The 124,171-nt window shown below is 41.4% G+C and overlaps 2 protein-coding genes across 3 annotated transcripts; one reads left to right on the forward strand and one right to left on the reverse strand.

Annotated features, from left to right (window-relative positions):
- Window positions 1-39,818: 39,818 nt before the first annotated feature.
- On the forward strand, window positions 39,819-52,649 carry LOC110505508 (thrombospondin-1). Its single transcript, XM_021584767.2, has 22 exons — window positions 39,819-40,016; window positions 40,155-40,235; window positions 40,375-40,934; window positions 41,223-41,298; window positions 41,515-41,607; window positions 41,721-41,830; window positions 42,154-42,279; window positions 42,906-43,002; window positions 46,438-46,611; window positions 46,717-46,893; window positions 46,987-47,160; window positions 47,265-47,545; window positions 47,662-47,880; window positions 47,973-48,080; window positions 48,475-48,634; window positions 48,747-48,865; window positions 49,340-49,574; window positions 49,740-49,967; window positions 50,092-50,363; window positions 50,478-50,575; window positions 50,683-50,822; window positions 50,926-52,649. The coding sequence occupies exons 2-22, from the start codon at window positions 40,172-40,174 to the stop codon at window positions 50,931-50,933; spliced, it is 3,519 nt and encodes a 1,172-aa protein (XP_021440442.1). The 5' UTR covers window positions 39,819-40,016; window positions 40,155-40,171; the 3' UTR covers window positions 50,934-52,649.
- A 9,050-nt stretch (window positions 52,650-61,699) lies between these two features.
- fsip1 (fibrous sheath interacting protein 1) lies at window positions 61,700-111,715 on the reverse strand. Of its 2 annotated transcripts, none has more exons than XM_021584769.2 (11): window positions 111,471-111,715; window positions 111,177-111,354; window positions 108,172-108,229; window positions 107,898-108,067; window positions 107,725-107,803; window positions 107,341-107,436; window positions 103,808-103,944; window positions 103,513-103,626; window positions 99,489-99,656; window positions 80,462-80,596; window positions 61,700-63,519 (listed from the first exon to the last, which is right to left on the reverse strand). In XM_021584769.2, exons 2-11 carry the CDS (start codon window positions 111,345-111,347, stop codon window positions 63,277-63,279), a joined length of 1,371 nt encoding a protein of 456 aa, XP_021440444.2. In that variant the 5' UTR covers window positions 111,348-111,354; window positions 111,471-111,715; the 3' UTR covers window positions 61,700-63,276. The 2 variants fall into 2 exon arrangements, with proteins under 2 accessions (XP_021440444.2, XP_021440443.2); XM_021584768.2 differs by having other exon boundaries at window positions 107,725-107,806.
- Between the last annotated feature and the right edge of the window lie 12,456 nt (window positions 111,716-124,171).

Consider the following 124,171-nt stretch of genomic DNA (forward strand, 5'->3'; position numbering starts at 1 on the left):
CACATTTAATTTAGCTATTTGCTTCCTGCTACAGCTGCTAGGGAAGGAGGCTTTGACATACCACTTGCTGACACAACTTGCCCTATCCATTTGTATTGTAATAAAGAACACATTGACTGTCTACATGTCTACATTTGTCAATAAGTGAAATGCTAGTTTTTTAATAATAGAAATAGACACAGTCAAATGTGCTATACAAAACGAATTTATGCTACACAAACACAGTGCATATTGAACATATACAAACACATTTCTCCTACTAATCGTGGATAAAATTCTCATGTTAATCATGTTCCCATTAAACAACCTGGAATTGAATCCACCCACTTCGCCAGACAGCAGGTCCCTTCAGTATAGAGGGATTTCCTAACGTGCTCCAAGTGGATTGAGAGAAAGGAAGAACAATTAAGTCCCAACTTAAGTCCTTAGCTCTCTCTGTATCGATCTGTATGCAGTAATAAAGCCAGCACCAAATCAATGTCTACTCCATAGCACTATGCCACACGACTGTCTGTCTGTCTGTATAGGTGTAGTCTTTTGTACAGGCAGTTGTCTGTTAGGCTACATACTAAGTATTTATTACCCAGTATTCATATCTCACAGTCTAGGCTGTACGCATCTAGACTCCTCATATCCACAAGGAGACTTTTCCATGCTAGATCTGCTTACCTCAGTCAATAGAAAAACGCAGTGAGATGAGTATGGGATCATCAACTAGATTCAGCCGCGGACCGATTATTTTTTGAGTTAATGTTCGTGGTGTCGGAACATAATCACAAATCATTTGTAGACTGCAAATTGACTGCAAGAAGCCCAAATATATATAATATTTGACTAAAACGTAATTATTTCAAACCTTGCTTGCATTTGTATACGATCACATACACTCAGTGTTAAAAACATTAGGAACACGTGTCCTTTCCATGCCATAGACTTACCAGGTGAATCCAGGTGAAAGCTATGATCCCTTATATGTCACCTGCTAAATCCACTTCAATCAATCTAGATGAAGGGAAGGAGACAGGTTAAATAAGGATTTTGAAGCCTTGAGACAATTGAGACATGGATTGTGTATGTGTGACATTCAGAAGGGTGAATGGGTAAGACAAAATATTTAAGTGCCTTTGAACGGGGTATGGTAGTAGGTGCCAGGCACACAGGTTTGAGTGTGCCAAAAATTGCAACGCTGCTTAGTTTTTCACGCTCAATAGTTTCCCATGTGTATCAAGAATGATCCACCACCCAAAGGACAACCAGCCAGCCAGACACAACTGTGGGAAGCATTGGAGTCAACATGGGCCAGCATCTCTGTGGAATGCTTTCGACACTGTGGAGTCCATGCCCCAACAAATTAATTATGTTCTGAGGGCAAAAGGGGGTGCAACTTAATATTAGGAAAGTGTTCTTAATGTTTTGTGCACAGTGTATATCCCAAATAAATATATATATATATAAAGATAAAATCAATGCAAGTTGGGAAAGCCGGGTATACAGCCTATTTACCAAGTCAGTTAGTTAGAGTTACAGGTTAGCATTTACCACATAATATCAAACTGTACTGAGGATTGCAGTATAGTCTCTGTCAAGGTCATCTGTCAAAAGTATATAAAGCTACAGCATATAAAGCTGGTGTGATAGTATATGAAGCTTGTACTACAGTATATGAAGCTGGCACACCCGTATAAGAAGCTGGCAATACAGTATATGAAGCTGGTACTAGAGTATACGCAGCTGGTACTACAGTATATGAAGGTGGCACTCCAGAATGTGAAGCTGGTACTACATTATGTGAAGCTGGTACTACAATATATGAAGATGGAACAACAATATATGTATCTGGCACTACAGTATGTCAAGCTGGTTCTACAGTATGTGAAGCTGGTACTACAGTATGGGAAGCTGGTACTACAGTATGTAAAGATGGCACTACAATTTGTGAAGCTGGCGCTACAGTATATGAAGCTGGTGGTATGGTATATAACGCTGGAAATACAGTGTGTGAAAAAGGCACTACAGTATGTGAAGCTGGTACAACAGTATGTGAAGCTGGCACTACAGTATGTGAAGCTGGTAAAATAGTATGTGAAGCTGGTAAAACAATATGTGAAACTGGTACTACACTATATAAAGCGGGCACTATGGTATATGAAGCTGGCACTACATTATGTGAATCTGATACTACAGAATATGAAGCTGGCACTACAGTATGTGAATCTGGTACTCCAGTATATGAAACTGGTTCGATAGTATATGAAGCTTGTACTACAGTATACAAAGCTGGTAATATAATAAATGAACCTGTAACTACAGTAAGTGAAGCTGGTGCCACAGTATATGAAGCTGGCACTACAGTATGTGAAGCTACTACTAAAGTATATGAAGCTGGTTCAATAACATATTAAGCTGGCACTACAGTATATAAAGCTGGTTTGATAGTATATGAAGCTTGTACTACAGTATATGAAGATGGCACACCAGTATAAGAAGCTGGCAATACAGTATATGCAGCTGGTACTACAGTATATGAAGGTGGCACTACAGTATGTGAAGCTGTTACTACATTATATGAAGCTGGTACTACAATATATGAAGATGGTACAACAATATATGATTCTGGCACTACAGTATGTCAAGCTGGTTCTACAGTATATGAAGCTGGTACTACAGTATGTGAAGCTGGTATTACAGTATATGAACCGAGCACTATATTATATGAAGCTGGCACTACAGTATGTGAATCTGGTACTACAGTATTTGAAGCTGGTATGATAGTATATGAAGCTGGTTCTACAGTATATAAAGCTGGCGCACAAGCATAAGAGGCTGGCAATACAGTATATGAAGCTGGTAGTAGAGTATGTGAAGCTGGTTCTACACTATATGAAGCTGGTTCTACAGTATATGCAGCTGGTACTACAGTATGTGAAGTTGGTACTACATTTTGTGAAGCTGGTTCGATAGTATATGAAGCTTGTACTACAGTATACAAAGCTGGTAATATAATAAATGAACCTGTAACTACAGTAAGTGAAGCTGGTGCCACAGTATATGAAGCTGGCACTACAGTATGTGAAGCTACTACTAAAGTATATGAAGCTGGTTCAATAACATATTAAGCTGGCACTACAGTATATAAAGCTGGTTTGATAGTATATGAAGCTTGTACTACAGTATATGAAGATGGCACACCAGTATAAGAAGCTGGCAATACAGTATATGCAGCTGGTACTACAGTATATGAAGGTGGCACTACAGTATGTGAAGCTGGTACTACATTATGTGAAGCTGGTACTACAATATATGAAGATGGTACAACAATATATGATTCTGGCACTACAGTGTGTCAAGCTGGTTCTACAGTATATGAAGCTGGTACTACAGTATGTGAAGCTGGTATTACAGTATATGAACCGGGCACTATATTATATGAAGCTGGCACTACAGTATGTGAATCTGGTACTACAGTATTTGAAGCTGGTATGATAGTATATGAAGCTGGTTCTACAGTATATAAAGCTGGCGCACAAGCATAAGAGGCTGGCAATACAGCATATGAAGCTGGTAGTAGAGTATGTGAAGCTGGTTCTACAATATATGCAGCTGGTACTACAGTATGTGAGGTTGGTACTACATTTTGTGAAGCTGGTACTACAGTATGTGAAGCTGGTACTACAGTATGTGATGCAGGTACTAGAGTATATGAATCTGGCACTACAGTACATGATGCAGGTACTACAGTATATGAAAATGGTACGACAGTATGTGAAGCTGGTACTAAAGTATGTGATGCTGGTAGTACAGTATATGACGTTCACACAAATGTATATGAAGCTGACTACAGTATGTGAAGCTGGTACTACAGTATATAGAATCGGTCACTATATTATATGAATCTGGCACTACAATATGTGAATATGGTACTACAGTACATGAAGCTGGTACGATAGTATATGAAGCTGGTGCTACAGTATATGAAGCTGGCACTACAGTATGTGATGCCGGCACTACAGTATGTGAAGCTGGTTCTACAATATGTGAAGCTGGTACTACACCACATGAATCATGCACTATATTATATGAAGCTGGTACTACAGTATGTGAGGCTCGTACTACAGTATATAACGTTCACACTATTGTATATGAAGCTGGCGTTACAGTATGTGAAGCTGGTTCTAAAGTATATGAGGCCGGTACTACAGTATGTAAAGCTGGTACTACACTATATGAATCTGGCACTACATTATATGAAGCTGGCACTACAGTATGTGAGGCTTGTACTACAGTATATAACGTTCACACAAATGTATATGAAGCTGGCACTACAGTATGTTAAGCTGGTACTACAGTATATGAAGCTGGTACTACAGTATGTGAAGCTGGTACTACAGTATATGAATCAGGCACCATATTATATGAATGTGGCACTACAGTATGTGAATCTGGTGCTTTGGTATATGAAGCTGGTACTACTATGTATGAAGCTGCGACTACACTATATGAATCTGGCACTATATTATATGAAGCTGGCACTACGGTATGTGAGGCTTGTACTACAGCATATGACGTTCACACTAATGTATATCAAGCTGGCACTACAGTATGTGAAGGTTGTACTACAGTATATCAAATCAAATCCAATTTTATTTGTCATACACATGGTTAGCAGATGTTAATGCAAGTGTAGCAAAATTCTTGTGCTTCTAGTTCCGACTATGCAGTAATAACCAACGAGTAATCTAACATAACAATTTCACAACAGCTACCTTATACCCACAAGTGTAAAGGGATGAAGCATATGTACATAAAGCTATATGAATGAGTGATGGTACAGAACGGCATAGGCAAGATGCAGTAGATGGTATTGAGTACAGTATATACATATGAGATGAGAAATGTAGGGTATAAAAACATTATATTAAGTGGCATTGTTTAAAGTGGCTAGTGATACATGTATTACATAAAGATGGCAAGATGCAGTAGGTGGTATAGAGTACAGTATATACATATGAGATGAGTAATGTAGGGTATGTAAACATTATATTAATTAAGTGGCATTGTTTAAAGTGGCTAGTGATACATTTTTTACATGTATGGCAGCAGCCACTCAATGTTAGTGGTGGCTGTTTAACAGTCTGATGGCCTTGAGATAGAAGATGTTTTTTAGTCTCTCGGTCCCTGCTTTGATGCACCTGTACTGACCTCGCCTTCTGGAGGATAGCGGGGTGAACAGGCAGTGGCTCGGGTGGTTGTTGTCCTTGATGATCTTTATGGTCTTCCTGTGACGGGTGGTGTAGGTGTCCTGGACGGCAGGTAGTTTGCCCCTGGTGATGCGTTGCACAGACCTGACTACCCTCTGGAGAGCCTTACGGTTGTGGGCGGATACAGCCCGACAGGATGCTCTCGATTGTGCATCTGTAAAAGTTTGTGAGTGTTTTTGGTGACAAGCTGAATTTCTTCAGCCTCCTGAGGTTGAAGAGGCGCTGCTGCACCTTCTTCACCACACTGTCCGTGTGGGTGGACCAATTCAGTTTGTCCGTGATGTGTACGCCGAGGAACTTAAATGTCTACCCTCTCCACTACTGTCCTGTCAATGTGGATAGGGAGGTGCTCCCTCTGCTGTTTCCTGAAGTCCACAATCATCTCCTTTGTTTTGTTGACATTGAGTGTGAGGTTATTCTCCTGACACCACACTCCGAGGGCCCTCACCTCATTCCTGTAGGCCATCTCATCGATGTTGGTAATCAAGCCTACCACTGTAGGGTCGTCTGAAAACTTGATGATTGAGTTGGAGGCGTGCATGGCCACGCAGTCGTGGGTGAACAGGGAGTACAGGAGAGGGCTCAGAACGCACCCTTGTTGGGCCTCATTGTTGAGGATCAGCGGGGTGGAGATGTTGTTACCATCACCTGGGGGCAGCCCATCAGGAAGTCCAGGACCCTGTTGCACAGGGCGGGGTCGAGACCCAGGGTCTCGAGCTTGATGATGAGTTTGGAGGGTACTATGGTGTTAAATGCTGAGCTGTAGTCGATGAACAGCATTCTCACATAGGTATTCCTCTTGTCCAAATGGGTTAGGGCCGTATGCAGTGTGGTTGCGATTGCGTCGTCTGTGGACCTATTGGGGCGGTAAGCAAATTGGAGTGGGTCTAGGGTGTCAGGTAGGGTGGAGGTGATATGGTCCTTGACTAGTCTCTCAAAGCACTTCATGATGACAGAAGTGAGTGCTGCGGGGCGGTAGTTGTTTAGCTCAGTTACCTTAGCTTTCTTGGGAACAGGAACAATGGTGGCCCTCTTGAAGCATGTGGGAACAGCAGACTGGGATAAGGCTTGATTGAATATGTCCGTAAACACACCAGCCAGCTGGTCTGCGCATGCTCTGAGGACGTGGCTGGGGATGCCGTCTGGGCCTGCAGCCTTGCGAGGGTTAACACGTTTAAATGTTTTAATCATATCGGCTGCAGTGAAGGAGAGTCCGCAGGTTTCGGTAGCAGGCCGTGTCAGTGGCACTGTATTGTCCTCAAAGCGAGCAAAGAAGTTGTTAGTCTGTCTGGAAGCAAGACATCCTGGTCCGCGACGGGGCTGGTTATCTTTTTGTAATCCGTGATTGACTGTAGACCCTGCCACATACAGTGCCTTGCGAAAGTATTCGGCCTCCTTGAACTTTGCGACCTTTTGCCACATTTCAGGCTTCAAACATAAAGATATAAAACTGTATTTTTTTGTGAAGAATCAACAACAAGTGGGACACAATCATGAAGTGGAACGACATTTATTGGATATTTCTAACTTTTTTAACAAATCAAAAACTGAAAAATTGGGCGTGCAAAATTATTCAGCCCCTTTACTTTCAGTGCAGCAAACTCTCTCCAGAAGTTCAGTGAGGATCTCTGAATGATCCAATGTTGACCTAAATAACTAATGATGATAAATACAATCCACCTGTGTGTAATCAAGTCTCCGTATAAATGCACCTGCACTGTGATAGTCTCAGAGGTCCGTTAAAAGCGCAGAGAGCATCATGAAGAACAAGGAACACACCAGGCAGGTCCGAGATACTGTTGTGATGAAGTTTAAAGCCGGATTTGGATACAAAAAGATTTCCCAAGCTTTAAACATCCCAAGGAGCACTGTGCAAGCAATAATATTGAAATGGAAGGAGTATCAGACCACTGCAAATCTACCAAGACCTGGCCGTCCCTCTAAACTTTCAGCTCATACAAGGAGAAGACTGATCAGAGATGCAGCCAAGAGGCCCATGATCACTCTGGATGAACTGCAGAGATCTACAGCTGAGGTGGGAGACTCTGTCCATAGGACAACAATCAGTCGTATATTGCACAAATCTGGCCTTTATGGAAGAGTGGCAAGAAGAAAGCCATTTCTTAAAGATATCCATAAAAAGTGTCGTTTTTAAAGTTTGCCACAAGCCACCTGGGAGACACACCAAACATGTGGAAGAAGGTGCTCTGGTCAGATGAAACAAAATTGAACTTTTTGGCAACAATGCAAAACGTTATGTTTGGCGTAAAAGCAACACAGCTGAACACACCATCCCCACTGTCAAACATGGTGGTGGCAGCATCATGGTTTGGGCCTGCTTTTCTTCAGCAGGGACAGGGAAGATGGTTAAAATTGATGGGAAGATGGATGGAGCCAAATACAGGACCATTCTGGAAGAAAAGCTGATGTAGTCTGCAAAAGACCTGAGACTGGGACGGAGATTTGTCTTCCAACAAGACAATGATCCAAAACATAAAGCAAAATCTACAATGGAATGGTTCAAAAATAAACATATCCAGGTGTTAGAATGGCCAAGTCAAAGTCCAGACCTGAATCCAATTGAGAATCTGTGGAAAGAACTGAAAACTGCTGTTCACAAATGCTCTCCATCCAACCTCACTGAGCTTGAGCTGTTTTGCAAGGAGGAATGGGAAAAAATGTCAGTCTCTCGATGTGCAAAACTGATAGAGACATACCCCAAGCGACTTACAGCTGTAATCGCAGCAAAAGGTGGCGCTACAAAGTATTAACTTAAGGGGGCTGAATAATTTTGCACACCCAATTTTTCAGTTTTTGATTTGTTAAAAAAGTTTGAAATATCCAATAAATGTCGTTCCACTTCATGATTGTGTCCCACTTGTTGTTGATTCTTCACAAAAAAATACAGTTTTATATCTTTATGTTTGAAGCCTGAAATGTGGCAAAAGGTCGCAAAGTTCAAGGGGGCCGAATACTTTCGCAAGGCACTGTACCTCTTGTGTCTGAGCCGTTGAATTGCGACTCTACTTTTTCTCTATACTGACGCTTAGCTTGTTTGATTGCCTTGCGGAGAGAATAGCTACACTGTTTGTATTTCGTTCATGTTTCCGGTCACCTTGCCCTGGTTAACAGTTTCGCGCGAATGCTGCCATCAATCCACGGTTTCTGGTTTGGGAATGTTTTAATAGTTGCTGTTGGTACGACATCACCAATGCACTTGCTAATGAACTCGCTCACCGAATCAGCGTATTCGCCAATGTTGTTGTTTGACGCAATGCGGAGCATATCCCAATCCACTTGATCGAAGCAATCTTGAAGCGTGGAATCAAATTAGTCGGACCAGCGTTGAACAGACCTGAGAGCGGGAGCTTCCTGTTTAAGTTTCTGTCAAAAGGCTGGGAGCAACCAAATGGAGTCGTGGTCAGCTTTTCCGAAAGGAAGGCGGGGGAGGGCCTTACATGCGTCGCGGAAGTTAGAATAACAATGATCCAGGGTTTTACCAGCCCTGGTAGCACAATCGATATGCTGATAGAATTTAGGGAATCTTGTTTTCAGATTAGCCTTGTTAAAATCCCCAGCTACAATGAATGCATTCTCAGGTGGCATATGAAGGTGGCACTACAGTATGTGAAGCTGGAACTATGGTATATCAAATCAAATCAAGCTTTATTTATACAGCAAATTTCAGACATGTACTGTCACTGTAAAAATCTAATACTACAGTATGTGAAGCAGGCACTACAGTACTTGAATCTGGTACTCCAGTATATGACGCAATAGAGGCACTTTCTCCTTGCCTGAAGAGTATCGTTCCCTCCCTCTCTTGCTAGCGGGGAGATTACATTGGTTCTGCTGTGCTCCCCTGGTGATAGCTCCCCTGGTGACAGGGCCATTCACACGCTCTGCTGGAGCGCTCAACACTGGATCTGTGACGGTGCAGCCAGCCTACCATGAAGGACTTTGATCCTCTATTACTGACACAGCCTCGGATAGTTCCTCAAGTTACTGTTACTGTACTCTCCCAGTCCTCTCTATGGTGCTTTGCTCCCCTAGAGTGCTTTGCTCCCCTAGAATGACAGTACTCTTTAGAATGACAGTACAATGTAGAGTGACAATACTCTGTAGAATTGCAATACCCTATAGAATGACAGAACTCTGTAGAATGACAATACACTGTAGACTGACATTACTCTATAGAATGACAGTACTCTGTAGAATGACAATACCCTATAGAAGGACAGAACTCTGTAGAATGACAATACACTGTAGACTGACATTACTCTATAGAATGACAGTACTATGTAGAATGACAATACACTGTAGAATGACAATACACTGTAGAATGACAATACACTGTAGAATGACAATACTCTGTAGAATGACAATACAATGTAGAGTGACAATACTCTGTGGAATGACAATACTCTGTAGAATGACAATACAATGTAGAGTGACAATACTCTGTGGAATGACAATACTCTGTAGAATGACAATACAATGTAGAGTGACAATACTCTGTGGAATGGCAATACTCTGTAGAATGATAATACTCCGCAAGATGACTATTACTATTAAACCTAGTTGTAGAATTGTATCCCTTTTTCCCGTTACCGTTCTGTGACCCTAGGCAAGTGGTAAATAACACTCAACACAATCTCAAGTGAACTTTGTACTGTAGCAGCAGACTGTCCCTTTCTCTCTCTCTCCCGTTCTCTCTCTCTCTCTCTCTCTCTCTCTCTCTCTCTCTCTCTCTCTCTCTCTCTCTCTCTCTCTCTCCCACTCTCCCTCTCTCTCCCTCTCTCTCTCTTTCTCTCTCTCCCTCTCTCTCCCCCTCTCTCTCTCCCTCTCTCCCTCTCTCTCTCTCTCCCTCTCTCTCCCCCTCTCTCTCTCCCCCCTCTCTCTTCACCTAGGTCAGTTTTAGATCATGCTGTATATCACTGGACACTCATCCTACAGCGGCCTCACAGATGCCCACAGAACAGACTGGGCCAACCCTGAGTGGCGTCAAGCAGAGAGAAATTACATGGAAGCTTAAGCTCACTCATTTCACCACTATCTCCCTTTAAGTTCACGAATTTCACCACATTTCCTTCCTCTTTGGCTAATGCATCACTTTGTAAGATGTGCATTATTACCTTTATCTTTTCAAAGACTGTCACTGAACTATTTTCCCCCTCCAACCCCAAATAGACCTTGGCAGTCAACCTTGAGAGTTCATTTGGAGATAGGATCTGGACTCCACTGACGCTGCTCTCATCTGGACCATGGAACCGTGTCAAGCTGTCAAACCTCTGTCCATTTGACAGGGTATTTTTTTATCAAATCTGTGACCTTTTCTTCTTTTATCATCTGTGAACAAATGTGACTGTCTGTATCGATGAAATGAGAAAGTGAAACCTGCACTGCTGATTATCAAACATTTCAACCTCACTGTGGAATCCTGGGTGCTAATTCACAGTATCAGTCTCGCTCTGCAGGTATATATCCAACTAGCTTTAAGTCAACAGTGCCTTGATCTGCTTCCACCACTACTTCCAAGGCTAAACTGTTTTACAGATGAGCAAGACGAAACTGCCTATTTTCTCAGTCGATATATTTTGTCCGTTGGAGCAGTGTCAGCATTTTCCACTGACAGCCAATCCTCAGAGGTCAAGTTCTTTTGTGCGTTTAGACGTCCCCCTCCAGCTGAATGGGTCAAGCCCCCTAAAGCCCATCAGGCCACCAGCGTGATGCAGCTCTGGCAGATCAGTGTGCAGATGGTTAGTAGTCCAGCCATGGAATTTGTCTCGTCTCACTCAACTGTCTTAATTTACGACATAATGCATGCACATTTAATAAAAACTCTACGGATAAAGCAGCACCGGGTAGGTCTGCAAGGCACTACGAGCCAGACAATCCTCTGTAAACCTGCCATAATACGTTCCCAGCACAATAAATAAATTGATAAAATGCCTCATTGTCACCAAGTAAAACAACTGCACTGCCAATACTTAAACACAACACAAGATCTTTTCACATTGTCTCTTGAAGAAGTACAACATGTATCTAACAATTGTAGAAACAACACAACAATGTATTGGTGGAAGATGAAAATAATATATTCCCTTGCCATGCACTTCTCTTACAAAAAAAAAACCCATATCAAATGTGTGGTTTCACATGTTAAAAACTTTCACACGTAAACATTTGATTTGCAGTTTCACATGTGAAACTATCTCATGTGAAAATCTTACGTTCACATGTGGAATTCAAAGTTCACATGTGAAGATCTAATTTGTAGTTTCACATGTAAGAAACATTCATATATGAAAATCTAACTTTCACATGTGGAATTGCAAGTTTAACATGTAGTGGTGAAATAGTGTTATTCTCCTCACATCTGAAAAGGTGGTGTTGACATGTGTACAGTAGTAGCAATGTTTCCACATATAGAATTGCAAATTCTGTAATGCCATTCGGTAACAAGGTAATTTAGCCTACCTGCGTATAATAATTAAAGTGTGTTAAAAATGATAATTTCTTATTTCCGATCTATCCATTCAGTGTTACAGCCCTTAAAAAATAAAACATAAGTCAAATTTAAATTTTCACATGTGAAATCACATTTTCACATGTGAAATAGCGGTTTTCACATGTTGAGTTTAAATTTCACATGTAAAACTATATTTCACAAGTATTACATTTTGAGTTCACATGTTAACACCACGTTGTCACATGTGAGGAGAATAATATGTTTTCACCTGATGTGAATTGCAGTTGAAAATCGAATATGCGGTTTCAAGTGAAGTGAAAATCTCCCTTTTATAAGTTCACATGTGAAAATCAATCACATGAATATCAATAACATGTGAAAATCAAATTAGCAGGCTCACGTGTAAGAAAACTCAAAATGTGAAAATCTCACTTTCACATGTGAAAGTGAAAAAGTTTCATATGTGAAAAACTTCCACATGTATTGTTCTTCACTTGTGAATTTGCAATTTGCAGTTTCACATGTAGGAAAATACCAACTTTGAAAATCTAACTTTCCATGTGAAACTTCCCACCTGAGATTTTTCACGTGAATTGTTCACATGTGAAACGTCACACTTACATATATTTTTTATGTGAACTTTTCATGTGTTTTGTTCTGAGGTGTTAATTAACACGTGTCTGAAAAACACGTTTTTTCACGTTGTCACAAAAACTCTCTCTCAAGCGCTCATGGTTGTCAGGCTGCTCATTATTACGCACACCTGTCACCATCGTTATGAGCCTCATGAGACTAACCTGGACTCAATCACCTGCCTGATTACCTTCCCTATATATATCACTCCCTTTGGTTCTTTCCCAAGGCGTTATTGTTTCTGTTCCATTGTTTCATGTCTGTACGCTACACATGTTTCTTGTTTTGTTCTTTGTGTTATATTATTATTAAAGTCACTCCCTGAACTTGCTTCCAGACTCCCAGCGCACACATTATTTTTTATTTATTTCACCTTTATTTAACCAGGTAGGCCAGTTGAGAACAAGTTCTCATTTACAACTGTGACCTGGCCAAGATAAAGCAAAGCAGTGCTACAAAAACAAAAACACAGAGTTACAAATGGGAATAAACAAACGTACAGTCAATAACACAATAGAAACATCTATATACAGTGTGTGAAAATGTATTAAGATATGGAGGTAAGGCAATAAATAGGCCATAGTGGCGAAATAATTACAATTTAGCATTAGCACTGGAGTGATAGATGTGCAGATGATGATGTGCAAGTAGAGATACTGGGGTGCAAAAGAGCACAAAATAAATAACAATAGGAGGATGAGGTAGTTGGATGGGCTATTTACCGATGGGCTGTGTACAGGTGCAATGATCGGTAAGCTGCTCTGACAGCTGAAGCTTAAAGTTAGTGAGGGAGATATAAGTCTCCAGCTTCAGTGATTTTTGCAATTTGTTCCAGTCATTGGCAGCAGAGAACTGGAAGAAAAGGTGGCCGAAAGAGGAGTTGGCTTTGGGAATCACCAGTGAAATATACCTGCTGGAGCGCGTGCTACGGATGGGTGTTGCTATGGTGACCAGTGAGCTGAGATAAGGGGGGCTTTACCTATCAAAGACTTGGAGCCAGTGGGTTTGGCGACGAATATGAAGCGAGGGCCAGCCAACAAGAGCATACAGGTCGCAGTGGTGGGTAGTATTTGGGGCTTTGGTGACAAAACGGATGGCACTGTGATAGACTACATCCAATTTGCTGTGTAGAGTGTTGGAGTTTATTTTTTAAAAGACATACAGATTTGATTTGATTTAGGATAGTCAGTTTTACGAGGGTATTTTTAGCAGAATAAGTGAAGGAGGCTTTGTTGCGAAATAGGAAGCCAATTCTAGATTTAATTTTGGATTGGAGATGCTTAATGTGAGTCTGGAAAGAGAGTTTGCCGTCTAACCAGACACCTAGGTATTTGTAGTTGTCCACATATTCCTAGTCAGAGCCGTCCAGAGTAGTGATGCTAGTCGGGCAGGCGGGAGCGGGCAGCGATCGGTTGAAGAGCGTGCATTTAGTTTTATTAGCATTTAAGAGCAGTTGGTGGACACGGAAGGAGTGTTGTTTGGCATTGAAGCTTATCTGGGGGTTTGTTAACACATTGTCTAAAGAAGGCCAGATGTATACAGAATGGTGTTGTCTGCATAGAGGTGGATCAGAGAATCACCAGCAGCAAGAGTGACATCATTGATATGTACAAAGAAAAGAGTCGGCCAGAGAATTGAACCCTGTGGCACCCCCATAGAGATTGCCAGAGGTCCGGACAACAGGCCCTCCGATTTGACACACTGAACTCTGTCTGAGAAGTAGTTGATGAACCAGGCGAGGCAATCATTTGAAAAATCATGGCTGTTGAGTCTGCCGATAAGAATGCGGTGATTGTTGCTGCAGGGGGTGCGGAGCTGTTTGCCGGGGTAGAGGTAGCCAGATGGAAAGCATGGCTAGCCGTAGAAAAATGCTTATTAAAATTTTGATTATCGTAGATTTATCGATGGTGACAGTGTTTCCTAACCTCAGTGCAGTGGGCAGCTGGGAGGAGGTGCTCTTATTCTCCATGGACTTCACAGTGTTCCAAAACCTTTTGGAATTATACATGATTTTTTCAGGTGTTTTTTTGTAAGGGTAATGTTGAGAAAATCCTCTCAGAGAGTGAGTCCATTTTCAATAACTATCCTTTCAACAGTGAGTGTCTGCATAGATTTAAAATGATGTACTGGAAGGGTTTCTTGAATGATTTCTTGAGCCTAGCTGATCTAAGACTCGACTCCCCACTGCATCTGCACTGCACAGCACAGCCATGAATACCTGAGCCAAATCACTTATATGTAACAAAGCAGGAAATATATAAGGATGAAAAAGCCATTTATCTTGTGGACAGGGCAATTCATTTCCCTCAGTGTTTTGAAAGTTCAGCAGACTTCTTCAAACTGCTTGTCTCTAGCCCTATGAAATGATGGACCGTGGTTCAGTTTTCTCTCTGTACCCCAATATCATTCATCGTTATGAGGATAAAACAACATTGAGAGAAGCACAGGTAGGTAGGTATGTTATTTGGGTCCATAACAGGCAGTATCAGGTTTCCCTTATGCATACCTCAGATAAAAGCTTGCAGGTAATGAGAGTTAACTTAACCTTTGACCTGCAGCACTCACAAGTGGGTATACATGATCCTGAGTTATTTTATAGGGCAGATTATGATTTTGTTACAGGTCACTGTTTATTCTTTTGACTCTGTTCCAGTGATTAACATTCAGGCAGGAGATGATTCAGCTGTCTTAGCTGTCATCCCAAAGTCCAGAATGTCCAGCACGCAGGAAATTCCAGCTTGTAAAATTCAGCCCGTAGTATCTAAAAGCCAAAACCACCAGGACAAGGAGACAAAAAAAATGGCTTAACCAAATTTAAAAAATATCCTCACATATAATATTCGAAAGTGTAATCTTATCATACAAAAATTTGACCACAAACCTAGAAAGATCTTTAAAAAAATATTATGACATATGTCCATATTTTTAGAGTACATTTTACCCAAAAAGTATGTTTCTGATACTTATGATTTGCATTCCCTCCGTATATACTGGTTCTCACAACGGTTATTGTTTATACTGTCTGCTTTTGGCAGATAGCTCTGTTTATTTATCATGGCTTCTTAAACGCTTGTCTAGTTTGAACAAAATTCACAATTCAGATACATCCATCAACTACGACAGTGGTCAGTGAGAGGATAGACCAACATGTTAGAGTTAGGTGAAAGCAAGTATTGTGTGAGGGTTCATCCTAGCAGCTGAGCAGATTTATGAAGCGATTCATAACACAGATTAAGGATGTAAAGGACATGCATGAGTCTGCTTGTGGCTGGTCTTGATGCTGCTGCACTACCGGCCTTCTGGCTAACCTGGATAGCTGAGATGCTGTCTGTCTGAAGTGGGATCAGTGGAGTGCTCTGTTCACCTCTTCATACACAGTTCAGTCTCTCTTAGGATCAAGAAACAGTTTCTCATTGGTTACTCACGTCACACCTAGTTTTCTGTACAGCTATTGTAAACTTGTCAAAGGAAGGATCTTCTTCCCAGGATTGCCTTACTGTTCTACTGGAGTACCATCAGAGTGCCACCGTCCAGTTCAGAGGGATCTTCTTGAATGCTGTTTATTATGTTAACTACTCCATCACGTCAAAAGAGTTAACAAACCACATGTCCAATGTAAGCCATGTTTTGTTCAAATTGAGTGCAAATTTCACCAAATAACCATACAGACAGACCCCTGTTTCTCAGAGTGTTCAATGTCTCAGACAGACCAGAGCCATGGTGTTAACTCATTATGCTGTGACCAGTGTGAATGTTATTTATAGAAAGTTCCTAATCATACTGTATAATGACCATTTATCAGGGTCTGGTGTGGTGTGGTACGGGTTACTGCTCCGCAAACCTGCCGTCTCAGTTTCACTCTGAAATTCTGCTGCACATGGTCCTACTGTATACCCCCCCCCCCCCCCCCCACACACACACACACACGCGCACGAATGTGCAGCTCTGTCTTTCTGTGGTGTTGAAGTGTACAGTAGCAGCAAATATGATAGTGCCTGAGGAGAAGGGGGAGGGTTCTCATAAATCCTTCAGCTGGGGAGAGAGAGGGGAGTTAGAAAGGTCTATTAAATCAATCAAATTAATGTCTATAAAAACTAATTTCCTTTAAAAACACACTGCTGTCATGACTCCCCTTTCTAGTTAGAAAAGTAATTGATTTTAAAGTCAGGTTTTTTAGTATTATTGCACTTTTTAGACAAAAGGTGTATGGGTAATTAAAAGGCCATCTAAAATCACTGCTTTTTATATGTCGAATGAATGCATCGTTTTGGATGAAGGCGATGTCTGTAATTTCTTGATTGAAATAAACCAAGCAACCAAGTCAACCACTTCCTCTGACTGTAACATCAGGAGAAATCTGAGGATCCATGGCTAGACTTTTTTTACACAAGTATGACAATTGGGTACTTTTTCCACCACTGATGAAAACAAGTGGACTGTGACATGCTATTTATCATGTTGGTTAATTTAGCAACTACAGAAATGGAACCACAAGGATACCATTTAGTTTAGACCCTTATTTACATAATTAAAGTAGCAATGCAAACCAGGCTGATTGAGACTATAGACAAAGCCTTTGGTGTTCCTGCAGACATCTCAAATAAACATCCCTCTGATCTCTGGTGTAACTAGAACAACCAAAGCAGGATTGAGAGTTTTGGATTCTGAGTTTTTCCAATATTTCAGATGTCAGCTCAATCTGAGCTCAAATGTTGAGCTCAGTTTACATAGTCAGACCATCTAATCCACAAATGAGTGATATTATTTTCCCTCATGACACAACAGTACTGTCTCTGTTTGTCCGCACTCCCCTGTCAATTTACTGGATTACTATGTCAAGGGTTTGCCTCTTGCCAATCATCGGGTCTCTCCCCATTGTCAGACTTGATTACATGTTCGTCTCGTTGATGAGGCATGCTTTTGGTTTGTATTTATCATTCTTAAGATGACAGAGGCAAGACTGTATGACACGGTTCTCCTAACACATTTACTCATCAGTTTGAAATCTTTAATGGTGCTGCCTGCTCATGGTAGGCTGATGGTAAAATTTGGGGAATTGACCACAAGCACCATTAAAACAACAGAGCCTTTTAAAAATGTGGACCACATTTCTGTTATATGCACACCAATTTGAGTCTGTTAGCCATCTTGTTTGGATAAACGGGACATCATTTGGCTATTCATCTTGTCTACTTGACATCAGAGGGTAGTAGATTGTAAGCAGACCACCTCTTCCATCAATGGAGGTCACTAGGTTTGTATGTCAAATCCTTTAGTCTGGCTAGAGGACACCACATAACATTTTGAAATTAAATGTACAATAATATATAACTTAAGTTATGAACAGTGACTGGTGTAATTAAGTATTTCAGTTAACATCTGGAAATGAGCTCGATATAATTTCTAGCAATCTATTCTAATGAGGGCTTGCTGAGCTATTCGGAACTCGATCTGAAAGATGTAAATGAATGTCACCTGAACTACTATATTTTGTGCTGTTAAAACAGAAAACAATGATTTAGGAACACCCTGGATCCTGAAACCAACTCATGAACGCAATAACGCATCTACCATTTTGTCTCCTTATATACAGATGCATTTCACAGACTGGAGCTCATCTGTTGGGATAGCAGATCAGTCAAAACTAAAATGTTACCAATAATTTCTTCACCAGATTCAGCCTGTTTAGTATCCAGTCCAGATTCCTTCATGATTAGTAAAACATTAAAACGTTCTAAAATGAACAGAATAGAAACTATTTCTTAGATGCTTTTAAAGTTTTCATACCACTGTCAAGGAAACAGTGTCTGTTATTGTCGTTAATGTTAACAATCCCCACACAAGAGGTCTGTACTTATGTCCAATTTCCTGCAGGCCCCCTTAGCCCCGTTCACAGCTTCTTTTGGCTCTCCATATCTCTGGGCTCTGATGAGATCTGGATAACAGATATCTAAGCGAGGGGTTCGAGTAGATGCTGCTGTTCATTTCTGTGGCTCAGCAGGTTACGCACCCCTGTATTATGCCTCCCAATAGGAAAACCACCGGAAAGTGTCACAAGACTCAGCCATCAACAGCCACCGAGGGTAGATGCCCACCCGGACCCTCCCCTATTGGTTCAGGTTTGCGGCCGGAGTCCGCACCTTTGGGGTGGGGTACTGTCACGCCCTGAACTTAGAGATCCTTTTAATTCTCTATTTGGTTAGGTCAGGGTGTGACTAGGGTGGGCAATCTATGTTTTCTATTTCTTTGTTGGCCTGGTATGGTTCAGGCAGCTGTCTATCGTTGTCTCTGATTGGGGATCATATTTAGGCAGCCTTTTCCCACCTGTTGTTTGTGGGATCTTGTTTTTGAGTAGCTGCCTGTGAGCAGCCCAGAACGTCACGTTTCATTTTCTTCTGCATTATTTTTGTTGAGTTGCATATTTATTAAACATGTGGAGTACACTGCGCCTTGGTCCATTCATTCCAACGATCGTGACAATAAGTGCTATAGCTGTTCAGGTATTCTATGGCACATTCTGTGTGCAATCAGTGTATAGGATAACATCTAGAGAAAAAAGAGAAGGATAATGACCGTACAGTATTATTGATTGATTTACCAGCTTGTCTTCATCAGGGATGTTTGTGAAACTTGATGAAAGAGGTTTTGACCTTTGAAGACAACTGATTTGGAACATTAGTCATTTGTTGACATTCGATGGACTCCTTGTTTTTCTACTGCCCCGTATCATCTGCTAAAGAAATCCCACAGCAGATATATTGGTCCAAGAGGATGTACCACTGACCTGATTTCAGGAATAAAGCTTCCTGAACAAATTACTCCCCATCGACAGACAGTTAGGGGCCACATCACTGAGTAGGAAAATGTAATGTTGGCCCATATGATGATTTAATGATCTCATGATCTAGGTCAAGTAACTAAAAGAAACTGGATGGAAATTAACAGAAATATTCTTTAGGTAGTTCTTTCTTCAACATTGGCTTGAAATACTTTTATGTAAAGGAGCAAGAGCTGTGTACTTTAGTATTATGAGCAAGTTGGGCTATAAGAGCACGTTGAGTTGTAGGAAAACTACAGTTGAGGATTACAACATTATGCCCAACATGAAAAGATAAGGCACATGCAACTGATCTAAAAACTATAGCAGATGTTTGTGTTTCTCTGCACTGTGACATTTTACTTTCTGTTTTTGGATTTAAGAAAAGAGACGAGGTACAAATTAATGAATTACCACCACATGGTCCAGGTTGACGGCAATAAACTTCAAAGCAGATTCGACATAAACAAGACTCAAATCTCTAACGAGTGATAGTGTTTGACTACAGATGATTTATGTCCATATTCTACACTTCAGCCCCAGCTACCAACTGGGAAATGTTGCAAGAATGTGTCTGGTGACTAACTGTGTTGTAAATACGCCAGAGAAGTCGCAGACTTTGCTTTGACTGTTAGCATTTTGCTCTTGGCTCATTATAAAGCAACAAAATGAAGCATTGATTAATTTCTTTATTGGATATATTGCTGCTCTACTTTGGCAAACATGTACAACTTTAGTACAATCTCACACGTCTCTGTAAGTACCCCCAAACAGCAGTGTGAAGATACAGGAAACCTCCTTTAGAAAAGTACTGTACTGTACTGTGGGTGTTTCTCAAAATGCATACTACCACTCTCCGAGCATGCAAATTGGAGCACAGGAGGGTTGGAGTATTAGTCCAAATCAAAGTATGTGAAGAATGCATCAACACAAGCGTCAATGGAAAGGATGCACAGAAATATGGCACAATCAAGTAAAAAAGGATGGAAAATGTATTGAAATCAATGGTGTTCAATATTTGAGCTGAAGCAAGAAACAATGTTACCCATTCAATCTCATAAGTCACCTGACTACAATATTATATCTTGATACATTAATAAATACATACTGTGTTAATTTTGGCATGTTTTGGCTGTAATGTGCATACATCCCATAGTAAGTCAATAGGGCTAACTAGCTAGCTACACACAAAGAATTGACATCTACCTTGCATAACATCAATTTAGGTCATTTTTGCCTGTTAAACTATCTCATTATCTTCAGTAGATTATTCCAATTTACATATAGCTAGCTGATTTAGTTATGAAGTAAAACATTTGATTTGTGTATATTTTGTTTGGTCTCTTTTGCCATTGTCCTGGCTGGAAGAAGGTTCAGTGAACGGGTAAGTCCATAGTAAGTCAATAGGTCTAACTGGCTAGCTAGCCACAAATAATTAACATCTACCTTGCATTACATTAGTTTTAGGCATTTTTTGCCTGTTACCTTAGCAGCTTAGATAGATTATTACGATTGACATATAGCTAGCTGATAATTGTGAAGTAACCGTTTGCTTTGTGCATATCTTGTTTTGCCTCTATTGTTGCCTTTGTCCTGGCTGGAAGAAGGTTCAGCGAATGGGGAGGTGCAGATTGAGGTAATACACTAGGGGGAGTGCAAGTGCTTCTCAAATGTAATGTTTTCTGCATACTCCACACTCTCATCCTCACAAGAACGTACTCAAGAGAACATCATCGGAGAACGCACTTGGAGCATGAGAGTGTGGAGCACGGTAGTATGCATATTGAGAAACACCCTGTGTGTGTGTGAGGGCACTGAGAAAGCCTCTTAAGCCTTGGTCACACTGCCTTGGTCACACTCCGCCATTTCCTGGTTACTAAAATTCTAATAGTTAACCTAATTTCAGTTTATGTGACAAAATAAGCAAGTATAGTGTAGAGAATCATTGTACAATCTAAACCGCTGTAAAATATATTTTCCATAACACAAAAATATAGTATTTTCAACTGTTTAAAGCTTGTGTACAAAACCAAAAGTAAAAAATGCAAAAACCAAACTTAAGACTGGGAAGCATAGAAATAGCGAATAGTTTTTAATACTGACTGTCCAAACATCAAATTAGAAGTGACCAAATCTGATTTTTTTGTGTGTTCAGACAGCAGTCCTTTGCTGACATGGCTACACTAGCTGTCATAGTAACGATGGGTGTGCATGCTGTGGTGTACTGTAGGCTGATTGGTGGTAGTGCTCCTGTTTCCTATCGCTCAAAGGTTATGTAGAAAACTAAAGTGACAACAATGCCTGCCATGGATGTTTCCCATTTCCTTTGAATGTTCAGAATCATAGTGTAATAACACTTTTAAAGCCTCAAAAGATATGATGATCCAACTTTCAAAACGAGTAATTTTTGGCTAGCCACAGCAGTCACTTAGCTAACTAGGAAGATGTTGAGCGTTCTAGCACTTTCACTAATTTGTTTGTAAACAATTAAAGAAGTTGTTCACCTTTTTACTACATAAAACTAGATGGTTACTCACCCTGAACATAGTGTATGGGAGAGGAGGAAAAAAAAATATTTTTTTTAAAACAGCCACTACAAAGTTCAGCTAACTTTATCAATCACAAGCTAACAATCAATGGAAGTGATTTTTATCTTATTTTTTATTGCCAAATCACATTTTAGTAACATTAAACCAAACATGGCGTTGATTTGAATAGATTTCAGATTATTTGGACATTCTTTTGTTAAACATGCTCTAATGCCCAAATCACTTCCATTGATTGTTAGCTTGTGGTGGCTAAGGTTAGCTGAAGTTTGTCGTGGATGTTCAAAGAAATCTGAACCATGGATTAGAGTTTATCTTGCTCCATGGACTACTTTCAGGGTGAAGAACCATCTAACATCAAGTTGTAAAATAGTGAACTACTCCTTTAACGAGCTAGGTAGCTAACACATGTTCTTGTCAAACTGTCAACAGAGTAGCTAGCAAGCAACAAAATATGCCAAATAACAGTCTAAAAACCACTTGAGGGCAACTCAGTCAGATTTGACCATTCAGACGCATTGCCAGGAATCAGATTTCTATCTGACTTCAAACCACTTACAAAGGTGGTTTGAAATGTGGCTTAAAATATCTGATTCCATGTGCTTTTTGGCAGTTCAAATCTGCAGGAAAAAGAACAGATTCTAATCGGATATGCAGAAAAATTGGATTTTAGTCACTTCAAACTGCCAATGTGAACAAAGCTTTAGTTTGTCTAGCGGAGCCCAGACTGCCTTAAGGCCCCAGGGTTCCGGTCTAGAAGCACGCTTTCCACTGTACCAAGAGGACAGTTTCGGAATTGCAGTTTAACTGAAGTCCGGCTCAGAAAGACAATTCCCATTCGGCCCCGTAGAGAAGTATAATGAGAAAATTCCTAATAAAACACTTTATTCATCACCTTTTTGCACAAACATCCATTTAATTATTTAAATAATTGTTTTTGAGGCAGATTGTTTTTCATCACTCTCAGCCGAAGATATAAAATGTTTATATTCATCCATTGTCTGTCATGCTTCTGGATGATGTGATGACGTTCTCGATACTCGCAGAGGGTCCTAGTGCGCACCGAGTGCTAGTGTGCAGGTGTAGACGTCCCAGTAAAACCGGATCTAGAAACATGGCTGCAACCACGAAACGGGGTATGCGAACATGGGTAGATCACGTTGAAAACAACGGTCAGCCATCTTGGACGCAGTTTCCAGTTTTATAGCTCAATGGAATGCCTCACTCAACCGCTTTCCTGCTTGTTCCAATAAATCTAGCGTATGTCCCAGTAAATCTAATGGATAGGCATACGTGTTCGACTGCAGGTTTGAGTTTCAAGTGTTATCCTTGGGATCCTCTACGGGATGTGATTCTTACTCCAAATATGGGAAAATATATACAGTAGGTGCAGAACACATGGTTTATGTCTTGTTTACAGCCCTTGCAGCTTAGGAGTCTTAAGATTCTAATCGCTGCTAAATATGACCAAATACAGACAGACTATCTATGCAGACCAAATATTTATTTAATCTTCCACACACACACACGTGAATAATAGTCGTCATTCTTTTTGAATGGTGACTAAGAACACATACTGTAATCTAACGTCCAATGTGGGAGAGAACAGGGAGTTATTAATCTAGACATGAGCACATAGCAGGCACGTGTCACTAGATCTTGCAGATAACCTTCACTGTTTTTGTGGCCAACTGTCTGCATACCTACCTCCCATGTTTTGAAATGGTAAATTAGAGAAAAAAAACATCTTACCTCGAATTTCAATGTTGACAAGAAAATGTAGTAAATCACATTCAAGGGCTTTGCATGAAGGGACTAGACACGGAAATCAAGCCTAGTTTCTACGTTGGTCAACACCCCTAGTCTGTAGCTGAGGAGGGTTTTCTGCCCCTGACTATCATAAAACGATGACATTCGTAGTCTGCTAATGTGTTCAAACATTCAGTATGAATAACCAGCGATAAATAGTCATGCTGCTTGTGCTGAGATCCTAGTTAGGACCCATCCAATGAACATCTGCTTCTACTGGCCAATTCCCTGTAACAAATGATTGTAAATTATGCACAGTTAGTCTTGGAGAGTTCCATGTCGACCTCTTTGAGCTTTGGCAGGAATCACTAGGGAGAGCCTGCATGTCCTTCAGTCTAATGCCAGGTCTCACTGAACTCTTAACTGGTGTATAAAGTATGACTATATTTTACAATAGAAACAGAATTATTCTATTATTCTAGTAGAAACTTGAGATCGGGACATTATTGAAGGTGAATCTACAACATGTTGTTGGTTATAGATAACTAGTACGGAGAAAAAAAGAAGCTGAAAAAATCAATTTTGACAGAATCATTGTCGAAATTAAAAAGAGGATGTAATACATACATGATCCAACATCAAAAATCAATCAATCGGGATATGATGCAATCCAGCCAAGTCAATTAATTTCTCCCCTTCTTTGATGTGCAGGGTTTCAGTGAAAGCAAATGTGGCTGTGGAGCTAACATCTGTAAAATACCTTAAAGGTATAATTCAGTTGTGTAATTCCTCGTCTTTCTCATGAAAACACAGCGATATTTCGGAATGTGTTCAATTCATGGCTATTCCAGACGTCAGTGCTTAGTATCATGTTATTCTGAATGTGAGCGCTTGAGGACAGCTATTGCTTCATTGATCATGAGGTTAAGGTACATTTACTGTGAGGAGACCAAAAATAAATTATTCAAAGCTGAGCCTGTCTTTAGTGTCCTCTTAGGTAATCAAATCAAATCAAAGTATATTTGTTGCGTGCGCTGAATACAACAGGTGTAGGTAGACCTTACAGTGAAATGCTTACTTACAAGCCCTAACCAACAGTGCAATTATTAAGTAAAAAATAGGTATTAGGTAAACAATAGATAAGTAAAGAAATTTAAACAGTAAAATGACAGTGAAAATAACAGTAGCGAGGCTATATACAGGTGGTACCGGTACAGAGTCTATGTGCGGGGGCACCGGTTAGTCGGGCTAATAGAGGTAATATGTACATGAATGTATAGTTAAAGTGACTATGCATAGATGACAAACAGAGAGTAGCAGCAGCCTAAAAGAGAGGGTTGGTGGGTGGGGGGTGGCGGGACACAATTCAAATAGTCCGGGTAGCCAATGTGCGGTGGCACCGGTTAGTCAGGCTAATTGAGGTAATATGTACATGAATGTATAGTTAAAGTGACTATGCATAGATGATAAACAGAAAGCAGCAGCAGTGTAAAAGAGGGGTTGGCAGGGGGGGATGGGGAGGGGGGCGGGAGGCGGGACACAATGCAAATAGTCCGGGTAGCCATTTGATTACCTGTTCAGGAGTCTTATAGCTTGGGGATAAAAGCTGTTGAGGAGCCTTTTGGTCCTAGACTTGGCGCTCCGTTACCGCTTGCCATGCGGTAGTAGAGAGAATGCTTGGTCCTCCTTTTCCTGTAGTCCACAATCACCTCTTTTGTCTTGATTACGTTGAGGGATAGGTTGTTATTCTGTCACCAGCCGGCCAGATCATTGTCATTGTCAGTGATCAGGCCTACCACTGTTGTGTCGTCTGCAAATTGAATGATGGTGTTGGAGTCGTGCCTGCCCATGCAGTCGTGGGTGAACAGGGAGTACAGGAGGGGACTGAGGTCACACCCCTGAGGGGCTCAGTGTTGAGGATCAGCGTGGCAGATGTGTTGCTACCTACCCTCACCAATTTTGGGCGGCCCGTCAGGAAGTCCAGGATCCAGTTGCAGAGGGAGGTGTTTAATCCCAGGATCCTTAGCTTAGTGATGAGCTTTGAAGGCACTATGGTGTTGAACGCTGAGCTGTAGTCAATGAATAGCATTCTCACATAGGTGTTCCTTTTGGCCAGGTGGGAAAGGGCAGTGTGGAGTGCGATGGAGATTGCATCATCTGTGGATCTCTTTGAGCGGTATGCAGATTTGAGTGGGTCTAGGGTTTCTGGGATAATGGTGTTAACATGAGCCTTTTCCAGACTTTCAAAGCACTTCATGGCTGCGGACACGGGTCTGTAGTCATTTAGGCAGGTTACCTTAGTGTTCTTGGGCACAGGGACTATCGTTGCTTGAAACATGTTGGTATTATAACCTCAATCAAGGACATGTTGAAAATGTCAGTGAAAACACCTGCCAGTTGGTCGGAAAATGCCCGGAGCACACGTCCTGGTAATCCATCTGGCCCAGCAGCCTTATGAATGTTGACTTGTTTAAAAGATCTTACTCACGTCGGCTACGGAGAGAGTTATCACACAGTCGTCCGGAACAGCTGATACTCTCATGCATGCCTCAGTGTCACTTGCCTCGAAGCCAGCATAGAAGTGATTTAGCTCGTCTGGTAGGCTCGTTTCACTGGGCAGCTCGCGGCTGTGCTTCTCTTTGTAGTCTTTAATAGTTTGTAGGCCATGCTACATCCAACGACCTTCGGAGCCTGTGCAGTATGATTCAATTTTAGTCCTCTACTGGTGCTTTGCCTGTGGGATGGTTCGTCGCAGGGCATAGCAGGATTTCTTATAAGTTTCCGGGTTAGAGTCCCGCACCTTGAAGCGGCAGCTCTACCCTTTAGCTCAGTGACCATGGCTTCTGGTTGGGGTATGTACGTACGGTCACTGTGGGGATGACGTCCTCGATACACTTATTGATAAAGCCAGTGACTGATGTGGTGTACTTCTCAATGCCATCGGAAGAACATATTCCAGTCTGTGCTAGCAAAACAGTCCTGTAGTTTAGCATATGCTTTATCTGACCACTGGTACTTCTGCTTTAATTTTTTGCCTGTAAGGAGGAATCAGGAGGATAGAATTATGGTCAGATTTGCCAAATGGAGGGCGAGGGAGAGCTTTGTATGCGTCTCTGTGTGAGGAGTAAAGGTGATCTAGAATTTTTTCCCCTCTGGTTGCGCATTTATCTTGCTGATAGAAAATAGGTAAAACTGATTTAAGTTTCCCTGCCATTAGGAGTGCCGGCTTTGAATGAGCGGTGTCCTGTTTGCTTATTTCCTTATACAGCTGAGTGCGGTCTTAGTGCCAGCATTCGTCTGTGGTGGTAAATAAACAGCTACGAAACAACTAGATTAAATGTCTCTTGGCAAATAGTGTGGTCTACAGCTTATCATGAGATACCCTAATTCAGGCGAGCAAAATCTAGAAACTTCCTTAGATTTCACGCACCAGCTGTTGTGTACAAATATAGATCCTTACGAGGCACCCCGCCCTGTGTCCTCTATACATGTGTCTCTTTCTCTTGCCAATGACAGGGATTTCGGCCTTGTTGGGTGTCTGAAGTACATCCTGTGAGTCCTGCTTGTTGAATATTTTTTTTGTTGTCTAATCCTAGGTGAGTGATCACTGTCCTGATATCCAGAAGCTATTTTTTGCCGTAAGATAAGGTGGCAGAAACATTATGTACAAAATAAGTTACAAATAACACAAAGAAACCACAAAGTAGTACAATTGGTTAGCCGCCCGTAAAACTGCTGGCATTTCTTTCGGCGCCATCTGTTCCTTTGGGTTCCATGTAGGATCCTTTCTACAGAGGGTTCTACCTGGAACCAAAAAGGGCTCTCCTATGGGGAACAGCCAAATAACCCTTTTGGAACCCTTTTTTTCTAAGAGTGTACTACCTACCTATCTGCATGGAAACCATATAAACAGTAGGAGATGGACCCAAGTGTAAGCCACAGACTGAAACCAAACAGAAGCCCTATTTCGAGGGGCGGTTACTTGCTGTTTATGACACCCAGTCAACATAATCATGAATCAAGATGAAGATAATCAAACCTTCTTCCTACATTTCTGTATTTGTTTGGGCTGGAGCCTTATCTAAAGAGGCCTTACAAACCATAGTACCTCATGGATGCAGGGCTCATCTGCGAAGAGACTGTGGCTGAATGGAAGCAAGTCCCCCAGCAATGTTCCAACATCTAGTGGAAAGCCTTCCCAGAAGAGTGGAGACGGCAAAGGGGGGACCAACTCCATATTAATGCCCATGATTTTGGAATGAGATGTTCGACGAGCAGATGTCCACATACTTTTGGTCATAATGGTGTGTATAGACAGTATGGACAGTATATGAATTGAAAAGGTGTGTACAGCAGTAGTTATATAGGATGACTCTATGTACATTCGGCAGCAGTCTCTAAGGTGCAGGGTAGAATACCGGGTGGTAGGCGGGTAATAACAGTGACTAAGGTTCAGGTCAGGGTATTGGGCGAAGGCTGGCTAGTGGTGACTGTTTAACAGTCTGATGGCCTGGAGACAGAAGCTGTTTTTCAGTCTCTAGGTCCCTGCTTTGATGCACCTGTATTGTCCCCGTCTTCTAGATGGAAGCGGGATGAACATGCTGTGGCTCGGGTGGCTGAGGTCCTTGATGATCTTCTTGGCCTTCCTGTGAACACTGGGCGCTGTAGATGTCCTGGAGGGCAGGCAGTGTGCACCCGGGGATTCGTTGGGCTGACCACACACCCCTCTGGAGAGCTCTGTGGTTGCAGACGGTGCAATTGCTGTACCAGGCGGTGATACAGCCTAACAAGATGCTCTCAATGGTGCATCTATAGAAGTGTGCGAGGGTCTTAGATGGCAAGCCTTCTTCACCACACTGTGAAGGGACGATTTCAGGTCGTCAGTGATGTGCACGCCGAGGAACTTGAAGTATTTGACCCTCTCCCCGTTGATGTGAATGGGGGCATGCGCTCTCTGCAGTCCACGATCAGCTCCTTCATTTTGTTGACATTGAGGGAGAGGTGTACTGTGTAGCTCAGTTGGTAGAGCATGGCTGCTTGCAATGCCAGGATTGTGGGTTTGATTCCCATGAGGACCAGAATTAAATTGTATGTAATCACTATTGTAAGTTTCTCTGGATAAGAGCATCCACTAAATGATTAAAGTGCTTTTAAAAATGACTAAATGTACATTTTCCTGGTACCATTCTGCCAGGGCTCTCACCTCCTCCATGTAGGCTGTCTCGTCGTTGTTGGTAATCAGGCCTACCACTGTTGTGTCATCAGTAAACTTGATTATTGAGTTGTAGATGTGCATGACCATACAGTCATGGGTGTACAGCAGGGGTGTGCAACTCCAGTCCTCAGGGGTCTGATTGGTGTCACACTTTTTCTCCATCCCTAGCAAACACAGCTGATTAATCAAATTGCATTCTAACCTGAAGATCATGATTAGGTGATTATTGGAGTCAGGTGTGTTAGCTGGGGCTGGAGCAAAACTCTGACACCAATCAGGCCCCAGAGGGCTGGAATTGCCCACCCCTGGTGTACAGGAAGGGGCTGAGCACACACCCCTGTGGGGACCCCATGTTGAGAATCAGTGTGGTGGAGGTGTTGTTGCCTACCTTCACCACCTGGTGTTGGCCCATCAGGAAGTCCAGGACCCAGTAGCACAGGAAAGGGTTCAGACCCTGAGCTTGGATGGCACTATGGAGATATGCGTCATAAAACTATTCCAATTGGTTACTTCTCTATACAAATAATAATATCTGACGTGACACACTGAGAGCTTCCCACAAATAGGAAGGGAGGACAGTACGGCATGCTTTCACAGGTTTTCGTGGTCGTTTTCATAGTCCAAAATGACAATAAATACTTTCACAGAAGAAGGGGGTAGTTTGTTACTATCCTTTTAAAAATTGTTCAAACATGTGCCACAAATCATGATAGTAAAACATGGACAGCAGATCTCACTTTACAGAGTACCTCAGCTATGCAAGAGGGGGAACTCCTAAAGCCCACAATAAGGGATCCCCTCTGATACTCTGACTTACATTGCAAAGAACATATACTTCCTGTAAATGAGCGATGATCTTGTTCTGTTGTTAATTTGCACATTCTTGAAACCTGGGATAAAAGGGATTCCCGAGCAATCAATGTCCGAGGAATTCCCCTTGGTTTATTCCAGTTGTTTCTAATCAGAGATAGCTTACCCTACTGAACTATCTGTGACTTGTGTATGGATGATACAGTACATGGCAACAACGACTGCCTTGGCTACGTGATATGTATGGATGATGCATCGTAATGCAATTGACCGTTGCTTTTATTTTCCAAATGATTAATGTTTCCATCGCGTGGCTTTCATTTGACACTTTTTCTCCTATTATGTGCCAGTGCACGGTGTGATATGATCAAGTGATTTGCAACAAGAGCTTTTGATCCAACAATCGAAAGCAGATGTTTATACAGTGTGAGTAAATTATACACGTGGATGGTGATAAGCCTACATTGTTTCATAACCCTACATTGCTAACTACACGTGGATGGTGATAAGCCTACATTGTTAACTACACGTGGATGGTGATAAGCCTACATTGTTAACTATACGTGGATGGGGATAAGCCTACATTGTTTCATAACCCTACATTGTTAACTACACGTGGATGGTGATAAGCCTACATTGTTTCATAACCCTACATTGTTAACTACACGTGGATGGTGATAACCCTACATTGTTTCATAACCCTACATTGTTAACTACACGTGGATGGTGATAAGCCTACATTGTTTCATAACCGTACATTGTTAACTACACATGGATGGTGATAAGCCTACATTGTTTCATAACCCTACATTGTTAACTACACGTTTATGGTGATAAGCCTACATTGTCAACTACACGGGGATGGTGATAACCCTACATTGTTAACTACACGTGGATGGTGATAAGCCTACATGGTTAACGACACGTGGATGGTGATAAGCCTACATTGTTAACTACACGTGGATGGTGATAAGCCTACATTGTTAACTACACGTGGATGGTGATAACCCTACATTGTTAACTACATGTGGATGGTGATAAGCCTATATTGTTAACTACACATGGATGGTGATAGTCCTACATTGTTAACTACACGTGGATGGTGATAAGCCTACATTGTTAACTATACGTGGATGGTGATAAGCCTACATTGTTAACTACACGTGGATGGTGATAACCCTACATTGTTAACTACATGTGGATGGTGATAAGCCTATATTGTTAACTACACGTGGATGGTGATAAGCCTACATTGTTAACTATACGTGGATGGTGATAAGCCTACATTGTTTCATAACCCTACATTGTTAACTACACGTGGATGGTGATAAGCCTACATTGTTAACTACACGTGGATGGTGATAACCTTACATTGTTAACTACATGTGGATGGTGATAAGCCTACATTGTTAACTATACGTGGATGGTGATAAGCCTACATTGTTTCATAACCCTACATTGTTAACTACACGTGGATGGTGATAAGCCTACATTGTTTCATAACCCTACATTGTTAACTACATGTGGATGGTGATAACCCTACATTGTTAACTACATGGGGATGGTGATAAGCCTACATTGTTAACTACACGTGGATGGTGATAAGCCTACATTGTTAACTACACGTGAATGGTGATAAGCCTACATTGTTAACTACACGTGGATGGTGATAACCTTACATTGTTAACTACACGTGGATGGTGATAAGCCTACATTGTTAACTACACGTGGATGGTGATAACCTTACATTGTTAACTACACGTGGATGGTGATAAGCCTACATTGTTAACTACACGTGGAAGGTGATAACCCTACATTGTTAACTACACGTGGATGGTGATAACCCTACATTGTTTCATAATCCTACATTGTTAACTACACGTGTATGGTCATAATAACCTTATATTGTTCAGCTACGTAGATCAGTCATCATATTTTATTTATCCAAAGCCTAGTTCATAAGGTTTTTGTGGGGTGCAAAAAGTGCAGATAAAAGCATGACTGTAGTAAGACTCAGTGTTGCGTGCAGTACCTTTGGTTTCCAAACCCACAGACAGAACTAGCCCAATGCCTAAAGCAGTTAAAAGACCAACCTGTGAGCTGTCTGTGCCCTTTTCTTTCCCATCAGAGCACTCTGGCCCTGTAAAGGGTCCAATAAAAAGCACTGGAAGTGTTTACACTCATACTGTAGGAGCATTGAGAGCCAGAGCTCCCTATGGACTCATATACAGATCTGTTATGTGACTTTGTCAGAACTAGAACCTCTACATCAGCAGATTACTATGATGTCAGGGGGATGATGTATGCTGGCGCACTGTGGAGAGCTGTGGCCGACTGGCTGTTAATGGGTGCTCAGTGTCTGGGGGGTGGCACAAGGGAGAGGTTTGACTTCAATTCGTTGCCATTATTCAAAGCAGTTTCAATGCATGGGTCTCAACATCATCCAGCGCCTTAGCAGCTAAAAACGCCCATACTATCAGAATGGACAAGAGCAGAGTAGCCACAGCAAATAAAACTGGAAGTATATGTGGGAGGATGAAATGCCATTGTTGACCTTCGAATCGTTCTGCAAACCCTCACTGAAGAATTCACTTTCATTCAAATCAGTGTTGGCTAGTGGGAAAGGCAGGCTATGCTGGTGTTCTGTACAGTGAAAGGGCTGTCTGTTTGTGTGTGCATATTTGTTCACTGTATGCAACACTCTACTAATGCACTCTTATCAACCACTCAATTATTAAGTGATGAACAGCTATGACCAGTCCCTCAAATTACATTCATGCCATATTATTAAATTACGATAGTTTGGCAATACTCTAAGGTACGGTACCCTGTCAATAAGATTTTAAATTATATAATATTGGTGGTACAGATGTGTTCACATACCGAAAAAGCAAACAAATACAATAAGTTAATCCCTACAGCTGCTTGGTCTTTCTCTAATAGAACTGAATGAACTGATGAAACAGTAGTTTGTACAATATCCACTGGATAGCAATGGAACAGGACAAGTTCCCCCAAAAAACATGATGTATGATTATAGTGAAAATAATTTTGCTTTGTACTAGTAATGATTACATATTTATCTGCTTTGTTTTTTTTTTGAACAACTTAATTCCATATTCTGTAGTAACAACGATCATGGTATGTTCTTGTGTTTTTGCTATTACCCAAAAATGCCATTTTCACTAAGCTTGAAAGGACAATATCAGAACAATATCATGAGGCATCATATGAGTTACCTTTCCAATAATTTTTCTTCTGAACCTCATCAGTGTCAGTATGGGATTCTCAGAATCATTCTGTTCCACAGGTGCCAGTCAGTCAACTGCAGCTTTTCAACCACTGGCGAGAGTCTGAAGTAATGAAATACAGATGGCATGTCCATGGCACTCAGACAATGTCATCGTTATCTACACGTGTGGTCGCCAGGAGGACTTCTAATGTAATGATGTGATGATACATCCTGTTGCTCTGCACATCGTAATGCTTTACGGTTCATTTACAAACGGCACACTGTGTTTCAGGGTGGCTTTCAAAATACTTTTTTACATTCCTGAATGTACTGGACTGAGAGTTGAGGGGCTTTATTCCTCCATACATGTAGTACAGCACATGGCAAAACAAAGTGGCCTGAAAGGCAGCTGATCGTCCATTATCACCAACTCTGAGCCAATTAGCTAGAATGTTCTGGGCTTGCATCTTTGGCGCACAGGGAGCACTGCGGATGACTTGGCGTATGTCTATAAACAATGAATGAAGACAAGGCCTTTGAGAGAACTGCATCCAACATATTCACACTATGACCTCACTTACAGGAATCGGACAGAGTCACTGCAACCAATGAATCATCTTCTTCCAAGCATGGATCCAGGAGGACTCCAAAGTTAACAATGCGAACCATGCTAACACACTGCATTGGAAGTGCTTTCGCTAAGTTACCTCCAAACATGTTGCCTATACTTGTATACATACTTTATACAAGTATGACGTTATTTCATAGAACTTCATTTAGATCAAGTCGTGCTAGGCAGTTCCAATGCCATGGTAAAAGCTATACTTCCCTTGTTAGCATTTAGGGATGAAGTGTGGATTACCATCAATGATTTACGATGGCCAGCAGTTCAAGTTCATTTCAGGACATTGGCATGTTCTAGAGAACAAACAGTAGAACAAGAAAAACCTTTCGGCAAAGTCTGGCAACAAACTCCTTCATGTTCACTCGTAAAATATGGTTTGGTTCTGAGACTTCCATAGAAGAATCTGGCTGTTTGATGGAAAGGGGGCTAGAGACTTTTTTGCGTAAAACCTTAATGTAATCTCTCCAGCTAGAGCCATGTCAGGTGTCCCCCTGTAATTCTTAATTGTGGTCATCTGATGATGGTAACGTGCCATTCAAGGTTGCTTGATCCTCCTGTACATGATCTGTTTTGTGCTCTCACAAATGTAAGCACTGGCACTGCTGTCTTTTATTGATTTTTCAGGAGATAGTTTACTGAAGCATTTACTCAGTAGATAACATTTGAGCACTCATGTGATAGGCTACGCCATCAGAGAGACCCCAAATGTGCCTTAAGCTGAAATATTAGCCAAAACAAATACATGCACTCCTTCACGGCAGACCTCTTTTCGTAAGGACTTGCTGCAGGACTTGCTGTTGCTGCAGTAAAAACGCATGGCTGCAGGGCACAAAGTGGGAAAGTGTCCAGTCTGGTGGTGGTGGTAAGTGCTAATGTAGGTTTACTGTCTCATCATGAGTGTTTGTAGATTCCAGACCTCAAGGAACAGGGATGAATCTGCTAGTGTGCTAACGCTAGCCTGCTGGATCACGCAAAGTCTAATAGACCAATGACAGTTTATGGGGTCAAAGAGGTGGGAGTCCTGCAGCTGCAATATCTTATCACTCATCTGTATGGGGTCAGTATATGGGTAGTTAAGAGTGAAACATGCAGTACCAGACAAAAGTTTGGACACACCTACTCATTCAAGGATTTTTTTTAATTTTCACTATTTTCTACATTGTAGAATAATAGTGAAGACATCAGCACAATGAAATAACACATATAGAATCTTGTAGTAAGCAAAATAGTGTTAAACAAATTGAAATATATTTTATATTTGAGTTTCTTCAAAGTAGCCACCCTTTGCCTTGATGACAGCTTTGCACACTCTTGGCATTCTCTCAACCAGCTTTAAGAGGAACGCTTTTCCAACAGAATTGAAGGAGGTCCCACATATGCTCAGCACTTGTTGGCTGCTTTTCCTTCACTCTGCGGTCCAACTCATCCCGAACCATCTCAATTGGGTTGAGGTTAGGTGATTTGTGAAGGCCAGGTCATCTGATGCAGCAGTCGCCTGCACTCTCGGCTGCAATGTCGAACAATGAGTCTGCACACTTCATTTTGTGACCGAGTATGTGATAACCCAGAACTCCCAAAAACAAATATTTTTTTTGCATGTATATCATAGTGTGGCCATCATTAAATGCATCAACATTATTTTCTCAAACTCTTTAGGGACTATTGTGATGAGTCCAAAGACCAAATTTGGAGTGAATCTGACTTTTAGTCCATGAGAAGATTGTATATGATTATTTTAGCGTTACATAGTCAAACAAAAAATGAATTGTTCATAGTTTCCTTATTTTTTAAGATATCAATGCCATATCAACTGAGCACGGTTCATCATGGTAATGTCTTTGATGACCCTAAAACGTTTCAAGTTGACATGCCATTGTGAAGGGGATTTACAAAGGATTTAAATGGACATGTAGATTTTCTGATTTAACATTAACTCAGCCACCTCTTAAAGGGGAATATAAAATAATTTTCCAATCTCCAGCACCAGCCCAAAAACAACATGTGAAAATGGCGTTTCTATGTTTTGCAGTAAAAAATATAGAGGAAGAAAAGTGTTTCCAATGACATCATTAATCAATTAGTAGACAATTAGTAGGCAATGCCTAATCATATTTTGCAAAAATCACACAATGCACACCGATGATGACATTGGAAACACGTATCTTCTATATTTTTTATTACAAAACCTAGGGGGGTGCTGGAGATGATGAACATGAATTTGAACATTTTAGAAATGTCCCTTTAACCAATCCCTTAGTGAAGTTGGTGTTATTTGGATCATGAGATGGTTCATGAGAAGCTTTCAAAGGTTTTCCAAAATGTCCAAGATGGAGGAAAATCTATCTTGACGGACCTTATGGGTCATTGAGGTAAATTTGTTCAGCACGAGGAAAGACACATACATACATACAAAGTTTGAAGTTTAGATCAAATGGGGCGGCAGATTTGAGGGTTTAAGTGAGACTGCTTATAACAGCACCCCCTATAGGCCAATTAGTGCCATTGTTTTTGACCAATTTACTCTTGGCCGCAAGTTTCTGTGTGCAATATGTTTTATTGTTGTTGTTACCAATCTATGCTTTAGTTATTTGACATGGTAACTGAAGCATAGATTGGTAACGTAAGAAAAAAATAGTTTAAAAAATAATAATAATGACAATAGGTTTCACATTAACCGTTAATATGTGGATTAAAATGAATGAACAATTTTGTAGGGGTTGACGCCTTTTTAAACCTAAATATACACTACAATTTTTAAATGTCCTGCATTGCAGGAAGGTTATCCTGAAACAGGATGATCAAATTAAGATCCTACATCAATAAGTGATGATGCATAGGCGGTAAGGTGCTGTGAGTCCCCTGCTGTTTGTCCAGAGTGTTTCAATCACTGTCATTGTCTCCTCCTAATCTGTGCTCCTCATCCACATCTGGAGGGAAGTTACTATTCCAAGAATTAGCTAACATTGATTTGGGCTAAAATGCATAATCTCCTGCCAAAAGTGAAATGTGGAACAAGTCTCAATCAGGAAGGGAGGAAGCTGTCATTACATAGCAGGGGTCTAGCGTCTGAGTTGACACCAAAAGAGAGGAGACAGATGCAGTGAAAGGGGCTTTAGAGATTTTAGGAATGACTCAGAGGCTACTGCACGGCTTTACCTTTCACGTGATCTGTGTTTTTTTACTTTTTTTTTAATGCAGATTTTAACTTTTTTTGTACATAATGTCACCGCCATCACCTAACTATGACCAAAAACAGCTTCTGGACATTATAACAACCATTGGTAACTTCGATTTGGACCAACATTTGCAGGTCTGGATGTTTTGCTTACTCCGGACGAGGCCTTAACCCCGGGACTCGAAAGAGGAAGCGGCGGTGAAAGAGTGCAGGCGAGCCGGCATCCTGATGAAAATACCAAGGCGAGCAAATAGACTCCCATTACACTCTGCTCTATTGGAGAACGTGCAATCACTTTAGAACAAACTGGATGAGTTCCGTTCGAGACTATCCTATCAATGGGACCTGAAAAACATATCCTATGTTTCTCAGAGTCATGGGTGAACAAGGACATGGACATACATCTCGCTGTTTTTTTATGCATCGACCAGATGGCAGACTTGGGTAAGATGACGGGAGGAGGAGTGTGTCGCTTCATTAACAACAGCTGGTGCACAATCTCAAAGTTTAAAGAAGTCGCTAGTATTTTCTCACCTGAGTTAGAATACCTTGATAAAAAAATGCAGACCATAGTATTTACCAAGAGAGTTTTCATTTCTATTTTTCGTGGCTGTCTACTTACCACCACACACCGATGCTAGCACTAACACTGCACTCAATGAGCTGTATAGGGGCATAAGCAAACAAGAAAATGCACATTCAGAGGCTGCATTTCTCGAGGCTGGTGATTTTAATGCAGGAAAACTAACATCTGTTTACCACATTTTTTACCAGCTTGTCACCTGTGCATCTAGAGGTGACAAAACTCTAGGTCACCTTTATTCTACACCCATAAACACATACAAGGCCCTCCCTCTCCCTCCCTTTGACAAATCAGACCATTACTCTATCCTCCTGCGTCCTGCTTACAAGCAAAAACTAAAAAAGGAAGTACCAGTGACACGCTCAATAAGGAAGTGGTCTAATAAAGTGGATGCTAAACCACTACAAAGGGTGGTGAGTACATCCCAGTGCATCACTCTATACCAGGCGGTGTCAGAGGAAGGACTAAAAAATTGGCAAAGACCTCAGCCACCCAAGCCATAGACTGTTCGCTCTGCTACCACACGGAAAGTGGTACCAGTCCACTAGAACTAACATAACCCTGAACAGTTTCTATCCAAAAGCCATAAGACTGCTAAACAAGGCTGCTAAATAGCTAATCAAATGGCTACCCAGACTACCTGCACTGACCCTTTTTTTTTACTAACACTGACACCCCAACACACGCATACACACACACTACATACACCCACACACACATAACATGCGCACACACGCATACACTCACATTTCCACACTCACCACATATGCTGCTGCTACTACTCCACATTCGATGCTGCCACAGCTTGGTCTATTATCTATCCTGTTGCCTAGTCACTACTCCTACCTACAATTCCCTCCATAATTATTGGGACAGTAATTTCTTCTTCTTTTGCCTCTATACTTCAAACGTTTGGATTTCAAATTTTACAATGACTGTGAGGTTAAAGTGCAGACTGTCAGCTTTCATTTGAGAGTATTTTAATCCATATCAGGTAAACCATTTAGAAATTACAGCACTTGTTGGACATAGTCCCCCCATTTTAGGGCAGCAGAAGTAATGGGACAAATTCACTTATAGGTGCATTTGAAGTAGTAAAAAGTGTATTCATAGCACTGTCACGACTTCTGCCAAAGTCGGTTCCTCTCCTTGTTCGGGCGGTGTTCGGTGGTCGACGTCACCGGTCTTCTAGCCATCGCCGATCCATTTTTAATTTTCCATTTGTTTTGTCTTGTTTTCATTCACTCATTACGTGTTGTGTATTTAACCTGTTCCCTCCATGTCTTTGTGTGGTATTGTTTGCTTGTGCACATGTTGACTGGTGCGTGTCGGGTTTTGTACCCAAGTTGTTATTTTCTTGATGCCGTTGGTTTTGGTATTAAACTGCTCCGGCTATTTACCATGTTCTGCTCTCCTGCGTCTGACATCCCTGCCACCAGTTACGCACCCCTTACAAGCATGCAATGATTATATCAAACTTGTGACCCTATACATATTTGTTGGATGCATTTCTGTTGGTTTTGGTTGTTTCAGAATATTTTGTGCCCAATAGAAATTCTTTGTAAATCATGTATTGTGTCATTTTTAAGTCACTTTTATTGTAAGTAAGAATATAATATGTTTCTAAACACTTCTACATGGATGTGGATGCTACCATGATTATGGATAATCCAGAATGAATTGTGAATAAGGATGAGTGAGAAAGTTACAAATGCACAAATATCATACCCACCCCAAAATGGTAAGCTCCCCTGTTATTGTAATTGTGAGAGGATAGCATGTCTTGGGGGTATGACATTTGTGTGTCTATACTTTCTAACTCATCATTATTCAAGATAGGGTCACAAGCTTGACGTAGTCATTGCGTGCTATGAATATGGAACCAAATACTTTTGCTCCCCTAAAATAGGGGGGACTATTACAAAAAGTCCAGTAATTTCTAAATGGTTCACCCGATGTGGTTGAAAATACCCTCAAATGAAAGCTGACAGTCTGCACTTTAACCTCATAGTCATTGTTTGATTTAAAATCTTTTGGAGTATAGAGCCAAAAGGAGAAATAAGTCTTCACTGTCCCAATAATTACAGAGGGCACTGTATACTGTCATGGAAAGAGCAGGTGTTCTTAATGTTTTGGTACTCTGTGTATGTGTTAGTGAAAAGTCTGACCAACACAAAGGTGTAGCCTAAACTCACAACGGCTCTCGGTGGATGAACTGTGAATGGCAAGAGGAATAGGCCAGCAATACACATCCTCTCAAAAAGCAGATAGGCCTGTTCATATACATTGATATGATGTATTTTCCATTATATCTTATTAAAGTAAATGTTTCTCCATTTCTATATAATTCCCGCCATAACAAAAGGCCTAACAACTTCACCCACGTTTTTTTAAAGAGATCTACATGGTTTATTATGATCCAGTTTATTTGAAATGTATTAAAAAGCGACAATGAAAATAAAGAGAGAAGCATATTTCACAAATAAGGTATGCTCCTTTTTTTTTTTACAGGAAATGACGGGTTACCCCACTTGGCCCCTGTCCATCTATAAAATATTTATCCGCTGATGGAAATCGGCTCTGAAAGTATGTCTCGGATATTACGCTCAGCTTCTTGAGGTAATAAGCTCGTCCCTTTTTCCTTCTGTGCTCTGATTGGAGGAAGTGTTGTCTCAGGAATGTCACAAAACTATTTAAATAGCACTTATGTCCACAGTGTTAGTAGAATAGTCTGAGCATCGGAATAAAGACAGAACGAACTTGAGAGTTTTTAGCGAAGACTATTTAACACATGGAATAAATTGGAGAATTAAAGAAGAAATAACGGGACAACGAAGCTCTGACAATCAAGGAGTTTCTTCAACTTATCCATCTGTGACTTATTTATTTTATTTTATTCAGGTCGGTAAATTCTAATCATACTATTTTCTTCGAATAATATAAGCTTTTTATTACGTTTTTATAATTGGACTGTAATCTTTAGAAGTGTGTAAATGACAATACCTATTTAACTGTGTTTCTACCTTCTGGTTTAAACAGATTTCAGAGGTTTCAAGATGAAGCTGACAGGAGTTTTTCTCCTTTTGGTGCTTTGGAATTGTGAGGGCAGCAGGGTGGCAGGTGAGTTTTTGTAAATGTTTAATTAAATATAGAAATATTAAAATCAACAATGGAGTCATTCTGTTAAAAGGTCTGGCAATAGTTTATCTGTGAACTTAAAGTTGCCCATAGAGACTCACTACAGTTTCTCCCTTCACAGAGAGTAGAGATGATAACAGTGTATACGACCTATTCGAGCTTGTGAAAGTGAACAAAAGGCACCAAGGTGTTACCTTGGTAAAAGGCGCAGATCCTTACAGCCCAGCCTATAAGATCCTGAACGCAGACCTGATCCCCCCGGTTCCCGAGATCTCCTTCAGGGACCTCATTGATTCGATACAAGCTGAGAGGGGATTCCTTCTCCTGGTCAACTTCAAGCAGTTCAAAAAAACCAGGGGCAGTCTTTTGACTGTGGAGAGAGATGACGGATCAGGACCGTTATTCGAAATCATTTCTAATGGCAAGGCGCAAACTCTGGATGTGGTATACTCCACCGGGAACAAGCAACAGGTAGTGTCCATAGAAGATGCGGATCTAGCGACTGGACACTGGAAGAATATCACGCTGTTCATTCAGGAGGATCGTGCCCAGCTGTTCGTCGGGTGTGAAGAGATCAATATATCAGAAATGGACGTACCCATCCAAAAGGTCCTGACGCATGAGGTTGCCGACATTGCCCGTCTGAGGATCGGAAAAGGAGCTGTGAAAGATAGATTTATGGTAAATATGAATTAATTTATGAGTTCATAAATACATTGCAAATAATGTTGTAATTGTATACAAATAAATGTTACAGTTATAGCCTAGTCTGAGTAAGTCTAACCTTGTCCTGAAGCTATTGCGAGCAGCGCAGCGTTTGGTGCTCGAGGATAGTCACACTCACAGACATGTAGCCTAATGTTCGACATAAAACTTCAAATACGCCATTATGATCCTTTAGAAAATGTATTGAAAAGATGTAAATGTGTGGATATGGAATAACTCCAAATGCAATGTGTACGTCTGCAGGGAGTGCTTCAGAACGTGCGCTTCGTTTTTGGAACCACTTTGGAGGCGATTTTACGCAATAAGGGATGCCAAAGCTGTAAGTGTGAATTACAAAATATAAACGTTCTTTTTGCATTTAATGTTGGAATTACTGTGTATGGTATATGTTATCCAATGCTTGTTAATTGTACAAATCTAAATGCATTCCATTAACAAATATAATTAATAGTAACTCTATTGCTATGGTCATTAAAGCCAATTCACAGTGGGTGTTATGCTGTGTGTGGAAATTAATATGTCTGTTCTTCTCCAGCTGCAACTTTGACTGATGTCATGACACTGGACAATCCAGTAAATGGGTCCAGCCCAGCAATAAGGACTGATTACACTGGCCACAAAACCAAAGGTGAGACCAGACTTCACACTCCATGGACAAAGTAATTTGCTTAATACTGGTCTGTGTACAACTGTTAATGTGAAAGAGGTAGGTAACTAACGGATTGCTTTTCTCCTCTCCAGATATTCAGCAGGTCTGTGGTTTTTCCTGTGAGGATATCACCAGCATGTTCAAGGAGCTCAAGGGGCTTGGTGTGATTGTTAAGCAGCTGTCAAATGAGCTCAACAGAGTGGTAAGCATAGGAAGCAGCTTGGTCTGCACACTGTCATCCTTTCTCCCTCCCTCTCTAGTCTATCTGTTCCCAGTTAAAACCTCTCCACTGCACAGCCACTTGTCCCTGGAATGGCATTCCCTGCCAGATCCCTAATGACTCCCATATGAGTACACAAATATGTTTGACTGTCATTTAATTTGTATTTACTTCAGTTAAATCAAGCTACGTCTTAATCACAATGTTGGTAGGTGATTCATTTCTACTGGAACCTTGGCTATGTAAAAGTTTCCATCCTCGTGTCTGAAACCATGCTCCTCTCTCTACCTCCCCTCTGTGTGCAGAATAAGGAGAGCACTCTGCTCATGAACCAGATGAACATCCACAGTGGGGTCTGTCTTCACAACGGCATTGTGCACAAGGACAAAGATGAGTGGACTGTGGACGACTGCACAGAGTGTACCTGCCAGGTAGGTGTCATCACACTTGTTGGAATGCAGTTATCCAGTAATCCGGCCAGTAGTAAGCTGTGTGAAAACCAGGCAGTAGCTCCTAAACCCCTTCTGTAATAAGGTGCTAATGGGCTCTTATGTTTATAGACTTAAGCAAAGCCCCTGTGTCCGTCTGCTATCCATCACCTCACCTCTAATAAGGTGTTAGAGAGAATGGCAATAAAGCAGTGTGTGTGTGTGTGTGTGTGTGTGTGTGTGTGTGTGCCCTGTCAAACCCCTCTCTTTCTCACCTACTCTCTCACTAAGGGTTATCTATTTGGATAGGTATCAAGAATGTGTCTTTAATGAGGACATTTGCTCAGACCCTCTGTTCTGCCTTTCCACTGTCACTATCCTTCCCCCCAGCACCTTGCTTGCCTGAATCCAGTGCAGGTGCACAGAACTGGGGTGGTAGCATAGCGGTGAACTCCCTGCCCTAGCCAGAGACCATCCCAATGTTCCCAAACATAGCAATTAATCCTGGCAAAGCAGCAAGCGCTTTTGCGTAATGCAAAGTTAATGATCCAGATTATTTTCCTTTGCTGTTGCCGAACAGTCTGCTCTGGAGACAAACCCATTACTAATCCCAGCAATCCTCTCTACAGAACTCTGCCACTGTGTGTCGCAAAATCTCTTGCCCCCTGATGCCCTGTGCCAATGCCACCGTGCCTGATGGAGAGTGCTGCCCACGTTGTGGAAACCGTGAGTATTATTCTTTGTAGTACTTTTTTGTGAGATGGACTTTGAACTAGAAGTTTAACTTTAAAAAAAATAAATATATATATATATATATATATATATATATATATATATACAGTACCAGTCAAAAGTTTGGACACACCTACTCATTCAAGGGTTTTTCGTTTTGTTTACTATTTTCTACATTGTAGAATAATAGTGAAGACATCAAAACTATGAAATAACAAATATGGAATCATGTAGTAACCAAAAAAGTGTTAAACAAATCAAAATATATTTTAGATTCTTCAAAGTAGCCACCCTTTGCCTTGATGACAGCTTTGCACACTCTTGGCATTCTCTCAAGCAGCTTCATGAGGAATGTTTTTCCAACAGTCTTGAAGGAGTTCCCACATATGCTGAGCCCTTGCTTTTCCTTCACTCTGCGGTCCACCTCATACCAAACCATCTCAATTGTGTTGAGGTCGGGTGATTGTAGAGGCCAGATCTGATGCAGCACAATACAACTTTCCTTGGACAAATAGCCCTTACACAGCCTGGAGGTGTGTTTAGGGTCATTGTCCTGTTGAAAAGCAAATGATAGTGGGACTAAGTGCAAACCAGATGGGATGGCATATTGCTGCAGTATGTTGTGGTAGCCATGCTGGTTAAGTGTGCCTTGAATTACAAATAAATCATGACAGTGTCACCAGCAAAGCACCCCCAAACCATCACACCTCCTCCTCCATGCTTCATGGTGGGAACCACACATGCAGAGATCATCCATTCACCTACTCTACGTCTCACAAAGACACGGCGATTGGAACCAAAAATCTCAAATTTGGACTCATCAGACCAAAGGACAAATTTCTACTGGTCTAATGTCCATTGCTCGTGTTTCTTGGCCCAAGCAAGTCTGTTCTTCTTATTGTTATCCTTAAGTTGTGGTTTCTTTGCAGCTATTCGACCATGAAGGCCTGATTTACACAGTCTCCTCTGAACAGTTGATGTTGAGATGTGTCTGTTACTTGAACTCTGTGAAGCATTTATTTGGGATGCAATTTCTGAGGCTGGTAACTCAAATTAACTTATCCTCTGCAGCAGAGGTAACTCTGGGTCTTCCTTTCCTGTGGCGGTCCTCATGAGAGCCAGTTTCATCATAGCTCTTGATGGTTTTTGCGACTGCACTTGAAGAAACTTTCAAAGTTCTTTACATTTTTCGGATTGACTGACCTTCATTTCTTATTAAAGTAATGATGGACTGTCTTTTCTCTTTGCTTATTTGAGTTGTTCTTGACAGAATATGGACTTCATCTTTTACCAAATAGAGCTATCTTCTGCATTCCAGGTTACTACATCATGAAGCTGGTTGAGAGAATGCCAAGAGTGTGAAAAGCTGTTATCAGTGCAAAGGGTGGCTACTTTGAAGAATCTCAAATATTATTTATATATACAACTGAGGTCGCAAGTTTACATACATTTAGGCTGGAATCATTAAAACTCATTTTTCAACCACTCCACACATTTCTTGTTAAAAAACTATAGTTTTGGCAAGTCATTTAGGACATCTACTGTGTGCATGATACAAGTAACCTTTCCAACAATTGTTTACGGACGGATTATTTCATGTATTATTCACTGTATCACAATTCCAGTGGGTCAGAAGTTTACATACACTAAGTTGACTATGTCTTTAAACAGATTGGAAAATTCCAGAAAATGATGTCATAGCTTTAGAAGCTTCTGATAGGCTAATTGACATCATTTGAGTGAATTGGAGGTGTACCTGTGGATGTATTTCAAGGCCTACCTTCAAACTCAGTGCCTCTTTGCCTGACATCATGGGAAAATCAAAAGAAATCACCCAAGACCTCAGAAAAAAATTGTAGACCTCCACAAATCTGGTTCATCCTTGGGAGCAATTTCCAAACGCCTGAAGGTACCACCTTCATCTGTACAAACAATAGTACGCAAGTACAAACACCATGGGACAATGCAGCTTTCATAACGCTCAGGAAGGAGACGCGTTCTGTCTCCTGGAGATGAACGTACTTTGGTGTGAAAAGTGCAAATCAATCCCAGAACAACAGCAAAGGACCTTGTGAAGATGCTGGAGGAAACAGGTACGAAAGTATCTATATCCAGGAGTAAAACTATAAACTAAGTCCTATATCGACATAACCTGAAAAGCGTCTCAGGAAGGAAGAAGCCTCTGCTCCAAAACCGCCATAAAAAAGCCAGACTACGGTTTGCGACTGTACATGGGGACAAAAATCATACTTTTTGGAGAAATGTCCTCTGGTCTGATGAGACAAAAATAGAACGGTTTGGCCATAATGACTATCGTTATGTTTGGAGGAAAAAGGGGGAGGCTTGCAAGCCGAAGAACACCATACCAACCGTGAAGCACGCGGGTTGCAGCATCATGTTGAGGGGGTGCTTTGCTGCAGTAGGGACTGGTGCAAAATAGATGGCAAATAGATGGCATCATGAGTCAGTCAAATTATGTGGATATATTGAAGCAACATCTCAAGACATCAGTCAGTCAGGAAGTTAAAGCTTGTTCGCAAATGGGTCTTCTAAATGGACAATGACTCCAAGCATACTTCCAAAGTTGTGGACAACAAAGTCAAGGTATTGGAGTGGCCATCACAAAGCCCTGACCTCAAACCTATAGAAAATGTGTGGGCAGAACTGAAAAAGCATGTGCAAGCAAGGAGGCCTACAAACCTGACTCAGTTACACCAGCTCTGTCAGCAGGAATGGGCCAAAATTCACCCAACTTATTGTGGGAAGCTTGTGGAAGCCTAACCGAAACGTTTAACCCAAGTCAAACAATTTAAAGGCAACGCTACCAAATACTAATTCAGTGTATGTAAACTTCTGACCCACTGGGAATGTGATGAAATAAATAAAAGCTGAAATAAATCATTCTCTCTACTATTATTCTGACATTTCACATTCTTAAAACAAAGTGCTGATCCTAACTGACCTAAGACAGGGAATCCTTACTAGGATTAAATGTCAGGAATTGTGAAAAACTGAGTTTAAATGTTTTTGACTAAGGTGTATGTAAACTTCAGACTTCAACTGCATATCGCCCCCAATTTCGTGATATTTAATTGCGATGCAATTACGATCTTGTCTCATCGCTGCAACTCCCCAACGGGCTCGGGACAGGCGAAATTCTAGCCATGCATCCCCCGAAACATGACCCGCCTAACTGCACTTCTTAACACCAGCCCCCTTAAATCGGAAGCCAGCTGCACCAATGTGTAGGAGGAAACACAGACGCCTGCAGGCGCCCGGCTCACTACAAGGAGTCACTAGAGTGTGATGAGCCAAGTAAAGCCCCCCGGCCAAACCCTCCCCTAACCCGGACGATTGTGTGCAAGTCCTTTGCCCCCCTGGCTGAGCTCTGCTGTGGTAATAGCTCTCCCATTATCTCTCTGCCCCCAGCGAGTGACTATGCTGAGGATGGCTGGTCCCCCTGGTCTGAATGGACCCATTGTTCTGTGTCTTGTGGACGGGGTATCCAGCAGCGAGGTCGCTCCTGCGACCGCATCAACAGCAACTGCGAAGGCACTTCCGTGCAGACCCGCGACTGCTACCCTCAGGAATGTGACAAGCGCTGTGAGTAAACCTACTATTTGTACTCTACAGTCTCTCTCAGTAACATCCTTCTCATATGTACTGTAATAGCACATTAATTAATAATTACATGTCTGTCCTCTACAGTTAAGCAGGATGGTGGCTGGAGCCACTGGTCTCCCTGGTCTTCCTGCTCTGTGACCTGTGGTGAGGGAGTCATCACCCGCATCCGCCTCTGCAACTCCCCCACTCCCCAGATGGGAGGCAGAGACTGTCAAGGACAGGGCCGAGAGACAGAGGTCTGCCAGGAATCACCTTGTCCAAGTAAGCAGAAGAGCAGCATCTAAACACATGCACATATATATCCATCTGTCTGGAGATACAGGTGTAACTCATCTCTCTCTCTCTGTCCTTTAGTTAACGGAGGCTGGGGACCCTGGTCTCTGTGGGACACCTGTTCTGTCACCTGTGGAGGAGGACTCCAGACTCGCCAGCGTCTCTGTAACAACCCTGCCCCCAAGTACAATGGGAAGGAATGTCAGGGTGACACCAAAACATCCCAATTGTGTGGCAAAGAGGACTGCCCTATTAGTAAGCATTTTTATCAATAGATTATGGTATTTGTTATTTTTTACCTAACAGTGTACAAATCCAATATTGTTCAGTATTTAAAATCAATATGCTTCTGTCTACAGATGGCTGTCTGTCCAACCCGTGCTTTGCTGGAGCTAAGTGTACCAGCTTTGATGATGGTTCCTGGAAGTGTGGCTCATGCCCAGTGGGCTACACCGGAAACGGCATCAACTGCAAGGACATCGACGAGTGCAATGAGGTCCCTGATGCATGCTTCACACTCAACGCAGTCCACCGCTGTGAGAACACTGAGCCTGGCTACAACTGCCTTGCCTGCCCCCCTCGCTACTCAGGACCACAGCCCTTCGGGAGGGGAGTGGAGCAGGCCACAGCCAAGAAACAGGTGAGACAGCCTTTGACTACTGCGGCAAAATACAAGAATGAGAGGATTCATTTTTATTCTGATGCTAGGAGCTCAGAAGCACATCTTAACCCTACATATCTTTCCCTTCCCCCTAGGTGTGCACACCTCGTAACCCCTGCCAAGACGGCACCCATGATTGCAACAAGAATGCTAACTGTATCTACCTGGGTCAGTTCAGCGACACCATGTTCCGCTGTGAGTGCAAACCTGGTTACGCTGGCAATGGCCACATCTGTGGAGATGACACCGACCTGGATGGATGGCCCAACAAAGACCTCCTGTGTGTGGAGAACGCCACCTACCACTGCAAGAAAGTAGGAAGGACCCCACTACACACAGTCTATTCCTAGCTTCTCCACTGTGTTATTGTGGTTATGGCTCTCTAACCAACCCTTTTGTTTTGCAGGACAACTGTCCAAACCTTCCCAACTCTGGGCAGGAGGACCATGACAAAGATGGGCTTGGTGACGCTTGCGATCACGATGATGACAATGATGGGATCCCTGATGATAGGGTGAGACATCAAAACATCCTCTCTCTCAGGACTTTGGTATCCACAGAGAAACTAAACATAGCAATCAGTAGGCATTTCTCTTCTAGGCTAGAGAAAGTAGAGGAGTCAGGGAGAAATATGAGAAATAATATAATTTTGGGCTTGTGGCCAAAAGTGCAAAACAGCATGGCCTTATGCCCATAATTCATAGTGTGCATACTGTAAATAGGCCAGGGAGAAATTATGCGGTAAGAAAACACTAGCTTTCTCAGAGTGAAATATCAGATTCCAGCACAATCACTCACACACTAGCTAGCTGTAAAGTCAGAGTTTTACCATTTCCAATACAATAGCCTCTCTAATACTGTATTTTCAATGTACTAATGGTATTCTTTAACAAACATTTTAATAATAGGACAACTGCCCAATGGTCTACAACCCCGCTCAGTATGATGTGGACACAGATGACGTTGGTGATCGCTGTGATAACTGTGTGCATGAGAGCAACCCTGACCAAGTCGACACAGACAACAACGGCGAGGGAGATGCCTGTGCTATTGACATTGACGGTGATGGTAAGACATCATCATTACTCCAGCACCAGAAAATTACATTTCTCAGTGCTGTCAGTCATTGTCAAAGTCCTTATTAAAAGGTATCATGGACCGATGTGTGTTCACTTCACAGGTATTCTAAATGAGAGGGACAACTGCCCCTATGTCTACAATGTGGACCAGAGAGACACTGACGGGGACGGAGTGGGAGACCACTGCGACAACTGCCCTCTTGAGCACAACCCAGACCAGGTAACTGCAGCTTTCATCTTCTAATACATAAGAACCCAATCCTATCAAATATCTTCCCTAGAGGGATGTAGAACTTTCATAGCCCCCCCTGCCTTTTAGGACAGTAGCCACATATTGCATCAGTGGTGAGTTTTAATGAAAGACAGGAATGAGAAAGCTGTGAGAAGAATTTGTACAATGCTCCTCCTCCCCTTATTCATTCCCCCTTTTTGAAGCGATATGAATGTGTGTGTGTGTAGTCTTGCCAAGGTGAAAGGACACAGGATTCTTGTTTGAAGAGGCCTTGCTAGAATACCTGAAGACAATGGGGTACATTTAAGATGAGGGAAATAATAGTGTTTCTCATGTTAAGGGAGATGAGTGGTGAAATACATTCATCATGTCTGAGTGCATTGAAGTAGAGAGAAGTTTCTCTTATGCAAGTGTGTAAGAATGTGCTTTTGTGAAGACTAAATGAATTGTGTTGTCCTCCAGATTGACTCTGACTCAGATCGTGTGGGTGACAAGTGCGACAACAACCAGGACATTGATGAGGACGGTCATCAGAACAACATGGACAACTGTCCCTATATCCCCAACGCCAACCAGGCCGACCACGACAAAGATGGCAAGGGTGACGCCTGCGACCACGATGACGACAACGACGGTATCCCTGACGACAAGGACAACTGCAGGCTGGCCTTTAACCCTGACCAGCTGGACTCTGATGGTGAGTCACTCTCCAGTAGCTCTATTCAACTGACCTATAGAACGATTCATCTAGAAAGATACAGTACTCGCTACAGAAGTGCAGTGTCACAGAGATTAACATAGGGTCAGCCTGTTGTCTCCATGCCGGAGTGTCTAAGTGTTTTTCTCTGCCTCCTCCTATCAGGTGATGGTCGTGGAGATGTTTGCAAAGATGACTTTGACCAAGATAACATACTTGATATCTACGATGTGTGCCCTGAGAACTTTGCCATCAGCGAGACGGACTTCCGCAGGTTCCAGATGGTACCACTGGACCCCAAGGGCACCTCCCAGATAGACCCCAACTGGGTGGTCCGCCACCAGGGCAAAGAGCTGGTGCAGACTGTCAACTGTGACCCTGGCATCGCTGTTGGTATGTACTGCACCAATAATATAACACCTTTTGAACTAAGGAAAACTACTACAAAAATAACTACCATTTGTAGATCATGGGTCCATTGAGAAAAGTTCTAACCATCGCTCTTTGTTGTCTATAGGGTTCGATGAGTTTAACGCAGTGGACTTCAGTGGAACGTTCTTCATCAACACAGACAGGGATGATGACTACGCTGGCTTTGTGTTTGGCTACCAGTCCAGCTCCAGGTTCTATGTGGTGATGTGGAAGCAGATCACACAGACCTACTGGTCCCACACCCCGACCAGAGCTCAGGGCTACTCTGGAGTGTCCATCAAAGTAGTCAACTCCACCACAGGACCTGGGGAGCATCTGAGGAACGCCCTTTGGCACACCGGTGACACTGCTGGACAGGTACACTTAGCATTCCCTCCACATTGAGAGCACTGGCCATATCTAAAAGCAGTGAGAGAGAAAACCACTGGGTAGGAAACATTTCTCATGTATTTTTGTTATTCATGCTCTTAGGTACGTACTCTGTGGCACGACCCCAAGAACATTGGCTGGAAAGACTACACTGCCTACAGATGGCACCTGGTCCACAGGCCCAAGTCGGGACTCATCAGGTGAGCTCAGATTACCTTTAGCTCTGAATGTCCTCCGCCTTTACCAAGGCCACACAAACTCCTGCTTTCATGAGCTACTGATCTCATGTCATCTTCCCTCCTTTTAGAGTTGTGATGTATGAAGGCAAGAGAATCATGGCGGATTCTGGAAATATCTACGACAAGACTTATGCTGGTGGAAGACTAGGCATGTATGTCTTCTCTCAGGAGATGACATACTTCTCAGACCTCAAATACGAATGCAGAGGTAAGATGCTTTTTATTCATGTTTTGGCAAACAAAAAACATACTTTGAGTCTGAATTTTTACAGGGATTTAACAGATTTTTTCTTCTTCTCCTTTTCCTCCAGATTCATAAATTAGACCAGAGAGAGGCTCTTAGAAGAATGTATCTACCTGCTCAAATATACATGTAACGTATGACCTGGGACCATATCTTTATTACTCTTTCCTTTGTGACGCGCACATTAGTGTAATGGAGAGCGAGTGTGCAGCATTGAGGCAGACTGACCTCAGGACATAGGCCAACTGACTGCCCTGTGATGACTAGACCCCTGCACTAACAGCAGGTTGAGCATAACTTTGCTCAGTGAAGAAATCGGTCTCTCTCCGTCTCTGAAGTTTCTGTTTCTCTAGCTGTACTCAGACAGATATCTCTGCACTTCTGAACTAGTTGGTATCCCCTCTCTGGATGGAGGTCCAAAGGGAAGAGTATTTTCTTTATTTTTGAGCATTACTTCAGCTCTGCTGTGGACCCAAAAGTACTTGAGTTGTTTCCAAATGAAGAAAGCAGTAGATGTTCTACAGGTGGGCCAGAGATACCTGTTGAAGGAACTGTGGAGGCACCATGGACAGTATGGATTGACTGTTACCATCAAAGAGAGTGAATGCTACCGATGAAGAGCTTTGTGATAAAGGCACCTAAGTCAATTGTAGTCAATGCATTAACAATTTTAAATTCTAGATAACTTTAAATTCCCCCTGAGTCTAGAATTAGTTATATTTGGTAACTAATTGGCTTTTAGTAGACCCTTGAAGTTCAGCTCAGTATGAAGTATGTCCTCAGGGTTTGCCAGGCTTGCCAAGTGGTTTTTCAGGAAAGAACTCTAGATGATATATGGAAGGAGCATAGAACCAGGACTTGCACCAAAAGCCAATATAGACTACTAGCGAACAACAACAACACAATTGCGATTTCGCCAGAATTCCAGGAAGATATTTTTTGTTTTCTCTCATCTTAGTATAGACATAAGTGGAGGGACAAAAACCACATGGGTCAGTCTAACCTGCCTTAAAAGGACTATGGTTACTAAGGTTGTATATAACTTATTACATATTTTGTTTGTTACCATTTGAGAGTATTGACACATGATCCTAGAGTTAGGATATCTCTTGTCTTTTTTCATCTCTGTGTCTCATTTTCATAGAAACCTGTTCTAAATAATTGAAATCTTGAAACCGGGATAAATCCCTCTAAAAAGTCCTCTTATAACAGTGTTCAGTACTATCAGTATTATTCCTCATTCCAACCTTCCAAAATAGACTAATTAGGTGTCATTTAAATCTCATTGTTCTTTTGCACAGTATGTCTGACTTGTGTGCTTGAGAATGTGTGTACATTTCTGATGGTAAAAACAAAGGAAAACCTTTATGTACAAATATTACCTCATTATTTTTTTTTATTGAAACCAACAAAACATGATAGTACCTTTTTAGCAGCAGAATTTGGTTGGCTTTTTTTGTGTATGCTGTCCTGTGCATTTGTAATGGATAAATTATTGTTAGGATTGTCTGTTCTATGTTAAGAGGTTATTTCACATGTGTAGATAAATGCTATTTAAATAATTTATCAAGAAACGTGACCTGTGTTTCTGTTTGTATAAACTTGTTTGCACACTGACATGAGGATGTCTTTGAATATTGTTTTGTTTTGTATATTTCCTTCCTTTTTTTACTGTTAGTGATGCTTGTCTATAAACATTTTTACCATAGTTTTACTCCCCAAATGTTGTTTCTACTTCTGTCAGTTATTTTGTAATCTCAACCAAACAATAAATACACAAGGGGGAAAAAATGTTTGTTTGAGTGTCCTTTGCTTGCTTGTGGATACAGTATATTCTCAGTTTTAATAACGACAGTATTACAAAGCATTACAGGGATAGATGCCATATTCTGTCAACTGCTGGAATCTATTACTTGATTCCTGGGAGCCCTCTGAGAAAGGGAGTATCCTTGAGAGTCAACAGCACGATCATTTAAGATGAACTATGGCCCAGTTTTAGAACATTAACCACATTCAACGATCACAGGAGCAATGTTCCCTTTAAGATGCACATGGGCGCACAGCTCCCCTAGGACTACCACACAGAAGAAATATGAGCCCCTGCAGAGAAGAACGAGATCAAACTTCACTCAACTTGACAGTTTTCCCCTTTAGTTAACACTTTCAACGTTTCGCTCTACTGTGGGAATTGTGATCGAATCAACGCAATATTATCCACTTTCAATGTAATATACTGAATGAAACAAAACGAACTATGCAAGATTTAGTATGCAAAACTAACTGTGCAAGAGATTTTCTTGTAGGCACAGCGCATTGGACTAAGATTTTATTGCATGGACAAGCAGTACTCTACACGGACCAGTGCACAATTACCAATCAGAGCTGAAGTAGGCCTATATGCAAATATAGGCCTACTTACACGAATGGTCCCCATTATGAGAGAGAGTGCAGAGAGGGAGAAAGAGAGACACAGCTGCATGCGAGCTCTCACATTTTTCAACATGTTTTTGACATGTAGAAATACTCTGAATGATCAGATATGAAAAGCCAACTGACATTTACTCCTGAGGTGCTGACCTGTTGCACCCTTGACAGCCACTCATTATTATTATTTGACCCTGCTGGTAATCTATGAACATTTGAACATCTTGGGCATGTTCTGTTATAATCTCCACCCGGCACAGCCAGAAGAGGACTGGCCACCCCTCATAGCCTGTTTCCTCTCTAGGTTTCTTCCTAGGTTCTGGCCTTTCTAGGGAGTTTTTCCTAGCCACTGTGCTTCTACACCTGCATTGCTTGCTGTTTGGGGTTTTAGGATGGGTTTCTGTACAACACTTTGTGACATCAGCTGATGTAAGAAGGGCTTTATAAATACATTTGATTGATTGAAATTTGATTTTTTACAAAAGGATAGATTTGGAGTCAGCAAGGACATATGCAGGATGCTACCCTCCACAGCATGGCCTTCGCTCCAGATAAAAACTACAACCTAATTTTGGCCAAAATTAACCAGATAGATTACTGTAACCAAGGTTACCTGCTTCCAAGCAATATGGAGGGTGCTCAAGCAAACAAACAGCAGAGACCTGAGGACACCATCCAACCTGGAACTGAGTGAGTAGTGTTTGGTCTGATGCTATTTTGAAAGAAAAGAAGAAAAAATACAAATAAATAAATAAAGTACATTACAATGATAGATTTTATTTTATGGGGACTGAATGCTGAGTTAAGGCTGCCAGGCTTGCTAGGACAGACCAGATACAACTTCAATTAGCGCTGAGGTTTGAAGTGAAAGGTGTCGAGGCCTTTGGGCCCAACAAGTGGCAGGAGTCTTTGAAGCCTCCTCCTGTTGTTCAGAGACCATCCACTGGAATTTTCCACAAGAAATCTGCCTCCAGAAATAAAAGCTTCTCCCAAGTGGGTGTAACACCTAGTCCCGTTGCCTGCTGCACTGCTGCTTGGATTCTACCTGGCGATCTGTTCACCATCTGCCCTGTCTCCCCCTGTCTGGTACAGGTACCCCCACCACACTCCCCCCTCAATCCCGAGCTTTCGCTCACTTCCAGCACACACACACTTTTTTGGCGAGTGACACTGAACTTACAATGGCTAGCCTCAAGTCGTTATATATATATATATATTATTTTCTTGCGCATTTTGCTATTTGCCTCGACTCTTGCATAGTTTGTTGACTACAAACTTTTTTTACCCAACCGTGGGACAGACTGTTAGTTCCCACACTTGGGACTATTTGATCTATTGGTTACACAGACTTTGGCCTCCCATCCTATTCTAACCACCTCTCACCGGCTTTGTATTCATGTTACCTGATGAAATTTCTGTACAATATGATCTTGTTGCCATCTGATGCACATTCAGATGTCATAAATCAGCACTGCAGAGTTCTCCCTGTATTATGCCGTGCCTTGATTGTATTACTGTTGATGATATCTGGAAATGTGCATGTACACCCTGGACCATCTACAGTTGCTAGCCCCAATTCTGGCTTGTGCTCTGGTATCTGCTTCACTGATTTCTGCTCTCGTAAAAACCTGGGTTTTCTGCACATTAACACTAGAAGCTTATTACCTAAAATGAGTCAACTGAAAGTGTGTGTTCACAGCTCCAATCCAGATGTGTTGGTCATTACTGAGACGTGGTTAAGGAAGAGTGTTTTGAATACTGATGTTAACCTTTCTTGTTATAACCTTTTTTGACAAGACAGATCTTCCAAAGGTGAAGGAGTGGCAATCTTTACCAAGGATCACCTTCAGTGCTCAGTTCCCCCCCAAAAATTGATTTGCTGGTTTTAAGCATTAAACTTTCAAATAGCTCTTTGTTGACTGTTGCTGGGTGCTATCGTCCTCCATCAGCACCGGCCTGTATCCTACCTACCTTAAGCTCTCTCCTGGCCCCTTACACTTAGTCTGAATTTGTCCTGCTAGGTGACCTAAATTGGGACATGCTTAAACCACCTGACCAAGTCCTAAAGCAAGATTATTACCAATCCCACAAGGTATGACTCCACGCACCCAGAAAGGGTTACTGTCCTTGATGTCATCCTCACAAATAATCCTGATAGGTATCAGTCTTTTTTTTTCTGTAATGAATTTAGTGATCACTGTTTTACAGCCTGTGTTCGTAATGGCTGCTCAGTGAAATGACCTGTCCTGATTTGTCATAGACGCTTGCTAAAAAACTTTAATGGTATAGATTGGTATAGAATCAGCTTGACCCTCTCTTTCGAAGACGCTTGGACCTTCTTTTTTAATATTTTCAGTGGTATTGTTAAATACGACCCATAAAGAAAATGGGAATTAAAAACAGGTTCAGCCCCTGGTTCGACCAGAGTTTCTCCACCTCAAGAATTGCATTTGGCGAAAGGCTCAGCATACACATACTCAAGCTGACTGGCTCTCGTTCAGGCAAATGAGAAATACGTGCACTCAGGGTATCCGGAAGGCCAAAGTTAGTTACTTTAAGGGGCAGTTCTCTCACAATAAGTTCTGGAAATGGAAAAAGACCTGGATAATAAACCCTCCTCATCACAGCTAACCATGTCCCTTCATGTTGATGATGTGGTTGCTACTGACAAGAAGCACATAGCTGAGCTCTTAAGTCATGATTCCTATTTGACTCAGCCATGCCTCCTTGCCCGTCCCACATTTCCTCATCTCCCACTCCTTCTGATGCGACTATCCCGATGCTTCTCCTTATTTTTCCCCTACCCCGCGACAAAGCTTCTGCTTTTGCACCTCTCATGAAGTGCAAAAGGAGCTCATGAAACTTGACCCCCCGAAAAAACATCTGGGTCAGATATTTTAGACCCTTTCTTCTTTAAGGTTGCTGGCCCTATCATCGCCAAGCCTCTCTCCTTTCTGGGGAGGTTCCTATCGCTTGGAAGGCAGCCACGGTCCATCCTTTATTTAAAGGTGATGATCAAGCTGATCCTAACTGTTATAGACCTAGTTCTATTTTGCCCTGTTCATAAAAAGTGCTGTTAATAATCAACTGACTGGCTTTCTTGATGTCTATAGTGTTTTCTCTGGTATGCAATCTGGTTTCCGCTCAGGTTATGGATGTGTCACTGCAACCTTAAAGGTCTTTAATGATGTCACCATTGCCATTGATTCTTAGCAATATTGTGCTGCTATTTTTATTGACTTGGCCAAAGATTTTGATACAATAGACCAAGTATTCCCAAACTGAGGTATGCAAGCCCCCAGGGGTACGCGCAATGCCATCAGGGGTACGCCAAATAAAAATGTGATTCACTTTTTTTTTTAAACAGAACATTCATATTTTCCAACGGGGCTATACATTTGGGTGAGGGTGTTTTTCCGCCTGCGTAGCCTCGTTTCACTGCCAAAAATAAAATTCAACCATCTAGTGTTCAGCGAAATAAAACAAATGTCAAATACAGGTAGCCTACTCAAATAATTAACATCCAATCACATTAACCGTTACTCTCTTGCAGGAAACCTTCACTCTTGCGCAGACATTTAGAAACGAAACATGACAATTTGAAAAATAAGCCATGGGAGTTTTCTGAGCGAGAATAAAGATGACTTCCGAGTAGTAAGAAGTTATAGCTCATTTCGGGTCAACAATGGGGCAGTGGTTGCTTCCAACAAGAGCACAAAACGTGTGTATTTCTGTCCATCTTTGAAGGAAAATCAGGTAAAGAGCTATTTTATGTCTTAGGGGAAGTGTTGTATTTTGAGACGGTCTTGAATAAGCTAAGTAGCCAATAGGCAGTGCGTAGCATAATTGGTCTGATTCTCTGTAATAATGGTATGGGAATAATAATGCATTTATTTTGTAAAGTGGTTTATTGCATCAAACATAACATTTTAAGTCACCTCCTAAACAGGTTTATGTCAAGCCCTGGATGTATTTTCTTTTTTTTTAAGCCTCATGGAATGTAGTCATTGAACACCACACATTGGCTGCTACTGTAGGCTGAATGATTTAACAGCTATTTCTATGTTAAAATGTTATGGGGTGTGTTTTGCTCCATTGTTTTCGATGGTAGGCCACTCTGGTAGGCCTACATTATGATCAGATAGCCACAGTAGCCTACTTGACCACTGCTAAAACTTAAAGCGGGTACAGCCTCAGTGTTCACAGTAAATTCAGGGTGGAAGTTGCACAGAATGTTCACAACGTTCAAGTTTGCAAAAAAAACATTTTTAGTGAACATTGCTCAGGAGCCATAGGACTTCAGCACCAAAGCCTTCTAAAGGATTATGTTATGGGAATGTGTGCCGCCATTAGAATACCATTACTAATGTAGAGCTATTACACAATATAACCCATATAGCACTATGTCTATTTTTCTTGGAATTGCCCAGTGAATGAAACCTCAAATAGATTAGAGTCACACCTATCTGAGGAATTCCACAGACCTACAGCCTTTGCTGTTAAGGCTTCTGTAGAAGAGATACTGAGCTTGTACTTTCTATTGTCTACAAATAGAATGTTGATTCAGTCATTTTACAGGGCACATCTCTGACAGTCAATGGCAACACTGCAAATTCATGCCAAATCCAAATCCAGACAGCCCCACCTTGCTACTGCTCCCTACCTCAGAGTTGACCTCGTTGTTATTGAATGAAGGTAAGCAGACCATACCTAGAGGACATCATTGGCTCCTCAAATCACTCTGATTGAAGAGTATTATTCTGCCAATAACTGCAATAATGATTTGATAGATTGCAACATCTGTGTCCCGTCAGATACAGTTGAAGTCAGAAGTTTACATAGCCCTTAGCCAAATACATTTAAACTCAGTTTTTCACAATTCCTGACATTTAATCCTAGTAAAAATCCCCTGTCTTAGGTCAGTTAGGATCACCACTTTATTTTAAGAATGTGAAATGTCAGAATAATAGTGGAGAGAATGATTTATTTTAGCTTTCATCACATTCCCAGTGGGTCAGAGGTTTACATACACTCAATTAGTATTTGGTAGCATGGCCTTTCAATTGTTTAACTTGGGTCAAACGTTTTGGGTAGCCTTCCACAAGCTTCCCACAATAAGTCCGGTGAATTTTGGCTCATTCCTCCTGACAGAGCTGGTGTAACTGAGTCAGGTTTAAAGGCCTCCTTGCTCGCACACGCTTTTTCAGTTCTGCCCACAAATGTTCTATGAGATTGAGGTCAGGGCTTTGTGATGGCCACTCCAAAACCTTGACTTTGTTGTCCTTAAGCCATTTTGCCACAACTTTTGAAGTATGCTTGGGGTCATCGTCCATTTGGAAGACCCATTTGTGCACCAGTCCCTCCTGCAGCAAAGCACACCCACAGCATGATGCTGCAACCCATGTGCTTCACGGTTGGGATGATGTTCTTCGGCTTGGAAACATCCACCTTTTTCCTCCAAACATAATGTTCATTATGGCCAAACAGTTCTATTTTTGTTTCATCAGACCAGAGGACATTTTTCAAAAAAGTACGATATTTGTCCCCTTGTGCAGTTGCAAACCGTAGTCTGACGGTTTTGGAGCAGTGGATTCTTCCTTGCTGAGCGGCCTTTCAGGTTATTTCGATATAGAACTCGTTTCACTGTGGATATGGATACTTTTTTACCTGTTTCCTCCAGCATCTTCACAAGGTCCTTTGCTGTTGTTCTGGGATTGATTTGCACATTTCGCACCAAAATACGTTAATCTCTAGGAGACAGAATGACGGCTGCGTGGTCCCATGGTGTTTATACTTGCGTACTATTGATTGTACAGATGAAGGTGGTACCTTCAGGCGTTTGGAAATTGCTCCCAAGGATAAACCAGACATGTGGAGGTCTACAACTGTTTTTCTGAGGTCTTAGCTGATTTCTTTAGATTTTCCCATGATGTCAATCAAAGAGGCACTGAGTTTGAAGGTAGGTCTTCAAATACATCCACAAGTACACCTCCAATTTACTCAAATTATGTTAATTAGCCTATCAGAAGCTTCTAAAGCCATGACATCATTTTCTGGAATATTCTAAGCGGTTTAAAGGCACAGTCAATTTAGTGTATGCAATCTTCTGACCCACTGGAATCGTGATTAAGTGAAATAATCTGTTTGTAAACAATTGTTGGTAAAATTACTTGTGTCATGCACAAAGTAGCTGTCCTATCCGACTTGCCAAAACTATAGTTTGTTAACAAGAAATCTGTAGAGTTGTTGAAAAACGAGTTTTAATGACTCCAACCTAAGTGAATGTAAACTTCCGACTTCAACTGCACATATAGATTGACTAAGTGAATTGGAGTGAAACTGTTGTAGTGAAATCATTGGGCAGTTTGGTACATGGGGGTCTGTCTGTCCAACAGGCCCACACTCCCACTGCTCACAGCTAAATGGTTATGCATGTAGTACATTGTGCGGTCAAATAAATCCGTTGTTAAGTTTAAAGAGACCAGAAACGGTCTGTTCTCATCTACATTAGCAGGGTTAATACAATGGGCTCTCCTACTGTTCTGACTCCTGATTTGGACCTACAGGAAAGTGTAAATGAATGGAAATACTCAAGTAGAATATACAGACCTAGGGGAGCAATCATTGTAAAAGGCACAATAGAGCAATTCAAAAATGAGTTACAGGTTTAAATGTTTCATAATGTATCACGCCATTTTGGAAATCTTAAGACATTGTATAAAGCCTTGACAAACATCCAAATACTTGTTTAATATGGTTCTCTATATTCTTATGATTATACACTACACAGTTTAACAAGACTCGGTGATTCATACAGTCATTGTGTGTTAGTTGGTGTGGGAGAGTCTGTCTGGAAGAAACTCATTTTGCTGCCCTTGTGGTGACATGACCACAGGCCTGGTTGTTAGCACCATATAACCATATACAGCGTATTAGGAAAGTATTCAGACCCCTTCCCTTTTTCCACATTTTGTTATGTTACAGCCTTATTCTTAAATGAATTAAAATGTTGTTGTTTTTCCCCTCGTCAATCTACACATAATAGCCCATAATCCCAAAGCGAAAACATGTTTTTAGAAATTTTGGCAAATGTATAATAAAAAAAAACTGAAATATCTTATTTACGTAGATTTTCAGACCCTTTGCTATGAGACTCGAAATTGAGCACAGGTGCATCCTGTTTACTTTGATCATCCTTGAGAAGTTTCTACAGGTTGGAGTCCACCTGTGGTAAATTCAATTGATTGGATATGATTTGGAAAGGCACACACCTGTCTATATAAAGTCCCACAGTTGACAGTGCAGGTGAGAGCAAAAAACAAGCCATGAGGTCGAAGGAATTGTCGGTAGAGCTCCGAGACAGGATTGTGTCGAGGCACAGGTCTAGGAAATGGTACCAAAATAGTTCTGCTGCATTGAAGGTCCAAGAACACAGTGGCCTCCATCATTCTTAAATGGAAGACGTTTGGAACCACCAAGACTCTTGCTAGAGCTGTCCGCCTGGTCAAACTGAGCAATCGGGGAGAAGGGCCTTGGTCAGGGAGGTGACCAAGAACCCGATGGTCACTCTGACAGAGCTCCAGAGTTCCTCTGTGGAGATGGAAGAACTTTCCATAAGGACAACCATCTCTGCAGCACTCCACCAATCAGGCCTTTATTGTAGAGAGGCCAGATGGAAGCCACGCCTCAGTAAAAGGCACATGCCATGATTGGAGTTTGCCAAGAGGCACCTAAAGGACTCTCAGACCATGAGAAACAAGACACTCTGGTCTGATGATTGAACTCTTTGGCCTGAATGCCAAGCATTCACGTCTGGAGGAAACCTACGGTGAAGCATGGTGGTGGCAGCATCATGCTGTGGGGATGTTTTTCAGTGGCAGGGACTGGGAGACTAGTCAGGATCGAGGGAAAGATGAAAGGACCAGAGTACAGAGAGATCCTCGATGAAAACCTGCTCCAGAGCACTCAGGACCTCAGACTGGGGCGAAGGTTCACCTTCCAACAGGACAACGACACTAAGCACACAGCCAAGACAACGCAGGAGAGGCTTCGGGACACTGAATGTCTGAATGTCCTTAGGTGGCCCAGCCAGAGCCTGGACTTGAACCCGAGCGAACATCTCTGGAGAGAACTGAAAATAGCTGTTAAGCAACGCTCCCCATCCAATCTGACAGAGCTTGAGAGGATCTGCAGAGAAGAATAGGATAAAATCCCCAAATACAGGTGTGCCAAGCTTGTAGCGTCATACCCGAGAAGACTCAAGGCTGTAATTGCTACCAAAGGTGCTTCAACAAAGTACTGAGTAAAGGGTCTGCATACTTATGTAAATGTGTTTTTTTTATTATTATTTTTTATATATAGTGGGCTCCAAAATTACTGGCACCCCTGACTGGCAATGCACAAACAATGCTTATAAAAAATATAAACAATATAATTATAGAGATAAACTCAAAATACCAACATGTGAGAAAAACTGTACTTTATTAATGTTTCAATGGAACCAAGCAAAATAATTTATTGATTTAATTAAAAATCAATGTCCTCCAAATCAAGGTTTCACAATTAATGGCACCCTTAAAGATTAGTGTAAATTACATCTACCAAAATTAAACCACAAATTAAATTCCACTTATTTAAGTTTATCTAAGTCTTAAGGAACTATATTGAGCCATTAAGTCACTTCCTGTTTCACTAGGGTATAAAAGTGAGCAATATCCCATGCAATATCCCACTGTCATCCAACATCATGAAGAAAACAAAAGAACTAGCAGTTCAAAAGAGACAGATGGTCATAGACCTTCATAAATCTGGTAATGGCTACAAGAAGATCCACAAACGATTGAATATACCACTGAGCACTGTCAGGGCAATTATTAGAAAATTCAAAAGATATGGAACAGTTGAAAACCTCACGGGTAGAGGACACAAATGCATTTTGCCCCCCAGGATAGGGAGGAGGATCGTGAGATAAGCAACAAAATCCCCAAGAATCACTGTTAAAGAATTGCAGGCCTTGGTGGCGTCTTGGGGTCACCAGGTTTCAAAAAGCACCATCAGACGCCTCCTCCACAACCACAGGCTCTTTGGAAGGGTTGCCAGAAGAAAGCCCTTTCTGACTCCAAGACACAGACGCAAGCGCTTGGAGTTTGCCAAACGTCAGTTAAATTAGGACTGGAAGAAGGTGCTCTGGTCAGATGAGACCAAAATTGAACGTTTTGGTCAGATACAGCATCTGCATGTTTGGCGTCGAAACAGAGATGCATACAAGGAGAGGCACCTCATACTCACGGTGAAATATGAAATATGGAGGGGGGTCAGTGATGTTTTGGGGCTGTTTTAATTCCAGAGGTCCAGGGACACTGGTTAAGATTGATGGCATAATGAATTCTACCAAGTATCAGGCAATTTTGGCTGACAATCTGGTTGCCTCTGCCAGAAGGCTGGGACTTGGCCGTAGGTGGACTTTCCAACAAGATAATGACCCAATGTGCTCCTTAACCTTGTCAAACATTACGGGAAAAGACTCCATGCGGTTATACTTGCCAGAGGTGGTTGCACTAAGTACTAAATGAGGAGTGGGAATAATTATGAAACCTTGATTTTGGTTAAATTTATTTTGTATTAAATAATTTAAAGATTTTGGTTGGTTCCATTGAAACATTAATAATGTACAGTATTTCTCATGTTGGTATTTTGAGTTTATCTCTATAATTATATTGTTTATGCTTTTTTAAGTATTGTTTGTGCATTGCCAGTAATTTGGGAGTCCACTGTACATACATTTACAAAAAAATAAAAAATAAACCTGTTTATGCTTTGTCATTATGGGGTATTGTATGTAGATTGATGAGGCAAAACATGCATTTCATCCATTTTAGTATAAGGCTGTAATGTAATAAAATGTGGAAAAAGTCAAGGGGTCTGAATACTTTCTGAATGCACAGTAAATATACACATTTCTACATTTGTCACACCCAACATATGTGTTAATACTCTATGGTGAACACATAGTGGTGGCTTTGTCCAACTGGCTAAAGCTGGTGGTGTATGCATCTCTAAGCAACTCTGACAGGATATAGTCAGAGAGACGGGGGGTGCTGTCCGGCAGGCTCTCTGCATCAGAGTTGTCCCTGGGTGATGCGTCCCTTTTCCCCAGACCATGTCCCCAGCTCTGTGATATCTCATACTCATCCAACAGAGTCATCAGCTGCTCCTCCAGTAGTATTGGTTTGTCAAACTAGAAAAAGAGAGGGCAAGAGAGAGAGAGAGATAGAGACAGTGACAAAGACAGAGAGACAAAATGCTATACTGAACAAGAAACACTGAAGATGTCTAAGATCACTTCCCAGCAGTATTCCTACTGAAGTCATTGTTCAGTAGGCCGATGACTTGGTTCCGATAAGCTCCGATGAAAATGCTCTACCATTGATAGCAGTGGTATTTCATGATGATAAATGAACCTGCCACAGACGTCCCTGTGCTTGGTGGGACTGTGTCCCACAAAATAGTTGGACAATCCAACTAAACAAATTTCCAGTTGCCTAAAACACTTCTAGTTGGACAAGAGGTTGTTTTTCTACAGATAAGTAAGGGTCTTCGCAGAGCCTTTTGGAAATGCAGGGAGTTTAAGGAGATAGCCAATGCACAGAAATGGATTACACAAATGACAGAAATCAAATGTCAACTGTCTGGTAACTTCTGTATTATCAAGGCTCTTTTTCTTAACTTAACAATGAGGATTCATTTTCAAAGTGGGGTAAGTTGAGCAAAAGGGGTAAGTTGAGGTATTTCTTTAAAAATGCATAATTTGACCAAATATTTAGGAAGAGGTCATAATTTTCTGTGAAGGAAGAAAGCACATGGAAAAAGTGGTAAGCAAGTAAGGTCCCAAAAACTGATTTTCACCAGGTCGAATGTATGTATTGTGTTAGACGTATCATATGCATGTACAGTTGAAGTCGGAAGTTTACACTTAGGTTGGAGTCATTAAAACTCGCTTTTCAACCACTCATATTTCTTGTTAACAAACTATAGTTTTGGACATCTACTTTGTGCATGACACAAGTAATTTTTCCAACAATTGTTTACAGACATTATTTCACTTTTAATTCACTGTATCACAATTCCAGTAGGTCAGAAGTTTACATACACTAAGTTGACTGTGCCTTTAAACAGCTTGGAAAATTCCAGAAAATTATGTCATGGCATTAGAAGCTTCTGATAGGCTAATTGGTACACCTCAATTGGAGGTGTACCTGTGGATGTATTTCAATGCCTAACTTCAAACTCAGTGCCTCTTTGCTTGACATCATGGGAAAATCAAAAGAAATCAGCCAAGACCTCAGAAAAAAAATTGTAGACCTCCACATGTCTGGTTCATCCAGCAATTTCCAAACACCTGAAGGTACCATGTTCATCTGTACAAACAATAGTACACAAGTATAAACATCGTCATACCACTCAGGAAAGAGACGCATTCTGTCTGTGCACTTCACAAAATAGATGGCATCATGAGGGAGGAAAATTATGTGGATATATTGAAGCAACATCTCAAGACACCAGTCAGGAAATTAAAGCTTGGTCACAAATGGGTCTTCCAAATGGACAATGACCCCAAGCATACTTCCAAAGTCGTGGCAAAATGGCTTAAGGACAACAAAGTCAAGGTATTGGAGTGGCCATCACAAAGTCCTGACCTCAATCCCATAGAAAATGTGTGGGAAGAACTGAAAAAGCTTGTACGAGCAAGGAGTCCTACAAACCTGACTCAGTTACAACAGCTCTTTCAGGAGGGATGGGCCAAAATTCACCCAACTTATTGTGGGAAGCTTGTAGAAGGCTACTCGAAACGTTTGACCCAAGTCAAACAATTGAAAGGCAATGCTACCAAATACTAATTGAGTGTATGTATGTAAACTTCTGACCCACTGGGAATGTGATGAAATAAATAAAAGCTGAAATAAATCATTCTCTCTACTAATATTTTGACATTTCACATTCTTAAAATAAAGTGGTGATCCTAACTGACCTAAGACAGGGAATTTTTACTAGGATTAAATGTCAGGAATTGTGAAAAACTGAGTTTAAATGTATTTGGCTAAGGTGTAAGTAAACTTCCGACTGCAACTGTATAGCTTGTGAATTGTTCGCATTATTCAATAGTGTGATATGGTTTGGCTGCATTATTCAATATGTAATATGTTTTGGAAGAAAAGTTGTCATTGTTCAAATGTTTGTTCTTACTAGCAATTCGCTACTGGGATATTTATGTTCAATTTGAGGTGCGGACCAAAAATTACACATTTCAAGCCACAACGATAGGTAAGGCAAGAATGTAATGGGAATTGAAAAGTAGAATTCTCTTTCGCTACCCCGTTCCTTAAACTCTCCTTGATATCTCATAATGGGAACACGGCCTAATCGCTCATCAATGTCCCTTCTCTTTCCAGCCTTTGAAACTCACCAGCCCCTCATGACCCAGTTGCTTGCTAGATGTCTCTCCCTCAGCTTGTGTATGTTGAAAGTCCTCTAAAAAGTATTATAAGCCAGGTGGTTAGAGCCCTGAATGCTCATTGGCTAAAAGCCGTGGTATATCAGACTTTATAAACTGGGTGTTTCGAGTCCTGAATGCTGATTGGCTGACAGCCATGTATTTTTAATTACGTTGGTAACCAGTTGATAATAGCAATAAGGAACCTCAGGGGTTTGTGGTATATAGCCAATATACCGTATCCAGGCACTCCGTGTTGTGTTGTGCTTAAGAACAGCCCTTCGATGTGGTATATTTGCCATATACCATACCTCCTCATGCCTTAATGCTTAAGTATATCACGGGTATGACAAAAAAATACTATTTACTGATCCAATTACGTTGGTAACCAGTTTATTATAGCAATAAGGCACCTCAGGGGTTTGTGGTAAATAGCTAACTCCGCGTTGCGTCGTGCATAAGAACAGCCCTTAGCTGTGGTATATTGGCCATGTACCACACCTCCTCAGGCCTTATTGCTTAAATGACACCCTTTAGGCCAGTGGTATTCAAACTTCTTCAGCCGAGACCCCATTTGTTTTTTCCCCATTAATATTTTCACACCAACAAATAACCTTAAATTCCTTACATTTGAATCTCTCAAATAAAAATTAAGAGAACCAATAAATACATTTACTCAACAAAATATGATTCAAATGATCTTTCTCAAAACGTTTGTATTTTGTCCCATAAAATAATCTGTACTCTTCATTTTTTATTTTGCAACACCACTGCAATTCCCCCACGACCCCAACTTTGAATACTACTGCTTTAGGCCATTACAGGGTGGGCGGTGTTACTCATTTACGACCCCTGCAATTACCCACACAGCATATCATCCTTTCCCTGCTGACAACGGCCAGAGGTGTACACTCCTCGGACACATTCCTGCTCTACCCCATGCATTAAGCACCCCATGCTGCTCTGCCGCTGGCCTGTGGACTTGACCTTCAACCCTAGCATGGCCAAGGGGCCCTAAGGAAACCCCTGCACTGAGGGAAGAGGACGCATGGGGCATGTCCTTGGCTCTGGCTTAGGGCCTCTTAATGGTGTGTACAGAATGGTGATAACACTAACCACTAAGTAAAACATTACACACTTAACCTTTCTCTCAACCTGTATACAATATAATTTTTTGACTGGTGTGTTTGACTCACACACTAAAAGATAAGGGCCATGAGGGAACGACAGTGACTAGAAATACATGTGCTGTCCTGTAAATGAGCCATTACTTCAACTTGAAACCACTGTCATTAAAACACCATCGGTCAATTACAGGTATGTCAGCATTTGAGTGCTCATGGATGAGGCAATAAAACACTCCATGGTCAGCCTGCAGTAATGAGTACCTCTAGCTCTAGGCTTACCAATACCATGTGCGTTGGACATGGGAAGCACATGTGAGCTTCTCCTATGGAGAGAGAGAAACCTTAATGGCTATAACAAAGTGCTCTGATCTGACGGAGTGGCTGACCCTAGATGCCCCTCTGCCGTACGGGCCGGGGGTGTTGCTGGGTGACTGATGTATGTTCCCCTGTCCGTCACTGCCCAGTCTCTTTGCCAAGTCTGTACCCAGTCTGTCTCTGCCCAGTGTGTCTCTACCCAGTCTGTCTCTGCCCAGTCTGCTCTCCACAGCACCCACTCGTTAAGGCCTGTGCTGCAGCCGGGGCTTCTGGAATGCCAGAGACCACATTCCAGCAAACAGAGAAAGTGCTGCGTTGACAGGAAAGTGAGGAACCCTATCCAAAAGAAATGAAAAGTGACTTGTTTCAATGAGGTGCTGTGTTTTGGGACTGCACTCTCTCACAGGGTTATCATTGAGTGGGGAATGAGGCCGTCAGGCCTGTAATGCAGAGCAAAGCGATCAAACGCTGGTTCCATTGGGAAAAAGACAGCCTGGAGAATGCATGTCTTTGTGAGACAATCCGTTTGAACGCTCTGGGGAGTGAGCTGGGAAACATTTATGGCACAATATTATGTACAGTGCCTTGCGAAAGTATTCGGCCCCCTTGAACTTTGCGACCTTTTGCCACATTTCAGGCTTCAAACATAAAGATATAAAACTGTATTTTTTTGTGAAGAATCAACAACAAATGGGACACAATCATGAAGTGGAACGACATTTATTGGATATTTCAAACTTTTTTAACAAATCAAAAACTGAAAGAGAGAGACTGAAATTTTTTCCCATTCCTCCTTGCAAAACAGCTCGAGCTCAGTGAGGTTGGATGGAGAGCATTTGTGAACAGCAGTTTTCAGTTCTTTCCACAGATTCTCGATTAGATTCAGGTCTGGACTTTGACTTGGCCATTCTAACACCTGGATATGTTTATTTTTGAACCATTCCATTGTAGATGTTGCTTTATGTTTTGGATCATTGTCTTGTTGGAAGACAAATCTCCGTCTCAGTCTCACGTCTTTTGCAGACTCCATCAGGTTTTCTTCCAGAATGGTCCTGTATTTGGCTCCATCCATCTTCCCATCAATTTTAACCATCTTCCCTGTCCCTGCTGAAGAAAAGCAGGCCCAAACCATGATGCTGCCACCACCATGTTTGACAGTGGGGATGGTGTGTTCAGGGTGATGAGCTGTGTTGCTTTTACGCCAAACATAACGTTTTGCATTGTTGCCAAAAAGTTCAATTTTGGTTTCATCTGACCAGAGCACCTTCTTCCACATGTTTGGTGTGTCTCCCAGGTGGCTTGTGGCAAACTTTAAACGACACTTTTTATGGATATCTTTAAGAAATGGCTTTCTTCTTGCCACTCTTCCATAAAGGCCAGATTTGTGCAATATACGACTGATTGTTGTCCTATGGACAGAGTCTCCCACCTCAGCTGTAGATCTCTGCAGTTCATCCAGAGTGATCATGGGCCTCTTGGCTGCATCTCTGATCAGTCTTCTCCTTGTATGAGCTGAAAGTTTAGAGGGACGGCCAGGTCTTGGTAGATTTGCAGTGGTCTGATACTCCTTCCATTTCAATATTATCGCTTGCACAGTGCTCCTTGGGATGTTTAAAGCTTGGGAAATCTTTTTGTATCCAAATCCGGCTTTAAACTTCTTCACAACAGTATCTCGGACCTGCCTGGTGTGTTCCTTGTTCTTCATGATGCTCTCTGCGCTTTTAACGGACCTCTGAGACTATCACAGTGCAGGTGCATTTATACGGAGACTTGATTACACACAGGTGGATTGTATTTATCATCATTAGTCATTTAGGTCAACATTGGATCATTCAGAGATCCTCACTGAACTTCTGGAGAGAGTTTGCTGCACTGAAAGTAAAGGGGCTGAATAATTTTGCACGCCCAATTTTTCAGTTTTTGATTTGTTAAAAAATTTGAAAAGGTCGCAAAGTTCAAGGGGGCCGAATACTTTCGCAAGGCACTGTATGCTGACCAGGCTGTTACAGCTGCAATGCGACTTTGTTGCCTTACAGAAAGCCCTGGTCGGTTTAAAACTTGTACTTAAGGCGGGCAAGACTAAATATATGTTGTTTTCTAATTTCTCACAAACATGTTTCAGATGAACTACATCTTTATTCATTAGATGGTTCTCCCATCAATCGGGTTCCCGCCTAGAAATATCTGGGCATTTGGATTGATAAAGACCATGTTTGAAAAATGGATGGATAAGCTAGTTAAAAATCCAAGATTTGAAGGTGGCTTCTTTTTTTAAAATGATCTTGTCCCCTATCCCTAAATAGCAGGAAGCATATTTTACAGTCAACTTTCCTGCCAGTTCTTGACTATGGTGACACCATGTACCAGATTACAACAGCCACTACTCTTAAACCTTTCGATGGCGTCTACCATAGCACCTTTCGCTTTATTACAGGTGACAGTTATAATAATTGCCACTACATCTTGTATCAAAAGGTTTGTATAACTCTTGAGTTCCTTCTGGTGTCGACCAATTTAGGTAAATCCCCCTTTAGTTTTAGTGCCCCCTATTGTTGGAATAACCAACAAAATTCCTTACATCATGATTCCCTGGTGCCACTAGTGCAGTTTAGGACTCTGGTGTTGAATGAACTCAGTGAGGATTGTAGTTGTTTTGATTGATTGTAATGGTTTCTTTGCTGACATTTTGTTGAGGTTGTGCCTTGTGGTTATTTGTACTCTTCTTGTTTTTTTTGTAATGCAGATGTTTCTTCCTGTTTGTAAAAAAAAAAAAAATGAACTCAGGGCACCACTGGGAATAAGACCCTGGTCTCAATTGGGCTACCCTGAATAAATAAAAGTTAATAATACATGTTTGCTTTTGACCAACTCTGAGCCAGTCAGGAAGTTGGCAGTTGCAGACCCATTGTGGTCAGCTTCCTCACAGCGATACAACCTCCACACGGACATGTGAAATATAAGGCAGAGGTGCCAGATTCCTTGATCTCATTTCTGACTGAAGCTGCCTATGGCACAATGAACACAAAGCATGAATTACAACTTTCTGATCAATTTGTAAGTAACACTATGGAAAGGAAATTGTCAAATTCTGATAGTGTATGGGCTATAAAGACATCAACTACAAAGAACAAAAATACTTCCACATAATGTGATGCAGCCTAGGATCAACTATATTCTAGAGAAGGGAAGACTTGGAGGTCTGAAGGATTAGAACGAGACATGGTGTATAGATCCAGGCCATATGCCTGGCGGTTGTTACAGAATCCTAATGAGGCTGGGCCAGACAGAGAGACGGACATCTCTCCATGTTCCCCACTCTGGTTGCACCACATGCACACTAGACAGACCCATATGGTTCATTTCAGACAGTCAAATATTCTAAACCTTTAAGAATTCATATAACAAAATCCATATAACACCAGCTGAACCATGGCCATGCATATATTACACTTGCAAGATAAATTAGGGAAGTGGTAAGTTTGTTTATTGTCGAATTTGAATTGCGGGTAAGAGGAGACCCTGGATTCAGATGATTAGTGACTGCCTCTCCTAATGATATAGGCATTATAATATCTATTTCTATCTCATTAAACATTGTCACAGTGAAATACCACCCGCAACTCTTTTTCTCACACTATAAAAGAAAGTGAAATACATATCAAAGCTCTACCTTTCAAGGCCAGTTGATACACTGTAAAATCAGTCATCCCCATGTACTTGTATTGTATAGCATTGTAACTCTAAGATCATTGGACAAACAGGACAAATATAAGCACCCACCAATGTGTCATCCACCATCCAGGTAAGTCAAATTCTTCCTTGCGTTCAAGTTTTTCAAACAAACAACAACGTCAGCTGTCAACAGATCATAGCTTCCCCTTCACACATGTGGCCCACCAGAGTTGCATCTATCAACACCCTCAAATTCTCCAGCCACCCCCTACCTCCAACCTCACCTAGCCCAGGCCAGCCCACCCAATCCCAGCCTGGACTACATCACCTCGGATGGCTCACTGTTGAGATCCTGTACACGCAGGGTTCGGTGCTAGCTTCCCACATTGTGGACTGCTCAAGTTACAAGCACAGGCTTCAGTCACAAACCTCCACTTTTTACTTCAGCCAAAGTAACCTGTGGCCAATTCTACTCTAATAAAGGGATGTGTGACTCGCTAAAATTAAATTAGGACAAATACTTTACTTAATAAGTTCCCTCCCATATAATTGTATGCCCACTAAGGTCAACTTAGCCTGGGGATAAGGTTAGGTCTGGGATATCCTAGCGGATAGCGTTGGGCCAGTAAACAAAAGGTCAACTGGTTTGAATCAAATCAACAAAAAAATTCTCACATGCGCCGAATACAACAGTGAAATACTTACTTACAAGCCCTTAACCAACAATGCAGTTTTATGAAAATACCTAAAAATTTTAAAAATACAAATAATAAAGTAAGAGATAAAGAGCAGCAGTAAATAACAATAGCGGGGCTATACACAGGGGGTATCGGTACAGAGTCAATGTGTCAAAGGGCGGGGCACCAGTGTCGAGGTAATTGAGGTAACTGTACATGAGGATAGGGTTATTAAAGTGGCTATGCATAGACAATAACAGAGAGTAGCAGCAGTGTGTGTGTGTGTGTGTGTGTGTGTGTGAGGGGAGGGGGGGGGGGGGGGGGGCATTTGAATCCCCAAACCAACTAGGTGAAAAATCTGTTGATGTGCCCTTGAGCAAGGCACTTAACCCTACTTTCTCCTGTAAGTCCAACAGATAAGATACAACAGGAAGCCCTCTTCTGGTCTTCATCAGTAGAGGGCTGCTGAGGGATGGCTCGTTTAGTGAGATTATGACAGATGCACTTTGACCTGACTCGGATAAATATCAAATCAAATGTTATTGGTCACATACACATGGTTAGCAGATGTTATTGCGAGTGTAGTGAAATGCATCAAGTGGGTTTACACCTACAGGTATACATAATGACCAGAAGGACTGTAGAACTATAGAACTGTAGTATTTTGGGTGTGAATACAAGGGTGAGTAAGCCTTATTCACACTCCGTCAGGAGAGTCTTTATGGAAATATGTTTAATTTCTGCTAAATGGTAAAGTGCTCCATTAAATCTTTAATTAGATGTCTCGCCCAGTGGTAGGCAGTGGCCACTTGGCCAGAGCCCAAAACAAACCCACTCTGAGTAAGTCAGAATTAGATTCAGGGAGAATCCTCCCCTCCTACATTTTAGTAATTTAGCAGACACTCCTATCCAGAGCAACTTACAGGAGCAATTAGGGTTAAGTGCCTTGCTCAAGAGCACATCAACAGAATTATATATATTTTCTGGACCCTGTCTTTCAAAGATAATTCGTAAAAATCCCAATAACTTCACAGATCTTCATTGTAAAGGATTTAAAACAGTTTCCCATGCTTGTTCAATGAACCATAAACAATTAATGAACGGAACGGTCGTTTAGACACAAACAACTTAGGCAATTAAGGTCACAGTTATGAAGACTTAGGACACTAAAGAGGCCTTTCTACTGACTCTGAAAAACACCAAAAGAAAGATGTCCAGGGTCCCTGCTCATCTGCGTGAATGTGCCTTAGGCATGCTGCAAGGAGGCATGAGGACTGCAGATGTGGCCAGGGCAATAAATTGCAATGTCCGTACTGTGAGACGCCTAAGACAGCGCTGCAGGGAGACAGGACGGACAGGTGTTTGTCCTCACAGTGGCAGACCACGTGTAACAACACCTGCACAGGATCGGTACATCTGAACATCACACCTGCGGGACAGGTACAGGATGGCAACAACAAATGCCCGAGTTACACCAGGAAAGCACAATCCCTCCATCAGTGCTCAGACTGTCCGCAATAGGCTGATAGAGGCTGGGCTTGTTGGCCTATTGTAAGGCAGGTCCTCACCAGACATCACTGGCAACAACGTCGTCTATGGGCACAAACCCACCGTCGCTGGACCAGACAGGACTGGCAAAAAGTGCTCTTCACTGACAAGTCACGGTTTAGCCTGATGCTTGGATTCGCATTTATCGTCGAAGGAATGAGCGCTACACCGAGTCCTGTACTCTGGAGAGGGAACGATTTGGAGGTGGAGGGTCCATCATGGTCTGGGGCGGGGTGTCACAGCATCATCGGACTGAGCTTGTTGTCATTGCAGGCAATCTCAACACTGTGCGTTAAAGGGAAGACATCCTCCTCCCTCATGTGGTACCCTTCCTACAGGCTCAACCTGGCATGACCCTCCATCATGACAATACCACCAGCCATACTGCTCGTTCTGTGCGTGATTTTCTGCAAGACAGGAATGTCAGTGTTCTGCCATGGCCAGTGAAGAGCCTGGCTCTCAATCCCATTGAGCATGTCTGGGACCTGTTGGATCGGAGGGTGAGGGCTAGGGCCATTCCCCCCAGAAATGTCCGGGAACTTGCCTTGGTGGAAGACTGGGGTAACATCTCACAGCAAGAACTGGCAAATCTGGTGCAGTCCATGAGGAGGAGATGCACTGCATTACTTAATGCAGCTGGTGGCCACACCAGATACTGACTGTTACTTTTGATTTTGACCCCCCCTTTCTTCAGGGACACATTATTCCATTTCTGTTAGTCACATGTCTGTGGAGCTTGTTCAGTTTGTGTCTCAGTTGTTGAATCTTTTTATGTTCATACAAATATTTACACATGTTAAGTTTGCTGAAAATAAATGCAGTTGACGTTTCTTTTGTTGCTGAGTTTATATATATACACATATAATCATTTTTTATACTCATCCAGGGTGTGTAGCAGTGCAGTGTGCAGCAGCATCCGTCATTCACATTCCTGTGCTTTCCTCCCCACAGACACAGAAAAACAGGCCTTTCTGGAAAGCTTGACCGCTCTTATGTGGAAAACTGTTATGAAACTACCAGATTGTCAGAACAAAGAGCCCATATACTACACCACCTGAATACTGAGCATAACAGGTCTCTGACAGCAGAGCCAGCCTTCCACCTACGATGTGTCAGAGCCATAGCCTCTAGCTACTCCCTTCCCTCATACCTCCACCTGCCCAGAGCAAACACATTCCACATACGACAGGCTTATTTTCTAATCGGCACAGTCTGAGCCTGTACTAGTCTGTCAACAACTACTGTGTGAAAAATATATAAACTACAACAATACTTCACAGAGATCTAACATCTAATATTTTTTGTCAAAAGTGTAAGTGTGTGTATAAACATGGCCTTTGGATTGTCATTTATAAAATCTGAGACAATGGCTAATGACAGTATTAATGATGTATTAGTGATAAAATGAGGAGTGCCCCATTGGATGTATCCTGTCTTAGTGTAAATTCTGTGATTGTGCTTCCTCATACTGTTGATATTGGGACAGAGCCAGAAGAGGGTGTGGGAATAACATTTTAGCATGCCCTGTTGCAGACAGCTGAAGAGCAGGGTTATCACGTCTCAAAAAGTATACTTTTTATATTTTTGTTACTGAGAAACTGAGAAGGGGGGGGGGGGGGGGGAGTCATCACACAATGGACCAAATAGATGGTCATAATAAATGAATGAGACGATATTTAAAGGTTCATGTATATCAACATGATACAAAGGCATTCCAGCAAGATTGGGAACAGAAGGTGGGAGAAATTAAAGACTTCGATGAGAGAGGAGTTGGGGGGTCAGGAGAATTTGGAACAGGGAAGCTTCACTGACACCAATAAAAGCAATCCTCAGATCTGATTCCAGAGAAATGTAGGAAGCAAGAATATGACATATACAAGTAAATGCCAAAATAATGGAAACACTTGAGTAAATGAGCAATACAAAGTATATTGAAAGCAGGTGCATCCACACAGGTGTGGTTCCTGAGTTAAATCAGCAATTAACATCCTATCATGCTTAGGGTTATCTATATAAATGCTGGGCAGGGCATTAGTTTGGCCATTATTTTGGCTAACATGGCTATGCCCCGAAAGGATGGCAATGCCCCATCCACAGGGCATGAGTAGTCATTAAATGGTTTTATGAGCATAAAAACGATGTAAACCATATGCATGTCTCAGTCATCAGATCTCAACCCAATTTAACACTTATGGGAGTAAGAATGGTATTGCTTGCATCCCTCCAATAAAGTTCTAGACACTTGTAGAATCTATGCCAATGTGCATGATGTTCTGGCCCAACACCCCATTAAGACACTTTTTGTTGGCGTTTCCTTTATTTTGGCAGTTACCAATACATAGATAGCACTGTATTGGAATAAAATTAGTGAATGTGTTTTTCCATGATCCATACAGATAAGACGGAATCACTTAAAATTCTGTCAACTACAATGAAATCCATCAAATGTGATGGGACACAGGTCGTCTCTGGTCATTAATCTGTGAGTTACATCAACAATTTAGTTCACCAAAGCTTTTAAGATTTTCCTCCTCTCCAAAAAGTGTGGAATTCCAGAGACTCAAGACTAAACAATATGAGAGAGCATACCTCTTTTCCTCCCTCTACAAAGTCTTGGGAGAGAAGCCACTGCTACTGCTCCAGGTGGGAGCAGCTATTTATTTAGGATCTATTGATCTGGAAGGGAGATATTTTCCAGTTCATTGCAGCATACGCAGAATTATGTTTTTGATTTATCCCAGTTTTTACAGGGTCCCTAGTCCCCTAGATTAAGCTTGTGTTGCCTCTCTTTACAGGCTTGTTCCTGGCACATTAACCAGGGCAATAACTTTGCAGAATGGATGGCAAAATAAAGACCTAAGGACAGACACAATTGGCTGGTACCAAAAGAGCTGTAACCAGGCTGCAGGAACATCAACATGAAGCACTCAGCTGAGTTTGGACCAAGAAAACTCACCATGTCAATGCTGTGAACCTAGTCTCCCTATACGCTTGTTTCCATTTCTGACCAATACAATCAAACTCTAGAACCATACTCTTACAACACCTAAATGAGTGGGTTCTGATTAGTTTAGGGGTAAATCTAGATGTAGAACACATAAATCTAGTCTGAGAACAGAATCATGTTGTTGTTTAGGTGGTGGTTTTCATAATGGGAGTATCCTCCAGATGATTTGGCCTTAATTAGCTAACATAAAATCCTATTTGTTCTGCACAAATGAGGCTAAAACAGACTTTTTATGTTATAATATAATTTAGAGTGTGGTTTACTTTGAGGCCCACTGTAGTCAAAAAGTGATTTTCCTGTGTTATATACAGTGCCTTGCGAAAGTATTCGGCCCCCTTGAACTTTGCGACCTTTTGCCACATTTCAGGCTTCAAACATAAAGATATAAAACTGTATTTTTTGTGAAGAATCAACAACAAGTGGGACACAATCATGAAGTGGAACGACATTTATTGGATATTTCAAACTTTTTTAACAAATCAAAAACTGAAAAATTGGGCGTGCAAAATTATTCAGCCCCTTTACTTTCAGTGCAGCAAACTCTCTCCAGAAGTTCAGTGAGGATCTCTGAATGATCCAATGTTGACCTAAATGACTAATGATGATAAATACAATCCACCTGTGTGTAATCAAGTCTCCGTATAAATGCACCTGCACTGTGATAGTCTCAGAGGTCCGTTAAAAGCGCAGAGAGCATCATGAAGAACAAGGAACACACCAGGCAGGTCCGAGATACTGTTGTGATGAAGTTTAAAGCCGGATTTGGATACAAAAAGATTTCCCAAGCTTTAAACATCCCAAGGAGCACTGTGCAAGCGATAATATGGAAATGGAAGGAGTATCAGACCACTGCAAATCTACCAAGACCTGGCCGTCCCTCTAAACTTTCAGCTCATACAAGGAGAAGACTGATCAAAGATGCAGCCAAGAGGCCCATGATCACTCTGGATGAACTGCAGAGATCTACAGCTGAGGTGGGAGACTCTGTCCATAGGACAACAATCAGTCGTATATTGCACAAATCTGGCCTTTATGGAAGAGTGGCAAGAAGAAAGCCATTTCTTAAAGATATCCATAAAAAGTGTCATTTAAAGTTTGCCACAAGCCACCTGGGAGACACACCAAACATGTGGAAGAAGGTGCTCTGGTCAGATGAAACCAAAATTGAACTTTTTGTCAACAATGCAAAACGTTATGTTTGGCGTAAAAGCAACACAGCTGAACACATCATCCCCACTGTCAAACATGGTGGTGGCAGCATCATGGTTTGGGCCTGCTTTTCTTCAGCAGGGACAGGGAAGATGGTTAAAATTGATGGGGAGATGGATGGAGCCAAATACAGGACCATTCTGGAAGAAAACCTGATGGAGTCTGCAAAAGACCTGAGACTGGGACGGAGATTTGTCTTCCAACAAGACAATGATCCAAAACATAAAGCAAAATCTACAATGGAATGGTTCAAAAATAAACATATCCAGGTGTTAGAATGGCCAAGTTAAAGTCCAGACCTGAATCCAATCGAGAATCTGTGGAAAGAACTGAAAACTGCTGTTCACAAATGCTCTCCATCCAACCTCACTGAGCTCGAGCTGTTTTGCAAGGAGGAATGGGAAAAAATGTCAGTCTCTCGATGTGCAAAACTGATAGAGACATACCCCAAGCGACTTACAGCTGTAATCGCAGCAAAAGGTGGCGCTACAAAGTATTAACTTAAGGGGGCTGAATAATTTTGCACGCCCAATTTTTCAGTTTTTGATTTGTTAAAAAAGTTTGAAATATCCAATAAATGTCGTTCCACTTCATGATTGTGTCCCACTTGTTGTTGATTCTTCACAAAAAAAAGACAGTTTTATATCTTTATGTTTGAAGCCTGAAATGTGGCAAAAGGTCGCAAAGTTCAAGGGGGCCGAATACTTTCGCAAGGCACTGTATATACAGTACCAGTCATTCCAGGGTTTTCTGTATTTTTACTATGTTCTACGTTGTAGAATAATAGACAAATAAAAGACATTACAACTATGAAACAACACATATAGAATCATGTAGTAACCCAAAAAGTGCTAAATCCAAATATATTTTATATTGGACAGATTTCCACCGGTCTAATGTCCATTGCTCGTGTTTTTTGGCCCAAGCAAGTCTCTTCTTCTAATTGGTGTCCTTTAGTAATGGTTTCTTTGTAGCAATTCGACCATGAAGGCCTGATTCACGTAGTCTCCACTGAACAGTTGATGTTGAGATGTGTCTGTTGCTTGAACTTTGAAGTATTTATTTGGGCTGCAATCTGAGGTGCAGTTAACTCTAATGAACTTATCCTCTGCAGCAGAGGTAACTGGGTCTTCCTTTCCTGTGGCGGTCCTCATGAGAGACAGTTTCATCATAGTACTTGATGGTTTTTGCGACTGCACTTGACATTTTCCGTATGGAAATATTCCGCATTGCACTGAAATTTTCCGTATTGACCTTCATGTCTTAAAGTAATTATGGACTGTCGTTTCTCTTTGTTTATTTGAGCTGTTCTTGCCAAAGACTTGGCCTTTTACCAAATAGGGCTACCTTCTGTATACCAACCCTACCTTGTCACAATACAACCGATTGGCTCAACTGAATTGTGGAATTACTTTCCTTAATACATTTAACACCTGTTAACTGAATTGCATTCCAGGTGACTACCTCATGAAGCTGGTTGAGAGAATACAAAGAGTGTGCAAAGCTGTCATCAAGGCAAAGGATGGCTACTTTGAAGAATCTCAGATATAAAATATATTTTGATTTGTTTAACACTTTGTTGGTTACTACATGATTCCATATGTGTTATTTCCTAGTTGCCCTTTGGTATGAAGCTATTTTTTACAATTTTAATTGAAAACAATCACAGCAAGGTACTTAATTGTTACCCAGAAATGATTTGATATTGAGATAAAAATGGCTGCATTGGACCTTTAATTGTTTAACATAATAGTGTCTACTGATGCTTTAATTAAGCATGGATAAGTTGAGTTGTGGTTCACCATGGCAAAGTGTACAACCAGTTGGTAAAGTGGTAGCCCTAAATGAGATCAAGGCATATTTCATAGACTCCGAAAGTAACACCTACAAAAAAACATCCATACTACCAAATGGGGATAAGGCAGGTACCCCAGAAAGCCATATTGTGTGGGGTTGTAAAGAGCTGCCACATCGACGGCTGATGCCCTCTTTTTCTACACAATAAATTAAAGTCACAAATGTCAGTGGATGGAGGAAACAAATCCATCACCCTTTGTTGCAGGTACATTCCTGTGTTCACGTGTTTTTGTCCCTAGAAACCAGAATTTTTGCCAGTTGTGATTGTAACTCTACAGAGTCCCAGAACGAGGCCATGCTCAATTGTTTCCAGGGGACATTGGGGGAATAGAATTTGAGGGAAGAATTGCAGTGAGCCATTAAACACTAAAAAGTAACCTTGGGCACAGACAATCAATGGAATTAACGAGTTCCCAAATGAAGAGTCAAATGTGTTCAGAATTCATAAATAAGGCCATTAAAGAAATAAAAAGTGATACAGTATTAAAAAATAAAGTCATTGGATTTACAGGTAACTGACAAAATAAAGGAAACACCAACATAAAGGGTCTTAATAGGATGTTGGGCACCACGAGCCTCCAGGACAGCTTCAATGCACCTTGGAATAGATTCTACAAGTGTCTGGAACTCTATTGGAGGGCTGCGACACCATTATTCTACAAACAATTTAATAATTTAGTGTTTTGTTGATGGTGGTGGAAACCGCTTTCTCAGGCGGCGCTCCAGAATCTCACATAAGTGTTCAATTGGTTTGAAATCTGGTGACTGACACACCCTTTAAACCTCATATGCTCCTTTGAGACCCCTCTTTCATAGTCACTGAGATCTCTTCTAGCCATGGTAGCCAAAATATTGGGATTTGGGTATTTTTATACATGACCCTAAGCATGATGGGATGTTTTAATTGCTCACGAGCCACACCTGTGTGGTATCCCTCATTGGCTCAAGTGTGTCCTTTATTTTGGCAGCTACCTATAATTCTAGGCACAGTGCAATAAAATAATGACTTGCTTACAGTATAATGTAATGCATAATCTGAGGTTAATTGCCCAATGCCCTGTGACATTTTTGCCAGCAGTGATAAGGCTCTTTTCAATTCCCCTACAAACTATATGAATTGTGTCAGTGCGTGTGCATGCATATCTGTGCATGTGGAATTCCCACTGTGGAGTCAATGGTCCACTTTGATCATATGTGTGTATTAGTGATTGTATATAAATGTGCGTGTGTGTGTGTGCGTGCGCTGTGGTGTGCGTGTGTGGCTGCTTTGAACTCACAGTCATTTCTTGGCCCTGGCCCAACAGCTCTAGCTGCAGCTGGATCTCTTGGAGACGCCTCTCCTGCCCTCTCTTCTCCCTTATATCCTGCAGGACCTTCTCTCCTGGCAACCTGTCCCAGCCAGCCTCCAGATCCTGACAGACACACAACAGACAGTAATGTTCTCATGGGGAACACACCACTAATCGTCACACATGTAGAAGGAGACATTCACTTGACCATAAAAGCAGAGGGGACTTCCATAAGGTAGAGTTGAAACTGTCACAGAAGAAACAGCCATCAAAAGACTTCTACTTAAACCAATAACTAACTACATTGTATAAAAATGCCATCATCCTAAAGTCTAATTAGTCTGTCTGTAGAACTTCACTGTAATGATGCTCTGTCATCAATACAATACAATGCTATGAATCCCAATGGCAGATTTCTGTACTATGTTTTAGATTTATGGGAAAAAATCTGAGACATAGGAGAGTTGAAACCAAACCGTGGTAAGAGCTGAGGAAACTGAATAACCCCATTCCACTTCTCATGGGGTCCAACATAAATCTCATATTTATGGCATGGACTTGTAAGCTGGGGACACAGACTGCAGTATGCTACATCCAAAGCAAATGTTGAAAATGGGTCAGGAGGAAATGGATGAATCATGCCTGGAGGACTATCCAGAGCTGATGAATGAGAAGGCCTCGAGAACTTGTCATGACCATGGGATCTGTTTCATGGGTAGACCATAGGTCTAGGTAGGTCTTGGCTACAGAGGAGAGAAACTCTGAGCAGGCATCATCATGAGGTCTAGACTCCATAGAGACACAGATATCTACCCCAGAAATCCATTGATCACATATGTTTATAATGTTTACATTACGGTGCTTTCTTGTAAATTAGAATTAAGGTGATTCATAGCAATGGGTTGTACCAAATATTTCAGAAAATACACTTGTACTTAGGTTCCTGGAGAGTCCTTTCTTTCCTGCTTTGAGTGACCAATAGATGACCTGTAGTAAGGTCACAATCCAACCCCTAAAATAAATGAGTGCATATTTAAGACCTAACTAAGTCAAATAATGGTTGGTTCTAAGAGGATGTAGCCAACCACAGGGTTCTTTTTGTGTGTATAAACAGTGATATGTGGTTAAAGTCTCCATATCCTCTGGTCAGCTTGACATGCAGCACTATTTATGATCTAATAATGTCAAATTGATGGAAATATGATGAAAAATAGACATTTTGAGTGAGATTCGCTCATTGTGACATTGTAGGTTATGGGAGAGGCCTGTTCTTTGCAACAAAACACAGAAAAGTTAATAATTGTTATGACACATTTATGAGTTCGTATACAAGTTGAGTTCAGAGTTGAGAGCTCAGTAACAACGCATTACACTCATTTTGTAAATTTATGTCTGATATAAGACCTCATAACAACTTCCATAAGTAGTAAACTTAACAGAATAAGTGTCCATCACAATTCTATTGATATCCACGTTTCTGTCCACGAAATCATCAAGCACTATGAGATTATTCGATCAATTTTAGATTTTAACGAAGAAAGGCCCTCTTTTAACCCATGGCATGTGGAGTGTGTGTGGCTTCACCTATTAATGCCCTGTAGTTTCCCTGTGCCTGAGGGAAACGATGACAACCTCCATGTGATGTCTCTTTTCAGTGGTTGTTATTAGAGCCCTTCAGACTCACTCACAATGGACTACCACTGTGGGATCAGGTTGCTCTCGTGCACTTGAGTGAGAAACACGTCGACCCAACAAGGCAAAATACAAATTAAAGTCTAGTTTTACTACCTTATTCACACCACTAACTACATGTTTCTAAAAAATGTTTTCTCAAAAATCGTTGGGAAAGACAGACCATTAATTTGGAAAAGACAGCTTATTCTGCCCTACTTTCAAGAAATCACAACCATCGTCAGAAGACGAGACATACATTTAGGCTTGAAATACCATTGACTTTTTAACACTTATAATAGCCACATAGGCTACATGGGTATCCTGTGGGATTTCAATTGAATGTACTGTAATTAAGGTTAGAGCTATCAATATATACACTATGGAGTCCACAGCAGGGCACATATTTTATCCATTCAACAGTATTTCTACACAGTGGAAAGACAACTTAGCCTGTGTCTGATTAAGATATGCCTAACCTGAGCAAGAGATTCCATCTCTCATTTATTAAGTGTTTATATGATTAAGTCAAATTAAATAATTTGAATGATCAGTTTGACTATTTTCAGTTGCAACATAACTCACTGTAGCCCTGTACACTTGTACCCTCATAAGGGTTGAATGGCAGATTTGGGCACTGATAAGCGCCTAAATTGGAATACAGTGGCTGTACAGTAACATGCTATATATGACGTCAGAGCTCAGGCACTACGCTCCACAGCGCTGTATGGGTTTGACTGTCAGCTGTTCAGAACTTGAGCAACGCAAGCAACAATAAGTTGCCCCCATCCCTCCCACTAATTGGACAACTTTTGCAAATGTTTTGTTGTCTCGAGTGAGGGAAATGCTGTAAATAAGAGGACTCGGTGTATTTTGAAAGATGCGACGTTGAGTATTATAATAAATACTGCTTTGATGTCCTGCAAGCAAGCCAAACAACCTTGAGTCCAAATGTGCATATCATAAAACTAATGCCATATACAGTGTCAATGTTTCTGACCACTATGTTTGATGTACAGTTAATAGATGACATGGCATCATACCCTGGGTTGTTCTGAACAGAATGAGCCTGTTTGTCTATTGTGAATGCACGCACCTGAATCATGACTCCTTTCTATGCGCAACAAAATAACGATATGTTTCTCTGAATTGACTTTTGAAAGCCTAACACTGTAAGATCATATGTTATAACTTAGCTAGTTATGTTGGCAATAGAACAAGCTTTCAAATGATGCCCACCAGACCCAGATTTCGATTTTAAAATTAGCAATTTTTGAATTGCTTAAACTACAATAATTGTGTGATGGCGGGGAGGCAGGGTTGTGCTCCAAACCAAACAAATGTGCTTGCTCTAGTTCCTAAATGGCACAGCTAGGATATATTAAAAAAAACACCTAATAGTTCAGAGCCATTCAACTATATTCTTACAGGGGCCAGATATGAAAAAGGTTACAGTGTCGTGCGAAAGTATTCGGCCCCCTTGAACTTTGCGACCTTTTGCCACATTTCAGGCTTCAAACATAAAGATATAAAACTGTATTTTTTTTGTGAAGAATCAACAACAAGTGGGACACAATCATGAAGTGGAACGACATTTATTGGATATTTCCAACTTTTTTAACAAATCAAAAACTGAAAAATTGGGCGTGCAAAATTATTCAGCCCCCTTAAGTTAATACTTTGTAGCGCCACCTTTTGCTGCGATTACAGCTGTAAGTCGCTTGGGGTATGTCTCTATCAGTTTTGCACATCGAGAGACTGACATTTTTTCCCATTCCTCCTTGCAAAACAGCTCGAGCTCAGTGAGGTTGGATGGAGAGCATTTGTGAACAGCAGTTTTCAGTTCTTTCCACAGATTCTCGATTAGATTCAGGTCTGAACTTTGACTTGGCCATTCTAACACCTGGATATGTTTATTTTTGAACCATTCCATTGTAGATTTTGCTTTATGTTTTGGATCATTGTCTTGTTGGAAGACAAATCTCCGTCTCAGTCTCAGGTCTTTTGCAGACTCCATCAGGTTTTCTTCCAGAATGGTCCTGTATTTGGCTCCATCCATCTTCCCATCAATTTTAACCATCTTCCCTTTCCCTGCTGAAGAAAAGCAGGCCCAAACCATGATGCTGCCACCACCATGTTTGACAGTGGGGATGGTGTGTTCAGGGTGATGAGCTGTGTTGCTTTTACGCCAAACATAACGTTTTGCATTATTGCCAAAAAGTTCAATTTTGGTTTCATCTGACCAGAGCACCTTCTTCCACATGTTTGGTGTGTCTCCCAGGTGGCTTGTGGCAAACTTTAAACGACACTTTTTATGGATATCTTTAAGAAATGGCTTTCTTCTTGCCACTCTTCCATAAAGGCCAGATTTGTGCAATATACGACTGATTGTTGTCCTATGGACAGAGTCTCCCACCTCAGCTGTAGATCTCTGCAGTTCATCCAGAGTGATCATGGGCCTCTTGGCTGCATCTCTGATCAGTCTTCTCCTTGTATGAGCTGAAAGTTTAGAGGGACGGCCAGGTCTTGGTAGATTTGCAGTGGTCTGATACTCCTTCCATTTCAATATTATTGCTTGCACAGTGCTCCTTGGGATGTTTAAAGCTTGGGAAATCTTTTTGTATCCAAATCCGGCTTTAAACTTCTTCACAACAGTATCTCGGACCTGCCTGGTGTGTTCCTTGTTCTTCATGATGCTCTCTGCGCTTTTAACGGACCTCTGAGACTATCACAGTGCAGGTGCATTTATACGGATACTTGATTACACACAGGTGGATTGTATTTATCATCATTAGTCATTTAGGTCAACATTGGATCATTCAGAGATCCTCACTGAACATCTGGAGAGAGTTTGCTGCACTGAAAGTAAAGGGGCTGAATAATTTTGCACGCCCAATTTTTCAGTTTTTGATTTGTTAAAAAAGTTTGAAATATCCAATAAATGTCGTTCCACTTCATGATTGTGTCCCACTTGTTGTTGATTCATCACAAAAAAATACAGTTTTATATCTTTATGTTTGAAGCCTGAAATTTGGCAAAAGGTCGCAAAGTTCAAGGGGCCGAATACTTTCGCAAGGCAATGTATTTAGCAGACATTTTCTACATGGGATTACTATTCCCAAAACCGGTATAAAAAAAACATTCAAACACCATTATAATCTTATGAAGCACTTTCATTGAAATTAAATGTTGCTAAAAGTTCATATTAAGTGCGTAAAGATTAACTTAATTCAGTGCATCAAATTGTTTAAGTAATGGAACACATTTGTAACACAGTTTATCTGCATCACATTCATTTGAAACTTTCCTGTCCTTTTAAGATACAGTTGAAGTCGGTAGTTTACATACACCTTAGCCAAATACATTTGAACTCAGTTTTTCACAATTCCTTATTCACATTTAATCCTAGTAAAAATTCCCTGTTTTAGGTCAGTTAGGATCACCACTTTATTTTAAGAACGTGAAATGTCAGAATAATAGTGGAGAGTGTCACGTTCTGACCTTTATTTCCTTTGTTTTGTCGTTATTTAGTATGGTCAGGGCGTGAGTTGGGGTGGGCAGTCTATGTTTGTTTTTCTATGATTTTGGGATTTCTATGTTTCGGCCTAGTATGGTTCTCAATCAGAGGCAGGTGTCATTAGTTGTCTCTGATTGAGAATCATACTGAGGTAGCCTGGGTTTGTTTGTGGGTGTTTGTTTCCGTGTCTGTGTTTTTCACCACACGGTACTATTTTCGGTTTCGGTTATTCACGTTATGTTTATTGTTTTTGTATTTTAGTGTTCAGTTTTTCAGTTCTAACCACACATTTTCTATAGGATTGAGGTCAGGGGTTTGTGATGGCCACTCCAATACCTTGACTTTGTTGTCTTTAAGCCATTTTGCAACAACTTTGGAAGTATGCTTGGGGTCATTGTCCATTTGGAAGACCCATTTGTGACCAAGCTTTAACTTCCTGACTGACGTCTTGATATGTTGCTTCAATATATCCACATAATTTTCCTCCCTCATGATGCCATCTATTTTGTGAAGTGCACCAGTCCCTCCAGCAGCAAAGCATCCCCACAACATGATGCTGCCACCCGCGTGTGTCACGGTTGGAAGGGTGTTCTTCTGCTTGCAAGCCTCCCCCTTTTTCCTCCAAACATAACGATGGTCATTATGGCCAAACAATTATATTTTTGCTTCATCAGACCAGAGGACATTTCTCCAAAAAGTACAATCTTTGTCCCCATGTGCAGTTGCAAACTGTAGTCTGGCTTTTTTATGACGGTTTTGGAGCAGAGGCTTCTTCCTTGCTGAGCGGCCTTTCAGGTTATGTCGATATAGGACTCGTTTTACTGAGGATATAGATACTTTTGTACCTGTTTCCTCCAGCATCTTCACAATGTCATTTGCTGTTGTTATGGGATTGATTTGCTATTTTCGCGGGAAAGTATGCTTATCTCTAGGAGCCAGAACGTGTCTCCTTCCTGAGCGGTATGACAGATGTATGGTCCCATGGTGTTTATACTTGCGTACTATTGTTTGTACAGATGAACGTGGTACCTTCAAGCATTTGGAAATTGCTCCCAAGGACGAACCAGACTTACATCCACAGGTACACCTCCAACTGACTCAGATTATGTCAATTAGCCTATCAGAAGCTTCTACACCTGCATTGCTTGCTGTTTGGGGTTTTAGGCTGGGTTTCTGTACAGCACTTTGAGATATCAGCTGATGTACGAAGGGCTATATAAATAAATTTGATTTGATTTTGATTTGATTCTAAAGCCATGACCTCATTTACTGGAATTTTCCAAGCTGTTTAAAGGCACAGTCAACTTAGTGTATGTAAACAGTAAATTCAGTAAATTATAAGTGAAATAATCTGTCTGTAAACAATTGTTGGACAAATTACTTGTGTCATGCACAAAGTAGATGTGCTAACCGACTTGCCAAAGCTATAGTTTGTTAACAAGAAATTTGTGAAGTGGTTGAAAAACAAGATTCAATAACTCCAACATAAGTGTATGTAAACTTCCGACTTCAACTGTATATGTCCGTTATGTTTATGGGGGGTCAACTAAGGAAGACATCCTTTTCTGCCAACCACTGGAAACCAGGACAACATGAGAGGATATTTTTTAAGTACTGGACAGATTTGTGACATCAAATGGACTTTGGTGGTCAAGATGTGTTGGTGTCTGTACTGATGGCGCAAAAGCCATGACAGGGATACATAGTGGAGTGGTAACGCGCGTGCAAGCAGTTGCTCCCGACGCCATATGGGTACACTGCAGCATCCACCGAGAGGCCCTTGCTGCCAAGGGAATGCCTGACAGCTTGAAAGATGTTTTGGACACTACAGTGAAAATGGTTAACTTTGTGAAAGCAAGGCCCCTGAACTCTGGTGTATTTTCTACATTATGCAATGATATGGTCAACGACCTTGTAATGCTTTTACAACACTGCACTGGTTATCAAGTGGCAAAGTATTGACACGTTTTTTAAATTGAGAGACTAGCTTAAAGTTTTCTTTACTGACAATTTTCACTTGTCTGACTGCTTGCATCATGACGAGTTTCTCACACGACTGGTCTATGTGGGTGATGTTTTTTCACACCTGAATGATCTGAATCTAGAATTACAGAGACTCTCTGCAACTATATTCAATGTGCGGGACAAAATTGAGGCTATGATTAAGAAGTTGGAGCTCTTCTCTGTCTGCATTTAACAAGGACAACACGTCTTTCCATTATTGTATGATTTTTTGTGTGCAAATGAATTCAAGCTCACTAACAATGTCAAATGTGATATAGCGAAGCACCTGGGTTATCTGGGTGCGCAATTACGCAGGTACTTTCCCGAAACGGATGACACAAACAACTGGATTCGTTATCCCTTTCATGCCCTACCTCCAGTCCACTTACCGATATCTGAACGAAAGAGCCTCATCGAAATTGCAACAAGCGTTTCTGTGAAAATGTAATTTAATCAGAAGCCATTGCCAGATTTCTGGATAGGGCTGTGCTCAGAGTTTCGCGCTGTTAAGACACTGATGCTCTTTGCAACCACGTACCTATGTGAGAGTGGATTCTCGGTCCTCACTAGCATGAAAACTAAATACAGGCACAGACTGTGTGTGGAAAATGATTTAAGACTGAGACTCTCCCCAATATAACCCAACATTGCAGAGTTGTGTGCATCCTTTCCAGTACATCCTTCTCATTAACCTGTCGTTAACAATTTTTGATGAACAAATAATGTTTCATATGTAAGATGGCTAAATAAAGAGAAAAATGATTGATTATTATTATTATATGTGCCCATGTCCTATAAGAGCTCTTTGTCACTTCCTATGAGCCGGGTTGTGACAAACACTCATTCTTATGTTTAATAAATGTGAGTTTATCGTATAGTGTGTGTGTGGCAGGCTTACAATGGTGGCAAAAACAACATTTGAGAGTGCGCTGACCCTGGTGCTAGAGGGGGTACAAAGCTGGAGGTTGAATGTTTGAAGGGGTGCGGACTATAAAACGTTTGGGAACCACTGGTCTAGCCTATACTCTAAAATTAAACAAATTTGAGTAATCACCTTCGAGTGTGGACTGTATTATTATGCATACTGCTTCACGCCAAAATGTATATCCCCGAGTCTAGGAGAGAACGTAGAGCCCTAGGCAATGCTGTTGGTTCATTGATTGTGCAGGGCGGCTTCCAGTTAGCCCACAAGTATAGTGAATTTGTATTTGATTTTCAATAGTCTAGTAATAGGGATTTTTTTCAATTTTCATAACAAAATTGGGTGACACATTACCTTTAGCTATACAGAATATCTCACCACCATGCGTTTCCATTTCTTCCTCGCTCTTCTTTATTACTTTCTCAAGTGCGCAGAGGGGCTGTCAACAGTTTAGTGAAATATGTTCAACTGCGAAAATATGTTCCTATCGATGTTCCCGAACAGATTTCACTTGGTTTCCCAAATGAAGCACTGGGTAGCTGCAGGAAAGGGGTTGGAGAGCCCATGGCATACAGAGTTTGTGTAGCGAGCGCATTTTCGTCAGTGGTTGATGCATGGAGTGTAAGTTGTTATATTTATTTCTCAGCAGCTCATATGAAGCACAGCTCCACTATAAAACCGAAGTAACCTACCCGGCATCATCGAAAAACATATCGGCGGCAAAGCTCTCGGCCTATTTGAGTGCATACAGATGCCATGTCTTTTTTCCCCCACCCCTGTTCCTTTGTTTGTATCATTCACAACTAACGTTGCCAAATAGGTCCTATATGCTAGATTTAGAGTTATTTCAAATGATAACTTTTACACTCAACAGAGCCACTTCATATGTGCACTCACTCCAGAACGGGAAAAATATCCTTAAATTATATTATTCTTTCTTTAAAATCATATAATATAAAATAATGGCACAGGACTTAAGTATATCTTGTCAGATAAATGAAAAAGCCTACAGCCTATGGCATGGAGCATAGCCAGATAACATAGGGTAGGTTAGGCCAACTCATTTTCTGTTCTTCTGAAACACATTTTCTTCATATCATAATGTTTCTTTAGCCCTGACTTAAATAAATCATGGATATTAAATTACGCATGGAGGCCTGGAGATGCTAAAGGTGTTTTCATATAATACACCTTTAGCAATAACTTGCCGACAAAATGTCATGACTGCCACAGCCCTACTCAAGACAAAATTAAAATACACTCAATTAATCAGAGTGGTACGGGTTAAGATAACCCCTGGAATCATATCAAAGGTGTGGACATTTATCATATGTTTTAGGTCCTGTACCTGAAAAAGTGACATGTCGTTGCGCGAATGTTTTATTCGTGAAGAACAGCCACTGAGACTGATACTGAGCAGTGCCTGCAAGAGTCCAATGTGGGTCCCATCTGTCCTGCTGCTTGCCAAGATAGATCAACAGCTGGATCCCTATTGATACAGACACCACTTCATAGCCCTCCCACTGCAACAAGACAACTAATTAGGTCACATTTGCACTTACTATCTATCAGCATGTGTATTCTCATAGGAGCCATATATTTATTCTGACAGTCGATACATGGCAGCAGCTTGAAAGCATATTGATGCTGGATTTATTCTTGCCTACAGGAGTCCAGATTCAGGTAAGAATAACAAGAGCCACCGAAACTGCACCATTCCCTTGTCAACAGACTGAAGAGGAGCCAAACAGGGCCTGTGTTTTCCGAACATAGTAGAAAATAAGATAAACAAAGACATGGCCTGCTGCCCAATAACCAATAATGCAGCAATAATGCAGCAAGGACCACAGTGCATTCTGATCACTGATAATGCTAAAAACAATAGACATGATGCACATTGACATAGGGCTAATGCTCTTGCAGGGGCTTAAACTCTCATCCTAGTGCTAACCATGCTCGACCCTGTCTAGCTTGAAAAAGGTTATTCACTGTTTTGCATATCTAATAAATTAACAACATTTTGTTGTCTTGCAGGTGACCTTCTGACAGGGCTCTTCATTTTAAGCAGTGAAAGATGAATGTGTACTAATGAAAACAGGAACTAGTCTGTGACTCATTCAGAGCGGTTGTTTCTTAGAAAAGCATGCTCCCCTCTCAGGCTGGGCTACAGCGGAGCGTCATATTTGGGCTGTGCCACGTGGACTCTGGCTATCTGCCAAGGCCTTTCCACATGCCTCGCCAAGAGCTCTGCGCTGCGAGAGCTCTGGGGTCTGCCGTGCCGTGCGGAAGCACTGGCTATGGTCCTCTCAGTCAGACTGACGCTTTGCCCAGCCATGACCCTTAATCCTTCTCCCCACCTCGCAGACAGAGGTGTGAAATGCAGATGTAGCCTCTCAGCACCACCTGCACAGTGATGCCTGGACATAGAGGTCAATCCAACAGCAAGAACCCCTTAACCCCACACTACTCAACCGACAAAGACATACACTGAAGCCCACACGGATCTCTCTCAGTATCCCTCTACTTACTAGAGACCTGATTGACAAAGAAAAACATATACACTTAATCTTTTTTTTTATTTTTTAAAGAAGACAATGTTGGATCATATACTGAGTGAACAAGAATATAAACGCAACATGCAACAATTTCAAAGATCTGACCTAGTTACAGTTCATATAAGGAAATCAGTCAATTGATATGCATTCATTAGGCCCTAATCTATGGATTTCACATGACTGGGCAAGGGCCCACCCACTTGGGAGCCAGGACAAGCCAATCAGAATGAGTTTTTCCCCACAAAAGGGCTTTATTACAAACATGAATACTCCTCAGCACCCCCTCAAATGATCCCGCAAGTGAAGAAGCCGGATGTGGAGGTCCTGGGCTGGCGTGGTTACACATGGTCTGCGGTTGTGAGACCGGTTGGACATACTGCCAAATTCTCTAAAACGACGTTGGAGGCAGCTTATGGTAGAGAAATGAACATTATATTCTCTGGCAAAAGCTCTGGTGGACATTACTGCAGTGAGCATGACAATTGCATGCTCCATAAAAATTTGAGACACCTGTGGTATTGTGTTGTGTGACAAAACTTCACATTTTAGAGTGGCCTTTTATTGTGCCCAGCACAAGGTGCACCTGTGTAATGATCATGCTGTTTAATCAGCTTCTTGATATGCTATACCTGTCAGGTGGATGGATTATCATTGCAAATTATCTTTTTGTGCGTATGGAAAATTTCTGGGATCTTCTATTTCAGCTCATGAAACCAACACTTTACATGTTGCGTTTATATATTTTTTCAGTATACACTGCCTTGCGAAAGTATTCGGCCCCCTTGAACTTTGCGACCTTTTGCCACATTTCAGGCTTCAAACATAAAGATATAAAACTGTATTTTTTTGTGAAGAATCAACAACAAGTGGGACACAATCATGAAGTGGAACGACATTTATTGGATATTTCAAACTTTTTTAACAAATCAAAAACTGAAAAATTGGGCGTGCAAAATTATTCAGCCCCTTTACTTTCAGTGCAGCAAACTCTCTCCAGAAGTTCAGTGAGGATCTCTGAATGATCCAATGTTGACCTAAATGACTAATGATGATAAATACAATCCACCTGTGTGTAATCAAGTCTCCGTATAAATGCACCTGCACTGTGATAGTCTCAGAGGTCCGTTAAAAGCGCAGAGAGCATCATGAAGAACAAGGAACACACCAGGCAGGTCCGAGATACTGTTGTGATGAAGTTTAAAGCCGGATTTGGATACAAAAAGATTTCCCAAGCTTTAATCCCACATCCCAAGGAGCACTGTGCTAGCGATAATATTGAAATGGAAGGAGTATCAGACCACTGCAAATCTACCAAGACCTGGCCATCCCTCTAAACTTTCAGCTCATACAAGGAGAAGACTGATCAGAGATGCAGCCAAGAGGCCCATGATCACTCTGGATGAACTGCAGAGATCTACAGCTGAGGTGGGAGACTCTGTCCATAGGACAACAATCAGTCATATATTGCACAAATCTGGCCTTTATGGAAGAGTGGCAAGAAGAAAGCCATTTCTTAAAGATATCCATAAAACGTGTTGTTTAAAGTTTGCCACAAGCCACCTGGGAGACACACCAAACATGTGGAAGAAGGTGCTCTGGTCAGATGAAACCAAAATTGAACTTTTTGGCAACAATGCAAAACGTTATGTTTGGCGTAAAAGCAACACAGCTCATCACCCTGAACACACCATCCCCACTGTCAAACATGGTGGTGGCAGCATCATGGTTTGGGCCTGCTTTTCTTCAGCAGGGACAGGGAAGATGGTTCAAATTGATGGGAAGATGGATGGAGCCAAATACAGGACCATTCTGGAAGAAAACCTGATGGAGTCTGCAAAAGACCTGAGACTGGGACGGAGATTTGTCTTCCAACAAGACAATGATCCAAAACATAAAGCAAAATCTACAATGGAATGGTTCAAAAATAAACATATCCAGGTGTTAGAATAGCCAAGTCAAAGTCCAGACCTGAATCTAATCGAGAATCTGTGGAAAGAACTGAAAACTGCTGTTCACAAATGCTCTCCATCCAACCTCACTGAGCTCGAGCTGTTTTGCAAGGAGGAATGGGAAAAAATGTCAGTCTCTCGATGTGCAAAACTGATAGAGACATACCCCAAGCGACTTACAGCTGTAATCGCAGCAAAAGGTGGCGCTACAAAGTATTAACTTAAGGGGGCTGAATAATTTTGCACGCCCAATTTTTCAGTTTTTGATATGTTAAAAAAGTTTGAAATATCCAATAAATGTCGTTCCACTTCATGATTGTGTCCCACTTGTTGTTGATTCTTCACAAAAAAATACAGTTTTATATCTTTATGTTAGAAGCCTGAAATGTGGCAAAAGGTCGCAAAGTTCAAGGGGGCCGAATACTTTCGCAAGGCACTGTATATTTACATCTTTCAAATGTCCTAGTTACAATATTAGCTTGTGTCGAAGTTGACCTTTTCCTTCCCTCACACAAGAGTTCAGCTTTTACAACAGCATGCTGGATCATCAGCAGATGACATTCTGATTGCGGGACATTCCTGAGGTATTAGAAGATGTACTCGTGGGTCATCTGGACTTTATAGTTCCTTCCTGGGGAACTGAGGGTGGTCTGGAGCAATCATTGTTCCGTAGATCAAAACCTCATGGCTTATCTAGTACCCAAAAAGAACATGGAATACAATATTGCACAAATATTATGTCTTATGTCTCACAACAGGCATGCAATACAATTGAACCATATGTAAAGCTTGGAGGAAATTATAGTGTGTAATCTTTTTGAAGTCTTGCATGGGTAAAATTTCTCGGCAAAGGAGGACCTATACTAACATCAGTTGTAATCTATTGCCTCTGTGTTTATGCTATTCAACACATCACAACCCAACACTTCAGCTAAAGCATAGGGAGACATTGTAGACTACTAACCACTGGCATCCCCCCTTTAGACCCTTCAACAATATGAAGTAGAGATAACTTTAGCCAAAGAATGACGCACATGAATAAGTTGAGAAACTTATAAGGCACCTCGGGGGTTTGTGGTATATTGCCAATAGGGCTGTTCTTACTTCTTACACAGGACGCAAGAGTGTATGGATACAGCCCTTAGCCGTTATTGGACATATATTGGACATATACCACCAATCCCTGAGGTGCCTTATTGCTATTATAAACTGGTTACCAACGTAATTATAGCAGTAAAAATAAATATTTTGTCAGCCAATCAGCATTCAGGGATTAAGAACAGCCCTTAGCAGTGGTATATTGGCCATATACCGCACCCCGTTGGGCCTCATTGCTTAATTATACAATGACGTTTATTAAAGGACACAGATTGCTGAACAGGGAGCAGTGCCAGTAGTTAATATATAGCTGGCCAGGGCCATACATTCAGACAAGTAGTGACTGCAGGAAAATGTGTTCATTTCCTGTCCTACTGCTGAACGACTGGCTATATCTATAATATCATTACAACTGTATCAGGCAAGGCAAGTTACTAGGGAATTGATTCCCATAAAGGATTGCCTGCTTTAGGCTATTAGAAGGCATATTATAAATAGCTTGCAGTGCCTTTGTTTCTTAAAACCATGTATCATTGTATCACTAGTATAGGCCCAGGCCTACATCAATCTCATGAGTCTAACATCGGAATAAAAAAGAAAACAATGCAAGTTAACCAAATAAATAAACACCAGTGTTCCTGTGGATAACACCAATGGGAAACGTGTTTATAAAGAGTCTATAAACCTGTTTCATGGGAATTACAGGCTAGGGAAGGGAAGGGTGTGGAGTACAGTCTCTTTACCCAGGCAAGAAACATTAAAGTGCCACCAGATGACATCTCACTGCTCCCAAGGCCAAGCTCTCTTTACCATCCTGTTTTATACTTTATCCTCAAATTAAGGTTGATACCAGACCGTAGGTTGGCCGCCTTGTCATCTCTTGCCTTGGTCGTGCTAGTCTAAATGGCTTGGTGCTCAACTGTGTCAGATTGGTTTAACAATGTGCAATGTACTACAAGTTGGACTTTAAAACTAAAGCAGATGCCCAGAAACAGAACATACCTTTTGTATTGTTGCCTTCGGCAGTGTTTTTAATATATCAAGGAGGGCATTTTCTTCTAATATTAAGGCAAAGAATTATACTCCCATCTTCCTATTGGCAAAGGATTAGAGGAACTGATATTGTTCTGTTGAAATCTACACCGGCCCCATTTTGTCATATCAATATCACAGTGGGTCTTGGGAAAGAAAAACAAACAGAAGTGCTCAAAACGTGGAACAAAACACCTCCTCATACAACATTCTAGGTCATTCTAGGACTAGGGAATATTTGTGATTGCTTGAGAGATGACACCATCTGTAAAGTCTCGGTGCAATTTGTTAGTCCTGTAGCGATGGCATGGCAAGACGGGCTAGTACACATTGCCAAAGCTGCTAAGGAGTTTAAGATATCAAATAAGCTGAGTTTGCAAAGTATAGGCCTAGTCAACACTCTGCTCATGTGGTGGTCAACAGGGCGTTTTCTGTGTTGGTCTCTGACTCACCATTCAGTGCAGTGAAACCATAGGTTTCTTCAAAACCCACAAAGTGACCTCATAGCCTTATAGCAGAAATAACCTGCCAGCACACAACAATAGAAATGCTGGAGTTACGAGGCAAACGTTAACAAGGCCTTGATATTCTTGGGAGAAAGATCAGGTGCAATCGCAACAGTCACTAAGGAAATTGTTCCATAGTCAAATCCCACTGCATCTGCTGCCATGGTGACCACCCATTTTGACCACTACATTCTCTACCAGCCCCCTCTTGCAGGAATAGCATGTGTTATACAGATATGTAAAAGCTGCACCACTCAACAGCTGATGCTCATAACTGAGTCCTCACCTCTAGATTTAACATGTGGGTGGTACACACATTCCCACACAAACACACTGTAAGGGGCTGGTGCATATACAGTAATGATAGGCAGCCATGTCCACAACTTCTTAGTACCACATCCTATTTGCAACAAGGTGAGGTCAACTATATGTTTATAACACAGGTATGAGATTGATATGAAACATGGCCACTTCCTAGAATAAAAAGCAAAACATGGAAGGGGAACGAGTCCAGGGCCTCTCTTATGTAAGCCTTCCACCTGAGACAGGAGACACCCCTGCCGTGAAAGGGCCATTTGACGGATGCTTCTTAGAATCTGGTTCATGAGCCATTTAACAAAATGGATTTTCAGGAATCCATGCATCTTTCATTTAAATCAGTACAATATCCACCAAGGCCTGCATGCCAGTGTTTTACATTAGAGTGGAGGTATGTATAAAAGAGAACTTCAAAATCAAACGTCAGCGTCAAGTAACTCAACTTGGGCTAGGTCCACCACTAAACCAAAGGCTGCATGTCTGACTACAAACCAGGATGTAGACAAGACCACACCCTAACTAAGATATGCGTGAGTGGTAGAAGGTCTCAGTAACAAAAAAAGGCATTTCAAATGTATTTTCTGCCTTGGTCTGAGACACCGGACTCCAAAATAGTAAAAAATATCACTGCGGTATGATGAGATTAAGAATATGATTAAGGAGACACTATTCCATCTGCATGTAGTATGCTGCAACTGTATCAGGATGCCTCTAAATGAAAGGGATAAGGTTGTGCCATGTGTGGGGCTGGCACTTCTCTATGTTGAGCAGCCCTGTCATTAAGCTCTGGGCATGATGGGGTGTTAACTCTTAAACAGTTGCCTCTTCCATGTCAAATGTAGAAAATCATCGATCTGAAATTAGATTGTTCCAACAGCAATCTGTTAGTTGAAGGTTAACATGTGTTTTTCAAAAAGACACACTCTGTTTCATTTTGTATAGTGTGAGCAAGGAAGACCTTTCCAATAAATCACTTTTTCCGATAACTTGGCGGTGTGTGTACGGCACGTAAGCAGGTTACTACAGTGCATCCAAACGGTTTCAATTAGGAGTCGGACTCGTGCAAGCTACTGCCGAGAAGAAAGGCAACCACAAAACAAAAGCATATAATTTTACGACCACCCTTGGATTTACCGCCACTGAGGCAGAATGAAGGGCTGGTGTGTATAGTGATTTAGAGAGCTTGGGACTATAACATTCTATCTGCCAAAAGATGATTCTCAGATAATTGGCTTTAAAGTTCCAAACCCTCATTAGTTTGAATGGTGTCAACAATTTTTATATTGTATTCTTTTGAACTTAACAACATTAATTGGGGTATTCAGAGTACTATATAGGTAGAGAACATTGAACAGAACATGTCAATAGCAAAAATTGGACAAAAATGCAGACAGAACAAGGTCTTGATTTATTGACACTTGTTACGGTTTTCTTCTGGAAAGAGAGGAGGACCAAAATGCAGCGTGGTTATCTTTATACATCTTTGATGAAAAAATGAACAATATACAAAACAAGAAACGTGAAAAAACAAAACAGTCCTAACTGGTGCAACAAACACAAAGACAGGAAACAATCACCCACAAGAGACCTAAAGAATATGGCTGCCTAAATATGATTCCCAATCAGAGACAACGATAAACACCTGCCTCTGATTGAGAACCACTCTAGGCAACCATAGACTTTCCTAGACAACTCTTCTAAACACAACCCCATAAATCTAATAAACCCCTAGACAAGACACATAAATCACCCATGTCACACCCTGGCCTGACCAAAATAATAAAGAAAACACAAAATACTAAGACCAGGGCGTGACAACACTGTAGTCCAGCTTTAATGCGCATGCCATAACTGTGACCATAGCATCAAGTCCCTGCCCCCTCAGACATGGCAATCAAACTGCTAAAAACTATTTTATGGGCATAGCCGCTTGCAATATCACACTGGATATATTATTTTTACCTTTCGAAATCAAACTTTGCATGGTCCCTTCAGTGTCACATTCTGTAACTAATATTCTTTGAATGTTTGAAAAGATCTAGGCCTCTGGTGGGAGCATGAGAAAAAGTCAAATCGGACAGGCAGAGATTCATCTACTCCTCTCCAGCACAATAAATACTCAGGACATTACGAAATACAACGTGAACTTGACATTGAAAAGCTGGGATTCCATGGCCATTCTTTTTCCAAGTTGTGATCCAATCAGTGACAGAATTAAATGATACCCTAGATGCTCAAAATTCTTATCCTAAAACATTTTATGACTTCAAAAACATCTTCCCCAGGAACACGGCCTCAACAAAAGACACTGATGAGGATGCCATCTGGCCTAGTGAATTTAGCAATAAGGTTCTGAGATAATTCTGAGTGAGCTCATGTCTGGGAGAAGTCACTAAAGTGAGGACAAAAGATAATCTGGTGCCAATACAATGAACTTAAATGTCCTCAAAAATGGTCCTTACCGAAGAGGTATCAATACTGATTATGACTATTGTTGTCTTTTATTGTGTTGATTCCTCTTCTGCAAAGACCCAGTAAACGAGGAGAGCCACAGGAGTCATGCCTTACCAAGTCTTATCTAGGCTCCTCAACAAGCTCAGTCTCATCTACCTAACCTGAAGAAAAAGTACATCTTCTGCTTTCCTAATGTAGAAGCTGAATGAATTCACCTTGTTATTCTGCCATTGAAATGAAAATCTAAGATAAATGATATATCCAGTGATGAAATGGTAAACAGTTGAGAGTTGACTTTCAAGTAGCACATAGGTTTTTTGAATGAGCAGATAAATGACCATGCCACTCCAGAACAGTACGTTCAAACAGCACACAAGGAGATGTTGGAATCCTCATGTGAATCAATAGACACAATGTTCCTCTTCCATTGTGGTAGTTCTATGAAGGGAAATCGTTCCCATCATCCTTTGCCTCAAACCCAGATTTTTTTAGATTTGCATATACTTTGCTGTACTGCATTAGCATGGGTAAGAGCCAGATAGATTTGCGCATGCAACATATGAAAAGTGAATGAATATTTATTGGGCAATTCTTAAGCTCAGTCTAGCAGTAACCTAAAAGTAGCCTACAATTTGCTGATGTTGTTGTTTTTTTGTTGTTGTTTTTTTTACAATTTACAAGGGGTAAACTATGTTATATTTAGCATGGGTGTTGGTGAAATATGACTCAACATGAGAGTACTAAAGTTAGGGTGCAAACTAACAACACAAAATTACAAATTTTCCCATTTTATGAAACTGGGTCTGCCTGAGGTTCAATGAACAGAGCTTTTACAAGAGTCTGTAGTTGATGTCCCACTGTGTTGACCATGTTATGAGTCTTAATGACCTTGGCTCTTTGCAAGTAGAGATGGTGTTTTGAGTAGTTAATGGCACCTTTGTGAACCCAGACCTATTAGGCAGTAGACATTTGGGCTGTACAGTACATACCTGGGCCTGGGGCAGACTGTGGTCAGGGTAGGGGCTTCGCACAGACAGGAAGTCTTCAACAGGAAGGAGAAGCTGCAGTCTGGAGTCAATGTGAATTAGCTGGTCTCGTTCTGTTGGTTCGGGGGTGTAACCCTCACCCGCTTGCACTGGAGCGGTCCACATGTCTCCCTAGGAAGAAGACAACATATAGGCTGTAGTATATGACAAGCGGTCCCTCCCTCCAAGTAGCAAGGGCACAAAAATGTCCCCCAAATAAAATAAAAATAAAAAAGGTTGAGCCCAAAAAACAGACTCCCAACTGAGAATTCTGTCAGAAATACTTGGCAAACCCTATATCTTCAAAACTGAACCGAAGCCATGTCCAAGTTAAATCTACCCTCCGGTTATTATTCAAATATAAAATTGGACTATTTGACCTCCCATCCAAACTACTGTCACAAATTACACACTCTTTACGAAAGGTACTCTAAATACAACTCTTTCTTGCACCCGGAATTCGCTTTTGGAGAGAAGACAGACTACTGGTCACTGCTCCATGGGTCTTGCCAAGAACTCTCCAAAATGCCAAATATTTAACAATTGCCTCTGCCTCACAATGAGTGACTGTCTCGTAAGGCTTACATTATATCATATGAATCACAGGTGGATGGTGAGCTCATTTTGGGCCCAGTAATGAGCTAAGACATGTCCAGCAGCTCTTCTGCTAAGCTCAGAGATCTCAGTAGCGGCTCCACAGAGAGAGCCAAACCCTTTTACGCTATGATCTCAGTGCATGAAGATGAGTGAACAGTAGAATATTTTATCAACAAACAGAGCCATAAAGCTTCCACTACCAACTAGCACAAACCAAAGACTTCAAAATGACCCATCTGAATAACATTATAACCCATTAGTTATATGCCCAGTTACAGTTGTTTTTTGTGGGAGATTACTTTGTGATAAAAATATGCAGTAATATAGTCGACCAATCGAATGTGAATACAGTAGAATGATAGAATGTGAATGTAAAAAGAGGACCGTCTAATTTCTAGGAGCACAAATTGACACATTAACAGACTAATCAGTCAGCTACTGGATGTGCAGCACAACAGGATTGATCTAGGAGGAGACATGATAAAACAGAGCTATCCAGGGTCCTGGACACATTATTCATTTATTTATATTGTTGAGGCATAGAGAATGACGCACAGAGTTGTTCTTCAACACCCTGTATCAAAAGGCCTATATACTGTATTACTGTACCTATGATCTGTAAGATTAATTTAAGGAAAAACTACAGCCAAACACAGTGGGACCTGAGGTAGACCTAAGCGATTCACTTTCGAAAGAGAGAAGTCTTCCTGTGTTTATGGAAAGGCAGCCTTTCAAAGAGCACTCAGTGTGATGCCATGTTTATCACCCCAGGTTTCTAGTACAATATGCAGTTGAGGATCGTACTAGTAATGGAGGCAAGGCCATCATGAAAGTGTTTCAGGAGGAGAGACACAGGCGCAGCGCTATGGCCTGTAACTGATTATGAGTCCTACTTGGCCTTGCCAAGTTCCCTGTCTGGGTGCACTTGCCCGCATGGTCACTGTGGATTCCTGACTATCAACATGAAATACGTGCTCCCTATTCAACAGCCATTCATAACAGCACGCCACGCAATAACAGGAAGTCTAATTCTAACCAATAAAAGACCCCAGCATCTATATGTATGCTCCTCTCGGTTTGATATCCGCCACGTAATTACAGCAGTATTGTTCTAAAAAAGTAAAGGAAACCATCATAAATACAGCAGCCAGACTTCAAAACGTTGGCAAGATGTTCCAGAGATGCATGGCAGTCCGGGTCAGACTAAATGGTACCGTATGTGAGAGAAGTGCTAGTCTAGGTCCTCTCATCAGACGGGCAAGGTTCATCATAACTGACCTCAAAATTCAGGCTTCGCAGCCACAGCTGCCAGCTAAGCCATTAGGGGAAAATTGCACCTAAAAATCAACCATTTGAAGTTTACAGGGTGTGGGTCAGTGGGTGGCTGCAGAACAGAAAACTGTCTGCTCCAGGTGGCAAACACTCTCACAAATTATATTAAACATAGGAATACAGGCGGCTATTCAAATGCACCTGGCACTGCATAAGTACAGATTTTCTGCACATACCAATAAACCATAATCCTAAATAAGATTGCTGTCTAATATTCAGAAGATGTGGCAATCCCTGTGACCTTTGCATGGCACATGACATCTGGTAAATAATGACTATGGGGAGTCAAAATCAGCTACCGTTGCTGCCAAGTAGTCATTGTTTCAAAACGTGCATATGGGCAATTCAACAGTAACAGAGTCATGCAGTGACTCAGATATTTCACCTTTGGCTTGTTTAACTTTGCAACCATTGTGCTTAGTTTGACATACATTTTAAAGTGAAAATTCTGAGTCTCAGCATCACTCTGTTACCGTGGATTTGCCCAAATCTAAACTACACTACCGTTCAAAGGTTTGGGGTCACTTAGAAATGTCCTTGTTTTTGAAAAAAAAAATGGCCCATTAAAATAACATCAAATTGATCAGAAATACAGTGTAGACATTATTAATGTTGTAAATGACTATTGTAGCTGGAAACGGCAGATTTTTTATGGAATATCTACATAGGCGTACATAGGCCCATTGTCAGCAACCATCACTCCTGTGTTACAATGGCACGTTGTGTTAGCTAATCCCAGTTTATCACTTTAAAAGTAATTGATCATTAGAAAACGATTTTGCAATTATGTTAGCACAGCTGAAAACTGTTGTTCTGATTAAAGAAGCAATAAAACTGGCCTTCTTTAGACTAGTTGAGTATCTGGAGCATCAGCATTTGTGGGTTCGATTACAGGCTCAAAATGGCCAGAAACAAAGGACTTTCTTCTGTAACTCGTCAGTCTATTCCATGAAGGCTAATCCATGCGAGAAATTGCCAAGAAACTGAAGATCTCGTACAATGCTGTGTACTACTCCATGCACAGAACAGCGCAAACTGGCCCTAACCAGAATAGAAAAAGGAGTGGGAGGCCCCGGTGCACAACTGAGCAAGATGACAAGTACATTTGAGTGTCTAGTTTGAGAAACAGAAGCCTCACAAGTCCTCAACTGGCAGCTACCCAGCTAAACATAGTACCCGCAAAACAACAGTCTCAACGTCAACAGTGAAGAGGCGACTCCGGGATGCTGGCCTTCTAGGCAGAGTTCCTCTGTCCAGTGTCTGTGTTCTTTTGCCCATCTTAATCTTTTATTTTTATTGGCCAGTCTGAGATATTGCTTTTTCTTTGCAACTCTGCCTATAAGGCCAGAATCCAGGAGACGCCTCTTCACTGTTGATGTTGAGAGATAATTTTGCGGGTACTATTTCATGAAGCTGCCAGTGATCAACTTGGATTAGCGAACACAACATGCCATTGGAACACAGGAGTGATGGTTGCTGATAATGGGCCTCAGTACACCTATGTAGATATTCCATAAAATATTCCAGCTGCAATAGTCATTTACAACATTAACAATGTCTACACTGTATTTCTGATAAATATTTCGTTATTTTAATGGACATTTTTTTTGTGCTTTTCTTACAAAAACAAGGACATTTCTAAGTGACCCCAAACGGTTGAACGGTAGTGTATATTACAACATATGCTGTAATTGTAAAGTAGGTCAGCGTTTAGGCCAGTTTAGTTAGGCCACTTCGATTTGATTAGCAAATTACTTCAAAACGGTAGATCATTTAAACAGTTTCTCTGTGTACTCATGAGTAATGGCCATATCAACAACCATAACAGCTGTGTGAGTAACACAGTGCTTGAAAGACGTTGCTCAATACATGATAACGAGTGATTACTGGCTACTACTACCCTAAACATATTAAGTGAAATGTTTGTGTGTAGACCAAGTGCTGTGCGAGAGAGACAAATGGTGCAGTCTAGATGAACTCTGTTTGCCACATTTAGACACTTGAAAACATGAGTCCTCCTACACCACATGCTCACCATCAGGGCTGTATTTTGGCCTACCTCACAGCCTGCCTTCCCAGCATTGTCCCCTTCCTCCATGTCTCTGAGGAGCTCCTCGAGACGATACTTCTCCTCCTGTGTCATCTGCACTGGGCCTCCAGCACCACTCGCCAACTGTCATGTTTGACAAAGTAGTGACAACAATCATTCATCAGATCAGATTGTAGTTATTTTCAAATCAGGCCCCTGAGTCTTTGAGTTGAAGAACTATATTAATTTCCCATTGAAAAAACATAACATGAGTAATGTGAGACTCCAAAGTCATGCACTTTGCCCAACATGAACTTTGACATACCTCAATATTTTTCTTCACAAAGTCTTGTTTATTTTTGCCCCTGGGAACCCCACTCCAGCTGCCTTCTGACTCGTCTGCCCTCTCTTCGTGACACACTTCTGCCAAGTCTGCTGCTGTGGTGTTGAGGTCCTTTTCACCTGTGTGGGAGTCAGTGGCGGTTGGTACATGTGGCGGTTGGTACAGGAGGATGTTTTTGTTTTTTTCATGAGCATGGCCTTATTTCTATTACAGCATATTGGATGACTGTCATTCATATTCCATTCACCCAGTTCAATGTAACATTGATAGGCTACTACATGAATGATACTCAAATGTTCCATATACCCATCATGAGGTTGCTACAACCTAGCCTATGAATGAATGTTTACAATGTAGATGCACACAGGTCGAGAGAACATTTTGCCTGCATCTAGCTGATCTAGGGTGGACAAATTCAAGTATGTTTATCCCCGTTTCGTTAAATTTGCTTCTATTTTAGAAACGTTTTTTTTAACAGAATCGGCGGAATGAATAGACCCCTGACCACACGTAAACACAGTTCACTTTCATAGCAGCCAGGTTGTATTCCTTCTCGCATCTATGAGCTCTCCTCCTCTCACCTTTTCCCTTCGCTGGCAGACTTAAATACACATCAGCTGTATATGGCTAGGCGAAAAAAACAATCCAAGCCAAGACTCGAAAATTGAGCTCAGATGCATCCTGTTTCAATTGATCATCCTTGAGATGTTTCTACAACTTGATTGGAGTCTACCTGGGGAAAATTCAATTGATTGGACAGGATTTGGAAAGGGACACACCTGTGTGTGTGTATATATATATATATATATATATATAAGGTCCCACAGTTGACAGTGCATGTTAGAGCAAAAACCAAGCCATGAGGTCGAAGGAATTGTTCATAGAGCTCCGAGACCTGATTGTGTCGAGGCACAGATCTGGGTAAGGGTACCAAAACATTTCTGCAGCATTGAAGGTCCCCAAGAACACAGTGGCCTCCATCATTCTTTAATGGAAGAAGTTTGAAACCACCAAAAATCTTCCTAGAGCAGGCTGCCTGGCCAAACTGAGAAATCAGGGGAGAAGGGCCTTGGTCAGGGAAGTGAGCAAGAACCCGATGGTCACTGTGACAGAGCTCCAGAGTTCCTCTGTAGAGATGGGAGAACCTTCCAGAAGGACAACTATCTCTGCAGCATTCCACCAATCAGGCCTTTATGGTAGAGTGGCCAGACAGAAGCCACGCCTCAGTAAAAGGCACATGACAGCCCACTTGGAGTTTGCCAAAAGGCCCCTAAAGGACTCTGACCATGAAAAACAAGATTCTCTGGTCTGATGAAACCAAGATTGAACTCTTTGGCCTGGATGCCAAGCGTCACTTCTGGAGGAAATATAGCACCATACCTACGGTGAAGCATGGTGGTGGCAGCATCATGCTGAGGGGATGTTTTTCAGCGGCAGGGACTGGGAGACTAGTCAGGATTGAGGGAAAGATGAACGGAATAAAGTACAGAGAGATCCTTGTTGAAAACCTGCTCCAGAGTGCTCAGGACCTCAGACTGGGACAAAGGTTCACCTTCCAACAGGACAACGACACTAAGCGCACAGCCAAGACAACGCAGGAGTGGCTTCGGGACAAGTCTCTGAATGTCCTTTGAGTAGCCCTGCCAGAGCCACTTGAACCCAATCAAGCATCTCTGGAGAGACCTGAAAATAGCTGTGCAGTGACGCTCCCCATCCAACCTGACAAAGCTTGAGAGGATATGCAGAGAACAATGGGAGAAAATCCCCAAATACAGGTGTGCCAAGCTTATAGCTTTATACCCAAGAAGACTTGAGGCTGTAATCGCTGCCAAAGGTGCTTCAACAAAGTAGTGAGTAAAGGGTCTGAATACTTATGTAAATGTGATATTTGTTTATTATTAATACATTTGAAAACATTTCTAAAAACCTGTTTTTGCTTTGTCATTATGGGGTATTTTGTGTAGGTTTACGAGGAGAAATAAACTATTTATCAATTTTAGAATAAGGCTGTAAAGTAACAAAATGTGGAAAAAGTCAAGCGGTCTGAATACTTTGCGAATGCACTGTATTTAATATAGTTTTACCTAAAATTGATTACTTTTTTAAATGTTTCACTATTTCTATTTTTATTAAATTTACTGAGGATGGTCCTCCCCTTCCTCCTCTGAGGATCCTCCACTGCTGGGAGCTGTTCATGCATTTTTGGATTCCAGCAGGTAAACGTGTAAACTTAGGAGTTTAAGAACCATTTGAAGGCTCTGTCTAATATCTTCCTGAGACGCTTTGGAGAGACATTGTCAACAATCTAAGGAAGTATTCCAAATGACCATGTATCAATTAAAGTTTCTGGACCACTGAAATACATTCAATTGAAAAGGGCCCATTTCCACAATGTTCATGGCTCTCAAACTATGACTGAGTGACATGTCATCCAGCAAACAGCAAATTCAAGATGGGAAAAGTTGTTAATGGATAGTTTGGAGGGAAAGATGTAGCCTATGCAGTGTTTTCAGGAATGAAAGCATCAAGAAAACTGAATACACAGTGAAACCACAAAATAGTTGCATTGTTTCCTAGGGTTATACTGCCATCTAGCGTAGAATAATAAAACTACATTGCAATATAGTCCTAACGTTGTTACTTTTTAATTTTTTTAAATTTTATTTCACCTTTATTTAACCAGATAGGCTAATTGAGAACAAGTTCTCATTTGCAACCGCGACCTAGCCAAGATAAAGCATAGCATTTCAACACATACAACAACAGAGTTACACATGGAATAAACAAAACATAGTCATTAATTCAGTAGAACAAAAGAAAACAAAAAGTCTATATAAAGTGAGTGGAAATGAAGTGAGATAAGGGAGTTAAGGCAATAAATAGGCCATGGTGGCGAAGTAATTACAATATAGCAATTAAACACTGGAATTTTAGATGTGCAGAAGATGAATGTGCAAGTTGAGATACTGGGGTGCAAAAAGGAGCAAGATAAATAAATAAATACTGTATGGGGATGAGGTAGGTAGATAGATGAGCTATGTACAGGTGCAGTGATCTGTGAGCAGCTCTGACAGCTGGTGCTTAAAGCTAGTGAGGGAGATATGAGTCTCCAGCTTCAAAGATTTTTGCAGTTCGTTCCAGTCATTGGCAGCAGAGAACAGGAAGGAAAGACGACCAAAGGAGGAATTGGCTTTGGGGGTGACCAGTGAGATATACCTGCTGGAGCACTTGCTACGAGTGGGTGCTGCTATGGTGACCAGTGAGCTGAGATAAGGCGGGGCTTTACCTAGCAGAGTAGAGTAGCTATATTCAACCAGTAGTAGAGTGTTGGAGGCTATTTTATAGATGACATCACCGAAGTCGAGGATCGGTAGGATGGTCAGTTTTACGAGGGTATGTTTGGCAGCACGAGTTACAGGACTAGTTACAGAGTACATTGGCCTACATACAGATATATGAGCAACTTTATGATGTAAAATGTATAATTGTGTTCCAGCATATTTAAACAAACTCACTTTCCTCCACTTGTCTGTTGTGTCTTTCATACTCTTTGTCAGGCACTTGAGTCCCAAACACAGGAGCAAAGTCCAATTCTTCACTGGATCCGTGAGCTATGGAAAATGAAAATGGATTATTACACGTAGCATGTATATTAATAGTAAATTACCATATTAAAATTCTGAAACTGAATCTAAATAATGTTATCAATTTGCTGTGACATATCCCATACAAAAGAAAGCTGATCAAAAATGGTGATAAACAAAACGTGGTTTATACTGTATATCTTGGAATAGTAATTTGGCATGAGTACATTGTCCTCAAAGCTCCAGTTAATGTGCATTGTAAACAGTATCCACACTGATCTGCGTTCTGGAATTACTGTTTAATATTTCACTTACTACTGGAAGGTGCCAGGGACAAAAACATCCTTGTATTTTCTGCTTCATCTGCCCATTCTGAAGATCTGTTGGGCTTTATCTGCTGCACAGAAATAGGTAGGAAACATCCTTTAACATATAGACATTCTTAAAATGTAATTTAATCTGTGTATTCTGCGTATCCCTGTGCTTACCAATAGTTCCTGCCATAGTTTCTGATGGAGCTCCTTTCCTTTTCTCTTGACCTCTTTTTCATTTGAGATCCTTGAAGCCAAGATTTTGTCAAGTATTTTCATTTTCTTGATGGCCTTCTGGAGTTCTGGATCTTCATTCTCCTCATCAGATACATCTCCAATGGAGTGATCTGGAAATCCATTCAAAGAAATGCATGCATACAAATATGTTCATCCATTTTCTTTTCAGTATTCTACGTCCTAAAATGTCATAGTGATATGTACTTACGCCTACCTTTCTCAGGAAGACTTTCGTCTGGAGACCTGAGGTTTTCATGTGAGTTGCTGTGATCCTAGGAAAGTAATTGTAACATCTATTCAACCCACAGGTTCTAGGCCCATTGATGGGGAAAGTCAAGAGGCAGTCATGTTTACAGTTAAAAACAGTATAGTTATTTTAACATTAACATTCCGTCTTAAGGGCTTTCCAGACAAGAAGCGGAGGCATAGTTTCCCATGAATTTCGCTTTTGCACTTTCAACATTGCAGCCGGCTTTAAAGGCGAGTCGAAACTGACTAATCTACAAATCACCTTGCATCATAAATAACTACTCAATATTATTTCAATCTTTCTTTGGCACATCTTGGTGACGCAAATGACGACTTTTCAAATCAGAAAAGTCTACCGATTATGGATATACTGTACCTTCGGAGGTGGGAAAAGTGTTGCCAAACAGGCACGGATCAAGAAATAACCAGCAATATGTTACAATAAGAAACCTTACTAGAGGCAGACATATATACAGTACCAGTCAAAAGTTTGGACACACCTACTCATTCAAGGGTTTTTCTTTATTTTTACTATATTTCTACATTGTAGAATCATGGTGAAGGCATCAAAACTATGAAATAACACATATGGAACCATGTAGTAAGCAAAAAGTGTTAAACAATTCAAAATATGTAATATTTGAGTTTCTTCAAAGTAGCCACCCTTTGCCTTGATGGCAGCCTTGCACACTCTTGGCATTCTCTCAACTTTTGAATGGTAGTATATTTAAAGCAACGTTTAGGATAAAGGTTAGGGTTGACTTGCCTTGTAAGGACTGGGTAACAGTAAAAGACAAAAAGACAAGTTAAGAGAACACACCAAGATGCTCTTACTATCTCTGTATAGTTCAGAAAGTTATCAAAGTTTACATAGAGTTAGTTAAAACCGCCTTCTGCCACCATTCATTTTCTACTGGTTGAAAATAGGCTACACTGCTCAACCCTTGCCTAATAATAAGAGCAGCAGGTAGCCTAGCGGTTAAGAGCAGCAGGTAGCCTAGCGGTTAAGAGCATTGGGCCAGTAACTGAAAGGCCGCTGATACGAATCCCTGAGCAGGGATTGTGCCCTTGAGCAAGGCACTTATAACCCTAATTGCTCCTGTAAGTTGCTCTGGATAAGAGCATCGACTAAAATATAATAAATCAGACTGTGATACCAATTATTGGTATACAGTCTGAAACAGAGCACTGCAAAAACTTGGAAAGTGTCACGTTCGATGTATGGAGGAGAGCATCAAGAGTTAGAGTTAGAGGGTTAGGGTTAGAGGGTTAGGGTTAGAGGGTTAGGGGTTAGGGTCAAACAAACGTGAAGCTATATATGATAAGTGCAGACACAGGCAACTAACACATAGACAAAAACTCACGAAATAACCCAAGGAATATGGCTGCCTAAATATGGTTCCCAATCAGAGACAACGATAAACAGCTGCCTCTAATTGGGAACCAATCTAGGCAACCATAGACATATAAATACCTAGACTAGTGAAAACCCATAGACTTACAAAAACCCATAGACAATACAAAAACACATATATCACCCTTGTCACACCCTGACCTAACCAAAATAATAAAGAAAACAAAGCAAACTCAGGTCAGGGCATGACCCCCCCCCGCCCCCAAACCTAAGCCTATATGGGAGGGTCTGGGTGGGCATAACTCCGCGGTGGCGGTTTTGGTGAGGGCGTGACAGAAAGTTTCCTTACAAGCCAGAATGTTGAATCAAATTACATTTGAACTAATGTCGTTCCCAGACACTTCCACCCAAATGTCTGGTGGACCAACGCATCAAGCTTGGCCTTTGTTTGCCAAAACAGAAAGACCTGGACAAATTGGCTTTGGCTTAATCATCTCCCACAACACGCCTCGCAGCTAGCTGTGTGATTCACAAAAATGTTATGATTCAAATAATTTACTCAGTAGGTCACTTCCATAGACTTCTATGGTCACAGGCTTATATGCGCAATAGCCTGGGGATGAGGATACATTTGAACTTACTCTATCGGTTGTCTGTGTGCGGTTGGTCCTTCAGTGGGTCAACATTTTTGCCAAAATATCCATAGGAAAGTATTATTTAAAGTACTGCTGTTTAAATTTTTGTCACATGCGCAAAACCATGTAAAACAGCTGCAAGACTTCAGTTAATATGCATGAATTACATGCATGTGTCTTAGGTCTCGAGCAAACAAATATTCACCACACAGTAAGACTTGTGTGTTGAAGTCGGTTTAATAATACTTTCCTGTGGATATTTTGTCTACCCAGACCCAAAAGCCATCATCAAAGCCTCCAAACACAGTACAAAAGTGTAAGAAACTCCACCACAACAAATTATTCTAAGGTCCTCAAATGGTTCTTGAACAAACATGCACAGCAACCACACAACACAGACTCTACATGGGACCTTCAGGTACAAAGCTCCAACCTGGACAGTTAGCTAACAGAACCAAATATGGTGGTGCTTTTATACAATGAGTATACAAAACATTACGAATGCCTGCTATTTCCATGACATAGGCTGACCAGGTGAATCCAGGTGAAAGCTACAGTGTGATGCCTTATTGATGTCACTTGTTACATCGACTTAAAATCAGTGTAGCTGAAGGGGAGAAGGTGGCTTGAAAATTGTTCTTTAACCTTTGAGACATGAATTGTGTATGTGTGTCATTCAGAGGGTGAATGGGCAAGACAAAAATGTTAAGTGCCTTTGAACTGGGTATGGTAGTAGGTTTGTGTCAAGAACTGCAATGATGCTGGGTTTTTCACCACAACAGTTTCCTGTGTGTATCAAGAATGGCCCACCACCCAAAGGAAATTGTGAAACATTAACCAGATACTATCAGGTTCAAACTGTGTCCCCTTCTTGACACATTATTCCAAATGTGTTTTCTTGACTTGACCCTTTACTTATTGAGGAGCATATGTCAGGTCATCTTGTTCTACACGCACAAAGTGTGCATGCAAGCACATTACCTGCTTATTGTTGGGGGCATCATCGCTCAGGACCACCAGGGACGTCGGGCTGGGATGAAAAACTCTTCCGACGTCAGGCAGTGACACAGTTGATACACGGCTACCCGGGCGAGAACGCTCGTTGGATGCCGGGCGGGAGATATCATCTAAACTGCCTCTCGTAATATCCATGGGTGCTCTGGTAACGTTAACATAACCCATTATTAGAATAGAGCATTTTGCAATAAGTATATTGGTAAATAAATCAAATGTTCTATTGTATTTTTCGTTAAATTATAAATATAGCCTAGATACCTGATAGCTGTGTAGGCAAGGGTGGTGATGTTTTTCTTTCCGAATGGTAACTAAGGACGCAAAAGACCCGGATGTGGTAACTACAAACTTTGAATATAAAGCACATGTATTATTAGCATCACGGTTGGTGCAATCTGGAATCCTTGGGAAGTTGACATTTAAAATGGTAGGGTTAGGTTATGGTTATAGTTAGGGTATATGGGTTTAGAGTAGGGACGTCCCAAGGATCACAGATTGCACTAACATTAGCTTCACAGAAGAAACCCGTAGAAGCATCTATCCACATGACTTCCCGTTTTCAGATTTTGCCTTCAAAATACAAGTCCGAGGTAAAACGTGTATGATACGATATCAATCTTTTTGGCAGCTTCGCATAGTGCGTAATATAAAAATGTGGTTAAAAAAGTATAACCAAATCAGGGAAATGTTTACGAGCATTTCTACTTCATATAAGATAAAGAATTTAATAAGTGCTCCCTGAGTGGCGCAGCGGTCTAAGGCACTGCATCTCCATGCCAGAGGTGTCACTAAAGTCCCTGGTTCAAATCCAGACTGTATCATATCCGGCCGTGTTTGGGAGTCCCATAGGGCAGTACACAATTGGCCCAGCGTCATCCAGGTTTAGCTGGGGTAGGCCGTCATTGTAATTAAGAATTTGTTCTTTACTAACTTGCCTAGTTAAATTATATATAAGCACTCTAGAAACGGAAACTTAAGTAAGTAAGCTTAAGTAAATTAATTACATTAGCCTACTGACAAAAAATGTACAATTAAGAAATAAGAAATTATTCTGATTGTATAATTATTCTTAATTTACAGAATGTACATGTTTAAGAAAAGTCTTTATTTTTGTTAACAAACAAATTTCACTGTACAGGAAAAACGATTGATTGTGTATCCATAAAACCAGGGTCCAGTCTACTCACGAGACTCCCTAGAATACAAAAAAAAAAAAAAAGCTAGGGATCAATTCCAATTTTATTGGTCACATACACATATTTAGCAGATGATGTTGCGGGTGTAGCGAAATTCTTGTGTTCCTAGCTTCAACAGTGCAGTAGTATCAAACAATTCACAACAATACACACTAATCTAAATGTAAAAGAATGGAATTAAGAAGTATATAAATATTAGGATGCGCAATGTCTGACTGACATTGACTAAAATACAGTAGAGTACAGTATATGAAATGAGTAAAACAGTATTTAAACATTATTACAGTGACTAGTGTTCCATTAAAAGTGACCAGTCATTCCATGTCTATGCAGATAGGGCAGCAGCCTCAAAGGTGCCGGGTTGAGTAAGCAGGTGATAGCCGGCTAGAGATGGCTATTTAATAGTCTGATGGCCTTGAGATAGAAGCTGTTTTTCAGTCTCTCGGTCCCAGCTTTAATGCACCTGTACTGACCTCGCTTTCTGGATGAGAGCGGGGTGAACAGGCCGTGGCTCAGGTGGTTGATGTCCTTGATGATCTTTTTGGCCTTCCTGTGACATCGGGTGCTGTAGGTATCCTGGAAGGCAGGCAGTCTGCCCCCGGTGATGCATTGGACAGACCGCACCACCCTCTGGAGAGCCCTGCGGTTGCGTACCAGGCAGTGATGCCACCCGACAGGATGCTCTCAATTCTACCTTGTTGCGCCTTCTTCACCACACTGTCTGTGTGGGTGGACCATTTCAGATTGTCATTTATGTGTACACAGAGGAACTTGAAGCTTTTCACCTTCTCCACTGAGGTCCTGTCAATGTGAATAGGGCCATGCTCTCTCTGTCTTCTGAAGTCGACACAACCTGCCTGGTATGGAAATTGCTCGGCCTCTGACCGCAAGGCACTACAGAGGGTAGTGCGTACGGCGCAGTACATCACTGGGGCTAAGCTGCCTGCCATTTAGGACCTCTACACCAGGCGGTGTCAGAGGAAGGCCCTAAAAACTGTCAAAGACCCCAACCACCCCAGTCATAGACTGTTCTCTCTACTACAGCATGGCAAGTCCAGGACAAAAAGGCTGCTCAACAGTTTTTACCCCCAAGCCATAAGACTCCTGAACAGGTAATCAAATGACTAACCAGACTATTTGCATTGTGTGCACCCACAACCACTCTTTTATGCTGCTGCTGCTCTCTGTTTATCATATATGCATAGTCACTTTAACTATACATTCATGTACATACTACCTCAATTGGGTCGACCAACCAGTGCTCCCGCACATTGGCTAACCGGGCTATCTGCATTGTGTCCCACCCGCCAACCCCTCTTTTACGCTACTGCTACTCTCTATTCATCATATATGCATAGTCACTGTAACCATATCTACATGTACATACTACCTCAATCAGCCTGACTAACCAGTGTCTGTATGTAGCCTCGCCACTTGTATAGCCTCGCTACTGTATATAGCCTGTCTTTTTACTGTTGTTTTATTTCTTTACCTACCTATTGTTCACCTAATACCTTTTTTGCACTATTGGTTAGAGCCTGTAAGTAAGCATTTCACCTGTTGTATTTTAGCGCACGTGACAAATAAACTTTGATTTAATTTGAAGTCCACAAAAAGCTCCTTTGTTTTGTTGAGGTTATTTTCCTGGCACCACTCCGCCAGGCCCCTCACCTCCTCCCTGTAGGCTGTCTCATCATTGTTGGTGATCAGGCCTACTATTGTTGTGTAATCTACAAACTTGATGATTGAGTTGGAGGCATGCGAGGCCACACAGTCATGGGTGAACAGGAGGGGGATGAGCACGCACCCTTGTGGGGCCCCAGTGTTGAGGAACAGCAAAGTGGTGTTGTTTCCTACCTTCACAACCTGGGGGCAGCCCATCAGGAAGTCCAGGACCCAGTTGCACAGGGCGGGGTTCAGACCCAGGGCCCCAAGCTTATTGATGAGCTTGGAGGGTACTATGGTATTGACGGCTGAGCTATAGTCAATGAACAGCATTCTTACATAGGTATTCCTCTTGTCCAGATGGGATAGGGCTATTGCATCATCTGTGGATCTATTGGGGTGATATACACATTGATGTGGGTCCAGGGTGTCAGGTAAGGTGGAGGTGATATGATCCTTAACTAGCCTCTCAAAGCACTTCATGATGACAGAAGTGAGTACTACGGGGTGATCGCCATTTAGATCAGTTACCTTTGCCTTCTTGGGTACAGGAACAATGGTGGACATCTTGAAGCAAGTGGGGACGGCAGACTGGGATAGGGAGATATTGAATATGTCAGTAAACAAACGGCACAGGAATGAAATCATCAATATGTATTGATCACATCTTTACTAGTGCTGCAGAAATGTGCTTGAAAGCAGTATCCTGATCCATCGGATGTAGTGATCATAATATAGTAGCCATATCTAGGAAAACCAAAGTTCCAAAGGCTGGGCCTAATATAATGTATAAGAAGTCATACAATAAGTTTTGTAGTGATTCCTGTTGTTGAATATCTTTTGGTCCGTGGTGTTTAATGAGGAGCAAACAGACACTGCACTTGACACATTTATGAAATTGCTTATTCCAGTTGCTAATAAGCATGCACCCATTAAGAAAATGACTGTAAAAACTGTTAAATCCCCATGGATTGATGTGGAACTGAAAAATGTAATGGTTGAGACGGATGAGGCAAAAGGAACGGCAAATAAGTCTGGCTGCACAACCGATTGGAAAAGTTATTGCAAATTAAGAAATCATGTGACTAAAATGAATTAAAAGAAGAAAAAAATACTCTATGAAACCAAGATAAATGAAATAAAGAATGATAGTAAAAAGCTTTGAAGCACCTTAAACGAAATTCTGGGAAAAAAAGGCAAACTCAGCTCCATCATTCATTGAAACAGGTGGCTCATTCATCACAAAACCAACTGATATTGCCAACTATTTCAATTATTTTTTAATTGGCAAGATTAGCACATTTAGGCATAACATGCCAGCAACAAATGCTGACACTACACATCCAAGTATAACTGAATAAATTATGAAAGACAGGCATTTTAATTCCATAAAGTTAGTGTGGAAGAGGTGAAAAAATTATTGTTGTCCATCAACAATGACAACTTGGATGGAAAATTACTGAGGATAATAGCGGACGATATTTTCACATCTTCAATTTAAGCCAACTGGAAAGTGTGTCCCCTCAGGCTTGGGAGGAAGCAAAAGTCATTCCGCCACCTAAGAATAGTAAAAAACCCTTTACTGGATTAAATAGTAAAAAAAACTTTACTGGATTAAATAGCCGACCAATCAACCTGTTACCAACCCTTAGTAAACTTCTGGAAAAAAATGGTGTTTGACCAGATACAATGCTATTTCACAGTAAACAACTTGACAGCAAACTTTCAACGTGCTTATAGAGAAGGACGTTCAACAAGCACAGCACTTACACAAATGACTGATGATTGGCTGAGAGAAATTGATGACAAAATGATTGTGGGGGCTGTTTTGTTAGACTTCAGTGCAGCCTTTGACATTATCGATCATAGTCTGCTGCTGGCAAAACTGATGTGTTATGGCTTTACACCACGTGCTATATTGTGGATAACGCGTTAACTGTCTAACAGAACACAGAGGGTGTTCTTTTAATTGAAGCCTCTCCAACATAATCCAGGTAGAATCAGGAAATCCCTAAGGCAACTGTCTAGGCCCTTTACTTTTTCAATCTTTACAAATGAATTGGACTACTGTCCAGTCGTGTGGTCAGGTGCCACAAAAAAGGACTTAGGAAAATTGCAATTGGTTCAGAACAGGGCAGCACAGCTGGCCCTTGGATGTACACAGAGAGCTAATGTTAATAATATGCATGTCAATCTCTCCTGGCTCAAAGTGGAGGAGAGATTGACTTCATCACTACTTTTATTTATGAGAGGTATTGACATGTTCAATGCACCGTGGTGTCTGTTTGAACTACTGGCGCACAGCTTGGACACCCATGCATACCCCACAAGACATGCCACAAGAGGTCTCTTCACAGTCCCAAAGTCCAGAACAGACTATGGAAGGTGCACAGTACTAAATATGAACCGTCAGAGTAGTGATTGCTAATCAGGCGCCCGCGGGCAGCGATCGGTTGAAGAGCATGCATTTAGTTTTACTAGCATTTAAGAGCAGTTGAAGGAGAGTTGTATGGCATTGAAGCTCGTCTGGAGGTTTGTTAACACAGTGTCCAAAGAAGGGCCAGAAGTTTACAGAATGGTGTCGTCTGCGTAGAGGTGGATCGGAAAATCACCAGCAGCAAGAGCGACATCATTGATGTATACAGAGAAGAGAGTCGGCCTGATAATTGAACCATGTGGCAGTCCCATAGAGACTGCCAGAAGTCTAGACAACAGGCCCTCCGATTTGACACACTGAACTCTGTCTGAGAAGCAGTTGGTGAACCAAGTGAGGCAGACATTTGAGAAACCAAAGCTGTTGAGTCTGCCGATAAGAATGTGGTGATTGACAGAGTCGAAAGCCTTGGCCAGGTCAATGAATACGGCTGCACAGTATTGTCTTTTATTGATGGCAGTTATGATATCGTTTAGGACCTTGAGCGTGGCTGAGGTGCACCCATGACCAGCTCGGAAACCAGATTGCATAGCGGAGAAGGTAAGGTGGGATTCGAAATGGTTGGTAATCTGTTTGTTAACTTGGCTTTCAAAGACCTTGGGAAGGCAGGGTAGGATAGATATAGGTCTGTAACCGTTTGAGTCTAGAGTGTCTCCCCCTTTGAAGACGGGGATTACCGTGGCAGCTTTCCAATCTTTGGGGATCTCAGACGATACGAAAGAGAGGTTGAACAGACTAGTAATAGGGGCCACAATTGCGGTGGATAATTTTAGAAAGAGAGGGTCCAGATTGTCTAGCCCAGCTGATTTGTAGGGGTCCAGATTTTGCAGCTCTTTCAGAACATTAGCTATCTGGATTTGGGTGAAGGAAAAATGGGGGAGGCTTGGACAAGTTGCTGTGGGGGGTGCAGAGCTGTTGACCGGGGTAGGGGTAGCCAGGTGGAAAGCATGGCCAGCCGTAGAAAAATGCTTAGTGAAATTCTCGATTATCGTAGATTTATCGGTGGTGACAGTGTTTCCTAGCCTCAGTGCAGTGGGCAGCTGGGAGGAGGTGCTCTTACTCTACATGGACTTTACAGCGTCCCATAACTTTTTAGAGTTTGTGCTACAGGATGCAAACTTCTGTTTGAAAAAGCTAGCCTTAGCTTTCCTAACTGCCTGTGTATATTGGTTCCTCACTTCCCTGAAAAGTAGCATATCTCGGGGGCTATTCGATGCTAATGCAGTGCACCACAGGATGTTGTTGGCATGGTCAAGGGCAGTCAGGTCTGGAGAGAACCAAGGGCTATATCTGTTCTTAGTTCTACATTTTTTTAATGGGGCATGCTTATTTAAGATGGTGAGGAAGGCACTTTTAAAGAATAACCAGGCATCCTCTACTGACGGAATGAGGTCAATATCCTTCCAGGATACCTGGACCAGGTCGATTAGAAAGGCCTGCTCGCTGAAGTGTTTTAGGGAGCGTTTGACTGTGATGAGGGGTGGTCGTTTGACCGCGGACCCATTACGGACACAGGCAATGAGGCAGTGATCACTGAGATCCTGGTTGAAAACAGCAGAGGTGTATTTAGAGGGCAGGTTGGTCAGGATGATATCTATGAGGGTGCCCGTGTTTACAGATTTAGGGTTGTACCCAGTAGGTTCCATGATAATTTGTGTGAGATTGAGGGCATCTAGCTTAGATTGTAGGACGGCCGGGGTGTTAAGCATATCCCAGTTTAGATCGCCTAACAGTACAAACTCTGAAGATAAATGGCGGGCGATCAATTCACATATGGTGTCCAGGGCACCGCTGGGGGCTGAGGGGGGTCTATAACAAGCGGCAACAGTGAGAGACTTATTTTTGGAAAGGTGGATTTTTAAAAGTAGAAGCTCGAACTGTTTGGGCACAGACCTGGATAGCATGACAGAACTCTGCAGGCTGTCTCTGCAGTAGATTGCAACTCCACTCCCTTTGGCAGTTATATCTTGGCGGAAAATGCTGTAGTTGGGGATGGACATTTCAGAATTTTTGGCGGCGTTCCTAAGCCAGGATTTAGACACGGCTAAGACATCAGGGTTGGCGGAGTGTGCTAAAGCATTAAAAAAACTTAGGGAGGAGGATTCTGATGTTAACATGCATGAAACCAAGGCTTTTATGTTTACAGAATTCAACAAATGATAGCACCTGGGGAATAGGAGTGGAACTGGGGGCTACAGGGCCTGGGTTAACCTCTACATCACCAGAGGAACAGAGAAGTAGGATAAGGGTACGGCTAAAGGCTATAAGAACTGGCCGTCTAGTGCGTTGGGGACAGGGTTCTGGGCGTGGTAGAATAGATTCAAGGCATATTGTAAAGACAACCTATGCGTTGGGTGACGATGAGAGAGGTTTCATCTCTGGAGGCATCAGTTAACCTCGGTGAGGTCTCCGTATGTGTGTGGGGTAGGACGAAAGAGCTATCTAAGGCATTTTGAGTGGGACTGGGGGCTCTACAGTGAAATAAAACAATAAAAACTAGCCAATACAGCAGTAGACAAGGCATATTGACATTAGAGAGAGGCATAAAGCAATCACAGGTGTTGATCAGGAGAGCTAAGACAACAACGGGTAAATGGCGATGAATGGGCGAGGACCGCTGATGGAATTTCCAGTTATAAAGAATAAAAATAGCAGATCCCTACCAAATTGGGTGAGGCGGGTTACAGGAAAGTATATTTAGTTCGTAGATAGAAAGAGAGATTAAGATATATACGAAAAAGACTGGCTATTTACATGGGATAAGACACTGGAAAAGACATATATACGTCCTACTTCGCTGCCATCTTGGATTGAAAATAATATTAATAAAAAATTGACCAAGGTTTAATCCACAAAAGCAATGTTACAACAACAAAAATCATTGTGACATGTGTAACAAAAACGGCAGATGTAGGAGAAATGTTCTAAAGATCGACTAACATTTTATCTGTTCGACAGGGGTGGATTTTTATTTTGTAGTTGTAAGGCCGGTTGGATGCCAAATCTCTAAAACGACGTTGGAGGCAGCTTATAGGAGAGAAATGAACAGTCAGTTCTCTGGCAAAAGCTCTGGTGGACATTCCTGGAGTCAGCATACCAATTGCACGCTAACTCAAAACTTTAGACATTGTGTTTGTGTGACAAAACTACACATTTTAGAGTGGCCTTGTATTGCCCCCAATGCAAGGTGCACCTGTGTAATGATCAGGTTGTTTATGTCAAGCCTGTCAGGTGGATGGATTATCTTGGCAAAGGAGAAACGCTCACTAAGAGGGATTTAGACAAATTTGTGCACAAAATTTGAGAGAAATACACGTTTTGTGCAAATGGAAAATTTCTGGGATCCTTTATTTCACCTCATGAAACATGGAACCAAAACTTTACATGCTGTGTTCATATTTTTGTTCAGTATTGCTTACAAGAGTGCAAATTTCACATCACGGACCATGGCGATAAGTAGGCACATGAGAATATTTAGAATATGGCAAAACGTCAATTCTTGCATTCAATTCAATGAGCAGGGCATACAGATTGTCACCACTTTACTTTACTAATAGGATTATGGAAACACTTCTACCACTTCATTTCTATTCGATATTCTGGCTATTTAGGAAAAAGTATAGCATTTTTTTGGTGTGACAACATTTTGTCCAGCTGTTTTTATGAGAGGGGTCCAGATGTAACATCATGCCTTAACTTATATAAAATGCATTAATTTTACAATGTATTATTTATTATTGAATATTTAAAATAACAATAATAATTTAAATATCATGTTTTAAAAGATTCCTTTCGAAATCCCCACTTCTCCTTATATGGTTCCTTTTAAAACCCCACTCCTTTCGACCACCACTTTTCCCAAGAGATGACATATCAGTAGGTGGCAACCAAAAGACCCTGAGGAATGACTGCTCTGAGACATGATGTCGCAGCTGGACCGTATTGGTTTTTATCGACAAGACAGTTCAATGGAAATGCACAGTGTAAGACAATTGTCGCTATCTTTCATTTCAAATTTTCTACAACAACAAGAAAATCAGAAGACCAGCATCCCGGAGTCGCTTCTTCAATGTTGACGTTGAGACTGGTGTTTTGTGGGTACTATTTAATGAAGTTGCCAGTTGAGGACTTGTGAGGCGTCTGTTTCTCAAACTAGACAGTCTAATGTACTTTTCCTCTTGCTCAGTTGTGCACCGGGGCCTCCCACTCCTCTTTCTATTCTGGTTAGTGCCAGTTTGCGCTGTTCTGTGAACGGAGTAGTACACAGTGTTGTACGAGATCTTCAGTTCCTTGGCAATTTCTCGCATGGAATAGCCTTCATTTCTCAGAACAAGAATAGATTGTTCTTGAAGAAGAAAGTTCTTTGTTTCTAGCCATTTTGAGCCTGTAAACGAATACACAAATGCTGATGCTCCAGACACTCAACTAGTCTAAAGAAGGCCAGTTTTATTGCTTCTTTAATCAGAACAACAGTTTTGAACTGTGCTAACATAATTGCAAAATGGTTTTCTAATGATAAATGAGCCCTTAAAATTATAAACTTGGATTAGCTAACATAACTTGCCATTGGAACACAGGAGTGATGGTTGCTCATAATGGGCCTCTGTACGCCTATGTAGTTTCCATTAAAAATCTGCCGTTTCCAGCTACAATAGTAATTTACAACATTAACAACGTCTACACTGTATTTTTGATCAATTTGATGTTATTTTAATGGACAAAAATGTGCTTTTCTTTCAAAAACAAGCACATTTCTAAGTGACCCCAAACTTTTGAACGTTGGTTAGGACATCTACCTTGTGCATGACACAAGTCATTTTTCCAAAAATAGTTTACAGACAGATTATTTCACATATAATTCACTGTATCACAATTCCAGTTGGTCAGAAGTTAACATTCACTAAGTTGATTGTGCCTTTAAACAGCTTGGAAAATTCCAGAAAATGATGTCATGCTTTAGAAGCTTCTGATAGGCTAATTGACATAATTTGAGTCAATTGGAGGTGTACCTGTGGATGTATTTCAAGGCCTACCTTCAAACTCAGTGCCTCTTTGCTGGACATCATGGGAAAATCAAAAGAAATCAGCCAAGACCAAAAAAAACTGTAGACCTCCACAAGTCTGGTTCGTCCTTGGGAGCAATTTTCAAACGCCTGAAGGTACCACGTTCATCTGTACAAACAATAGTACGCAAGTGGGACCATGCAGCCGTCATACTGCTCAGGAAGGAGACGTGTTTTATCTCCTCGAGATGAACGTACTTTGGTGCGAAAAGTGCAAATCAATCCCAGAACAACAGCAAAGGAACTTGAGAAGATGCTGGAGGAAACAGGTACAAAAGTATCTATATCCACAGTAAAAATGAGTCCTATATCGACATAACCTGAAAGGCCACTCAGCAAGGAAGAAGACACTGCTCCAAAACCGTCCATAAAAAAAAAACAGACTACGGTTTGCAACTGCACATGCGGACAAAGATCGTACTTTTGGAGAAATGTCCTCTGGTCTGATGAAACGAAAATATAACTGTTTGGCCATAATGACCATAGTTATGTTTGGACGAAAAAGGGGGGCGCTTGCAAGCCGAAGAACACCATCCCAACCGTGAAGCATGGGGGTGGCAGCATCATGTTGTGGGGCTTCTTTGCTGCTGGAGGGACTAGTGCACTTCACAAAATAGATGGCATCATGAGGAAATAAAATTATGTGGATATATTGAAGCAACATCTCAAGACATCAGTCAGGAAGATAAAGCTTGGTCGCAAATGGGTCTTCCAAATTGACATTGACCCCAAGCATACTTCCAAAGTCGTGGCAAAATGGTTTAAGGACAACAAAGTCAAGGTATTGGAGTGTCCATCACAAAGCCCTGACCTCAATCCAATAGATAATTTGTTGTCAGAACTGAAAAAGCGTGTGTGAGTGAGGAGGCCTACAAACCTGACTCAGTTACACCTGCTCTGTCAGGAGGGATGGGCCAAAATTAACCCAACTTATTGTGGGAAGCTTGTGGAAGGCTGCCCGAAACGTTTGACCCAAGTTAAACAATTTAAAGGCAATGCTACCAAATACAAATTGAGTGTATGTAAACGTCTGACCCACTGGGAATGTGATGAAAGAAATAAAAGCTGAAATAAATCATTCTCTGTACTATTATTCTGACATTTCACATTCTAAAAATAAAGTGGTGATCCTAACTGATCCTAAAACATGGATTTTTTACTATGATTAAATGTCAGGAATTGTGAACAACTGAGTTTAAATGTATTTGGTTAAGTTGTATGTAAACTTCCGATTTCAACTGTATGTATGTATGTATGTATGGGGGACAGAGGAAGGGGTAATCATTCAAAAATCATGTCAACCCCTATCATTTCACACAGTGAGTCCATATGCGGTACATTCGGAAAGTATTCAGACCCCTCGACTTCATCCACATTGTTACGTTACAGCCTTATTCTGAAATGGATTAATTAAATTGTTTTTCCTCAATCTACACACAGTACCCCATAATGACAAAGCAAAAAAAAAATAATACGTTTTTGCAAATGTATTAAAAATAAAAACAAATACTTTACTTACAGTATTCAGACCCTTTGCTATGAGACTCGAAAATTGAGCTCAGGTGCATCCTGTTTCCATTGATCATCCTTGAGATGTGTCTACAACTTGATTGGAGTCCACCTGTGTTAAATTCAATTGACTGGACCTGATTTGGAAAGGCACACACCTGTCGATATAACATCCCACAGTTGACAGTGCATGTCAGAGCAAAAACCAAGCCATGAGGTCGAAGGAATTGTCTGTAGAGCTCTGAGACAGGATTGTGTCGATGCACAGAACTGGGGATGGGTACCAAAAAATTCCTGCAGCCTTGAAGTTCACCAAGAACACCATGGCCTCCATCATTCTTAAATGGAAGAAGTTTGGAACCACCAAGACTCTTCCTAGAGCTGTCCGCCTGGCCAAACTGAGCAATCGGGGGAGGAGGCCCTTGGTCAGGGAGGTTACCACGAACCCGATGGTCACTCTGACAGAGTTCCTCTGTGGAGATGGGAGAACCTTCCAGAAGGACAGCCATCTCTGCAGCACTCCACCAGACGGAAGCCACTCCTCAGTAAAAGGCAAATGATAGCCCGCTTGGAGTTTGCCAAAAGGCACCTAAATGATACATTTACATATGTAAATGTGATATCACAAAAAATAAATTTGCAAAAGCCTAAAAAACAGTTTTTGCTTTGTCGTTATGGGGTATTGTGTGAAGATTGATGGAAATAAACATTTTAATACAAACGTAACAAAATGTGGAAATGTAATTTAGCATTACTAGCGATTAGCTATGTTAACCAGCTAGCATCACTAACTAAGAACGTACATATGAAATGGATTAACTCATAGTTAAATTGGCAGACTGTTTAAACAGGTTAATACACACAAAATAGTTTAAATAGCTTCAATGTTTTGCTTATGTTGTCTAGCAAGTTACCGAGGTGGCTAAATTAGAAGCTGTGTTGTTGTTGAAGAGTCGTTAACACTCCTGCTGTGTTCCGGTCGAATTGGACCGATTTACAAGTTCTCTCTCTGAAAAATGTAGTTCATTTAATCTGATTGTCATAAGGTTCCATGACTTTGTCCACACAGGGCATCTGAACACACACAATACATGT

The sequence above is a fragment of the Oncorhynchus mykiss genome, chromosome 25, assembly GCF_013265735.2.
Source record: "Oncorhynchus mykiss isolate Arlee chromosome 25, USDA_OmykA_1.1, whole genome shotgun sequence".
In the NCBI taxonomy this organism is placed as follows: Eukaryota; Metazoa; Chordata; class Actinopteri; order Salmoniformes; family Salmonidae; genus Oncorhynchus; species Oncorhynchus mykiss.

Bases quoted from the DNA above. Each gene is read 5' to 3' on its own strand.
- fsip1 (XM_021584768.2), bottom strand. From the start codon at position 111,347: ATGGATATTACGAGAGGCAGTTTAGATGATATCTCCCGCCCGGCATCC. The intron at 107,807-107,897 runs GTAAGCACAGGG...ATTTCTGTGCAG, and splicing joins AACTATGGCAGGAACTATTG to CAGATAAAGCCCAACAGATC. The intron at 63,520-80,461 runs GTGAGTTCAAAG...CTCTTTTTCTAG, and splicing joins GCCAGGGCCAAGAAATGACT to TTTGACAAACCAATACTACT.
- LOC110505508 (XM_021584767.2), top strand. From the start codon at position 40,172: ATGAAGCTGACAGGAGTTTTTCTCCTTTTGGTGCTTTGGAATTGTGAG. The intron at 41,608-41,720 runs GTGAGACCAGAC...TCTCCTCTCCAG, and splicing joins CACTGGCCACAAAACCAAAG to ATATTCAGCAGGTCTGTGGT. The intron at 50,576-50,682 runs GTGAGCTCAGAT...CCCTCCTTTTAG, and splicing joins CCCAAGTCGGGACTCATCAG to AGTTGTGATGTATGAAGGCA.